We start from the raw sequence: 133,938 nt of genomic DNA, 5'->3' as shown, positions 1-133,938 counted from the left end.
GCTGGCGGAGGGGCTGCCCTCGACCCCACCCTCTGGGCCGGCCCGTGCCCCGCGCGGCAGGTACCACCAGGCTGGTCCCCTTAGAGATGAACTGTGGCTGGGGGCTGACCGTCCATCCGTCTGTCCCCGAGGCCCCCGGCCGCCGCCAGCCCGGCACGCGCCCCCCCCCCCCCGCACCAGCGGCCAGGAGGGTGTGGGGGGAGGACAGGGGCGGCGAGTGTCCGCCCGCGTGCCTGCCCGTCCCCCCCTGTCAGTGGGGACCGAGTGGCAGCGCCGTGGGGAGGGCGCGTGACGCCTTCGTGCTGACCCGCATCCTGGCGTCACAGCGCGGCGCCCTCGCCGAGGACCCAGGGGCTGCGGGACAAACGGGGGGTGGGCGGCCGGCGACCCGCGACCTGCGACCCGCGACCTGCGGGCCCAGTGGTGGGTCGGTAAGCGCGGCCCCGGCGGTGGCTGCACCTCCAGAAACGGATAAAAGCCCGGAGGGCGCGCGGGGCTCGCGGTTCGTCTGTTGGCCCCGCGCGTGGCCACACGTGGTGCCCCCGGGCGAGAAACGTGAACCGGGGGCAGGAGAGCAGCAGGCCTGCGCCTGCGGGGGGCGAGCGTCCCCCCGGGCCTCCGTCCCCGGCCTGCGCGTCCGCTCGGCCGCCGGTCCTTGCGGGGCGCCCCCTCGGCTGCCTGCCCGGCTTGTCCCGGGGTCGGGGGCGGGGCCGCTGTGGTTTCGGATCCTCCAACCCCTCCCCCTGCCGCGGCCCCGCCCCCTCCCCGCCTTCTGGAAGGTTCAGCATCGCCCTCCCGTGCAGCCTGTTGCCCTGGAGACGCGGGAGCCCGTGGGTGCTGGTGCGCCCCGTGGGCCCCTGGGTGGTGGGGGCGGGGCTGCCCTGGCTGCGGGGGCCGGAGGTTTTGGTCCCCCTGCAGGGACCGCAGCCTGCAGGACAGGCTCTCGCCTGGGACCCGCTCTCCCCACGGTTAACACCCCCACCCGCGTGCCACCCCCAGCTTCCTCCAATGCTTCACGATGTGTCAGCGACCAGGAAAAAAATTAAGCCCCAGTTGCTGGGCAGTTTGCCTGCGCCCTCCGAGGCCGGGGTGAGCTGGCAAGTAAGGGGCTGTGCCAGCTGCCCCCTCCCGGGCTCGGCGGGGGCTTCTTGGTGGCGGGGGCTGTCCCTGTGTCCCCCTGCGTCCCCCAAGACCTGCCGGGGGGGCTCATCCTGCTGGTAGCCTTGGGGTCTCCCCGGGGAGCTAGGGAGCTGTCCCCACACCCCCACTCTGCGCGGAAGCCCACCGGCCCTGCCGAGGCCTCGGGGTCCTGGGAGGAGCTGGGGGTGAGGAGAGGGGGGCCGCATGGGTCGGGTGGGATGTTTGAGGCTGAGGGTGCAGACCTCCGAGCCCGGCCTGCGGGTAGGTGTGAGGCCCCCCCCCCGCCGATCCCCTAGATGTGGCCCCGTCCTCAGCCTCGCACCGACGCACTGTGAGCTGCGGGGCTGCCAGGCCAGCGGGCGCCGGGGGCGGCTGACCCGGGAGCGGCTCCTGCGCTGAGCTCGGCCCCCACCCCGCGATCTGCAGGCCGACCCTCAGGCCGGCAGCTCGTGCCTGCTTTCCAAGGTCAGCGAACGTCGCAAAACAGCTGAGCGTTCCCGGCCTCCCGGCCTCCCGGCCGCCCGGCCCGGCGCTCCTCATCCGTGAGCCCCTCGGAGCCGGGAGAGGGCGGCCCCCAGCTCACAGGCAGACCCCTGGGGGCGGGGGACTCTCCTGGGGTGTCTCGCGGTGTCCTCGTCTCCCTCCCTCGTCCGCAGACGAGGGCAGCCCAGAGGGGTGGGGGGACTTGCCTCCCTCGCACGGCAAGGCGGTGCCGGGCGCAACATGAACCCGGCCCCGGAGTCTGGGCTCTTCCCGGGCACCCTTGGCCCGCCCGCGACCTGACTCCTCCAACCGGGGTCTCGGCCCGCTGCGCTTCTCAGCGCGGGGTTCAGGCCTTGGGCCCTGACGCCACCTCAGGACGGGGCCAGCGGTGTCTCGGGGGCGGAGGGGGGCTGGGCGGGGCGCGGCCGAGACCCCCTCCCCTCACGCCGCTCTCTGCCCCAGGAGTGGCTGAGCAGGTTCGGCTACCTGCCCCCAGCGGACGCCGCCCCGGGGCAGCTGCGGCCGCAGGAGGAGCTGTCCAAGGCCATTGGCGCCATGCAGCGCTTCGCCGGCCTGGAGGCCACCGGCGTCCTGGGTCAGTCCCGCAGCCCGACCGCCCCGGCCTCTCCGCAGCCCCCCTCCGTCCCGGGCTGACGCCCCCAGCTCCTGTGGGGGGTCAGGGCAGGACCGAGGGGCCCCACACCGGGGAGCCCCTCCGGAGTCATCCTCGACGCCCCCGGCCGTGGGCGCAGCCACACCCAGACCCAGACCCCTCCCCGCACCGCGCGGCCGGGACTCACACCCCAAGCTGCGCAGCCAGGCAGCCGCCCGGGGCCTGGCCCGCCCCTGCCCTGTGGGGTGCCGGCCGGTGCTGCCCAAACGCCCAGCTTTCCCAGGGGAACCGGAAATCTGGGGACTTTAGTGAGCGCCCCACTTTTTACACGCTGGCAGTGAACTCCAATCATGCAAAGACCCCCTCGGGTCTGTCCCAGGCCTCTGGAGGGGACGCGTGTGCGGCACACGAAGTGCAGGGAAAGGTCGCTACGCGGGTCCCCGTGGGGCCCTGTGGCTGTTCACAGCCCTGCCCCAAGGTAGACGCCTAGAGTGACCCCGTGCCCCCGGAGCGGGCGCGGTAGCTGCGGCCAGCCCTCAGGGCGGCTGGGCCTTGGCTGGGGGTGCGCTGGGCCTGGCCCCTGAGCCCCGCCCACCCCTGCAGACGAGGCCACCCTGGCGCTGATGAAGACCCCACGCTGCTCCCTGCCGGACCTCCCGGCCGCGGCCCCCGCTCGCAGGCGGCGCCAGGCTCCAGCCCCGGCCAAGTGGAACAAGAGGAACCTGTCGTGGAGGTGGGTGGAGGCCCCCGCCTGTCCCGGGCTCAGCATCCGGGGCGGCTGCTGAGACACACGCACACCGGGCCGTCAGTCCACGGGCCTGTCCTCTCGGCTCGGGAGGCGGACGCCCGAGGCCCCCGGCCGCGGGGCTGGCTCCTCCTGGGCTCCGAGGGAGAGTCCGCCCCAGCCCCGTCCCTGCACCCTCGGGTGGCCTCTGTGTGTGTGTCCTCCTCTTTCGCTCTGTGGATTTGGGGTTCCCCGCAAGTCCAGGGCGGCCTCCCCTCATATCCCACTGCAGAGCCCTCCGTCTCCGCAGGTCCCGACCCCCGGCCCCGCAGGGGGCGTTCCAGGGCGCAGGCTGCCGCCTGGGGTGGGGGCGCCTGGCCTCTCCCGGTGACCCGATCCCCGGCTCTGGCCCCGCCTGCCCTAGGGTCCGCACGTTCCCGCGGGACTCGCCCCTGGGCCGCGACACCGTGCGAGCGCTCATGCACTACGCCCTCAAGGTCTGGAGTGACATCGCGCCCCTGGACTTCCACGAGGTGGCCGGCAGCGCCGCCGACATCCAGGTGGACTTCTCCCAGGCCGACCACAACGACCGCTACCCCTTCGACGGCCCCGGGGGCACGGTGGCCCACGCCTTCTTCCCGGGCGACCACCACACTGCAGGGGACGCCCACTTCGACGCCGACGAGGCCTGGACCTTCCGGTCCTCAGGTGCGTCCAGGCCGAGCCCTGGGGACCCTGTGTGGCCCGGGCCCCGACAGACCCCAGGGTGTTGCGGGGGGGGCCACGCCGAACCCCTTGAAGACCGAGAAGCCGCCGGGTCCTCCTTAGATGTCCAGGCCCCAGGGGCCCCGCCGGCTGTCTCGGCAGCGACCCTGCCCCCCAGGCCCACCTTGGGCCATCAGGCCGGGGACGGCAGGACGCGGCTCCCTGTGTCCTCTGTCCCGGAAAGGCAGCTGCCCTCCGTGAACGGCGCGTGGAGCCGCCGTCCCCCCGCAGGGCTGCCGCTGGGCCCCAGACCGGCCCGAGAGGCCCCGTCAGGGCCCGCCCCGGCTCACGGCTCCCCCATCCCCAGACGCCCAGGGCATGGACCTGTTCGCGGTGGCCGTGCACGAGTTCGGCCACGCCATCGGGCTGAGCCACGCGGCGGCCCCTCGCTCCATCATGCAGCCCTACTACCGGGGCCCCGTGGGCGACCCTCTGCACTACGGGCTCCCCTACGCCGACCGCGTGCGCGTCTGGCAGCTGTACGGTGAGTGCCCCGCTCCGGGCGGCCCAGGACGGGGGGAGCCGGGCGCCCCCAGCCACAGAGGGGCTCTCCGGTCTGTCCACCCCACGCTCGGCATCCAGCGAGCACCTGTGCGGAGTAAACGAACGGTGCTGTCGCCAGAGGTCCCAGACCCGGCCCGGGGCCTCCGAGCGCGGGTGGTCCCCGCTGCCACGGCCAGCAGGACGGCGCCAGGCCCCGGGCACAGCACTGAGGTGTCAGACGTCGGGTTGTTCCCACCTGTAAGCTGGGAGCTGCTGTCCCTGCGGGGAAAGCTAAGGCCGCGAGACCCGCAGGGAGGGGCCGATGGGCAGCCCTGGCCCGGAGCCCGTGGAGGGGCGCCCTCTGCTGGGGAACACAGGAAATACAGCAGGAGGAGGCCCGCGCGGGACCGCGAGGCCACGGCGAAATCCCTGCCCACCCCCTGCGCCTTCCGAGGTCGCCCTCCAGGCCTCCCCGCCCTCACAGTCTCCCCCGCACCCGCCGCTCTTCGGTGTCGGGATCACATCGCTGTAGCAAAATGTACCACTTTAAAGTGCACAACTTGACAACTTTAATACACAGAGTGCTGTGTGGCCCCCGCCTCTGTGTCGTCCCAGGACGTCACCGCCTGTCCCCACCGGCAGCCGCTGCGCTGCCACCTCAGCGCCGGCCGCCACCCTCTGCCTCCATCCATCTGCGTGGCTTTGCCTGTTCGGGGCGTTGGGGGCCAGATGGCGCGTGGAGCTTCCTGCCAGCTCCTTCTGGGGAGCGGCCTGTTTCTGAGCTCCGACCACGTCCTCGCGGGCACCAGGTCCTCGTCCCTTGTGGGCAGAATGGCCACCTCTCCCCGCTCTCCTGCCGACGGGCGCCGGGCGCGTCCCCGCCTCTGGCCGTTAGGGACCGTGCTGCCGGGCGGGGGCACCCATACAGGCTTCCGCCTGAACGCCGGTTGGCAATTCGGGGTCAGCGCCCGGCACTGGCGTTGCGGGGGCGGGGGTGGGGTGAGGTGCCCGGGGCACCACAGGCCCGTCCGCCAGCTGCCTGGGTCCCCCTGGGGTTTGAGGGGCAGGCGAGCCGGGCTCCGTGCAGCCTCCCTGTCTGCACAGGTGTGCGGGAGTCCGTGTCCCCCACGGCGCCGCCAGACAGCGCAGGACCCGAGGAGCCTCCCCTCCTGCCGGAGCCCCCCGACAACCGGTCCAGCACCCCGTAAGCGTGGGCCCGTCTCCCCTGTGGCAGCCCTGTCCCCAGCAGCGGCTCGGTGTCCCAAGCTCCGGGCGCTTCTGAGGGAGCTCAGCTCTGCGCGCCAAGCCCTGAGCAAGGCTCCCCCCCACACCCCCCAGACAGTGGGGGGCACACCTGCCCCCCAAGCCCGGGCGTGCAGAGGTGTTGAGTTTCACGTGTGATGTCCTCTCAGCCTCTGTCCTCGTCACTCACGGGTGCGTGACGAGCACCTGCCCTGTCGCGTCACACCACCGTTTCAAAGGCTTGGGGTTCTCTGGGTTGGGGATTGGGGCAGGGCACACGGTGTAGGGCGGGGGTGGCTGGCCCCTGCTCCGCAGTGCAGGGGGCCCGTCGCTGGTGGCGGCTCGGTGCGGTCAGCGGGCCTCGCGCACGCACACGTGGCCTGTGCGTGGGCCCGGAGTCCGAGAGGCTGTGTCCCGGGGAGCGTCGGGGAGCTGGGCTGGACGGAGGCCGGGCGCAAGCCGCCTGCCTCCCAGGCTGAGCCCCGGAGGCCCCCCCACCACGCCCGCCTCCGGCCACCTGCATGTCCGCACAGCACGAGAAGCACAAATGCAGATATGTAGGCCTGTTTGCTTTTATTTGGTTTCACTTTTGTTTTGAAACCGGTTTGGAGCTCTCCTGGCTCCGCTGGGGGCGGCCCGGGTTCCCGCGAGCTCGGGGCGGGGGGCGGGGGGTGGCTCCAGCACCGCTTTTGTTTCACTTGTCGAATACGTTCCTGGGCCCAACGGTGCTCAGTCCTGAAGGCCCCGGGGGCACCTGCAGGGGGTCCGCCTCGCGGCCCGGCCCCCACCCCGCCCAGCCCCCCACCCCCGTGGGGAGACGGGGTCCCTGAGAGCGCCTGCCGCGCCCCGGGCCTGTGCCCTGCCGTGTGCCGAGCCCTGCGTCAGGTGGGCACCACAGGTCCTGGCTCGTCACCGCCGCCGCCGCGTGGCCCTGAGCCCTCCCTCGGGCAGAGCCACGGACCCGCGGCGGGGCCGCCGGCGCGATGGTCCGCGCATCAGCGGGCAGTGGCCGGTTGGCCCCGGAGGCCGCTGGCGCCCGTCCATGCAGGGGTCCCCGGTGCTCCACTCACCCCGGTCCCGTCCCGGCCGACGGACGGGGACCTGTTTTAATCTGCTTTTCTGTCTCGACGCAACGCCTCTGCGTCCCGGAGCGGCAGGCGCGGTGTGGGCTCCCTGCGACGCTCCCGCGGTGGCTCAGGGTGGGGCCGTGCGGCCCACCAGCTCCTCTGTCCCCAGGCCCAGGAAGGACGTGCCCCACAGGTGCACCACCCACTTTGACGCGGTCGCCCAGATCCGCGGCGAGGCATTCTTCTTCAAAGGTAACCCCGCTGTGTCGGGGCGCAGGGTCCGGCGTCGGGGCGAGGGGCCTGGGCCCGGGCCTGCGCCCCCTGCAGCCCCGCCGCTGTCCCCGCAGGCAAGTACTTCTGGCGGCTGACCCGGGACCGGCACCTGGTGTCGCTGCAGCCGGCGCAGGTGCACCGCTTCTGGCGGGGCTTGCCGCTGCACCTGGACAGCGTGGACGCCGTGTACGAGCGCACCACTGACCACAAGATCGTCTTCTTCAAAGGTGGGCGCCCCGCCTGGCTGCTCCCCGCCCCGCACCTGCCTTTGCCCGGGGCCGCCCTGTGCTTTGCTCCAGCGCCGCTGGGAGCCGCCCATGCGCTTGGGCACCGACCAGCGCGTTTGCTGAGCACCTACCTGGGCCCTGCACCGTGGGGCTCTGCAGGTCACGGGGGCCGGGGCACAGGGTCCCCACCCTCATGCGGGGGGCAGGGAGCACACGGTTAGCACCAGAAGAGCTGAGGCAGTTAATTCCAGTGGACCCGCGAGAACACATCCCAGGCAGCGGGAGCGGCCGTGCAAAGGTCCTGGGGCAGGAAAGTTCTGGCCGAGCCCAAAGAGGTCAGTGAGGCTGGAGCCAGGTGTGGGGCGCGGGCGCCAGGGCGGCCACAAGGTGCGAAGGAGCTGGGCTCTGTCCAGGTCTGGGTGTCGGTCCAGGGTGACGGGGCCACCAGAGGGGACATCACCGCCCCACCCACCCACGCTGGGGCCTGCCGTGCGAGGCTGGCTCCCGGGCAGGGCAGCTTCGGGTTAAACAGCGACTCCCGGCGGGCGGCACGGAGGCGAGCGGCTGAGGGGAAAGCGGGGCTGCCCCCGTGGCGCCCCCAGGGGTGTCGGGGACGGGGCAAGCCCGGGGCAGAGCCCTCCGCTCCCGACTGCACACACGCGGAGGCGGGAGGACGGGGCGTCCACTCCTCCAGACAGACCAGCCCCAGCTCGGGGCTGGAACACCCCGGAGTGAAGCCACCCTGCTGCAGGGCCCGACGCCCGCCCGCACCCTGCGGTCCCCCCGCCCAGCCTCAGTGCGGGCCCCGGCCACCGCGGCGAGCCTGCACGGGGGCGTCTCCTGGACGCGGCCTGCTCTCCGACGCGTGGAGGCCGCAGACCCCACGCTGGAACCCGCAGCTCCGGCTTTGCCCGTCGGGCCTGTGCTTTTGCTCGGCTGCCCCTCAGGGCCGCGCGCCCCGCCCGCCTCCCTGGCCACCCCAGTGCCTGTGTGGGGCCGCCATGTCTGTGCCCCTCCCCGGGGCGCAGGCGGTCCAGCTGCTGCTGGTCTCCTGCAAAGGATTTTTTGAAAATGTTCTTAAATGTGACTAAAAACACAGAACATGAAATTCACCATCCTACCCGCGGGGAAGGGCACAGCTCCGGGGCGTCGGCACGGTCACGCTGTTGTGCATCCGTCACCATGGTCCCAGGGGACACCGTCCCCGCTGAACCCCGGCCCCGGCCCCGGCGCCCGCCGCCGGCTCTCCGTCTCCGCGGCTCTGACGTGCCTGGGTCCCCGACCCGAGTGGGCTCGGGCACTGTGTTTCCTTGTGGGTCTGGCTGACGTCACTGATCACATGTCCTCAGGGCCCTCCGCTGGGCAGCGGGCGTCAGGGTCCGCTTCCTCTAAGGACCTACCTCCTTCCACGGTGTGGGCAGACCTCACCGTGTGTGCGCTTCACCCACCGACGGGCCCTTGGGCTGCATCCACTCGTCAGCCGTTGGGACGATGCTGCTGTGAACACGCGTGTGCATCTCTCACTTCGTGTCCCTGCTCTCAGTGCCGGGCCTCGACGCGGCACGGCGTTCGAGCCCCCGGTAATTCTGCGTGTGATTCTGCCTGCGGCCGAGCGAGGACCCCCCACGCCCTTTCAGAGGCCGCCCTCCGCCGCCCAGCTGCCCCACGTCCGCACCAGCACTGGTCGTTTGCGGGGGCTTCGGAGTGACCATCGCGAGGGTGTGAGGGGTGTCTGACGGTGGCTTTGGTGACATTTCCCGGATGGTTAGCGACACTGAGCGTCTTCCTGTGTGATGAGCGGCCATTTGAAGACCTTCAGTGAAACGCCTGTTTCTGCTCTTTGTCTCGCAAAGGATTTCTAAACGCTTCGCTGCGTCTTTTTTGCTGAATGACCAGGTTGATTTCTGCTGAGCGGAGGGCGGGCGCGCCGCCGCGCGGGCCTGAACTCTCACGGCCCCACGCGGCGCTGGCAGAGCAGCGTCACGGTGTTTCGGGAGCAGAGTCAAAGATGCACCCCAAAGCCTCTTAAAACCATTTTCTGAAAGTTCGGCATATGCATCCGAAGTTGTGGGTGACGTCTGGGCTCTCTGCCTGTGCGTGGAGTCCGACAGGGGCGCACACACGCCGGGCTAGAGCCTCTCGTCTTTGCCACAGACAGGCTCCCAGCTCCCGCCTCTCAGAGGGGGATCGGGCAGGACAGAGAAGGGGCATCTTGTGGGCCCCGACCTTCCCAAGTCTGCAGAGTGGCTGCCTTCTCAGAACCTGGGTGCTCAGGCGGCCCCACGTGGAAGGACCCCCTGCCAGGAGCAGAACAAGTGTCAGGCGCGGGGCAGGTGTCAGGCGCAGGGCAGGTGTCAGGCGTGGGGCAGGTGTCAGGCGTGGGGCAGGTGTCAGGCGTGGGGCAGGCGTCAGGCACGGGGCAGGTGTCAGGCGTCAGGCACGGGGCAGGCAGGCGTCAGGCACAGGGCAGGTGTCAGGCGTGGGGCAGGTGTCAGGCACGGGGCAGGTGTCAGGCGTCAGGCACAGGGCAGGCAGGCGTCAGGCACAGGGCAGGTGTCAGGCGTGGGGCAGGTGTCAGGCACAGGGCAGGTGTCAGGCGTGGGGCAGGTGTCAGGCATGGGGCAGGTGTCAGGCGTCAGGCACAGGGCAGGCGTCAGGCACAGGGCAGGTGTCAGGCGTGGGGCAGGTGTCAGGCGCGGGGCAGGCGTCAGGCGTGGGGCAGGTGTCAGGCGTGGGGCAGGTGTCAGGCGTCAGGCGCGGGGCAGGCGTCAGGCGCGGGGCAGGCGTCAGGCGTGGGGCAGGCGTCAGGCGCGGGGCAGGTGTCAGGCACGGGGCAGGTGTCAGGCGTCAGGCACGGGGCAGGTGCCGGGCCCATAGTAGGTGCTCAGTGAATGCTCGCGGGGACAGGTGGGCGCTGAGGGGTGGGCAGCAGGATCACATGGGGCGGGGCGGGGGGGAGGCGCAGGCTGGAGCCCCCGCGTGCAGGTGGGCTGAGCGCCTGCCGGCTCTTTCTCTCCCCAGGAGACAGATACTGGGTGTTTAAGGACACTAACGTAGAGGAAGGATTCCCTCGGCCCGTCTCCGACTTCGGCCTCCCACCGGGCGGCGTCGACGCCGCCTTCTCCTGGGCCCACAATGACAAGACTTATTTCTTTAAGGACCAGCTGTACTGGCGCTACGATGAGCACACCCGGCGCATGGACCCTGGCCACCCGGCCCGGAGCCCCCCGTGGAGGGGCGTCCCCAGCTCACTGGACGACGCCATGCACTGGTCTGACGGTGAGCCGGCGGGGCCCAGGGCGGCCGCGGCCCCCCCACCGCGGGCGGGCGTGGCGGGTGCTGGGAGCTGCCCTGAGCCAGGGGGTGCACTGGGCACCCGTGCTGCTGGCCCTTCGGGGTCCCCTCGCTCCGGCGCCGCGCCCTGTCCCCTCGTCGCCCCCCGACCCGGCAGCACGGAGTGGCCGCCACCCCCACAGAGGCAGCTCCAAGGGGATGGAAGCTTCTCCTACGTGGCTCTTTAAAAAAAAAAAAAGGCAAATCTTCTCTGTGTTATTTATTTTTACAAGTTATCTTTTAAAGTAATTTAGTCATTTTAGAGAAAGAAGAAGAGAGAGTCAGAGAGAGAAACGTTGGTTTGTTGTCCCGCTGACTCGTGTGTCAGCGGCTGGTCCTCGCCCGGGCCCCGACATGCGGGGCCGGACCCGCGGCCTCCGTGCGGCCGGACGACGTTCTCACCGCCTGAGCCCTGAGCTACCAGCCAGAGCCAGTGCAACCCTCTTCAGCGCGGGGCCTGCCCTGATGGGCGTGGCTCAGTGGGCTGGGCGGAGTCCCGCACAGTGAAGAGCCGCGGGTTTGATTCCCGGTCACGGCGCAGGCCTGCGCTGCAGGGTCAGGCCCTGGTCGGGGCACATACAAGAGGCAACCGATCCGTGTCTCTCTCACTAACCAACGTTTCTCGCCTTCTCTTTCTCCCTCGTGTTCCCTCTCTCTAAAAATAAAATCTTTTAAAAAATAAAACACCAGGCCCAAGACTTGATAGTCAGGTGCACAGTATGTGAAGTGTATCCGATTATTAAGAGACAGTCATGGCGCTGACTGCAGCGTGACGTAAACGGAAAGAAGGCTCGCACTCGCGCGTGCCCCTTGCACTGTAAACCCTCTTCAGAGCCCTCTCCCCCCGCCCCCGAAACTTCAGGTGTTCAAGCCTCCTTTCCAGGGAAACCAAACGCACCTGGGCGTGCCGGTGCTAAGGAGAAAGCTGATCGAACTCACTCAAAATCCACGTCACGAAAAACCCGCATTATCAAACAGCTGTCACAATCACCAGCTGAATCATCCTAGTGTATTTTATTGTCTTTTTCGCTTCTGTGTATCTCAGAAAATTGGCCGTTAAAGCAGCCAGGCCGAGGGAGCGCTGAGCGGCCCGCAGAGGCCCTCCCCGGGGCTGGCGTCTGATCAGGGCTGGGCCGGGTGGCGGGGGAGGAGGAGACACGCTAAGCTACAAAGGAAACTGTAGAATTATGAGAAGCGTACAAATTAAAAAAACACGTATGTGAGAACCATTAATTTCTTAGAATGTAGTGTAACCACAGCAAATTTAATAATGCATTTGAAAGCAATGCAAGCGACGTATCAAATGGCGTGATTGAGCTTAACTAGCACTTGGAAGCTCTTACAAGCTCTTCACTCGTTTGTTTGCATCCACTCCTTGGCAATCACGCTCCGTGGAAATGCTGGCACAGCGTCAGCGCTGCCTCAAAGGGCAGACTTCACCTTGGTGGCTGTCCGGCTGCGCAAGCCACTGGAAGAAACAAAACAGAACAGCACTCAGCCACGCCTCTCTGCTCGGCTTTCAAAGCCACGTCCCCGACGCCGCCGAGGGGGCCCGGCACGCAAGGGGCCCACCGTGTCCAGTAGGAAAGAGGCCGAGGGCGGCCGCCCCGAGCCTCCCAGGCCTGGGTGGCTGAGACGGGGACACCGACCCCGCGAGACAGTCCCGCCTGCCCGTGGCCCCAGCCCAGCCCCGCATCCCCCTGCTGTGCAGCCGGTCCGCGCACAGCTCAGCTGCTTTCCTTCTCGTCCCCAGGCGCCGCCTACTTCTTCCGCGGCAGGGAGTACTGGAAGGTGCTGGACGGCGAGCTGGCCGTGGCATCCGGGTACCCGCAGTCCACGGCCCGGGACTGGCTGGTCTGCAGAGACCCGCAGGCCGACACCGAGGGCGCGGACGGAGAGGCTGGGGCCCCCGCCCCGCCCGGGCAGCATGACCGGAGCCACTCGGAGGACGGCTACCAGGTGTGCGCCTGCAGCTCCGGGGCTGCCCGTCCGCCCGGGGCCTGGGGCCCGATGCCGGCCTCCGTGCTGCTGCTGCTGCTGAGCTCCCTGTGGACGGCAGCCTGGGCCCTGGCACTCTGACAGCTGGTGCCAGCCGGCGAGGGGACCGACGGTCACAGCCCGGGGCCACCAGGGCCAGGACAAGTGCCCCGCCCACCAGCACCCAAAGCAAGAGCTCCCAGGGGGCGGGCCTCTGGCCGTGGGGACCCAGCCTTGCAGCCCCGGAGCAGAGCCGCCCCTTCAGCCCCTGGGAGGAGCGGCAGCCAGGGCACGGCCCCTCTCGGCTGATGACACTGACTCGAGGGCACGGGAGCGCCCGCCTCTGCTTTCCTGCCTCTGCCTGCCAGGCAGGGGCCCGGAGAAGTTGTCCTTGCGGCCGGCAGACACTGGTCACAGGGCCCCGCTCACGGGCTGGGACCGGCGGAGTTGGAGCCTTCGTGCAGCGCCCCCGCCCGCACTGCAGCCACACTGCCCCCGGCCCCTGGGACGTCCACCTGCCCATGGGGGCCTCTGCCCCTGGTCCCCACCGGCTCGCCATCACCTTGCTTGAGGCAGCCTCCAACACTCAGACGAGCCCTGAGCTGGGGCAGCTGCGGGTCTCCTTCGGGACGGCTCCTGGCAAACGACCTCCCTGCCCCCTCGCTGCTCAGCGCAGCTCCCTGCACCCCCAGGTGGGGCCGGCAGGTGGCCGTCTCCCAGGTCTGGGCCCCGGACCTGCCAGCACTCAGGTGGTGGGGCTCCCCGGAAGGGGCCCCAGCTGGACGTGTGGGACGTGGCCACCAGGCCAGTGAGCCGCCCGCAGGACACCAGGGGGCAGCTGCCGCGCCCTCAGCTCCCTCTGCCCCGGCTCCAAGTCAGGACGGCAGCCTCCCGCCCACCCGGGGGGCAGGGGACCCCTCACCCCTGTTCCTGTGGGGTGGGCGCTGGGCTGTGAGGGGCCTCAGTGCCCGGAGCGACCGTGGGGTTCAGCCAGGAGGAGCAGCCGCCGTGAGGCTGGCTGAGAGGGAAGCTCAGGGGCGGGTCCGCAGCGGCCCCCCACCTGCAGGGCAGTGCCCGCTGCTTTGCGGGGCGTCCAGGAAGGGCCCCAAGCAGGAGCGGACCCCACAGGGGCGGGGGGGGACGGGAGCCGCAGGTGCAGGCACGGGGGCGGCTGCGTCCTGCCAGAGGGCAGGGCCGCCGCTGGGCTTGCAGTCGCTGTGGGAGCCGCCTCTGGGTGCCCCCACGGCCTGAGGGACGGGCGGGAAGAGCCCCACGCCTCATGGGGCCTCCGTCCGGCGCCCAGGGAGCAGGGCGGGGCCTGGCGCGTGGCCGCCACAATGGGCAGCAGGCTCCAGGCCCAGTCATGTCCCACATCCGCCTGCCCATCACCCGGTCCCTGGAGCAGGGAGGGGCCTCGCCCCGTCAGACCCCTCGTTTAGGGTGACCTGCTGCCCCACCCCAGCGGCCCCGCTTGTCCCCAGCGGCCTGCACGGGGCCTGCACGTTGGGGAAGCGCCCAGGGGACCGGGTCTGCGAGAGCCCGCCTGTCCCCGTGGGTGGCGGTCTTTCTGCTGTGTCAAAGCCAAACGCGTTTATAAAACTTACCCACCAACACTGTTTCGTGTGACAACGTGGACAGCAGGCACAGGGTGGCAGTCGGTGATCCCCACGCTGGGTCCTGGGGGTGAGCCGGCAATGACGTCGGCAGTTTCCGCCTGGGCCCCTGAACAAACCTGTGGACGCTCTGTTCCACGTCCTGTGCCGTGCGCACATGTTCCTGTCCTGTGCCGTGCGAGCGTGTTCCTGTCCCGTGACGTGCGAGCGTGTTCCTGTCCCGTGACGTGTGAGCGTGTTCCTGTCCCGTGACGTGCGAGCGTGTTCCTGTCCTGTGACGTGTGTGCGTGTTCCTGTCCCGTGATGTGCATGTGTGTTCCTGTCCTGTGCCGTGTGAGCGTGTTCCTGTCCCGTGACATGCGAGTGTGTTCCTGTCCCGTGATGTGCGAGCGTGTTCCTGTCCCGTGCCGTGCGTGTTCCTGTCCCGTGACGTGCGAGCGTGTTCCTGTCCCGTGTCGTGCGAGCGTGTTCCTGTCCTGTGACGTGCGAGCGTGTTCCTGTCCTGACGTATGTGCGTGTTCCTGTCCCGTGACGTGCGAGCATGTTCCTGTCCTGTGTCGTGCGAGCGTGTTCCTGTCCCGTGATGTGCATGCGTGTTCCTGTCCTGTGACGTGCGAGCGTGTTCCTGTCCCGTGATGTGCGAGCGTGTTCCTGTCCTGTGACGTGCGAGCGTGTTCCTGTCCCGTGTCGTGCGAGCGTGTTCCTGTCCCATGTGACGTGTGTGCGTGTTCCTGTCCCATGATGTGCATGTGTGTTCCTGTCCTGTGCCGTGTGCGTGTTCCTGTCCCGTGACGTGCGAGCATGTTCCTGTCCCGTGTCGTGCGAGCGTGTTCCTGTCCCGTGTCGTGCGAGCGTGTTCCTGTCCTGACGTATGTGCGTGTTCCTGTCCCATGTCGTGCGGGCGTGTTCCTGTCCCGTGACGTGCGGGCGTGTTCCTGTCCCGTGCCGTGCGAGCGTGCGGCCACATCGGGAGCGACCGCGTACTCCCAGAGGCAGAGCCCCCCGGGCACCGTTCTGCGTGCCCCCCGCGCACCAGGACTCGGTCCCAATGCCCTCTTCCCACAGGGCCTGCCAGCGTCCCTGGTGCACCCGTGGCGCAAGGTTCTGCTTTCCGGGGTGGGCACGGCCCCGCGGGCCTTCCCTGACCGCCGCGACCTCACGACCTCGGGCTCACCAGGGGCCGAAGGCCGCGGGTGGCCACCCTGGGGACGGCCCCTCGGCTTTGCCGCCCGAAGGCCCTCACAGCAGAGTCCTGGCTCTGCGTCTCCGGTGGGAACGTCACAGAACGAGGGACGCGCACCGGCTCCCTGTCGAAAGCCCCAGAGATTTTATGTGAAATGGTGGGTTTTCAGCCACAGTCTGTTTTTATCCCTGGCAGTCCTGGCACGACTTGCAGAGGCTGCGGGTCTCCTGGGGACACTGCAGCCACGGTGACAGACCCCGGGAGGTCCCCCGGAAGGAGGTCAGAGGGCTCACGCCACAGCAGGGGGCAGGGACCCCAGGTGAGGCCACGTGCCGGGTGCAGGTGCCAGCTGACCTCAGCCTGACTCGGCCTTGTGAGCAAACAGACACGTCCTCATGTGCGTGGGTGTCAGGTTTACCAAGCGTGTCACCGCGGGTGACCTCGGGCCAGGTGGGGAAACCGAGGCGCTGGTCCTGGCTCGGGGACCCTAACCAACACTGCAGGCCGGGGCTCAGGCCTCCGTCAAGCTTCCTGTCTCTTCTTAGACGGACTCTGGCCCCCTGGGGAGGGCTGGACGCTTGCGACTTCACCTAAACCTCGGCCGCCTCAGGGTCCCCCTCCTAACGCCCTCCCATTGGGGCTGGGGCTTCCACACAGGAGCATCGGGGACAGACGTGCAGCCGTGACACCTTCCTGGGAGCAGGTGGCAGGGGCCTGAGGGGCTGTCGCCCCTGAGAAGCTGGAAAATGGGGTCACCGGGGCCGCCCTCCTGTCTGGACAGTCGCCTGGAGGGGGAAAGCGGTCACTTCTGTCTTCCAGATGAGGAAGCGGGGCCTGGGGGCGGGGCGGAGCCGGAGGGCCAAGACGGGGGCCGGGGGCCACGTCCGAGGGTCCTGCCCAGGCTCGTGGGGCAGCCGGCGGCCAGTCCGCGGCGGGCTGCGCGGGGCGTGCGCAGGCTCCCCCCCGGCCGCGGGGACCCGCCAGGCCGGCGTCGGGCGTCTCTGCCCCGCGCACCCCGCTCCGCTGCCGGTTCTGCGGCCACGGCCACTCAGGGGCCGGAACCGGCGTCCGCAGCAGCAGCAGCAGCAGCGCCATCTAGCGTCGCGTTTCTGGAGGTCGCCTGGGGCAGGGACGCCGGGCGGCCTCGGTCTGCTCGCGGGGCCGGCGGCCATCAGGCCCTGAGGACCAGAGACAGTCCCAGCAGAGACTGGGCAGGAGCTGAGACCTTGACTCCCAAGCCCTCACGACCTTGTCTCGGGTCACCTCCACCACTTCCTGAGGGAAGACCAGGGCCCTCCGCCCCCAGCCTGCCCCTCCCCAGACCGGCTGCGGGCCGAACCCCGTCCGCTTCCTCTTAAACGCCGTCCCGCCTTCCAGGCGCAACCAGAGGTGTCCCCCTTGCCACCCCCATCCGAGCGTCCGCCCCACCTGGGCTCCTCCGGCAGCCTCCGAGCGGGTCCCCAGCTCCGCAGGGGCCTGCCTGGCTGTCCTCCCCAGGGGTCCAGGTCCCCGCGGGGCTCAGAACGCACCCGGGGCTCCCGCAGCCTCCGGGTAAAACCCAAGCCTGACGCGGCCTGAGACTGCCCGGTGCCGGCCCCCTGCCCGCCTCCCCTCAGGGAGCCCACCTCCCCGGCCACCGAGCGTGTCCTGCCAGGCCCGTGTCCGCTGTCACTTGCAGAACGCCTCGGACCGCTGCCTGAAGTCACGGACGCTCCCCGCCGACGCCCCGGGCCCCCTCCTGCCTCTCCCCGAGGTGCCTGCTGGGCAGCACACGGGGCGAACCTGCGGGGCTGCGTGCGCCCTGCCGGCTCCCTCCTCCCCCCGACGACCCGCAGGTTTGGCCGGTTGTGTTTGGTGCTGAGGTCCCCACGCAGCCGTCACCCAGGGACCGGCCTCGCCCTGCAGGCGAAAGGGCAACTCCGCCTGAGCCGTGAGCGCCCGGCGGCAGCGCGGGCCCTGTGGGCAGGAGCACCCCCCCCCCCCGAGCCCCTGAGGCACATTCTCTCTCGGGAAATCAGGACATGCCTGAGACTTGCCACCGCGTCTGTCCAACCTGCCGCATGTTGTTCCTTCTCTGATACGTAAATTGGCGGGGACCTCCCACCATGACACCTGGATTGGAAGGCGTGCGCACCTGTGACTCACTGCCCGTGAGGGGAAGGCCGGGAAGCGCCGGTGGCTCGGGAGGGGCATCGCAGAGCCGGGGCCGCAGCGGGGCCCAGGTGGCCACGGGCGTCGCGCTCCCGCACCCCCGCTGACGGGGCACCCCGCTTTCCCGGCGTCTCAGGGGCGCGGAGGCGCCGGCAGAAGGTCGTGACCTTTCCTTCCAGAGGCAGAAGAGAGGAGAGAACGAGGCGGTGCCACGTCAGTCAGTGAGCGTCCTTAGGCGGCGACTGGGGTCGGAGCGGGCGGGGGCGCTTCATTTCTTTTTATAAATTTTTAAAAAATTATATTATATTTTATTGATTCTGCCATTGCAGTTTGCCCCCATTTTCCCCCCTCTGTCCCCTCCCCCAGCCCCCCACGGGCCTCAGGAGCCCCCCCCCACACACACACACTGTTCGCGTCCACAGGTCATGCACACAAGGTCTTTGGCTGCTCCATTTCCTCTACTGCACTGGACGTCCCCACGTCCCCATGTCCTGCGACTGCCTGTCTGTGCTTCTCAGCCCCCTCATCTCTGCACCCCTTCCCCCTCACCTGCCTCCCATCTGGCAGCCATCAAAACGCTCTCTATAAATGTGTACTTACTTCCATTTTACTGTTCATAGTTTTGATCTTGTTTTTCTTAAGTCCCTTTAACATTTCACCTACTAATGGTTTGGCGGCGATGACCTCCTGTATACAGTTTTTTATCTGCCCTTCGATTCTAAATGATGGCTTTGCTGAGCAGAGCCATCTTGGCTGTAGGTCCCTGCTTTTCAGGACTTTGAATATTTCTTGCCAAATCTTCTGGCCTGCAGTTTCCTTTGAGACATCAGCTGACAGTCTTATAGGAACTCCCCTGTAAGTAAGTAACTTCTCTTCTCTCGCTGCTTTTAAGATTCTCTCTTGCCCTGGCTGGTGTGGCTCAGTGGATTGGGCACTGACTTGCGAACAAAAAGGTCCAGTTTGATTCCGAGTCAGGGCACCTGCCAGGGTTGCAGGCCACATCCCTGGTTCGGGGCGTGTGAGAGGCACCCAATCTATGTATTTCTCACACATCAGTGTTTCTCTCCCTCTCTTTCTCCCTCCCTTCCCATCTCTCTAAAAATAAATAAATTAAATATTTAAAAACATAAATAAAGAAGGTCCTCTCTTTATCTTTAACCTTTGGCATGTTCATTGTGATGTGTCTTGGCGTGGGCCTCTGTGCATCCATCCTGTTTGGGACTCGGTGCTTCTTGGACTTGAATGTCTAATTCCTTCATCAAATTAGGGAAGTTTTCTTTCATTATTTTCTCAAATAGACTTCCGATTTCTTCCTCCTTCACGTCTCCCTCTGACACCCTGAGGGTGCAAATGAGCGACTTGTCGAAGTCACCCCCGAGGCGGCTCACACTGTCCTCATTTTTTTGGATTCTTTTTTCTTTTTATTCCAATTGGTTGTTTTTTGCTTCCTTATGTTCCCAAATCAGTGATTTGATCCTCAGCTTCGTCCAGTCTACCCTGTTTCTTCCCGACGCAATCCCTGCCGGGTTTTGCAGCCAGAAGTTGTGGGGACTTATCTTCCTGGCACTGGAACCCTGGGCGGGGGGCCCTGGTGTGGGGCTGGGACCCCTGGCTCCCAAGACAGCCCTCCCGGATTTTTACCCATCAGATGTGGACGTGGGACCAGCCCGTTCCGCGCCTCCACCCCGCCTACCCGTCTGGATGGATGTGGCTCTTTGATTCTGTAGTTGTCAGACTCCCGTTCAACTCGATTTCTGCTGGTTCTGAGTGAGGGTTGCTCTGTATTTTAGTGGTCATTTTGATGGGGTCGAGCGAGGAGGTGAGCCGCGGTTCTCTGTGCCGCCGTCTCGACCGGCAGTGGAGTAGTGGGCGCTTCCGGGGAGTCCTGGAGGGCCTCTCGGGGCAGGCGTCCTGAGCGGAGAGCTGCCCGATGGGAGAGCCCATCGCTGGGAGGCCTGGGAGGTGTTCCAGGCAGAGGCGACGTCCAAAGCAAAGGCCTCAGGCCGGGGTCAGTTGGTTACAGTGTCGTCCCGTAGGCCAAGGTTATCAGTGTGATTCCCGGTCAGGGCACACGCAAGAACCAACCAATGAGCACACAGGTAAGCGGGACAACAAATCCACGTTTCTCTCTGTCTCCCTCCTGCTTTCCTCTTCCTCTTTAAAATCAATAAAAGAATAAAAATGAAAAAGGTGCCAGGCCAGTGCCAACTTGGGAGGTTGGGAAACAGAAAGAAGCCAAAGGCTGGGCCGGGCCAGGCCTCACGAGCTGCCCCCAGGGGTGTGTTACCGAGCCAGCGGCCGCGGGAGCAGAGGCGGGGCTCCGGACTTGGGCGCTGGGGCCGGGCGGGGGCGGGGCAGAGGGTGGCTGTTGCGGGCTCCTCTCCGTCTCGGGCGGCGTCGTGCGCCCTGCCCACCCCTGCGGAAGGCGCCGGGTGTCCCTCCGGGCACCGGGGGCCGCGCCGGGGGACTCAGGGGGCCCGCCTGGTTCTGAGCACGGCCCTCCCACCCGCGACCCCCCACCTCGGGCCACACCTCGGCGCCTGGTGCCGCCGCCGCGGCCGCCGGGAGCGCCTCCCCTCCCTCCCTCTCCCCCGCCCCGTTGCTTCTGACGGCGAGGGCTGGGCTTCCTTTCCTTACTCTTTCTGCCCACACGTGTGCCCTCTCACGATTGTACTGGGGAAAGAGCACGGGACAGGAAATTCCCCGTCGGCGACACGGAGCGCGCGCAGCGTCCTGCGGCCCGGCCTCGGTCTAGCTCGGCACCTGTCTGCCCCGCCCCCGGGAACTCCCGCCCCGCCCAGCCGCCCGGCGCAGGCGCCCTCACTCTCTGAGCAGTTGCTCATCCCGGGTGCCTGGTCCCCGAGAGAACCCCCTGCAGCCCTTGTCTCTCGCATCGTTCATGCCGCGCCCGGGTTCACCCGTGTGGTGGCGTGAATCCAGGCTTCGTTCCTTTTCATGGCTGAGCAATATTCCACCGTACGGCTTTGCCACGTCTTCTCTTTTTATTGATTTTTACAGAGAGAAAGAGGAGCGTGGATTTGTCGCTCTGCTTGTTGAAACGTTCAGTGGTTGATTCTGTGTGCGTCCTGACTGGGGATCGAACCGCAGCCTTGGTGCATCGGGACGGCGCCCCAACCCATTGAGCTGCCCGGCCAGGCTGCCACGTTTTGTCGGTGCACTCATTTGTGGATGGACGTCGGGCCGTCGGCTTTGTGGCTGAGGCTTCTGTGGGCCCCTCAGGGGCATAGACGCAGGACCGGCCGCCGGCCGCCGGCCGTCCAGGGGGCCCGGCGGAAGTCTCCGCTGGTCGGAGAGTGTGAGCTGCCATGTCGCGCCAGGGTCCGCTCCCTCCCATGCAGGACCGTGTCGAGTGGGGCAGCAGAGCACGCAGACCCATCCCACCGACACGGTTTAATGAGAGAAGTGACATGTATAGACTCCAGGTGCGGTTGTTGCAGATGATCAGAAAAGGAGACACTAGGGCTCACAGGGCGGCAAAGACAGGGAGCACGCAGGTGGCAGGAGGTTCGTAGGAAAATACTAAGACACTTTTTTAGGTAAGAAAGTTGAAATCAGTGTGGGAATGGAGGAGAGCCCCAGGTTTTGTGGGGCACAGGGCAGACAGTTGAGCCTCAAGCATGGGAAGGAATGGGCGTGAACAGCAGTCACCGCCTACCTACCTACCCAGAGGGCGGAGCCGGAGCCGGACGCCGCGCAGCCTGTGCGGCCGCCATTGGCCCTGCAGAGTCCCCGGGAACGTCCCCGTTCCCGCACGGCCAGGCTCCACGTCCCTGCGTCCAGGGTAACGACAGAGTCTAGCCAGCAGCGTGCCAAGCTTCCTTCTCCGGGCACGCACCCTGTGACGCGGACGGGGGTGTGCCTTCCACGCGCGCTGCCCTGCGCGCCTTTGAGGCCACTGCGGTCCGGTTACGGGCAGGGGTTACGGGCAGGGGTTACGGCCAGGGAGGGGTTTGCTGTTGCCATTTTGTTCCCCTCTCCATTTCTTTCGTCTTCTCTTTTCCTCTCCCTGACTTCCCCGGGATTCTTGATTTTTAACGTGTTAACGTGCTTTGAGTTCTTTCTCTTTTTTGAGAATTTTTCTGTGTGTCGTTACTTTGGGACGTACATAAAATATAGTTATAAAAGTGTATTTGAAGTTGAGGACGACTTATGCTCAAGGGCATGCAGAGACTCCGCGTCCCCCCACATCCATTTCAGGGGAGAAGACAGGCTGGGGGATGAGGTGACCCCAGGGGCCCTGGGCAGAGCCGGGGCTCGGACCAGCCTCGTGGCTCCTGGTCCGTGTCCGGATGAGCCTCCAGGCCAGTGAGCAGGTGTCAGGGGAGATTCCAGCCTTCTGAGACAGAGGGACAAGACTCTTCTGCCCTGCGTCATGGGGTGGAACGCGGGCTGCTGAGCGGCCACACCCACCTCGGCCGCCCGGCCCGCCTGGCCTCTGTCGCCACTGGGGCGAGGTCCCAGCTGTCCCTGCCCGCCCTCCCCAGAACCAGGTGTGAGGCCCTGAGGGCCTCCCTTGTAACCTTTTTACATCGGTGCTGTCGTCTGTGAAACGGAGCTGCAACGCTCTCAGGGTGTTGCTGGCTTCAGCCTTCAGGCACGCAGAGGCAACGAGCTTCCTGCCCTTCCCGTGTCCACAGGGAGCGGTCAGCGGTGTGGGCTCAGGGACGTCCACACCTGCAGGGGATTTTTATAAGAGTTCTCCGAGCCAAGACTGAGGACAGCTGCCAGGAAGCAAGGTTTCCCCGGGGCCCGGAGTAGAACAGCCCCCAGCTCCATGTAAGGGAGGTCCCGTGGAGACGGGAGAAAGCAAGGTGGGGGTTGGGTCCTGCGCTCTCCCGGGGGTGGTCACCTCGTTTCCATGGTGCGCGAACGCCCACGCGCAGGAACAATGGGCAGGGCTGGCCTCAGGCAAAGAGAGACCTTTGACTAAAGAAGGCACATGCCTTGGGGTGGCTCCCCACCGCCGGGCCGGCCGTTGTGAGGCTACTCTCCCTAGAAACCTTCTTGTCCAGCGTGGAACTCCCACTGCGGCTGGGATCGCGCCCTGACGGGCCCTGCTGAGCGGGTCCCCGGGGGCGGCGCGGCCAAGCGGCCGCAGAGGGAGGGGGACAGAGCTGGACCCCGGAGACCCCCGGCCACCCCTGAGATGGCCACAGAGCAGGAAACGACCCCGTGAGGTTTGGAGTGGCTGAGGGTGACAGGCGGCCTGTGCCGACGGGGAGGCAGGAGTCACCGGGCAGTCGGGAGGCTGGGAGGGGCCGAGGTGCCGGGCGGTGAGTCACAGCCCGGCCCGAGGGCACCTGCACGGGTGCACTCGCTCCGCTGACGCGTGATGCGACGTCTGCGGCCGCTCTGCCTTCCCCGCTGACCGCTGCTCCCGGCTCTCGCGCCGCCCACACGGCCTCCCCCCACGTGCCCGGGCTGTGGACTCGGCGCGGTGGACCCCGTGTAATACCCCGTTTAACCATTTTCCGCGAGGCTGCTCCTTTTTCACTGCCGTGTGATATTCCACGGCGGAGCCATCTCAGAACGGCGGTTTGGGGGTTTTGCCGGGGTTTTCCTTTATAAACACTGCTGCTGTGAACCTCACAGGTTGCCCTCTGTGAGTGAGCACGTGAGGGCCCCCCTTATAGAGGAGGGCGTGGCCGGGCGGTGGCCTTCAGCGGAGCCGGGCTGCACTCCCACGGCAGAGCGGAGGGTCTCGGGCCGGACGGGGCGGTGGGTGCCAGTCCCCCGGCCACCCACTCGTCGGGCCTCCTCAGTCCCTTTTGGGCGATTACAGGTGTGTGTCTTGGGGCTCCCACACCAGGCAGGGAGCTGGGAAACAAGAAACCGCTGAGCAGAGTTCCAGCCACGCGTTAGGAAGGACGGGAACCGGGGGTGGGGGCTGTGCCCGCGGAGCCTGCGTCCTCTTGGGTGGGGTTGATCTCCACTCGGGGAGGGTGAGTGTGAGTTTCTGTTGGACGTCACAGAAAACAAGGAGGTGATCGCCCCTGTTCAAGCTCATAGAGCCCCGAGTGTGCTCCTTGGTCTATAGGCCCCTGTCCTTAGCACCCGGGAGGGGAACGGTGGTCACAGAAAGCCTCGCAGGGAGGCGAACGTGGTGCTGAAACCAGCGTCTCGGCAGAAAGCCAGTCTGGGCAAAGCCCCTGTGGCCGAGACAGGCTGGGTGCGCAAGGGGAGGGGCGATGAAGAGGAAGGAGGCGGGGCCTGGCCGATGGGGGGGCGCCCTTGAGGGGTCCTGGGGTGTCCCAGCCACAGGCTACTAAGGAGATGGGCCTGGGGGAGGGAGCGGAGCGCAGGTCGCCTGAGGAGGAGGACGGGAGCGTCCCCGGCACCGGGAGACACCTGGGTGCTGCTGGAGACCAGGGAGCTGGAGGGAGAGCAGTTTGCCAGGCTGACAGCGGGACACTCGGCGTCCTGGGGCCAGGCCTCGGCCTCGGGGGGCGCCCGAGAATCTCCGGGGAGGCGTCAGGGCCTGGGCCCCGCCCCGCCCTGCGGTGACCAAGCCTGGTGGCAGCTGCTGCACACCTGCAGGGTGTCCCCCGGAGCCCGTGACTCCCTGCTGTGTGTCGTCAGGCAGCCACCGCCCATGCCAGGCCGCGCCGCCCACGCGGCGCGTTCCCGGGGCCTGGGGCGCGGGGCTGGTGGCCTCTGCAGGAAGCCGCCTGGCCGGCTGCAGGACCCGGGCGGCGCGGGCGCCGCGTCCCTCGGCAGCGGCTGCCGTTCCAGGACCGAGGCCTGTGGCGCAGGGAATACGCGGGGCAGCGCATGGGGGCCCTCGCACTCTCTCCCTCCAGCTCCTCCCTGTGGCGGCTGCCCTCCTCCTCCTCCTCCTGCGATGGGGCTTTGGAACCAGGTGTGCCTCCTCGGGCTACGCCCCTGGCCCCCGGCACAGCACCCTGGGGCCCGAGGTCAACCCGCACCCATCAGCAGTCTCTCCGCACGGCCCTCCCCACCAGCCACCTGCGTCCTGGGGGCCGGCCTGGCGTGGATGGGGCCGCACACTCTGTGACTTAAGTGTCCAACTTCTTCCACGTGGCGTGAAGGGTGCTGAGGTTCACCGCCCAGCTGCGGGGACGCCACGCCTGTGTCTCTGTCACCCAGTGATGGCGTCTGCTTCCGGCGCCAGCTGTGCGAAGAGCGTGTCCTGGTGTCCGGGACTCTATGTAAACACCTCGGAGTGGGATTGCTGGGCTCTACGGTGGGTTTAGGTTCCGCGTGTTTGGGGACACAGGTATAGACTGTCTCCCTGGGCTTGCAGCTGGAAGGGACTGGTCCCCAGGCCAGCATGGGTGGGGCCAGAGGCCTCCCAGGATTGGCCTCCCAGGGAAGCGTTGCCTGAAGCCCCGAAGACCCTCCAGGGACTTCAGCAGGCCCACTCTCCCCCATCACCCCCCGCCCACCGCCAGGAGTGGGCGAGGCCTGCTGCCCTGGAGCCCTCCTGGAGGCCACGCAGGTGAGAATACTGAGGCTCAGAGGACCTCAGGGAGGCCCAGGCTCCATCCCTGCCTGGACGGGACCCAGCCACTGAGCCCTCGGGGCCGCAGGGAGGGACCCTCTCCCCAGCCAGTGTGCCGCCAGCAGAGTTCCCGTTGCCTTTGGGGACGTCCACCTCTGCAGCAGAGGCGCCCGCGGACGCCCCAGGGTTGGGTTTGTCTCCTTGACACTGTTCGGTCCAGAATTTGTAGATAACAAGGCAGCAGGCCCTTGTGCTGTCTTGCTGGAGCGTTGCTGAATAGCCCTCCCTTGGGGGCTTCTTTATCATTCAAGGCGAGGGCCAGACAGCAAACAGGACTTGGCAGCCACAAGACCAGCCTGGCCACCGCTCACAGGCACTCGGCCAGCAGGCGTGGCTGTAAAATGTTATTCCCCAAAACAGGCAGTGAATATCCGGAATGTGTAAAGAACTGCAACTCTCCCGGTTCAAAGCTGCTCGGAGGATGTGCAGGGACCCCTCTCCAGAGAGGACACCCCGACGTTGGGGAAATGCACATTGAAACCCGAGTGGAGAACCATTCGCACCCCCTAGGATGGCTATTAAGGAAAGAAAAGCAGGGAGCGAGGAGTGTCGGTGAGGGTGGGGTGAGCGGTGCCGGTGGGACCGTGGACGGTGCGGCCGTGGGAGGGCAGGGTGGCGGTCACGGCCGTACCCTGCGATGACACGGAGCCGTCCCGCGCGGGGACGCTGGCTGGCACCTCAGGTGGGGGCCCTCGTAAACAGTGAAATCAACACAAACGCAAAACACGGGGCACCAAGCAGCACGTGGGCGCACGTGCTCCTGGGGCTGGTTCCGCGGGGCTCGTTCCTGAGTGAGCGTCGTGCGGACACTGGTTTGGGGCTTTCAGAAGAATGTTGTGAGTGGGCAGGTTCACCGACACGGGGTCTGAACGGAGGAGGAGGTGGTGCACGTTGGGGGCCGGGGACCGAGCAGAGCCCCGCAGGGCAGGGCCCGGGGACCAGAGCCGACCCCGCCTCCCGCCTGCCTCGCCCAGGCAGGCCCAGGACCCTTCCCAAAAGGCCAGTCCCGCCTCCCGCTGCCCTCCAACCTCCACCCCCGGCTCCTGGCGTTGAGGGTGAAGGATCCTGGGGGGGGAGGCGGGGCTCCCCGGCTCCCGGGGAACATGTCCTCTGGCCACTCTGCCCCCCACGGGGGGGCCCTCCCGTGCGCTCCGCACTCTCCTCAGGTGCAGTTTGACACTATCTGTGCAGTGACCACCCTTCCTGTCCCTCTTCTTGTCCCCTGCCATTGCCCTGAACTGGAAGGTCCTGGAGGAGGGGCCTTTCCTTTTCTGCCTGTGGCAACTCCAGGCTGAGCAAGGGACAGCGAGGGCATGTGGCTAACCCCGTGGCATGGCAGACCCCCTCCTGGGAACGCAGGGAGGCGGGCCTGGAGGCCCTCGTCCCTTCCAGCGCCGATGGCCGCTGGCCCCGGTGCAGAGGAGGAGGGACGGGGCTGGTGCCGCAGCCGGGCAGCCGGTCCCGAGGCTGGCCACTGCTCAGGGCTGTTGCTGCAGGCTGGAGGCGGCAGGCCCGCTGAGAATTCCGCATTCGCAAAGGCGGTGCTCGGCCGTGACCAGAACAACTCACGCCGGTTCTCAGGCTGTGCAGCGACGGGGACTGGCCCTTCCAAAGCGGCTTCCTGTGGGGGCAGCTCCGGCTTCTCCGGCTGGCTGTGAGTGGGGGCACATTGACTCGCTTCTCTGGCCTCAGTCTTCACACCTGTGAAGTGGGGACACAACAGCGAGCACTTCGCTGGATAAATAACACGTGGCGGACGGTGGCAATAGGTTCGCTGTTACCCCCTACACTATTATGCATATATAGTGTAGCACGGCGTATCACGTATGCAAATACGCGGGTAATACCATGTACACGTGTAGGTATTGTATACACACCTCCCTCAAGTGACTTTTAGTTTTACTTATTTCAGTTTATTGAGTGACACGGGTTAATAAAATCACACAGGTTTCAAGTGTACGATTCTCTCCTATGTCGTCTGTATGTGGTCCTACGTGTTCACCATCCCAAGCCAAGTCTCCTTCCGCCACTATTCAGCCCGCTTCACCCTATCCTACCAACCCCCCTCTCTCTGGTAGTCACCATGCTGTTGTCTATAATGGAGTCACTTTCTAAATGACAAATAGCAGCCCAACTGACTGTTGTGCATCTTGCTCTCACTTAGTTATGATTTTTTTAATCCTCCCCCGAGGCCGTTTTTCCATTGCTCTTAGAGAAAAAGGAAGTGGGGAGAGAGAGAAACGTGGACTGTCGGCCTGGCAGAGGCTTCCCGACCCCACCCGACCGGCAGCCTCGCTGCGTGGGGGAGGCCGCGCCGACCGGCTGAGCCACGCCGACCGGGCCGGCATCATGGCCTTTGAAGAGCTTCCCGCCTGGGCACGCATTCATCCTACACTCTGCGTGTGAGCATCTGCTCTGTGCCATTCCGCGGGGAGGACGCACAGTGACTTAGCTCGCCTTTCTCTTTGATGGGCCTGTGGGCCATTTCCTAGGTTTTGGTGCAACGTGGCTGACAAGGTCTTACTATAAAACACAATTTTTAAATGCATAATGTCTGACGCAGCTGGTCTCTCGTTAAGAATTTATTCTCTTTAGTCCCCGGCCCTGGGATCCCCATGCCATGACCCAGGTATTACGGTGCCGAACGCGCAACCCCGAAGAGACGCGCATCCCCCAAAGGTCGCTGGGCCCAGCTCCTCCCTTGCACCCGGGCGCGCCCGCTGCTGGCCCCGCCCCCGCCAACTGAGCCCGCCCCCGGCCAGGCCCCGCCCCCAGGTCTGTGTCAGTGGGCCCCGCCACCCAGTAAGCGCACGGTCGCGCGCCAGGCCCCGCCCTAAGGCCCCGCCCTGTCACACAAGGTCTCGCTTCAAAGCCCCACCCCCACCCTGTCCCCTCGACGAGTAGTGCGCGTGCGCCGGGCGTCTCAGGCTCTGGGGCCCTGCGGCCGCGGCTCTTTTGTTTCCCTGCCGGGGCCGGGGCCGGAGCCAGAGTCAGAATCCCTATCGGAACCGAGTCAGAGCCCCAGTCAGAACCGGGTCGGAAACCGAGTCAGAACCGAGTCGGGGAGGAGTGGGATCCGTATCAGCGGCCGGGCTGGGAGCGGGCCCGGCCTGCCCGATGGCGCGCGCCCCCAGCCCGCTGCCCCCCGCCCGCGCCGCCGCCTGAGCCCGGCCCGCCCGGCCCGCCCGGCCCGCGCCATGGAGCCCGGCCGCGGCGGCCTGGAGATCGTGGGCAAGTTCGAGTTCTCGCGCAAGGACCTGATCGGGCACGGCGCCTTCGCGGTGGTCTTCAAGGGGCGCCACCGAGAGGTGAGGGCGGCGGGCACCCCTCGCCTGGGCTCCCAGCCGCACGCTCCGGGGACCCCGTCATCCCCACGCCCTGGGGACCCGCACTGCCGGGGCTCGCCCGGTGTTTTCGTGGACTAGGGGCGGCCTTAGAGGGTTCCTGGCTTCTGAGAAACATTTCGCTGGGTTTTCAGAAGCACGACCTGGAGGTCGCGGTCAAGTGCATTAACAAGAAGAACCTCGCCAAGTCCCAGACGCTGCTGGGGAAGGAAATCAAGATCCTCAAGGTGAGCGGGCACTGGCCGCAGGAGGGGAGAGGTGGTGGGGGAGCCGCCTGCTCACAGGAAACTTGGGTTTCTGTCCTAGGAACTGAAACATGAAAACATCGTGGCTCTGTACGACTTCCAGGTAAGGCTTGGGCTCTGGCTGCGCCGTAGTCGCCGCGGGGAGGGAGTGCGTGACAGCCTCAGGTCTGGGGGTCGGGGCCGGCCCAGGGCAGCCACGCGCTGGACACCCTGTGCAGTGATGGATGGCTCTCGGCTAGCGGGTTGTGTCCAGGGAAGGAGCTGGGCTGCTGCGCCTGGCCCGACGGGAACCTGGAGACCCTGCCGTCAGCCCCGCTTCCGCCGGGCTTGCTGGCGGACTGCCCACCTTCCCAGGCTGCCTGACCAGGGAGGGGGGGCGGCGGCGGCAGCCTCGGATCACGGTTACTCTGGCCAAGTGAGGCCTGGCTGTAGCTCGGCCTGACCCGCTGGCCCTGACCAGAAGCCCTGTCACCAGCCGGGGCCCAGGGTAATCCTGCCGGCCTGGCCCACCTGTCTGGGCAGGCCTGTTGTTTGTTGACATTACTCAAGGGCCAGGCATTGGCCAGTCACTCCCTGCGTCAGACTGGGGGAGGGGAGGGGCCACCGGAGATTCCTGCTCGCTGGCGCGCGGGCTATGGGGCCGGCCAGCGCTGGCGGGAGGTGGTTGCCTGTTTGATGAGTCCCCTGCAGGCCTAGGTGGCCCTGAAGGCCACAGCCAGGCTCCCCCGTGGCCACCGGGGCCTGGCGGTGGGGCCCCGCCTCGGCGGGGGCACAGGACCCTAGACGTCTGGTTTGGGGACCTGGGAACCTGAGGCGGCAGTTCTGCGGGCCAAAGTGCTGACTAATGGTTTTGAAACCTGTTTACGGAGCCACGGGACCAGCCCCTGGCCGAGGGGAAGTTCCCGGCCCGGCTGTCTGTGTTTTGGAGGCCTCCTGCCTCCTCCCCTGTTCTCTCCTCCCCCTGCAAAGCTGGGCGGTGGCCTTGGGGGCTGTGGCATGGCTTGAGGTGACATGGGGAGGGCTCAGGCCTAGCAGGACACTGGGTACCCGGCAGCCCACCATCGAGACGCTGTGTCCCGGGGCCAGGAAAGCGGCCCCTTCCCCCACCTCTGCCTGCTCCTTCTCTGTCCCTCCCCCCCTTCCCTGTCCCACTGGGCCACACACCTGGCCGTGGGCAGTGCTGCTTCCTCCCCGGTGGCAGCACTGCGGCTTCCCCCACAGGAAGTGCTTGGTGGCCAGCAGGGCCTCTCCCCTCTGCCATCGGGTGGTCCCCTGCCTCCTGGACCCGTCTTGGACCCAGGAAAAAAAACAGTCATCTTTTAAAAGTAGTAATAAGTGATTTGGCTTAAAAACAAACAAAGCAGCTTTTCCCAGGATGTGGGAAAAGGCGACTCCCGCGCCTGTCCTGGTGGCACCCCTGGGGTGACTGCGTCCCGCTGCCGTTCCCGGGCCTGCGCCGGGCAGCGGGGCACACGCCCTGTCCCCACCGCACTGCCACCTCCGTTCTGCATTTGGGAGGGGCTGTCCGTCGCCCCACGTGACCCCGTCCATCCACAGGTGATAAATGACGCCCCTCTCCTCCCAAGAAAATCACCCCCAATTCCTTTGGAGGGGTTGACGCCTGTAAACCCAGCAGTTCAGCGCCCAGACCCAGTCCACGTCCTGGCCGCGCCGCGTAGACTGGCCGCGTGTCCTTGAGCAGGTGTCCCAGCCGCTCGGTGCCTCTGTCGCTTCCTCTGGGACAGAGACCATGGATGCGTGTGGCTGGCAGTGGTTGCAGTGAACACTGCTGCGTGTGAGCTGTCGCTACGGCTGCGGCTGCAGCTCTGTGGTGGCCCAGCGCCTCTGGCCCCGTAGCTGACCTCGCCAGTCCCCCGCCAGCGGGACCCGAGGGGGCTCCGGCACATCAGTGGAGTGGCCGCAACCGTCCTTGCACTTGCGGGTGCCACACGTGTACCTGCAGAGTGGATTCGTGGAAGTGGATTTTCTGGGTGAGAGGGACGTGTGCTTTTAGTTGGGGACACTTGCCCAATTGGGGTCCACAGAGGCGAGACTGCGGACACACAGCAGCGCCGCCTGTGGGAGGGCTTGTCTCCCCGCGTCCCTGCCGGCTCGGCCCCTCTGAGAAGTGGACGTGGCATCTCTCGGGCTCATTTTCACGTGTCCTGGGAGGCCTGGCGTCTCGCGGTTGCGTGAACGTCAGCGCTACCGCCTGCCCGGCGACCCCGCCCACTGAGGCCGGCAGGGCCCTGAGCCTGGCTCCCCACTTACTCAGCTGTGTGACTGGGGACAAGCCCCTTGGTGCTTCAGTGTCGCCTGTGGGGTGGCAGACGCCGAGTAGACGCCCACCGTGGGGAGTGGTTGTGGCGCCCACCGAGGTCGCTGTGCTCAGCGCTGGGACCCCCGCCCGCCGTCTGTGGTGAGTGCCGCGTGAGCGCCTCGCGCGTGTGGGGGCTGTTTGTGTGTTGAGGAAAGCCCCTCTGCTGTGGACGGCAAGCGGCCCCCCAGGTCGCGTTTCGCCTGTTAAGGTTGTTTTGTCTTGCTGGCCTCGTGAGATAGGGAGGTTTGTCAGGCCGATGTGGCCTGGGGGGCCGGAGCTGGAGACCTCGGCCTTCTCCTGAGCGCAGCGCATGGCCGCGGCCCACGTGCTGGGCAGGGCCTTCCAGCTCCGGCCCAGGGAGCGCGGCCGTCGCCGGGTATGGGGCTGCGCAGCCACGACCAGCCCTGCCCTGGGCGGAGGGGCGATGGCCGTGGGCCTGGCCCGCAGGGAACCCTCGACTCCGGAGGCCAGCACGCCGTCCGCCTGGTGGCAGGGGCCACTTGTCCCGTCCCCGCCGGCAGGCAGAGCCCACTGCGCTTGCGAGCAGCGGCCGGTTGAGACCTGGGTTGAGGGGCGAGCCCTCTGGGGCCTTGGGCACAGCGCTGACCCGCGGACCCCTGGCTGGCTCCCGGCGATGGGGTGTCGTGACTGAGGTCGGCCCGAGAGGGTGGGACGCGAGCAGCGCCGAAGGCCCGAGGCACCAGGTTCTGGGGCAGGGGCCTGGGAGTGGCCCAGGGTCCTGGCGGTTCTGGACATCGCCTGCAAGGTTGTGTTATTGTTCCAGCTCTTTCTTCCGACTTAAAACTTTGAGGTAAAACGCGTAGCAGACAAGGCAGCGCACGGAGGGCCCAGTGCCCGGTGAAGCGGCCCCTGCGCCCCTCCGGCCGCGGTGAGAACCGGAGCGTCCTTGGCCCCGAGCTCCTGCCCTCCAGGGGTCCTGGCTCGTCGGCCCCACTAGGGCCCCGGGCGCCGAGGGCGTGTTGCTCTCAGCGGTGCGGGGAAGCCCGGTCGCGGGCGTCCCTGGGTGCTGCCCAGGACAGAGCCGCTGCGAGCGTCTGCGTCGCGTCCACGGCCTTGTGGGGGCACGTCCTGGGCCGGGGGCCTTGCAGGAAGCTGTGGGCTGTGTTCCCTGAGCAGCCGCACCAGCTCACGCCTGGCTCTGTGGAAGGGCGCCTGCTTCTCCAGGGCGCGGGGGGAAGGCCGGAGGGGGCCGGCCGGGCCGCCAGGCCCCGGGGGCCGCGGGCGCCCTGACTGCCGAAGGGACTCCCTGAGGAAGGCCACGGCCCGTCCCCCTCAGGGTGGGCCAGCATCTGTTCCCTCGGGAGCCGTCAGGGGCAGCTCTGCGGCTGCTGGCCTGGGGCCTTCGCCACCTTCTGGAGCCAAGACGGCCAGCTGCAAGGAGTTAACAAGGCCGGCACCTGGCTGCCCGCTGGGCCAGCCCTGGGTCGCCAGACAGTGGGCGCACCGGGGGGAGCTGGAATCCTCTGGAGCAAAGCACCTCAGTGCCCCCGCCAGGCAGCCCCGTGTGGGGGGTGGGGGGCTCTGTTCTCCCCTTCAGGCTTTGCCTCATTGGCCCTTCTTGGGGGTCGTACAGGGGACCGACCGTCAGGGCTCCGGGGCCAGCCCAGCTCTGCCCCTCCCTTGCCAGCTGTGTGACAAGGACGGCGTCGCAGGCCCCCTGGGTGCTGCATCCTCCCCGACACCGGCTGCACGGTTGCCCCGCCCCGCCGTCGGCCCAGCACGCGAGGCGGTGACCGCAGCGCCGAGGGCGGGGCCGGGGTGTCGGCAGGGTCTGGAGGGCCCATGCCTGATCTCCTCTGTGCCCCCTGCAATGGGTGGGCGAGAACTGGCCCCCCAGGAGCCACTCCCGGGAGGCGAGCCCCCCCGGGGCCTGGCCGCCATTCAAGTGTCTGCACTGCGTCCGGACCGAGCCCCGGGGCTGGCCTGGTGCCCACTCAGGCCTCACTCGGTCCCCAGGGGAGATCGCAAAAACCAAATTTAGCGCTGGTGGGGGCGGGTGGAGGTGACCTGAGGCCTGTCCAGCTTCCGGGTGGGCAGCCAGCGGGGCAGGGCAGGTCAGCTGGGGCCAGCAAGGGCATGCTGACCCCTCCCCCCGAGGCAGGGGGCCCCCTGGGAATGGGTGCAGGCCCTGCGAGGCCCCGGGTAGAAGCCGCCGCTGAGGGGTCCGGCCAGCCAGGGACGCCACCGGCCTCGTGGGTGGGTCTCGTGTTGGCCCGTGCCGGGCTTGGCACGGGCTCGGGCTGGTGAGGGCGAGGACACGCCGCAGCTGTGGCCCAGAGCGTGTCCCCTCCTGCCTGCACGGCACCCCAGGCTCCTGGACTCTGGGGCTGGCGTGTGGCCCTCGCAGACTCAGGCCACAGGCTGGGAGGTGGCCCCGGCTCGGGGGCCTGTCTGGGGCTGTGTTCTCTCCCGGGTCTCCCCAGGCCTGAAGGTGTGGTCTTGCCCCTGAGGCGCCGACCCTCCACACCCCGGACGCCCTGCAGGGCCCAGGGTGGGGGCATCTGCGGCCTCTGCTGAGTGAGTGGCTCATGGGGGCTCAGGGGCAGAGGGCAGGGAGAGGAGAGCTGGCTGGGCCCCCGCCACGCCACGTGGCCTCGGGTCTCCTGCTCGCTGCGGGGCTGGGTGGCACCAGCAGGTCTTCAGGATGGTCCCTGGGGGCGGCAAGTGTGACCCCCGTGGGGGGGCGAGGGCCTGGGCGGGGGCTTCTAGGAGCAGGGAGCCGGCAGACCTGGGGGCGGGCCCCGCGCGGGAGCCCCACAGCTCCTTGGGTGCAGAGGGGACGGTCGTCACCCTGCTGCCGGGCCCTCCTTTCTGGGAGGTTGTCCTGGGTTCCGAGGGTGCCCCGGACCTGAAGGCCATGGTGCACACCTACCGCCGGCAGCCCCGGGCGCTGCGGGCGGCCCTGCTGGTCCCGGTGCCTGGCTCCTTGTGGGGCATCGGGGTGGGTCTGGGGGTGCCTGCCTGTCCTGTCACTTTGTCGCTCGCCGCCCGCCCTGGTTGGGGGGGCAGTGTGGGGCTTTCCTGGGAAGCTGGCTGTCGGGAGCGCCGGCGAGAGCTGGGGGTGCCTCGGCCCGGGCCCCGCTGCCCTGCCCCTCTGGCCTGGGGCCCGGGCTCAGTCACACCGGGCACCCCGGCGCTCACTGCTGAGGCGTAAATGCGGGCGCCTGCTCAGCAACTCCCTGGAGGTGGCCCCGGTGACGGCGACGGCCGGCAGGGGAGCCGGGGGCCCGGGTTACACCTGGCCCTGTCTCCAGCCCCTCCCTCGGCCCTCTGCCGAATCCCCGTCTCCCTCTGACCGCCCCCCCCGCCCCCCCTCACCGCCCCGGGTTATCTCTCCCCGACAGCCGGCCTCGAGCGCTGGGCTGGCAGGCGGGGCAGGGCCCCCGGGTGCGCATGCTCTCTGCTGCCAGGCGGGGCGCCCGGCCCAGCCCCCGGGGTTTCAGCGTCCGCCCCAGCCCCCAAGCACACCCACGTCCCGGCCAGCCCCCGAGGTGTCTCCACACCGGACACACAACCCCTGCTGTTGCAGAGCGTGGGGGTGCGGGGCGGGGCGGGGGGCCAACATGTAACAGCCGCTGGGGCCCGGTGCCCCTGCTCCTGCCCATGGGTGTGGGCGGAGGCCAGGCCTGAGCTCCTGGGGCCGAGCAGGGGGCCCTGGTCCCACTGGGTGGGGAGCAGGGGCCGCGCTGGGGTCTGAGCCGGGGCAGACAGGAGGGGCCCGCCGCTGGGCGTCAGGTCAGCTCTGGCTGCCGAGAAACGTCCCCCTGTGGACCCCTTCCCGCTCCAGGGCCCCATGGGTCCTGGCCTTGGGAAGGCTTCAGGCTGCCCGCAGGCCCCACCACGGGGCGGCTGAGCTGAGGATGCTGGTGGTGCCCGAAGCCGGCCCGGCAGTGCCGACCGCCAAGGCGCCTTTGATTCTGCGGAGCCCAGCGGTCTGCACGGCCGGAGGTCAGGGCCCTCGGACCACGGCCGCGGCCCTTCTCTGTGGGTCTGGGTCTCCCACCGAGTGGCTCTGCCCGGCCGGGACGCCTCACTCAGAACAGCAAGCTGAGCTGGCCCAACCTCGGGGCCTGGGCACCCGAGGGCCGCCTGGGAGGTGCGGTCCTCACCGCAGCCCGACGCCTCTCTGGGCATCTTGGCCCCTCCCCCAGACTTGGCGGATGAGTGTGCTGATGGGCTGCTGCTCCTGTCACTCAGGTGTATGGCCCTGAAACCAAAACACGGGCGCCCCCTCGGCCCTCCAGCGTCCCGCACCCCAGCCACTGACCCTCTGGCTAAGCCCGGGCGCGCAGCCTGCCTGCGGCCCAGGGGGTGCGTTCAGGGTGCCGGCTTCCCAGGGGCCACTGGGGCGAGACAGGCTCCGCGGGGGCAGCGGGGCAGGGGCGGGGCGGGCTCCCTCACCTCTCACTGCCGCCTCTGTGTCCTGCAGGAAATGGCCAATTCCGTCTACCTGGTCATGGAGGTGAGTCCCTGCAGGCCTGGCTGGAAGGGCCGGGCGGCTGCACCTTGTCGCCGGGGCTGGGAGGGCTGCCCCGCCCATGCCACGTGTCTGTGGGCTCAGGGCTGCGGCACAGGGCGCCCCTGTAGCCGCGGCCGGTGCCTTGGGGCGGGGGAGGCCCCCGTGCCCTCCTAAGCATGGACTGCAGAGGCCCCCCGCCCCCGGAGGAGAGCAGGCGCGGGGCGGGCGCGGGGCGGGGCGGGCCCTGATGGGCCGGCGCTGGTCTCTTGCAGTACTGCAACGGCGGGGACCTGGCCGACTACCTGCACAGTGAGTGGCGCCCGCGGCCTGTGAGGTGGACCCGCGCGAACCAACGCCCTGGGCCCTGCGGTGGCAGCCGGTCCTCCCATAGCTCCAGCGCCTGCCGGGGAAGATGGAGGGGGGCCCTCTGAGTGGCCCTTGGGCCTGCGGGGTCTCCGGGGCGCCTGGGTGGCTGCCTCTCCGGGTGCCGGTCTGTTCAGAGCCCCCTGGGCACCGGCAGCCTGCTCCCCGCACCGGGCTGCGCTGTAGGTGGGGGTACAGCCTTTCCGGGGCCCTGCGGCCGGGGATCAGCGTGTCCAGCCCCTGGACCCTTGAGGGTCAGGCCCTGGGCTCGTTGCAGAGCTGCAGCCCCGGGACTTGCCCTGAGCAGATGCTGAGAAGTCTCACAAGGAGACAGGAGCAGGGGGGCGGGGCGGCGGCAAGGAGCTGTCGGGAGGGGAGGTGACACAGAAGGGGTCCGAGCCGGGCGGGTGGTGTGGGGACGGCCCGGGGCGGCCTTGGGGCGGTGGACGCACGCGCCTGCGGTGCATGTGGGGGGCCCGCTGACCGCAGGCGCCCTAGGAGGGGAGCAGGTCCCCTCCCGGTGTGGGGGCCTCCAGCGGGGGGCGTGCGGTCTCCGCCCCCCAGGCGAGCCGCGCCCCTCAGCCCCGTCTCCCCACAGCCATGCGGACCCTGAGCGAGGACACGATCCGGCTGTTCCTGCAGCAGATCGCGGGCGCCATGCGGCTGCTGCACAGCAAGGGCATCATCCACCGCGACCTGAAGCCCCAGAACATCCTGCTCTCCAACCCTGGCGGGCGCCGCGCCAACCCCAACAACATCCGCGTCAAGATTGGTGAGGTTGGGGCCGCGGGCCCGCGGGCCGGGGAGCTGGGGTTGCGGCCGCCCCGCTCACACGTCTGCCCTTGCCTGCAGCCGACTTCGGCTTCGCCCGGTACCTGCAGAGCAACATGATGGCGGCCACGCTCTGTGGCTCCCCGATGTACATGGTAGGTGGGCGGCCCCCAGCCCCCCTGCCCTCCCCACGTCCACAGCGGAGCCCCTCCTGTGGCCTCGGCTGGGTGGACAGCCAGTATGCCTGTCCCATTGTTTCCCACCGCATCTGGCTGGCACCTTGCTGGTGTCTGTCCTGATTGGCTGGCACCAGGCTGGGTCAGTGCACACTCATTGTCCATTCTTGCCACGGCCCTGACCCACGTTTCCAACACCCTGCAGGCCCCCGAGGTCATCATGTCCCAGCACTATGACGGGAAGGCGGACCTGTGGAGCATCGGCACCATTGTGTACCAATGCCTGACGGGGAAGGCTCCCTTCCAGGTGCGCGGGCCCCAGGTCGGAATGGTCTGGCTGCCCTAATGGCGTGTCCCCCGCCCCCCACCCCCGGCCCCAGCGCGAGGTGGCCTCCCAGCGGCACCCTCTGCAGTCACTTCAGGGCCGAGGCCTGAGTGTCTGCCGGTTCTGGGGGCACCGTGTGTCTGTGTGTGCCCGAACCCGGTTCATGACCCCTCCTGTCCGTTCCAATAGCAGTGTGACCCGCTGAGGGTGTCAGAACCCCGGCTCGGCTGCACCCCACGTTTGGAAGGCAGCAGCCTGCCCTGCGGTGGGGGGATGCAGCCCTGTAGGCCTGGGCATCCTGTGGGGACCGCGGGGACCACCGGGCGGCCCTGGGCTCAGCTGCCCGCCGGCCTGGCGCAGCCTGGTGTTCCCCGCTGGCCCTGCGGGTCCAGCGGCCTGGCAGGGTGGGCGCTGTCCCTGTGCTGGGCCGCGCTCAGGGAGGGAACAAAGGAATGACATGCACGTGCTGGTCCTCCCTGGGGCGGGGGCGCAGGTGACACCCTGATTTCAAGAAGCGAACCGCCGATCGCACCGATGCCTGGGGTCCCCCAAGCCCGGCCACCTCCGCAGATGGAAGGCGGCCGTGTGGCTGTCCTCCTTGGGTCCCCACACTCCCTGGCCCAACGCGGGGAGGGCCGGCCAGCGGGGAGGGCACAGGCGCTGGCCGAGCCGCCGCCCGGCCCCCCAGGCCCTCACCCTGCTGTCGCCCCGCCAGGCCAGCAGCCCGCAGGACCTCCGCCTCTTCTACGAGAAGAACAAGACCCTGGTGCCCACGTGAGTCCCCGCCCCTGGCCGCGGCCCGGCCCCGCCCCCCGCCCCCCGCCGAGCCCCTGGCCGGGCTGACCGGCCGTGCCCTGCCCACGCAGCATCCCCCGGGAGACCTCGGCCCCTCTGAGACAGCTGCTGCTGGCGCTGCTGCAGCGCAACCACAAGGACCGGATGGACTTCGGTGAGTGCAGCCCCCGCGCCCCCACTGCAGGGCAGCCGGCGGCCCCTTCGCCGCCGCGCAGGCTGGGGGACGCGGGTTGCAGTGGGGGCTCTGCCGAGGGAACCACGTCGGGCGGGCGGGCGGGCAGGAGCCTGGCGCTGTCTCTGTGCCTGGGGTGATGCGGCTGGGACGGGCGCCAGGGCCACCGGGGGCTCGGTGTGGGGGTCGCCGTTGCCCCAGAAACCCCCGGGTCGGGGTCCTGGGGCCTCCCTGACCGTTCGCCTCCCGCAGATGAGTTTTTCCGCCACCCCTTCCTCGACGCCAGCGCCTCCATGAAGAAGTGTGAGTCCCGAGCGCCCCCGGCCCCCCGCCCTCCATGCCCCAACCCCGTGGGCCGCTGCCCCCGCCCAGGAGGTCGGTGTCCGGGTCCTCCGCTCCCTCCAGCCTGGGTGCAGCCGGTGGGGGGGCAGGCCGTGGGCGGGGGCGGCGGGCGGGGCGTGGTGCTGACTGCCCGCCCCGCAGCGCCCCCGGTGCCTGTGCCCTCCTACCCGAGCTCCGGCTCCGGCAGCAGCTCCAGCAGCAGCTCCGCCTCGCACCTGGCCTCCCCGCCGGTGAGTGTCCTGGGCCCAGGCCTGGCCGGGGCGGCGTCTCCAAAGCGAAGGGGCGGCGCACCCCGGGGAGAGGAGTGGGCAGGACCCCTGGCCTCAGTGGCCCCCTCTCCGCCCTCAGTCCCTGGGGGAGATGCAGCAGCTGCAGAAGACGCTGACCTCGCCAGCCGACGCCGCCGGCTTCCTGCAGGGCTCCCGGGACTCAGGTGGCAGCAGCAAGGACTCGTCCTGTGACACTGATGACTTCGTCATGGTCCCCGCCCAGTTTCCAGGTTGGGCCCCTGCCATGTGGGGGGGTAGCATGGCCGACATGTCAGAGGGGCTCTGTGCACGTGGCCACAGACCCGCCCCACCTGCGGGCCCTGCGTGGTTCTCCCAGGGGGCTTCCGGGAGCTAGCCCGCCCGGCCGGCTTGGCGACAGGGGCAGAGCCACGTCCTGCCCGTAGTCAGTGAGGGGTCGGAGGGCCCTGCCTGACCCTCTGTGCTGCCTCTGCTTTCTTCTCCCCAGCACCCACGTCGCCTTCCGTCACTTGCGCATCCGAGCGCCTGCTCTGACCTCTGGGGTGGGCCTGGCCCCCCACGGTCCTGCCCCGGGGTCCTTTGTCCCTCTCGCGGCCCTGGGTGCGGGCACTTCCCGGGCTGGGCCGGGTCGGAGTGCCCTGGGTGTCCCTGGGGGCGGCGGCGGCCCACGCGGAGCCTGGGGCTGGGCGGGGCGGGCAGCAGGAAGGTGGGCGGCTGTGGGGCCTGGGTCCCGCCCCCGGCACGGCCAGGCGGGGATCCCGGAACCTCAAGAGCCCTGCTGTCCCGGCGGCAGCGGGAGTCCCCCGGAGGAGCGACAGGCTGGGCCCAGCACGGGGGCGCCCCGGGCCCCCAGGAGGAGGCTGCCCCGCCCTCGTCTCCCGCGGAAGCACGTGCGGGCCCTCGGGGCGCCCGGTGGGGGAGGCGGCCCGGACCCAGCCTTGCCTGTCTCCTGTCCCCAGGTGACCTGGTGGCCGAGGCGGCCGCTGGCAAGCCCTCAGCGGACAGCCTGATGTGCAGCGGGTAAGCCCTGCTCCGCCGCCTCGCGGGGAGGGCGGGCCAGGCCGCCTGGGGAGGCCCCGGCGGCCGGCTCAAGCAGGGGTCTCGGACGGGGCCGGGCCCGGGCAGGCACCTGACCGCCCGCCCGCCCTGCCCTGCCAGGAGCTCGCTGGCGGCCTCAGCCGGCCTGGAGAGCCGCGGCCGGACCCCGTCCCCGTCCCCGCCCCGCAGCGGCTCCCCCAGCCCCTCGGGGTGAGTAGGTCGGGGCCGGCCATGCGTCCCCAGCTCCTGGGGGTGGGTCAGCAGAAGGGACTGTGGAGAAAGGGTGCAATCCAAGCGGGGGGAGCGGCAGCAGCACCCCTGGGCCCACGGGCCGGGCCGGCAGCAGCCCCTAGCGCCCGCCGAGCCTGCCGGCCGCTCCCGCCTTCTGCCGTGAGTCCCGTGGCCGGTCCCAACCAGAGCAGATGCCAAGGGGTGGTGGGGCTTCGAGAGGCCCCGACGCCCACCGCCTGTGACCCCGCCCTGTCCGTCTGCCCACAGCCGGGCTGGCCCCTTCTCCAGCAGCAGGTGCGGGGCATCTGTGCCCATCCCAGTGCCCACGCAGGTGCAGAACTACCAGCGCATCGAGCAGAACCTGCAGTCGCCCACCCAGTACCAGACCCCACGGTGCGTACGGGGCCTGGGGCCAGGCGTGGGCCGCGGCGAGAACCTGAGAGGTGCCGGCGGCCCGCGCGCACAGCTGTGTGGGCTGGGTGTGGCTAAGGCAGGCTGGTGTCTGGGTGTGTGACAGCTGCCTGCTAGGTGTCTGCAAAGCGGGGGTGTCCAACCTGCGGCCCGCGGGCGCATGCAGCCCAGGGCGGCTGTGAATGCGGCCCAACACTAAATCGTAAATTTACTTAAAACATGAGGAGGTTTTTTTTTTTTTTTTTTTGTGATTGTGCATCGCAATGTCATGTAAAGTAAATGCACGTACATGCTCTCTCGCTATTTGTACACACGCCTGACTTCAGTTTTACAGCCGTGTGCAGCTTCCAGTGTGTTCTCCTCCCAGTGCAGACAGTAGAGTTGACACCAGCAGACGTTACGTGGGCTCATGGTGACGTAGCGAGGCAGCGGCTGTCAGTAATATCTCAGCCTACCATTGCAACGCTAGGCGTGTAATGTTACTTAGACGTCAGGTAAGCGCTCGTATCTCCTTGGCGCTTCTATTCCTCAGCGGCGCCTCGCACATCGCCCACCATGCTTTGCCGTTGGCCCTGCGCCTCGGCGACCTCAGCGGCCGTCGGCTGTGAAAGGGCCCAAGCCTTGCTTTCTATTTTCCTGTCAATCAATTCTCATAATAAAAATAAATAAATTCCTTCGTCTATTATTTTTTTAATCCCAGCGTGGCTTCTACAACATCTCAAAAGGTAAAAGAACCCCCTAAAAAGGAAAATTACGGACGAAGGAAGATCGTTTGATGGAAAGTGGACAGATGACTCCTTTTTGTTGAAGCAGACAGTGAGGCACTTGCTTCAGTTGTAGGGAATTTGTGCGGGTTTTCAGAGGCTATGGTTTGAAAAGCCATCAGATGCAAAAACATGCTGCCACGTTCACTGAGCACGGACTGTGTCGTAAGGACAGAAGAGCGGGACTGAGAAAAAAGTCTTTTCCTCAACAAAAATTTTTTCAGAAAGTTACAACTTGGTGTGGATTCCATTGTAAAAGCTAGTTACGTGGTAACATATTTAATAGCAAAAAAGTCAAAACCATTTACTGATGGCGAGTTTATTAAGCAGTGTACTGCTATAATTCGCCCTCAAAATGGGGGGCTATTTCTAAAGTCAGTTTGTCTCACCAGACCAGCCAGGCGAGTTGAAGAAACTGGAAAATCTGTTGAGAGACGTTTGGAAGGTAAAGCTGCTGATTTTAAGTTTCGTGCTCTGGCGACGGACGTAGCCCTGACGCTACAGACACGGCTCAACTTGCCGTTTTCATGAGAGGCGTTCGTGACGAGTGCAGTGTCGCTGGAGACATGGCGTCTGTCATGCCACTAAAAGATACAACTAAATCACAAGATTCATACGGAGCAGTAAAAAATATGTTAAAGCAATTTTCTTTGTCCGTTGTTAGCGCATCTGGTGTAGTCACCGATGGCGCCCCGGTGATGTAGGTAAAAGACGGGCTTATAAAGCCAATGGAAGACGAAACAATTGCCGCCCAAAGTGTCATTGAGATAGTGTCATTGCGGTAAGTGTCATTGCATAGTAGTACCTCAAGAAAACTGACGCACAACATTTAAAAAAATGGATAACGTCACGCAAATCATCAGCAAGACCGAATGCCTGGAGCCACAGGCGGAACCATCGGCCGTCCCGGGAACCCCTTCGAAGCCCCGGGGCTGACTAGGGCGATGCCATTCGCTTTTCGGAAGTGAGAGCCACGCTGAGGCCAGATGTTGGCGAGACTTTATGATTTGTGACATTATCATGTCGTTTATGGCATCAAAAAATACGTTTGTGCCAGAACTTGATGAAAACTGGCTTACAGATTCAGCACTTCCAGTGGATTTAGCCACTCATTTAGACACGTACACATACGTCTTCAAGGTGAAAACCAACTTGCCGACACCACCTTTCAAACTGTGACGGTGCTCCAGATGAGACTGAAGTTAACGGCGAGCTCAAGTCCAGGCAGACAGTCGTAGGCATTCCAACATGTTGGCCAAACACAGTCCTATGAACAGGGAAAAGTACGCGGCCTCGCTTTTCGATTTGATACAAGAACTTGAAAACTTTTCAAGGTTTCCAGGAAAATAATCAATATCTCACTGTATTTGCGACTGCATTTCCAGTTGACATAAGTACGTTACCTCCCCGTGTTCAAATGGAATGCGTAGAGCTGCAGTCTGACGTTCGACCTAAAGGGAAGCTTGGCCGTGTTTCTCGACTGGACTTCACTCGGTCCCTCATTCACAGCCACTCCTCACTGCCCTGTGGTCGCGTCTGCATTTGCAAGCAACGATTTTCAAGAATGAAACACCTTGAGAGTAAAATTAGAACCAAAATATCTGATGAGCACCTTGAGAACTCACTGAGAATTGCAACTACTTCTACCAAACCGGATACTGATGCACGAGTTTCTCAAATACAATGTCAAGCATCCCACTAGTTTTACGTTGCCCGCTTTTAGAATTAAAAAGAAAAGAACACTTGAAAAAAACCAGTGATGGCTTATTACTTAGACTGCGCATTTTCTGTGTTGATGATCACACACTTGCGACCTGTGCGATGATTTTAAAGATCATCGAAAGGGCCGCTGCGTGATTGGGGCTGTTACACAAGGACTTTTTGACTCATCTGTGGTGGTGGATGTCACGGAAGTTATACATGGGCCTTTTTTTGCCTGTCAGTTTTTGTTAGTGTTTGTGTACTTAACGTAGGCCCAGAGCAACCCCTCCTCTTCCACTGTGGCTGGAGACGCCGGCAGGTCGGACACCCCTGTGCTCGGCTTGCGAGAGCTGTCCGCTAGATGTCAGTAAAGGATCTTGAGTTTAAAAACCCCCGTTGATTGTGGCACATTTCAACAGAAGTAACGAGAGGGGAAGAAGGCACCGTTTTTGTAATTCAAGGAGGCCTGTGGGCTCCTGGTGGTGCCGGTAGACACCTCGACCCCGGGCCGTGGGTGCCCCGAGGCACTGGGACTCCCAGCCTGGCAGCTGTCCTCCAGCTAGGAGGGGGCGGGGCCGAGCCATCTGGCGGGCCCTGACCTCACTTCCTGGCTCTGCTTGTGTCCCCAGATCCTCCGCTATCCGCAGGTCGGTCAGCACCAGCCCCCTGGGCTTTGCCCGGGCCAGCCCGTCGCCCCCGTCCCACGCCGAGCACGGAGCCGCCCTGGCCAGGAAGCTCTCCCTGGGCGGGGGCCGGCCCTACACGCCATCTCCCCAAGGTGAGTCCTTGCCCCGCTGGTGGGAGCAGCCTCCGAACCGGGATGGACCTGGGCGTGTCTGCGTGGGTGGGCTGGTGCGGGGCGTGACCCCTCCACCAGGCACTGACCATGGCGACTCTTTTTCTCCAAGTGGGAACCATCCCCGAGCGCCTGGGCTGGAGTGGGGTGCCCTCCCCGCAAGGAGCCGAGATGCGGGGCAGCAGGTCCCCCCGCCCGGGTAGGTGTGGCGCCAGCCCCACGCGTGATCGTGGACCTGCCGCGGGGCGGGGAGCCCAGTCCCATGCTCGCTCGCTCGGGGTGGCTGTCCTGCTCCCAAAGCCCTTGTCCCTTCCAGGAGAAGGAGGGTAGGGAGGGGGACAGCTGTGGGGCTGCAGCCTCCCCTCGCCTCCCCTCCTCGCTGGGTGACTTGGGGCGGGTGTCTCAGCTCCCCGATGCCTGTCTCCTCAGGTGCACGGTGGAGGGCCGCCTCTCAGGTGGCCAAGAGGGTGAAGGGCGTAGTGGGCAGACCTGGGCCTCTGCGCATGCTCCTGGGTGGCGTGTGTGGCTGGGCAGGCCCGGCAGCCCCCCACCCGCAGTGACCGGCCCTCCTGCCCCACCCCAGGCTCCTCCGCGCCCGAGCACCCTCCCCGCGCCGCCGGGCTGGGCGGCCGCCTGCACAGCGCGCCCAACCTGTCCGACGTGCACGCCGTCCGCCCCAAGCTGCCCAAGCCCCCCACGGACCCGCTGGGGGTGGTGTTCGGCCACCCGCAGGCCAGCCCCCCACAGCCGTCCCACGGGCTGCCGTCCTGCCGGCCCCTGCGCGGCTCGCCCAAGCTGCCCGACTTCCTGCAGCGGAACCCCCTGCCCCCCATCCTGGGCTCCCCTACCAAGGTAGCGGGTTCTGGACAGCGGGTGCATGTCCCCTGCTTCCCCCCCTGCCCACTTCCACGAGACACGGAGCCCCGAAATCCAGAGGCAGTGCCCACAGTGCCGAGTGCTGCGGGGGCTGTGTTCCTGGGACAGACGGGTCCCCGAAGCCGGAGCCCCTGCTCTGTGGCCCTTGGTAGAGCAAGCGTCCCAGCCCAGGCCCGCGCCCCACGGCCCCAGAGAGCCCGGGCCACCACCAGAGCACTGTTAGTCCGTCCCCTGGATGCAGCGAGATGGGACCAGAACCTGCAGCCCCCGGTGGTGTTGCCGTGGGGGTGCACGTGTGCGCGCACATGTGTGCGGCGGTGCCCTCCACACGGGGCCTGTGGCTGAGGGGAAGGGTGGGCGCGTGGGGACCCAGACCGGCGCCGTCCTCAGTGGCCCCCCGCCCCCCAGGCTGTGCCCGCGTTCGACTTCCCCAAGACCCCCAGCTCCCAGAGCCTGCTCACCCTCCTGGCCCGGCAGGGCGTGGTCGTGACGCCCCCTCGGAACCGCACGCTGCCGGACCTCTCGGAGGCCGGCCCCGTCCAGGGCCCTGGCCTGCGGCCCGCGGAGGACGCCAAGGGCCCCTTCGGCAGGTGAGCGGGCGGCCCCCACGTGCTGTCGGCCACCCCGTCCCTCTGCCGCCCCTTCTGAGCCTCGGGCTGCTTGTCTGCTTTGGGTGACGGTGGCTGCCTGGGGGGCAGCGAGCTGGGTGAGCCTGTCGCGCGGGCAGGCCCGCCCGCCTCGGGCCCCGGGCGGCTCACGGCGCCCCCGACCTCGCCCTGCAGGTCCCTCAGCACCGGCCGCCTCACTGACCTGCTCCTGAAGGCTGCGTTTGGGACACAGGCCCCGGACTCCGGCAGCTCCGACAGCCTGCACGAGAAGCCCATGGAAATTGGTGCGCGGGCCGTGGGGTGGGGGGCGTGGGGTATGGGACGGTCAGCGGGGTGCTGGGTGCGCCCTGCGGGGAGAAGGCCTGAGCACCTCCTCTCGCCCTCACAGCGCCCTCTGCTGGCGTCGGAGGGAACCTGCAGCCCGGTGCCCGTGCCGGGGGCGCCAGCAGTCCGTCCCCCGTGGTGTTCACTGTGGGCTCTCCCCCCAGCGGGGCCACGCCGCCCCAGGGCACCCGTGCGAGGATGTTCTCAGGTGAGGGCCGTCACAGTGCCCCTTGCAGGCAGGCCGGGAGGGGCGAGCCCTCCACTGTGGGCTCCACTGGGGGGGGGGAGCGGAGGCGGTAGGGCCAGGGTGTGGAGCCGCAGAGCCCCGGGGAGGGAGGAGAGGGCGGCGAGGGCGCGCCCTGAACCCAGGTCCCCCGCAGTGGGCTCCTCCAGCTCCCTCAGCTCCGCCGGCTCGGCCTCCGCCCGCCACCTGGCGCCCGGGGCCTGCAGCGAGGCCGCCCCCGAGGCCCTGGCCCCCGGCCACTGCTGCAGCTTTGCCGACACCATGGCCGCCAACCTGGAGGGTGCCGTGACCTTCGAGGCCCCCGACCTCCCCGAGGAGACGCTCATGGAGGTGAGGGGCCTGGGCGTGGCCCGAGGCAGGAAGCAGGGCGGGCCCAGGGGTTGGGCACCCCCGGGGGAGGGCGCAGAGCGGGCCTGGGGGTCGCCTGGGCCCCAGCACCCCCTGGAGCCTCCTGTCTGGCCCACAGCAAGAGCACACGGAGATCCTGCACAGCCTGCGCTTCACGCTGGTCTTTGTCCAGCACGTCCTGGAGATTGCCGCCCTGAAGGGCAGCGCCAGCGAGGCGTCCGGGGGCCCTGAGCACCAGCTGCAGGAGAGCGTGGTGGCCGACCAGATCAGCCTGCTGAGCCGCGAGTGGGGGTGGGTGTGCTGGCGGGCAGGCGGGCCGGCGGGTGGGTGCGGGGAGGTGTGGGGGGGCGGGCGCGGGACCCCATCCGCCTGACTCGCCTGCCACCCCAGCTTCGCAGAGCAGTTAGTGCTTTACCTGAAGGTGGCCGAGCTGCTGTCCGGTGCCCTGCAGGCTGCCATCGACCAGACCCGGGCCGGCAAGCTCTGCCTCTCGTCCACTGTGAAGCAGGGTGAGTGTGGGCGCCCGGGCCCAGCCCTCAGGGCGCGGGAGTCGGGGACAAGGCCCGGAGGGCAGCTGACCTCGGAGCCTCAGGGCAGCGAGCCCCGTGGGGGAGCAGCGGCGGGTCGGGCACACGGGGGGCTGGCCTCAGCCCACTGGCGCCCCCCGCAGTGGTGCGGAAGCTGAACGAGCTGTACAAGGCCAGCGTGCTGTCCTGCCAAGGCCTGAGCCTGCGCCTGCAGCGCTTCTTCCTGGACAAGCAGCGGCTCCTCGACCGCATCCAGAGCGTCACCGCCGAGAAGCTCATCTTCAGCCACGCTGTGCACACGGTGCGGCCGGGCCCAGGGCTGGGGTGGGGATGCAGCGCGGCTGGGCTTTGGGCACCGGGTGGGATGCGACACGACGCAGCCCCCCGCTGACAGACGGCCCGGGGCCCCTCCAGGCCCCGCAGGCTCCACGGCCCAGGCACATCCCCGGCCGCCTCATCCCTGAGACGCAGTTTCCCCGGCGGGTGGGGATGAGGCTTCCAGAAGGGCCTGGCCTGGGGGCCCAGCCTGCTCGTGTTCTGGGGCTGCTGAGGTTCTGGGGTCCCTCTGCCCGAAGAGAGCAGCCCGGAGGCAGTTTCTGAAATCATCGATTTGCATAGTTAAAATGCACACAGGACAGAGGTTCTAGAAGAGTCCACCCTCCCCCGGGGGTGACCCCTGACTGCTCTGGGGCTGGGGTAGCTGCTTGTGCGACCTGTGGCCCCCGCGGGCAGCTGCTCAGATGCTCCTGTGCCGCTGGCCGAGCAGGTGCAGTCGGCCGCCCTGGACGAGATGTTCCACCGCCGGGAGGACTGCGCCCAGCGCTACCACTCGGCCCTGCTGCTCATGGAGGGGCTGCAGCGGCTGCTCACGGACCAGGCAGACGTGGAGAACATCGCCAAGTGTGAGTGCCCACGCCTGCCGGGGGGGGGGCGGGGCCGGTGGCACTTGGCAGCTCTAACTGGGCCTCCTCCCTGCAGGCAAGCTGTGCATCGAGCGGAGACTCTCAGCCCTGCTGACCGGGCCCTGCTGACCGGCACCTGTGCCCGACCTCTTGGGAGCCCACCTGCTGTGCCCCAGCAGCCGGACCTTCTCCACGGACGCTGTGGGGGGCCGCCACGGACTGCTCCCCATGCTGGGGAAGGAGCCTCCCTGCCCTGCGTCTAGAGCCAGGCCGCCAGCCATGGCTGCTTCCTGGGCTCTGGCTGGCACTGGGGGGCCCGCACGGAACCCGGATCCAGGCCTGTCCCCCGGCTGCCTCCAGGGCAGGTGGGGACGTGTGATCTTCCCCCGCCCCGGCCCCCCGGCCGTCCGAGCAGGGGCCCGCTCAAGCCAAAGCCTCCAGACCGGCCTGGGGCCCGCCCAGGAAACGGCGCGGGCTCCTGGCCCCCTTCCTGCCCGAGACCACCACCCAGCTTCGTGAGTCACCGAGCACTTTACGCAGGCAGACCGGTGCCGGGACCGCCCGCCCAGGCCTGGCTGCCGTACCAGAGGCATGTGTACGGACCACACACGTATACACATGCAGAACTGGCCCGCTGTGCCTGCTGCCCAGCCCTCGGGAGACACAGCGTCTTATCTAAATGTTCTTTTGGGGACACACAGTATGACGTGCCGAGCTTTCTAAACCAGGAGCAGATGTGGCCGTCTTTCATACTTTACTCATAAAATGTGTCTTATTTTTCTGCAGCTCTTTTTTGTTCAAAGAAGAAAACTCGTAGGTGTGTAGTTAGGACGTTCTGTTCCGGAAGGGCGGGGGCCCGTGGCAGGCGGGTGCACCTGCGGAGCTGGCTGTCCTGCTGCCCCTCCCTGTCGGGGTCGGGAGGCCCCTGCCGTGCAGGCGGCAGGCAGGTGAGGGGGCGTGCTTTGTGCAAAAACCTCCGCCACCTTCCTAGTAGGTTTTGATGTCAAATCCCTCCTCACTTTCCCCCCACCAGGTCCTGGGCCCCATCAGAGGGGTCCGAGGGCTCAGGGAGGCCCAACTCCCTGGCTCCAGGGGGCTTCTCCGGCCTGCCCTGCTCTGCCCCGCTCCCCCACCCCCACCCGAGGCCCCGCCCTGGGAGTGCAGAGGTCGCCTGGCGAGCCCAGGCGCCTGGCCAGGGGTTTAAGGTCTGCACCACAGATGAGGTCAGAGACCTTTGTGTGTTTCTTTGCAATACTTGAATATCACCCTGTGCTTGGACCTAGGAGCAGCCCAGTGACTTCATTTCCTCATCACCAGTGACGTTAATTGTTTCTTGCTGCGCAGGACATGTTTCTATTTATTGCTTTATGGTCGGCTGGACTCCAGGGCTGCCAGGAGGCTGGCTCCACGGGAGGGGCCTCCCTCCCAGTCCCTCATTGGTGGCACCAAGTGTGTCCCGTTTGCCGCCAGCCAACCCTGCTCTCCACGAGAGAGCTCTTGATTCTCAATCTATTTCAAAAGGAATTTTGTGTGGTCCCCCACCCATGCCAGTTGTGTTCAATTGTGTAATATCCATTTAAGGAAATAAACTGTTGGAATTGTTGAGCTGGTGTTTGTTGCTGTCTCGGGCCTGCCACCTGCTTTCCCAGCCCCGCCCAGCCCTCCCCACGTCTCGTGTCCCGCGTCCCACAGTCCTGCAGCCGCACCGGGGTTCACTCTGCACGCAGGCTGGGCTCAGTGCGGGAACCAACCCCCGGGGCACAGCTGGGGCTTCGTGACTGTGTCCCCTGGGCCTGTCTCAGCAGGGTCTGCTCACCTGGGCCCTGGGGGACCCCGCCCTCTCTGGGTTCTCCAGGGGTTCACCTAGGAGGGGATGCGGGTTGTAGGGTGACCCCTTCCACAAGGTCAAGGGACCAGTGCCTGATGGCATGGCAGCCACGCCGATTCCGATCCTGCCTGGTTCCCCCACGTCCAGGTGCGGGCGAGCCTCTGTGTCTTCATCCCGCGTGGCGCGTGGTGCAGGTTCGCGTGCACAGGAGGAGGGGTGGCCTCCAGCCCCTCTTCATGGGCTCGATGGCCATTTCGAAATCTAAGTTGTCGGAGAAATGTCTATTCGAGTCCTTTGGCCATTTCTGAATTGGGTGGCATCGCTCGCGTCGAGTTGCAGGGTTTGCATTTTTTTCAACTACATGTTTTTGTAAGTTAAAAATAACTCATTAAATTACCAAAAAGGCTAACCGCAATGTGCAACGAAAGTTCAGGGACCGGTAGCAGCTGAGGAAGCGAGGGCGGGGCCCTGCCGGGCTGGCTTCCTCAAGAGCCGCACTTGCCTGAGAGGAGGGGCCGCGCCCGCGGAGGCTGCGGCCAGTGCCGCCCTCAGCTCCTGGAGGGGGCGCTCCTGCTGTGTTGCAATGCCATGCTCACAGCGCGCAGAAACAAGCATGGCCCTTTGCTGTTGCTTAGTTAACAAACCCTTATTATTACAGAAAAGTTGGGCGGCCAGTCCAGCTCCCACACACTCCCTCTTCCCCGTCCTTCCGTGCACCCTCCATTTACACGGCGCTTGGCTGGGGTACAGCTGTCGCGTTTGGTGAGCAACACCGACAACCGCTGCCACCCAGGGCTGCCACGCACACGCTGGGGGCTTGAGCAAATGCGTGACGCCCTGCGCCTGTCGTTATGGGTCCTACAGAGCAGTGTCAGTGCCCTGAAGAGCCCTGTGCTCGGCCTGTTCGTCCCCCTCCCCCAGCCTGCATTTTACTGTCTCCATAGTTGTACTTTTTCTAGAAGGTCGTACAGCTGAAATCCTGCAGTAGGTAGCCTTTTCAGATTGGCTTCTTTCACTAAGTAATATTCCCCATTTCTTCATGGCTTGATAGCTTTTGTTCGTCTGTTTGAGGGTTAATAACGCTGGGTAGGGTCCCACAGTCCAACCACTGGCTTTCCATGCGCCCACTGAGGGACACCGTGGTGCTTCCAAGTTTCAGCAATTACGAATGAAGCTGCTGTGACGTCCCTGTGCGGTCGCCTGGCTGTGACAAGTGGGCCCAGGAGTGCTGGCCTGCGGGTGCAGTGACCATGCAGGACAATCTCGAAGTCCTCTTTGCACATTCATAGCTGTCCCGGCCCATGAGGGCTCCCGGGCTTGGGCACCCACCCTGCCTCCAACCGCGTCCCCCTGGGTACCCGTCCCCACTGCAGGCCTCAGTCTACCCTCCGTAGATCGGAGGGTTGAAGCGGGGGCAGGCGGCGGCTCTGTGTAAGCGTGGCTGGATGCTTCCTAGTGCTGCTCGGCCCCTGGGGCTCGCCAGGTCAGGTCGCAGGAGACCTCGGCTGTCCTCACCCCCTGGAACCGGGAAGGCAGCTCTTCCTTCCCTTCCGCAGGAAGGGACGGGCGGGGCGGGGGCCGTTTGGCACGCGAGCTCTTTCCACCTGGCCTGACTTGCGAGCTAGAGGAGCCGCGTCGGCCCCTGATTTGCCGGCTCTAGACACTTCACACCTTGGCATCACACACCACGTGGCCTTTGCATCTAACCTCTTTCACGGGGCATCACATTTGTCCGTGTTGCGGCGCGGCGGGGCGGGGGGGGGGGCGGGGTCAGTGCTACTGATTCGCCTTTCACGTGGCATTTTTTTCCTTTTAACGCAGTACTCCGTGACTGATCCGTGTTGTCATTACCCGTCTCCCTAGAGACGCACGCGTTAACACGCGGAACCCGAGCAGAGCCCAGTAACTGTCGCCTTTCAGACGACTGGTTCGCTCCAAGGAGTCGTGCGCAGCCGCATTCACAGCCTCCCGGAGTCGGTGGCGGGGAAGCCCCGCCCCAGCACGCCTTAAACCACGCCCAGGTCTCCGCGGCCGCCAAGCCCCGCCCCCGCCTCGTCCCGACCCGAAAGCCCCGCCCCGGAGGACTTTTGTCCGTCCCGGCCGCCGTCCGGCCTCGCGCTGCACTTCCGCCTTCGCTCACGTGGTCCGGCTGGGGTTCAGTCTGCGGCGCCGTGAGTGGGGCCGGGTGGGGACGCGCCACTCTGGTCCCCGCGGGGCGGGGGTGGCCAGGTTTCCCCGATTTCCGAGGGGAAGCCGGCGGGCGGGGCTGGAGGACAAGGGTGGACTGGGGAGGCCAGAGGTCAGCCTGGGGTCAGCGGACGTCGGAGGCTCGCCGCGGGCGGCGCAGGGCCTCGGGGAGGTCAGGAGTCGCGCGCGCGTCCCTCACCCGGGCCGTGCATGGGGCTCGCCAGCCTGCGGGCGGCGGCCGGGGCCTTGCGGAGAGCCTGCGGGGCGTGGACGCCGCTCCTGGGACGGCGCCTCCTCGGGTAATGCCCGCGTCTGCCCCACCTGCTGTCAGGGGCGCCGAGACCCGCCGGTGCGGGGACCCCGCCGTCTCGCTCACAGCGCCCCTGTGTCTTTCCAGTTGGCCCCCCATGGCCGGGAAGGCGGAGGCCCCGGCACCCGTGGGGACCGGGCAGGAGCAGGACAGGAAGGCCCGGAGCGGCTGGCAGGGCGGAGGCAGGGCCTGGGAGGACACCGAGCAGCCGGCGAAAAAGCTCAAGAGCGGCGCGGACGGGGAGCCGCCCAAGAAGCTGCCCAAGCGCAAGATCGTGATGCTCCTGGCCTATTCCGGGAAAGGCTACCACGGCATGCAGGTGAGCGGCTCCGGGCCGGGACCGCGCTGTGGTTCCGGGTGGGCCTCGAGCGAGGCTGCCTCGGGGAAGGGCAGAAAATCTCCTCCACCGTGTCGTGCGGCCCCGACAAGCAGGACAGAGGTTCTAATCCAAGCGCTTTGGCCGGCGCGGGGGCTTGCACCTGTCTCCCCCGCTGTTGAAAGGCCCAGCCCTGCCGCCGACCAGCCTCATACCTTGGCATGTGATTGGAGCTCTCCATGCCTCAGGTTCCTCGTCTTTGGAATGGGGTGGTCGCAGCACTGGCCTTCGGGAGCAGGGAGGTGCGCTGGGCTTCCTGGGGCTGTGAGCTGAGACCCAGGGCAGTGCCCAAGCGTCAGAGGAGTCAGCTGTCGGCAGCCTTCAGACGTGTCTTGGCGACAGGCTGTGGGCAGCAGGCCCCTTTTGGAATCCTCGCTCCCCAGCCCGCCAGCTTGATTGGGGCAAGTCTCTAAGCCTGACTCGCCATGAGAAATTCACTCTAGGGACTGAGTATCTAAGTGAAGGGAAGTTTAGAAAAAGATGTTACAACTTTTACTATGAACGGTAGTAATAGTAAGTTACTTTGTGTCCTATTTTATTTTTTAAAAAGCATCTGTTGCCCTCCTGAAACCAAGTTCACGACCACTCGTCGACCGGGACAGCGTGCCTGCCCCTGCTGGGAGCAGCCCAGGCCCTTGTGGATGGCGACCAAGTGAAAAACCATGTTTTCTTCTCTTTTCCTCAGAGGAATGTCGGGTCCTCCCAATTTAAGACCATCGAAGACGACCTGGTGTCTGCCCTGGTCCGCTCGGGCTGTATCCCTGAGAACCATGGCGAGGACATGAGGAAGATGTCCTTCCAGCGGTGTGCCCGCACAGACAAGGTAGGCCCTCGCCCCCCCTCGGCGTCCCTGTTGTCAGCACCCGTGGCTACAAGTGACAGATGCGCAGATGAAACGCGTCTCAATGGAACGAAGCTGCTGCTGGTGTGGCTGAGGCGAGCAGGAGCTGTCACGCTGCGGCGGCTGGGTCTGGGCGCTCACCGCCGGCAGGGCTGCGTCCTCTCTGTCCTCTGTCACCGCTGCGGGGGGCGTGGTGGCCACGCCACCTCCTGCCGTAGGTCATCTGTCTCAGGCTCGGTGGCACGCGCAGGGCTGTGTGGCCGTGAAGACAAGCTGTGCTGCCTCACAAATTCCTACTTGCCGCAGTCGAAAGGGAAAAGGAAACAGGTGAAATTGGCTTTCATAACACCCCTGTTTCAAAGGTCACCGGGGCGTGTGTTCCACTCTGAGCATGACTGCTGACTCTGCGCAGGGTCTGCCCCACCGGCGGCCCCTCGCCCCCGAGCTGCCTCTCGTGGGCTCAGGCGCCGCAGTGGCTGTGGCCCCGCACCGTCCATGCGGAGTCATGAGATCGAGTCCCACTGCCTCACACGTCTGTTCTGGGCTCGGTCACCGGCCAGCGTGCAGCCATCACGTTCCCAGGTGTGGGCCTGGCATAGGCAAGGGCCCCGCCCAGGAGAGCGGAGGGTCGCCGGGGCTGGGTCCGGGTGCGGGCCGGCTGGACGGCAGGGCCGGAGACCGAAGGCCTCGCGGAAGCAGGAGGTGCTGCGCGCTCAGCCTGGTCCTCGGGGGCGCTGGCTGAAGTGCGCCTCCCGCCCCAGGTCAGGGGCGCCCGCCTCACGGACGGGGCTCTTTGCAGGTTGGGTCCTGGGACCTGCACATCGTCTGGTTTCAAGGGCCCACAGGTCCCCCCTTCTGCCTCACACTTGTGTCACCTGGGTGGCAGTTTTATTTTCCCAAGTTGCTGAAAGTCACATCTGAGGTGGGACTTGACCTCCCATCTGCATGATCACACGGTTGTTCCCTAGTGTGTGTTTTGCTGGGCGTGTGAGTGGCCATGCTGTATGTTAGGCTGCGCTCGTGCCCTCGGTCCATAGAGCGTTGTCCTTGGACCTGGTTATTCCCTTCAGATGCATTTCTAACAGCGGAACTGCTCCGGGGAGAAGGTGTGAGCTCTGTGCACTCCTTCTGTGCAAAAGGCCTCGTGGCACTGGACATGCAGGCCTCAGTGGGCCCCCCACCCTGTGCTTCCTTTGCAGGGTGTTTCCGCAGCTGGGCAGGTGGTGTCCCTGAAGGTGTGGCTGATTGACGACATTTTAGAAAAGATCAACAGCCACCTTCCGGCTCACATCCGGATACTGGGTAAGACCTGGAGCAGGGGCTGCAGGGCCTCGGACTCCTTCTCTCACCGGGCGTCTCGGGGGTGGGGCTCGGGCGGGGGGCCGGGTGCCTAGCAGCGGGCTGGGGGCCGAGAGCGGTCTCCCGCCTCCCTCCGAGCGGGCGGACCGGGAACGTCCCGAGGCCGGAGCACCTTGGGGCCACACGTGCCAGGTCACTCCCCGGTTTGGCCAAAGCCATGCCCCGTTCCAGACTGGATGTGAGAGTCCAGCTTTGGTGACGTTAAAACACGGGCAGTTATTTCCTCTTCCAACAGGCCTGGGGAATAGGACTTCTTTGGTCTCGTTGTAAAAAAAAAATCTAGCTGGCTTTCTGCCTTTTTAATGTGACATTTACGTTTAGTGTGGTATTGGCATGGCTGCCATCTGTCTCTCTTTGTCCCATCTGTTCTTTGTCCCCCTTTTTCTGCTTAAATTAATTGATTTTTTGTAGTTCGATTTATTAGCAACCTGGTTGCCTTGTTAGCTGTAACTTGCTGTGGATTTTCAGTGATTACTTTGGGATATAAAGCAAGGGTTGGCAAACTTGTAGAGGGCCAGGTAGTAAAATATTTTGGGCTTTGTGGCCACTTAGCTTATGGTGTCTATTGTATATTACTCTATTTCTTTTTAACCCCCAATTTCAGTCCCAGCTCACGGACTGAACAAAAATGGCTGTGGTTTGGCCACTGTTTGCCAGTCCCTGGTTCAAGCACCCACCTCTACTTTACCACCATCTTCAAGCAAAATGATACCACTTTGTGTAGAGTCTAAAAACTACAATGGTATAGCCGCACCTCTGCCCTCAGTGTGGTGCTGTTGTGGACCAGTGTTTTATATTTGTGTGTTACAGACTCCACGCTACATTGTTACTATTTTTTTTAAGCAGCCACTTAAAATTTTTAAAGGTGCTTTTTAAAGTTTAAGTAGAATTCCCATAAGATAAGCCACATGTGAAGTGCACAGGTTAGGAGCCGGTGCGCGCGCCCACCGGCGAGGCCACCCCGGCTGAGCGAGCAAACCTCTGTCGCCTTTTCTCACCCGCTGCCCCTATCTGCTTTTCGCACGAGGTTAGTTTGTATTTTTACAGTTTTATATAAACAGAATCATATAGTAGGTCCTCCTTTTTGTCTGGCTGCTTCTGGGAAGCTGCTGTGAACATTTGGGTGTAGGTTGTAAGATTCCTAATGCAAAGTCAGTAACCCTGCTTCTTGGCTACTTTGCTCACTGTTGATATCTAGTATAATGCAGTGTTTTTGTCCCGCGGTCTTTTTCTGCCCCATGGGGATGTTCTCTGAGAGTCAATCCTGTTAAGTCCCATCGGATGCCTCTCTCCTTTCATTTCCACGGCAGATACTTTGGTGTCCTCCACAGATAACTCCCCTGTTTGGCTAAAACCATGCCCGTCCCACATGCAAATGTTTCAGGAGCGACCACCACTTCTGGGGCAGCACAGGCAGCCATCCGCCCGTGAGTGGCTGGGTGACGTGGCTGCCAGCACGTCCAGCCTTTGCCGAGTGGCTGGGTTGCGTGCCGCAAAGTTTGCATGCACACAGCACACTTACGATGCTCAGAGTAGATGGGATGTAATTTTTAACACAGGACAAAAATAACACTAAAATTACCCCTAAATCCAACATGACACTGGAGACACTAGAACAGGGAGCACAGGGCAGCCACTGCCAGGGTCGCGCTGCCTTGAGGGTGGGCGGGGGCGTGCCTCCAGCAGGTGGGCCACGGCAGAGGGGCGCGGGTCCCCGCCCGCCCCCGGGGAACCGGAGGGTCAGGGCCCTGCTGCTGTGAGGCTCAGCCCGCATCACCCAGAGCACCTCTGTCCGCAGCCCTGACTGCATGTCCCTGCGTGGGAAACCCGCGTGACAGTGTCCAGGGACAGTGCTTCCTGGTCCCCAGCTCCTGGAAATGGCCCCCACTGACCCTCGTGGCTGTTCTTCCAGGAGGTTTCTACGCCGTGGCAGCCACGTGCTCACGTTTCTGTGTGTCTCACAGACGGACCCCCTGCGCGGCCACTTCATGTCCCGTCTTCTGTTTTTCACTAATAGTCAGACCCGTGTGGAGCCCCCGCTGGGCCCTCGTGTGCGAAGGGCCCTGGGCGCCTCCGGGGGCCGCGCCTCAGACCTGCACCCTGGCCTTCAAGGGCTGCCTCTCTGGTCATGCTGTGAATGTTCTGGGCTTTTTAGGCTGTTCTGCCTTTTTTGCTTTTTTTCCTTTGCTGTTCCACACAGTGCTGCCTCCGCGGCCCCACCTGCAGAGTGAGTGCTCCTGTGGGCTCCAGCGGGGGTCACGCTGCTGTCCGCGCTGCGGGCGGTCCCCCCAGCAGAGCCCTGGCCCTCGGGCAGGGTCGGCACAGGGCGAGCCTGGCCCCTCGCCAGCCGTGGGTCTGGTAGACACAGGTTGCATCCCCTCAGGTGTGGAGTGTGGGGCGCGCTGCCAGGACCTGTCCCCGCGTGGGCCGAGGCACCAGGCCCCGGGCGCGCCTGAAGCCTTTGTCCTCGTCCCCCAGGACTGAAGCGTGTCACGGGAGGCTTTAACTCCAAGAACAGGTGCGACGCCAGGACCTACGTCTACATGCTGCCCACGTTTGCCTTCGCACACAAGGACCACGACGTGCAGGACGAGATGTACCGGCTCAGCCCCGAGACGCTGCAGCAGGTGAACCGGTTGCTGGCCTGCTACAGGGGCACCCACAACTTCCACAACTTCACCTCGCAGAAGGGGCCCCGGGAGCCCAGTGCCCAGCGCTACGTCCTGGACATGTTCTGCGAGGAGCCCTTCGAGCGGGACGGCATGGAGTTCGCGGTCATCAAGGTGAAGGGGCAGAGTTTCATGACACACCAGATCCGGAAGATGGTGGGCCTGGTGGTGGCCATCGTCAAGGGCTACGCACCCGAGGACGCGCTGGAGCGCAGCTGGGGCGAGGCCAAGATGGATGTGCCCAAGGCGCCAGGACTCGGCCTCGTCCTGGAGCGCGTGCACTTCGAGACGTACAACCGGCGCTTCGGCCGCGACGGGCTGCACGAGCCGCTGGACTGGGCGCGGGAGGCGGCAGCGGCCGCGGCCTTCAAGGAGCAGCACATCTACCCCACGATCATCAGCACCGAGCGCCAGGAGAGGTCCATGGCCCAGTGGCTGAGCACCCTGCCCGCGCACGACTTCAGCGCCACTGCCCATGCGGCATCCAGCCCCTGTGCCAAGGTGGGGCTGGGGGCTGCGGCCACGGGACCCCTCCCAGGAGCTGGGCTCATTCTCGTCCCTGTCTGTTGCCTGTGGCTGAGCTGCTGACCCGCTCTGTGCTGGTGTCACGGCGCGCATCCCGCACACGAGCAAGCCGAGGCACAGAGAGGCGCCCTGCTCCCCCAGGTCACACAGCAGGGGAGGAGCAGGCTGGGGTGGCAGGCTCAGTGCCTGGTGACCCCACTGCCTAGTGCTCAGTCCACACTTACTGCCCCAGGGCGGGGGCCCCCCTCTGCGGCGTTTCCACGTGTGATGTGGAGGTGACGGTAGGACGTCCTTGGGCCGACAGTGCCGGTCAGTTAGCGCTGTCACTGGTGCTGGCGCGGTGGGTGCTTGGAGGGTGACACGCCAACCTGGCACTCGGGATACCTTCCCGTGGTCGAGGTGTCAGGGTAGACTCTGTCGTCCTCCACACCCGGAGCTGTAGCCCCTGCCCGTGCAGGTAGGTGCGCCGGCGGAGCAGGCAGGCGAGCTGATGGACGTCGGCCGAGGCCGGGGCGCCCACGGGAACCGCAGGAGAGCGTGGCAGACAGGCGCTCCTGCTCGCCCGCAGGGGTGACTGCCAGCGGCGGCCATGTTGGAGCGCTTACGTTTCTCCAGGAGAAACTGGTGTTCCAGACTCCGACACGAACTCCCCACTCGTTGAGTGTTGGTGGTTACTCGTTTCTCTTGGCGCCGCCGCGAGGCCAGGTGGAGCCTGCGCCTGCTGCGCGGGTCTCACTGACAGGCCACAGGCCACTTGCTGCCTTCACACTGCTGAGGGGCCTGCGCCGTCCAGTTTGGGGGAGCCCAGCTGTGTGTGCCCTGAGGTCACAGCATCCTCTGGGGATTTGGAGGAGCCCTGTGAAGAGCCCCCCCTTGCCCCAGCTCCTGCTGTTCAGGTTCTTGAGTCAGTTGTGAGGAAGACGAGGCAGGCAGAGCACCAATGCCGGCGTCGCTCCCGAAGGGGCAGGTTGGAGGGCGGCTCGGGGGCCGTGGACAGCCCCCCTTCACAAGGGGGGCGCCCACGCCCGCACAGCCCACCCCCTCACAGCCGTCTCTCTGCTCTGGCTCTGCAGGTCCCCAGCCCCCAGGAAGGCAGTGAAGGGGACGGAGACAGCGACTGAGGCGGGACCCCCGTGGAGATGCCTGTGCAGGAGCTGCTGCCGGCCACACCGCTCGCCGAGAGGGGGGCCAAGGTGTGGCCTTGAAACCTCAGGACCTTGAGACCCACGTCGTGCCATGGGTGTTGCAGCCCAGCATGAACTCTTTACACATATTCGTGGTGTGAAGACACTATTTTTTTTAAAGAGATGATTTTCTTATTAAATGAATACAGACTTTGCTTAGTCGCTCCGTCTGCCTGTCCCGGGTCTTTGTCCTTTCCCCGAGAGCTGAAAGGAGCACCGTGTGTGCGGTGTTGGGGCAGGTGACCCAGGGGGTGTGGATGGGACGCCTCCCCGCGGCTCGGGGGTTGGGCCCAGCGCGCCGTGTGTGGCCGGGGCTCTTCCCAGCCCTTGTCTCCAGGCCCTCGGGGCGGCGCAGACAAGGGCGGGGCCGCGGGGCCAGCACAGTGGTCCCCGGGCTGGAGGGGGCCATCTCTGCCCAGCTGGCTCTTCAGCTCCTGGCCTTCATCCTGGCCCCACCCACCCGCTGCGGCCCATGGCCCAGGCAGGAGGGGATACACCGTTGAGTGTGTCCCTTAGTGAGCTCTCCCGGGAGACCCGCCGGCAGCTTCCTTCCCTCGCTGGCCAGGGGCATCATCATGTCGAGCTGCAGGGGAGGCTGGAAAATGCTTTTTATGAAGCGGTGCCCAGTGCCGACCCAGAACAAAGTGACCTGTTAGCAAAGAGGGGATTGGGTGGGTGGGTCATCGGCAAGTCTGTTGAAGAAGCTACGAGAGGATTTCAGGTGGGGAGATGGTGTGTGCACAGGTATATGTGTGCATGCACGCATGTGATGTGGGCATACCCATGTGTGTACACATGTAAAGCGTGCACAGGTACAGAGGATGCACGTGATGGTGCATGCATGTGATACAGCATGTGCACATCTGCGTGTGTGCACACAAGCACAGTGGGGCTGGGGAGATACCTTCGAAAGACTTCCCCAGCTTGTGCATTCTCCCTATTTCAAATCACGTCCTCTCTCCGCACTGGTGCCCCCCCCCCCCGTCCCCCCGCCTTCTCCGCAGGTGGACCGTGATTCCCCTTCAGGAGCAAATAGAAGCCATGGCGTGGAACTCCAGGCATCCCGAATCCTGCTCCACGCCTGCGCACTCTCCTCTCCTGCTGCCTGATGTTGCAGCAGAAGCCCCCTCCTGTCTGACGCCAACGCCCTCAGTGCCCCCCGCCACTCCCCCCTCCCCTTTTTCCTTAACCTTCAACGCCTCCACTGCGGCGTCAGCCCTCACAGACGTGAAATCACTCCCTTTCGTTGTCCAAGAATTTCATCCCCTTCCTACTGCCCCTTTGTCTCCCTTTCATAGCAAGTTTTCTTCTAAAATTTTTCAGCATGTTTAGTATCAGGGCATTTGTACCTGGATTTTGCTGAGGAGTTGATTGCTTTAGCCTGCATTTCTTTCTTTTTTAATAAATGGTAGACCCCATCCTCTCTTCCCAATCCTCAGAAATGTAGCCACTCATCTTTCCAACTCTAGATTTGCCCATTCTGTACATTAGAATCATACGATATGTAGCCTCTCTGGCTTCTTTCACAGAGCATGTTTCAGAGTTTGTCTATGTTCAGCATGTTGACATTTCACCCCCTTTTCTTGGCTAAATATATGGATATGCCACATTTCCTTAATTCATCAGTTGATGGATATTGGGGTTACTTCCATTTCTTGTCCATTATGAATAATGCTGCTAAGATTGTTGTGTTCATGTTTTTAATTCTCTTGGGTATACACTTAGGAGTGGAATTCCTGTTAACTCTAACATTGTGAGGAACTGCCCAACAGCGTCATCTCCCACACCCCCCAGCAGTGTGGGAGGGCCCGGCTTCTCCACATGTCCTTGCCCACACTTGTTATTGTCTGACCTTTTGATTCTAGCCAACCCAGTGGATGACGTGGTATCTCATTGTGGTTCTGTTTGCATTTCCCTGGATCCTGAGGATGTTGAACATCTTTTCATGTCCTTATTAGACATTTTTAAAGAGGCATCTCTGCAAGTTCTTTGCCCGTTAAAAATAATTTGTCTATTTTACTGAGTTGTAAATTCTTCATTCTGGATACAAGTGCCTTATCCGGTACATGATTTGCAAATACTTTCTCCTTCTGTGGGTTGTCGTTTCTCAATGGTGTTGAGTGGAAGCACACAAGTTTTTAATTTTGATGATGTTCAATGTATCCATTTCTTGTTACTTACGCTCTTGGTGTAACTTCTAAGGAACCGAGGTGGTGAGGCTTGACCTCTGCGTTTCCTAGTTTCAGCACGTGCACGCGGGCCTGCGATCCGGTCGAGCTCACTTGTGCAAGCGGAGCGAGGTCGAGGTCTCTCTCGCATCCCTCTTTCGCAGGTGGGCGCCCCCTTTCTCACCACCAGTTGTTGCGAAGCCCAGTGGCTTTGAGCGGTGACTCCCTTACTCCGTCCCCCTTCCTCCTCCTGCCTCGGGATGCTCACCCCACCGACCGCACACCCTCGGCGGAGCGCGCTGTCTCCCTCCGATCTCGACTGGACTGCTGGGCTCTGCCCCGCCCGCCCGGCGCCCCGGTCCGCCGCCGGCCCGTCGGTCCGCGTCCTCGCGGGGCCTCTCTAGCGCGCCCGGCCGTCTCGGCACCGCCCACTCGCTGACGTCACGCCGGCCGCCACCGCGCAGCTGCGGCGCGGGCGCGCGTCCCTTCCGGCTCGCCGTAGCAGGCGCGCCGCCGCTTTTTCCGCCCGCGGTCCCGGACGCGCCGAGCCGAGCGGAGCGGCGCCGCCTCCGCCTCAGCCGCCGGCTCCCGGCTCCCGACCACAGCCCGCCGTGGCGGGAGCGCGACCCAGGCCCCGGGTAGGTGGCGGCGCGGGGCGCGGGCGGGGGTCTTCCGGAGGGCCTGCGCTGGGGCCCAGCGCCGAGGGGCCCGCCGCGGCCGCCTTCCCCGGGCGTCGCGCCGAGAGCAGGCCGCGGCCGGCGCGTCTGTGGGCGGGCCTGTGCGCGGGCCCGGCTCGGGGTGGCGGGCGGGGGCGTGCGACCCGCGGTCTCCGTGGAGCCCCTCGGGGCGTGCGTCGCGGTGACGGGTGGGCGCGGCGCGGCGACGCGGCCGCCGGGCCGGGAGCGCGGGCCGGGCCGGGCCGTGCGGTCCGCGGGGTGCTTTGCGGAGCCTTCGCGCGGCGAGACTGAAGTCAGCTGCCTGTCCGGCGCTTTATTTCGATCCGGCTCTCGGGTTCCGGCGCCCGAGCGCTTCAGCCGGGCGGCGGGAGGCCGCCGGCGCGGGCGCTTCGCGCGGGGCGGCCCGCCGCCTCCGGCGCGGAAACAGGTGCAGAGAGCTTTGACACCTGTCAACGCGGGACACCTGCGGCGCGGCCCCGGCCCCCGCCCCGCCCCCGCTCCCCGCTCCCCGCTCCCCGCCAGCGGCCGAGCCTTCCGCCCGGCTCTGCCCGGCGGTGCCCTGGTCGGTCGCGGAAACAGCCCCGCGGGCCGCGAAGCCTGCCGACCCTGGCGAGAGAGCGGAGCTCGGCTCTCCACGGCACTTTCTGCGGAGGTGTTAGGGGCGCAGACGAAACGGCCTTGGCAACCTTCGGGGGGAACCCACGCAATAAACGTGCTCTCTGAACGGTTGGACAAAACCGAAACCTATGTTTCAAAGCTCTAGAGAAAAAATAAAAGAAAAAGTAAGGTGGCCTTGGTCGGGGCACAGTCAGGAAGCCGCCAGCGAGCGCGCCGATAAGGGGAACCCACAAATCGGTGTTTCTCCGTCTCAAAGCAATAAAAAGTGAAGTGAATGGAATTATTTAAAAACACCTGGAAGTCATTCTCTACCCCCAAAGACCAGCACAGTGAATTTCCTTGTGGCCACTTGTATCCAGGCAAATTTTTGGTAGTAATTGCAGTCGTGCCACGTAATTTTACAGGCTTCTAAAAAGCTGTCGCCGGCAAGGTCGTGTGCTGTTGAACCTGCACAGCAGCGACCCCAGCCTTGTCGGCACCAGGGACCGGTTTGTGGGAGACGAGGGGGTCTGGGGGGTGACAGGAGGCGGGGCTCATTTGCCGGGGACCCCCGCGGTCCGACAGCGGCTGTTAGTTGGGCCGGGACCATTGGTTACTCAGCCTCCAGCGCCGGGCCCGCCCTTGCGCGCCCTCCCCAAACCTTCAGTCCAGTTTCTCCCCGAGGACTCCTCCGCGTGCAGACGCTGCAGCTCCCGTCCTGGGTCGCAGCTCCCTTTCGCTCCGGAGCCGGAAAGGCTCGTGTGCCCCTGTCGCGGGCCGCTCTGTCCCATCTCTCGGGAGCAACGTCAGGGAGCTCCGGTCCCGCCTCGCCTCCGGAGCGGACACGCTGGCTCTGCCCGGAGCTCCGGGTCCCTACACTCCGTGGGCCTGACTCCCCCTGAGCTCTCCTTTCCGAGGTGCCCTCCCCAGAGACTGCCCGAAGCCCCCAGCACCCGCCCTCCTGCTCGCCAGCTTCTCCCCTCCTGCGGCCACAGCCCCGTCGCCCTCCCCGTCTGGCACGAGCGGCTTTGCTTCCTGCGTGGCTGCTCGCCCTTCTTGGGGCAAAACTGCGCCTCAGGGGGTGCTGCTGGAGAGAGCGCTCGGGAGTGCCGGCTGGGGAAGTCGCCTCTGCACAGCTTCCTGCGGGAGCGGGCGGATCTGGTCGGGACCTGGGCCCCCAGAGGCCGCTGTCCCTCGAGGAGCCTGAGGGGCGGGCGGGCCTCCGGTGCTGTGAGGTCGGGGAGGGAAATTGGCTCTTGCAGGGGACAGGCCCGGGCAGGTGGAGAGGCCCCAGCAGGCCTCGGCGTTTGGGGGCCCAGGGGGAGGTGAGGGAGGGGTCAGGGTGCAGGGGGCAGCGCTTGGGGGCCCTTCAGGGGAGGACTCAGCTCTGTGAGGCTGAGCGTCTCTCCCCAGGGTCCGCCCGGGTGGCATCCTTGGTCCCCTGAGCCCGCGCTCCCTGTCTTTGGTCGGGGGCACTCACACGCTGGTGGTCCCGCCCTCCCTTGCTGACTCCCCACGCGCTCACTGCGTGTGTCTGGTGGGCCAGGCGCGGTGCTGGTGGTCCACTGGTGAGCACAGACGTCCTCCCCGGACACCGCGCGGCCTGCTTGGCCGAGGGCGTTCCCCTTAGTGTCTGCAGAGGCAGGCAGGGGTAGGCTGTGTCTGCATGCGGGCCTGTGCGCAGGTGCTTGTATGTGTGCCTGCTGTACGCATGTTCATCTTCTCTCAAGACATGTGCTTTCAGGACCTGCGGATTTCCTCATTTTCTCCTGGCTGCCTGCGAGGAGTGGCCATGCCAGACTTTGTTCGAGTCCCCGTAGGGGGCGTTCGCAGTGCTTGCAGTTTTTATGTTATAAATAATATTATAACGTCCGTCGATGGACACTCGGACGCTTTCTTGAACAGACCCCTAGGGCGGGGCGGGGCCCTCGGTGGCGCACACAGACTGCGGGGGGGGGCGCCAGGCTGCACCCTGGAGGCCGCGGTCGCTTCGCTCCCCGCTGTGGGGCGGCCCCTCGCGTGCTGGCTGTGCGGCGTCCGCTGGCCTGCGACACGTGCAGTCGCCTCCCTTTATTTCCTACTTCTTTATTAACGAGGTGGAGCATTGTGATGTTTTCCATTTGTATTTTTTGCAGAATTGATTGTCAGAATTATGTCCTCCTTCCTTGTGTGGTCTGAGTTTTGATTTGTGAGAATTCTTGGTGCATTAAGGATGGGTAACCATTGGCCTTTATGTGCTTCAAGTGTTTTTTTATCAGTCTCTGACTTTTTTATTATAATATTTTTCTTAAAACATTTTAGTAAATTCTGTTAACTATTATTTTTTAAAGTTAATATTGTTTCTAGGTTTCTGGAATTTCCATGTTTAGGAAATTCTTCACCCCAAGAGTATAAGGATATTTTTATAGATTGCAAAATATTTTTATGGTTTCATTCCCCCCCCAAATTACTTTTTTGTGAATGGGGTGGGTGAGGTTCAGGGAGCGGATCTGACTTTTATTTTTCTAAATGGACTGAGCTAATAAAATTTTGATTTTAACTCTCTAGCATCACAGAAAGCTATTACGAATTTAGTAATGCTTGTAAACAACTTTATGTTAAAAATCTCCACAGTAGTCAGAAACTCAAAGCGGCCTCCTTGGGAGGCATTTTCCTCTCTGATCTGCTGACTGTGGTGAGTCCGACCCCACCGCCCACTCGCAAGGCCCCCTGGGTGAGCAGCGGTGGCGAGGCCAGGACAGAGGTGTAGGCAGGGCTCTTGTTTCTCAGGGACAGAACTGTGGGGCTTGTGGGCTGGGCTGGAGTGGAGGCTGTGGGGTCTCTGGGACGAATCGTTTTCCTCATCTGCCTGTCAGCCAGGTCCGTCCCAGGGAACAGGTGCGCCCCAGGCGCTGTGGCAGTGGCTTCCAGCAAGAGGGCGCTGTGCCCACCGGGAGGCCCCTGCAGCTGGCTTGCTGCCGTGCTCACCCGGGCCTCACCCCTGCGCTGCCTCTACAGCGGAGCCTCCCAACAGCGCGCCTTCCTTAAAGGTTGGCGAGACACCGTAAGGACTTCGCTCATGTGAACGTCAGCCAGCCTACGGCAAAGTTGCTTTCGTTCTGTGTCGTTTGGCTTCCAGTGACAGAAGTGATCGACAGTGTTCAGTGAGAACTTACTGTGCTACCAGACCAGGAGAGAGTCCGCGTGGCACCTCGTCGCCAAGGCAAGCTGTGCGCGCGTGGCGTCTGCAGGGCAGGGAAATGCCCGCCTGCGCGGCTTCTGGCAGGGGAACCAGGAGTGTTTGGTGACCAGCACTACGCTATGGCACTCGCCAATTAAGGACAGATTTGGAAAGCACAGACAGGCAGCAGGAAAGGCAAAATGGACTGTATCACACGTTAAGTATTACATTTTTTTGCATAGATGTATCAGACCATTGATGTTTGTTGTGGGACACGCCACCTTCCTTGGTGTAGCATTTCAGAGAGTCAGGTCGCTGGTCAGAACAGGTGAATGTGCTGTGAGGCTTGAGAGATACACTTCCTGCCAAATTGTCTCCTGCGATTTCCCCTTGAAGACTCACCGGGCACCCGAGGCACCCTCGGTCCTCATCCACTCCCGTCGCGGCCGTGCGCCCCGCTGCCCTGAGTGTGCGTGCGCGTTAGCCAAGCCCTTGCGCCTCCCTTGGCCTCTCACTCTCCATCCAGCCTGGCGGTCGTTATCGGCGGAGCTGACCGCCCAAAGCACCTAAGACCCACCAGAGGCCAGATCTTTGGGGGGACGAGTGGGCGCAGGGAGGGAAGCGGGAGCTGCTTTGGGATAGAGCTGAGCTCCCTGCTTGGTGAAGGGCAGGAAAGGGAGAAGCCGGGGCAGAGAGGGCAGGGCGGCGGGAGGAGCCTCGGCAAGGCCCCGGCGCCTCCGACCCCACTCGTGGTCCTGACTGGGCGCAGAGCCCCGGAGGTGCTGCTTTCTGAGCGTGGTTTTCCCAGCACCCAGACGTGGGCGCCCTTTGCTGACGTTGCCCTCAGAGCAGGCGCAGGGGCTGAGCCGGGTTCGTGCCATCCAGGGCAGTGGGGACCGTCACTCAGCGCCCTGCCCTCGGCCTCCTCCTGGACAGGGCCGCCCTCGGTGGCTCCGGTCTGGCGTTTTCTGATGGACCTGGAGGCGGGGCTGCCCCCGCGGGGGAGGCCCTGTGTCTGGGAAACGCGCTCCGCGGAGCAGCGGCGCTTCCCTAACTTGACTACAGCCCGCGCAGGGCAGGAAGCTCTTCCGTAGCGAGGGGAGGAGCGATGCCCGTGGAGCGGAGGTCACGCTCTTGTGTGTGGTTCTGGGAATTTGGACGATCACAGTCTTGTGACCCGCATCCCAGATCAGATCTGGAAGCGGTTCCTCCCCCAGGTTCCCTCCTGCCTCTCAGGTCAGCGCCCCTGCCCGCGGCCCACGGGCTCCGTCCGGTCTCCGGCCCAGGGCTGCGTGTGTTCCAGAATGTCGTGTCAGCGGCCCGTGGCGCCGCACTGGAGCCCGGCTCTGCACTGCGGCCTTGTGGGGGCCTCCTCGTGTGGACGTGTCGATCGCGTGCCCCGTGTGTGGCCGTCCCCGTGGATGGTTTGAGGTGACGATTTCAGCAGAGCAGCGGCTGTGTGGTGCGGTTGGTGTCCTGCTCCTTGTACTTACTGACCCGTCTGAAGTGTCTCCCCTCTTCACCCCGGAGCTCCGTCGAGATCCCGGACTTTGGGTGTGTCTGGTTACACTCGTTACTTTTGCTGTATTGTTCTCCAGTGACTATTCCTACACATAGTTTAAAAAAAAAATAGGCAGGTGAATGTCTTTAGGAGAGATTTCCACAGGTAGGGTTCCTGAGTCGACGGCCAAGGAGCCGCCCTGTGGGGCGCGCGGCAGGCCCTGGGCCCCGGCTGGCGGCGTAGCGGGGTCTCGTGCGGTGGTGCGGGTCCAGGAGACAGTTACTTCAGTCTGCACGGCTGTTACGCACGGTGAGCTTGGGCGCTTTCCTCTGAGCTGGTCAAGGAGGTGTTTTTGTCTTTTGCTCTTAATTCACTTTTCTGTCAATTTCTGTGCATGCTTTTCACACTCCTGGTAAGAGCTCTCTGTTACAGTCCCTTCAAGTTTTCTTCCTTGGGTTTTGATATTGATAACTTTGAGTTTTAAACATTTTTAAATTATGTGTCTTCAATTCCTTCTTTTTGGATACAACTTTAAGTTTTTAGACACGTGCAGGGCTGTGTAGCCATAGAGCTACTAAGTTTAGGACGTGGAGTTCCCGTCAGAGCTTTAGTAAGTGTTTTTTTGTGTTCTTTATATTTTTCTGTTTTGGTTTCTTTACGTTTAGTATAAAACTTGAAATTTAGCTTAAACAAATGCCATTTGTTTGGTGAGCGATTTGTGGGAAGAACTTAGAAGTTTCTCAGTGTGTCAGTCAGTTGTCGTAACATGTTTCCCACGAAGTTCTTACCCTGCCCCCGAATTCCTACCTGCGAGAGTTTCCTCTGCTTTTGATACCCTGGGGGCGACGCACTGTAAGGGCCAGCCCTAAACGTTGCTGCGTGTTAGGCTGCTGTTGTGTCCCACTCCCCCACTGTTCTCCCCCGGAGCCCTGGCTGGAAAAGTCGGGACCGAGAGCGTGTACTGAAAGCAGGGTTGTAGCTGACAGCGCCCACACACCGTGCCCACCCAAGTGCGTCCCAGTGCCCGGGCCCTCGGCTCGGAGGGCAGTGGCGGCCGTGGGCGCCCGATGGTGCTGAGGCGGTTCCTTGCTGTGGTCTTGGCTTTCGACACGTTTGCTGCCGCTTGCCCACGATCTTGAGACTGTCTTCAGAGACAGCCGTCAGAGCAAAACTGCCTTGTCTGCGGCGTACGGTACACGCCCAGTTTTACATGTTCTCAGCCTTTACTTGTGTGACCATCATCCGTAGCTTTTGACTTCATGCAGATGTTTATTGCACCAGGGACCCAGGACTGTGGGGCCATCCGCATGTACCTGTGTGTCGCCGGGATCACTCGTGACTGTGAGATCACTCTCATACATGCGTCTGTCACCTTTCTAAGTTTGTGACTCCTGGTGGAGGATTTTCCCGCTTGTGCATTGTCTCTGAGAAGCAGCGGTGCCTTGAACAGAAGGTGGCGTTTCTGCTTCAGGGGAGGTGGTTTAGCAGCACCATAGGTAGGAAGCTAGTGTGTCCACTGACACTGAGGATTTTAAATGGTGAGGGGACATTTTTGGACCCGTGACCCAGCACAGGGGGACAGATGGCCTGAAGGGCTGTGGTTGTCCTGTTTTCCAGTGGACACCTAGGCCCCGGCCACATCTAACCTGGGACCATGGTCCCTCTGCAGCTGTGAGTCGGCCTCCCGCTGCCCCGTCCTCTCCCGTCTCCTGTCCTGAAGGCTGAGCTGCCTTGGTGGTCCCTGCCGCCCCTCCCGCCTTCTCTGGACCTTTGCGCTGAGCAGGTCGGGGCCGAGCGCCCCTTGGCCGCAGCTCGCGGGTTCCCAGAGTTCCAGGACACGGTGGCCTCTCTGGCCACTTCCTTCCCTCGGGAGATTTCCCTCGTTGGCGGCCCCCTCCCCTGCTCCTAAGACAGGCCGGGCCCTCCTGAGGGGCATCGGGTGTGGCCTCCCCAGCCCTGTGTCTGCACTCGGTTAACAGCGTGGCCGTGAAGCGGCTCAGGCGTCCACGGGGACTGTCTGGCGAGGGCGTGGCGGCAGTTCTGGTGAGGGGGGTCGTGCGTCTCACCCGTCCCTGCGCACGGGGTGGCAGGCGACAGCCACCTGCGTGCGGGAGCACAGGAGGGCCTCTGCGCCGGGGAAGCATCCGGAAGACACACAGCGGTCACGAGTGCCAGGCCGAGGTCACGCCCTGCTTGGCCTTGAGCCATGATGCTTGTTACCTTCCAGGTGCTGGTCCGCCTCCCCCGCCTCTGGCCCTGGGCACAGCAGAGCCCAGGGGCCCCGCCCCGCCCTGTGCTGAAGGAGACCCCTGCGGTGCCGTGCCCGCAGCAGGCCATGGATTAAGGAGGCTGTCCTTCGCACCAGCTGCTGGGGGGCAGACCGCCACGCTGCCCCAGTGCTGCCGAGCGGTGCTCATACGAAGGGGTGATCAGGTGGTTGTGTTTGCCTTTAAGTAACTTGGTTTTAACTTTGATTTTTCAGGAGAACATTAAGTTGGATAAAAAAGGGGGGCGATAATGCACCACGGCAGCGGCCCTCCGAATGTCCAGCACCAGCTGCAGAGGTCGCGGGCCTTCGCCGGCAGCGAAGAAGAGCAGCAGGCCCACCCAAACCCACCCCCGTCCCCTGCCGCACCCTTCGCGCCCTCGGCCAGCCCGTCGGCACCTCAGTCCCCCGGGTACCAGGTTCAGCAGCTCATGAGCAGGAGCCCCGCGGCCGGGCCGAACGTGAACCTCACCCTGCAGAATGTGGGGCCAGTGGTGGCAGGGAACCCCCCGCTCACACTGGCCCCGCTGCCGCTCCCCAGCCCCACCTCTCCGGGCTTCCAGTTTAGCGCCCAGCCCAGGCGCTTTGAGCACGGATCGCCATCCTACATCCAGGTCACCTCGCCGCTGTCCCAGCAGGTGCAGACCCAGAGCCCCACGCAGCCCAGCCCCGGGCCGGGGCCGGGCCTGCAGAGCGTTCGGGCGGGCACCCCCGGGCCCGGCCTGGGCCTCTGCAGCAGCAGCCCGACCGGGGGCTTCGTGGACGCCAGCGTCCTGGTGAGGCAGATCAGCTTGAGCCCGTCCGCGGGTGGGCACTTCGTGTTCCAGGAGGGCCCGGGCCTGGCCCAGGTGGCCCAGGGGGCGCCCGTGTCGCTGCAGCACTCGGGGCCTCCCCTCACAGCGCGGGAACGGAGGCTGTCCCAGCCCCACGCTCAGCCCGGCGGGACCGTGCATCACCTGGGACCCCAGAGCCCCGCCGCCTCGGGCGGGGCCGGCTTGCCGCCCCTGGCCAGCCCCAGCCACATCACCACGGCCAACCTGCCGCCCCAGATCAGCAGCATCATCCAGGGGCAGCTGGTCCAGCAGCAGCAGCAGGGGCTGCAGGGGCCGCCGCTGACCCGACCTCTGCTGCCCGGGGTCGGGGTGGGGGGCGCCGCAGCCTTCGGGATGGCGTCCCCGCCGCCCCCCAGCAGCCCCTCCCGGACTGTGGTGCCCCCTGGCCTCTCCAGCCTGCCCCTCTCGTGCACGGGGAGCAGGAAGGCGCCCAAGAAGCTGGAGGAGATCCCGCCAGCCTCCCCGGAGCTGGCCCAGATGCGGAAGCAGTGCCTGGACTCTCACCGCCGGGAGATGGAGGCGCTGCGGGAGGCCTTCAGGGAGTGCCTGATCGAGCTCTTCTTCCTGCAACACCTGCAAGGGAACATGATGGATTTCCTGGCTTTCAAGAAGAAGCACTACGCGCCATTGCAAGCTTACCTGAGGCAGAACGACCTGGACCTGGAGGAGGAGGAGGAGGAGGAGGAGGAAGAGGAGGAAAAGTCTGAGGTGATCAACGATGAGGTGAGAAGCAGCAGTGTGATGCTCGGAGGGCCGCGCGCGCAGGGCGAGCCTGGGCGCTGGGAGCCAGGCGGGCCGGCGGGCCCGAGTGCCCCTCACGCCCGGGAAGGTGGGTTTGCTGCTTTCTCCCGGGGGGGAGGGGACTGCTGCAGCCGTGGGGGCCAGTGCCAGCCCGGGCGCCTTCCTGGAGGGCAAGGGCTCCGCCCCGATGGAGAGGCGGCCGCGGGCTGCCGCCTGCCCCGGCCTGCGGGGGGCGCATGCCATTGGCCTGGTTCCCCAGTTTGCATGTTTTACTGAGGGAGGCCTACCCGTTGCAGCTCCACGAACGTGGGTTTTAAACAAGGGGTTTAAATATGTCAACATAAACGTTGATATGGTGTCTTCATAATTAAAATACAGTTAGTGGCAAAAAACAATTTTTAGATGTAGTCATATATTTGAGGTCCTATTTTAAGCACACACTTTTACAAATACCTATGAGTGGTATTTAAGATGGGATCTTTTTTAAGTAGTGAAATTTTGGGGTGCTTAAAAAATGCCTGAATTGAGATTTCTCGATACAATTGTGATCACCGCCCACTCTGTGCACATCCCGACAAGACGCCGACCCCGGCGGGGCGAGAGAGACGTGGGCTGTCGTGCCCTGTGCGTGTGCCTCTGTGTCCTGTAGTGTGCACTGTGTCGGTGCAGCTGATTTTGTTTTAGGAGATGGCTGAAATAAGCGATATCTTTGTCACTCTTCTCCTGCAAAGAAATCGGCCTTTGGTGAACAAAAACTGGTTTCTTTGCTCAGCCGTCTTCATTGATATTTATGGACGTATCTGTGTGGCTTTGCCATTTTGTGTTTTTGTTTTTTTTTAACACCCTTTCCAGGATGGACCATTTTTATTTTCCAAAAGGTCACATGATTATTTTGAGGATTTCACCTCGAAATAGTGAAATTTGGTTCTTTTTATGTTTGTGCCCTGGTGTTGTCTGTAGGCTCAGTCCCCTTGTCTGTGCTCATGAAGACAAGTCAGTCCCTTTTTGTAACTTCCTACTGAAATAGACGCCCTCCACGCTGGCCTCGCGGTGCAGACGAGGGAGAGGCGCTGTGCAGACTGCCTGGGGGGGCGGCCTTGTCACCAAGAGGCCAGCCCCCCCCCCCCCCCGCCCAGTGCAAGCCGTGCAACCTGAGGGCGTGGCCCCTGTCACCTTAATTAGAGCCCCCACGGTTTGCAGGTAGTCAGTTTGTTAGGATACAGATCTGCCATAAATGAGTCTATTGTCTCTTTGCAGGAGTTGATGCAAAAACATTCCATTTTTAAACACCAAGCATCAGTGAGCTGTCAGCAGTAAAATTCTAACAAAATTTTGAGCAGTCTTAAAAATCATGTTGCCTTTTTTTCTCAAAATATTTCCTCTCAGGTAAAGGTTGTGACAGGAAAGGATGGGCAGACTGGTACTCCCGTTGCTATAGCAACCCAGCTTCCGCCAAATGTTTCTGCTGCTTTTTCATCCCAGCAGCAACCATTTCAGGTACTTGTCAATGGTTCTCAAATGTAGCCTCATCCCAAGCTTTCCCTTCATCCAGGTATTTTATCCTTCAGTTACTATTTGCTCTCAGCATTTTTTCCGGAGCCCATTCCTGATTTTTAAAAAGACCTCGTCCTGCCTACGGACCTATGAGGTTAGGTTGCATGAGTGAACGGCGGCCCAGAGCAACGCGCTGTCTTGTGTTGACCTGTGCTGCCGTCATAGCTGTAGTGTGCATGTCCTCTGAGCCTCGTGGCCCCGTCCCCTGTGCGCCCGGGCGCCGCCTGTGCTGTGTTCCGTGTGGGTTCTCTCTGTGTCTCCTCTCTGTGTTTCTGAGAACAGTTCAGAACAGAAGCAGGAGAAGAAGGCTTCAGGCAGACGGTAACTCCACGTTCCCCGTAGCTGCAAGGGGCACTGAGGCCTCTGAGGTCGTCAGGGCCTCAGGCTCCTGTGGGGTGTTCGTGAATGCAAACGGAGCGTTGTTAAGGTTTTGGAAATTAAATCGCCCAGTGCTCCATTAATAGGGCCCAGGACCTAAAAGTATAGGTCCAGTTCCTGTAGCTTTGACTAGACTGTGCTGGGTCTGAGAGCAGGTTCATCTGGTGGTGATAGTGTTTAACAATTTTATATTTTTAATTTTTAAAAAAATAAATTTTTAACTTTTCAATTATAGTTGACACATTATATTAGTTTCAGGTGCATAACAAAGCTATTAGACAGTTCTGTAACTTACAAAGGGATCAGCCCGATAAGTCTGGTACTCACCTGGTACACCATACATGGTTATTGTAATACTACTTTTATTTTTAATTTTGATAAAATTCCAAACTTATGTGAAAGTTGCCGTAATAGCACAAAGAGGTCCCCTTATGTCCCTTTCCCAAATTTGCCAATGGCTAACTTTTTGCCCCATTTGCATCACTTTCATTCTCTCTCTCATGTGTGCGCCCACATCTTTCCCCCCGAGCCGCCCGAGACGAAGTTGCAGACGTCCAGTCACGCCCTTTCACCCCTAAACACGTGAGCACGTCCCAGGCCAGCGCTTCCCTGGCCTCCCCAGTGCACGGCGCTCAGACCAGGAGAGTGGGCGGCGATGCAGCCGGCCCTCTGCCGCCTGCCCGGACGGGCCCTCTGTAATCTCTCCTGCGGTCGTGGGCCTCTGGCCCTCTTTCATCTGGGCCGGCCCCTCCGCCTTCAGGGCCCTCCTTCCCACTTCGGGGGCGTCCAGGCCAGTTCCTTACAGCACGTCCTTTGACGTGAGCTTGTTGGATGTTTCCTGGTGTCTGACGTGGGCCCTGCGTTTGGAGAGGGACATCGCGGAAGGGACGCTCTGCCCAGCGTGGCGCCGTAGCGGAAGCCATGACGCCAACTCGTCCTCTTACGGGGCTGCGAGGCTCCTCCAGTGGAAGCTCCTTGTTTTCCTTTGGGTGAACGATAAGTAATTTGGAGAAGATACTTTGAGACCATGTATAGACATCTAGTATCTACTAAACTTTTGACCACTAATTTTAGCATCTATTGATGAGCCTCGCTAGACTGTTATTCACCTTAGAGGGTACAAAATGGATTTTCTAACTCCATTATTCCTCTCACATTTGTTGGTTGGCGTTTTACTGTAATGACAGGCTTGCTTCTCAACTTACATACTTACATGTGGAGTCTTTCACTAGTGGGTTATGACACGTCACTAACAGTATTCATTCATTTGTTCTCTTGCACTTATTTAACTCCATAGAATGTACTCTTTTTGGTCTGTCATTCCGTGAGTTTTGACGGTTCCGCTGGCCCCCGGAGCTCCCCCCACCCCCCGGCCTCCTTGTGGCCAGGCCTTGCCTGCCTGCAACCTCCGTCTGCCCCTCTGTGGTTCTGCCTTTTCCAGGACGAGGTGTCGACAGGGCCCTTCAGCCACTGCCGTTCACCCCGGCCGCCTGCCGTGGGCGCCAGCGCTGCAGAGGCGCCGCGGCGCTGCGCTTGCCCGCAGCCTGGTCTGCCTCGCGGAGTGGGGCTCCGCGTGTCTGGGCACCTCGGGGGGCCAGCTGGATTGCTTCCAGCTTTCGCCACTTAGGGATGAAGTTGCAGTGAATGTCCACGTGGAGTTGCTCACATGAACAAAGGCCTTTATTTCATTTGGGTAAAAACCCAGGGGACAGCTTGCTGGGCGGTTCAGTTAAGTGTGTGCCCAGCTCCTCGGGAAGCCGCCCCCGCTTTCCGCGGTGGCTGTGCGGCTCCTCGCCCTCCCTGCGCTCTGGCCAGCTCTCCGGTGTCACCCTGCCGTGGCCATCGGGGTCTGATGCCGCGGCTCCGCAGGCCAGTGGCGGCGGGCAGGGCCACACGTGCTTGCTGGCCGCCTGCGTGTCTTCTTTGGGGATGCTGTTCCCCTCTCTCACCCATCTTTTCCATTGTGTCATTTGTTTTATTGCGGCAGAATGGTCTGTATGTGTTTTTGGTCAGATACAAATTTGCAATTGTTTTGTTCTTTATCTTTCATGCTATTCAAATTTTGTGTCTGTTTTTTTTCAAAAAATTTTTCCTTTATGGATCAAGCTTTTGACATCATATTTGACAACTTTGTTCAGCCCAAGGTCACAGAAGTTTTCTCCTGTGTTTTCTTTAGGAAGTGGTGTGGTTCGTGTTTTCCGTTTTGGTCGGTGATGCGTTCGTTGAGAGTGCCGTTTTCTATGGCGTGGTGGGCACGAGTTCATGTCTTTGCGTGTCGACATCTGGTTGACCCCACACCGTTTCTGAAGAAGACTGTGTGAGGCCCGCCGAGCTGGCTGTGTGCGAGCTGTGCGCCAGGGATCGGGCGGTTCCGCCTGGGTGGGCCCCTTGCTCGACCCCGCTCTCCCACTCAGCTGCGTCCGCCCCGGTGCTGGCGCCATGCGGGCCTGACCGGTGAGGCTGCGCAGCGAGTCTCGAAGTCAGAGCGTGCGTGCGAGCGAGCTCTTCGGCTCTGTTGTTTGCAGAATCGTTCGGTGGTCCTGTCCGGTCCTCTCCCTTTGTTGGCGCCTGCACATGCTCCTGCCGGGGCTTTGGTTGGGTGGCCCTGAGCTGGCTGCCCGCGTGGGGGGCAGCAGCGCCTGGCAGCGGGCGTCTCCGTCGAGGGAGGGGAGGCGCGCGTCCCTTCATTTACCGGGGCCCCTTTGTTCTCTCTCTGCCCTGGGGGTGGCTCCCCGCATCCCAGTGCTGGTGTGTGGTTTAGGTTGACCCTCAAGAATTCCAATTTTTTTTTTTGTGGCATTGTACTTGGTACTTAAATCTAAAAACTTTTGTCGTTTATTGCAGGTATCTAGGAACACAGTTGAGTATTTGAGCCTATATTCTGCAGCCTTGCTAAACTCATTTATTAGTTTCAAGAGCTTTTTTTGGAGGTCTCATGGGGTTTTCTACAGAGAGAACCATGTCTGCAAAGAAAGCAGGATTGAGGATCTTTCCCCTCTCTGCGTGTTCCTTTCCTTATCTTGCCCTTTCGCGCTGGCAAAGCCCAGAGCGGGAGTGGTGAGAGCAGACGCTCTCACCTCCTTGCCGGCCTTTCCCAGGAAAGCATCAGCTCCTTCTCACTGGGTCTGATCTCCGCTGTGGTTTCGTAGGTGTCCTTCATCAGGTGAAGGGAGTTCCTTTGTTCTATTATTTCTCATCAGTGAGCGCTGAATTTTGTCAGATGTCATCTCTGCATCTGTTCCCACGACCCTGGGATGGTTTTCTCCTTTGGTCTGTGATCAGGGCGGCGTCTGCAGATTGAGGTGGGTTTGTCAGCAGGGAGTGCGGGCATCTTGAGAGTAGCAAGTGCGCACGTAACCCACATGCCAGCCAGACTGTCCGCTTCCCTCACGCCCCTCGTTCCCCCTGCCAGTCGTCTGCTGCGCAGCCCCCCCCAACTCTTCCTGATGCTCACACTGTGTCCTCTGCCCAGTGGGAGCCCCTCCAAAGTGGCTCTGGTACGTTCCTGACGCCCTTCCCTAGGTGCCCTCTGCACTTCCCCTGGGAGACTTCCTTCCTTCCTGGCACAGATGTCCAGGCTTATTGTGCACAAGGGCCAAGGAGCCTGCTTCCTGCTGGTGGGAAAAGCTAATTTGAACCCAATGCTTAGGCACTTCTTGTCGTGAATTTGATACAGTTGAAGGTGAGATTTGTTAAAGTGGAGACAGTCAGAGTGTTGACGCACGGGCATCTTTCCTGCGAGCACGCAGAGGCATGCACTGCACGGTGAGTGTGTGGACCGCGCCGGTGGGGACTGGCACTGGACCACTGGGGCAGTGGATGCAGGGAGGCCTGCGCGCTGGTGGAGGTGTGCCGTCCCCACGCGGCTCCCTGTCACACTCCCCAGAGGGCTGGGGACTGCTCCGGACAGAGCCTGGCGTGGCCGGTGGGATTCCCGCCGCTGCTTCTGGGCTGCGCGTGGAGGTGAGGCGAGCGTGGGCAGGCCCGTTGGCAGGCAGGAAGGCGCTCCCAGTGCCCTTGAGTTTGTGCGCCGGAAACCACGCGCAGCGAAGTCCCTGGCAGTGTTGTCTGCACAGACGCCAGACTGGAAGGAACCGCAGCTGTGCGTCCACGGGCAGCAAGGCCGACCTGCAGCTGTGCGCTCTCCACAGTGCAAGGCCAGCGGGAGTTGCCAGCATGGCTCAGGGCCCTGCGTGCGGGCTGCTCTGCGGGTGCCCCGTGCCACCCTGAGCTTCCAGGGGAGACTGACACCGGGCTCGTCAGGGGCGGCCCCCGGGAACCAGAGGTGCAGGCGCTATTCAGAGCCGGCGCCGCAGGTGAGGGCGCCGCGGGAGGTGCTCCGGGGGAGCGGGCCCCCCAGCACGGCAGCGGCTGGTGTGCTGAGCCTGGGGGCGACTCTGGGGGTGGCCCCTGTGCAGTTGCTGCCTTTGGCTGTAGGGGTGAGGCCTCCTGTGTTCCTCCTCAGCATCTTACTCTGAAAAATTTCAAACACAGAGAAGCTGGAGTGTTCGGTGAACATCTCTATCCCACTATTTCAATTCAGGTCAACTTTACTGTGCTTTTAAATGGCATATGTATGTTAATATCTTTTGTGTGTAGGATCTATTTCATAATAAACCTTTGAGGGACCAAAAGGGAAAACTGAGAAACCCACCTTTGAGCTGCAGGGTCCGAGGCAAAAGCATGAGTGGGTGTCTCAGGGGACGAAACGGGAGCCGGAGCGTCTCTCAGCTGTGAGTTCAAAGGAGCACCCTTTGTTTTCCTTGGGAAGAATCTCAGACTGGGTTTCCTTACTTATAGCTAGTTGTAGAATTTTTACATAGACCAATATATGTTGATTTGTGAATCCCTAGAAATAAAGTCAGAGTTTTCCATGTTAGACGCGTGGGTTCCTGTCTGCTTCCACAGGCCCGCGAAACACTGTGGAGGGCAGAGGTGCTGTGTGCGAAGGGACGCGGGTGTGCGTATGCGGGTGTCTAGGGAAAGCACCGCGCCCTGGTGTCTCTGTTAGAGGAGAGGAACGACGACCCATGAGTTCACCGTCCTAACAGGCTTCTTACTGCGTTACCTAGATACTGGCCGACACAGTGCATTCACACTGTATTTTGTGTACAAATCTTCATATTGTGTTCAATTTTAATCTCACTTCCGTTGTTCCTGATACTCCTATCGCTCTGAGGAGCTGGAATTCATGTACACCGTTCTTCGCGCTGTAGGTTACATCTGTCCTCCCTAGTTGCAGACGCAGCAGCAGCAGCAGCAGCAGTGAGCAGAGAAAGTCTGTTTCTGGTGCTCGCCGTAGGTTGTCACCTAGTGATTCGCTAGGAGTGTCGCCAGAAACACGGAAGTGCTCCCGGTGTGCCTGGGACCTTGCCACGCTGTTCAGCTCCGGAGAATTTAAGACATAGTCTCAGGATGAACTGTGTTATTTGCAACCAATTATGGGATTTTTATTACAAGCTAGTCTGTTGCTAGTTAAGGTCTTAGGAGTGAGCCCAGAGGATGGCTCTCCTTCTGCCTCCCAGGTTTGGGGGGTGTTCATGCGAAGTAACATTGTTTTATTAGTTATTTAGAGCTGAAAAGCTGTCCTCCTTGGAGATTCTTCGCTAACAGTGTCAAGGTCCGAGGAAACAAACACGGCTCGTCCTGTAGCCGCGCCCCAACTGCTGCTTTTCACTTCGACACGTGCCCGTGTGCGGGTGGGGGCTTGCAGGCGGCACGCGGCAGTGACCTTGCTTCAGGGGACATGCTTCCAGGAAGAAAGCGCCTTTCTCCCCATTGACCCGACCGGACTGGGGTCGACTGGTCTCGAGCCCTGTCCGTGGACAGTCAGGAAGGTCGCGTCTCTCGCTCAGCGTGCAGTTGGCCCGCGTACTGAAACGGGGTGAGACCCCCTCCGCGCCCAGGGCGGGGCTCTTCCCGCTGCCCGTGGGAGCCGCGCCCCTGGCGGGGGCGGGCGTGCTCTGCGCCGCCTCTCCTGCTTCAGGTGTTCTTCTCTTGACGCACTGTCTTGGCTCCCCGGAAACTGTTGTCCTCGGTGGGTAAAGTCCGCTTTGACGTTCTCGCTCTTAAGATGGGCAGCAGCCAGAATTCAGCTCCCATCCAAAAACGTCCCTTTTCTCTGTGAGAATTTCTTCTTTTTATTTAAGTTCTGACACCTGATTGGTAGTTTAAGTCGAGTTCGCAGTTTAAAGTCAGCAGTGTGTTTCCTGAAGTGGCCATGAAGCTGGTGTGACATAAAACGGAGAATCACCGTGAGAGCCGGGCGTCGCGGAGCGGCCGCGAGGGGCGGAGGCCCCGGGGTGCGGTTTGGTTAAGGAGACCGTTCCTTCCCTCCGGCTGCGCCCAGCCTGCAGGAGATGCCACCACGGCGGCGGTCACAGCGGTGCCCGCCCCCGGCCCCCGCGCAGGTCTGCGCACCTCGGGGTCCCCCGGGCGCAGCGCGGGCTGCCCCGGCTCCATGCACCTCGCGCTCCCGCACCCCGCTCCGCCGTTTCCGCCTCCCGGTGCCTTCATCGCTCACGTTCTGCGCCCAGCTCGGGAACCGCCGTCCGGTCTCCTGGTGGGACAGCTCTTCATTTCCGTCCTTCACGATGACGCGCTTCCCTTGCGTCCCACGCGCGCTCCTTAAAGCCGAGGGCCGGCCAGCGGCTCGGGGTCTGTCGGTGGTTTCCCACGTGGCTCGTGTCTCCCTGTGTCTGCATTCCGGAGGGTTTGACGTGGGCGTCGAATGCCGTGACCGAGGGTTGCGGAGAGCTGAGGAGCGCGGGCTGCACGGGACGCGAGCCCACGTGACCGTGCCCAGGGTCTCCGTGCGCGCGTTCGGGGGGCAGTGGCGCTGACGGGGAGGGCGTGGCCTCCCCGTCTCTGGCCTGGTCCAGCAGCAAGTCCCCTTCCTCACCGCGGGCCTCCTTCCCTGCCCCAGCGCTCGCAGGCGGGAGGCTGGGCGCCTGGGCCGAGCTGGGCCACGGGGCACGGGTGGGCCCACACGGTCACACTGCGAAACCAGGATGCTGCTGGCCCGGGCCCCTCCTGCGGGCGCTGAGGCCGCCCGCTGCGACGGGGTTTCTGTTTCCTCTGGAGTTTGTGTTTACCTGGCGCTGATCTGGTCCAGTGGGACATGCTTGGCCGTTCCTGGATGCAGAGCCCTTCACCGATTATAAAACCCTTTGTTATAAAACCCTTCTTCCGATTGCGTAATACCTGTTCATTGCAAGGCGTTTGGGCACCTTAGAGCAGTGCACACACACACACAGGTGATAGATTCCTTACAATTCTGTCCTGAGAGGCAGCCCCTGTTCACATGTCATCTGTTTTTCAAACCATTCGTATGCTCTGCCCCTCTCTCCTTCCCCCTCCCTCCCCGTCCCCGTCTTCCTTAAATGTAACTGGGTGCTTACCCTCCCCTCAGGCACACTGAGCCTGTCTCCACGGACGCAGTGGCCCGAAGCCCGGTTGGAGCTGGCCCTGTCATGTCCCCGCCTCAGGCTGCAGGGCTCAACAGCCCCCTCCCGGAACAGTGACTTTGTTCAGGCAGCTTCGACTTTTGCATTTAGAACGCTTCACCAAGTAGAGTGGTCATCACTGAGTCATTAAAGGCCCGAGCGGCTAGCAGTTGCGAGACATCACCCTGGGCGTTTAAAAGTGCCACTGCGGGGGCCGTGCAGCCGCGGCCGGGCCTCAGCCAGCGGCTCCTCATCCCGACAGCCTCAGTCAGCGACTCAGGGGCCCTGTTTCTCACAACGAGTGTGTCAGGCAGGGCACCACCTGTCCAGGCACCATTTTGAAGACTCAAGTTCACCTGACTTGTTAATTGGGGTTTTAGTGTCGTTTTCCTGTAGGAAAACAGCGCCAGCCTTTCTTTTCATCACTCAGCTTTTGTTTGGGGATAAGCGATGGCAGGCAGTGAGACCGGCCGGGGAGGCTGGGGGGCGTCTGCCCCGCTGCGGCCACCCGCGCGCTGTGCACAGGCCAGCTCCCGGCTGGAGGGCTGTGGGTTCGCCCGACTGGGAGTTCCTCTTAAAATCAGAGCGATTGCTCTTTTACAAGTCCTTTCTTGCTTCCAGAGGTAAGTTAGTACTTTCAATTGTTACATAGAATTATACATTGCACACATATACGTCAGTATGTGGGATAGACAATGCTCTTATTAAAAAGGAATGAGGTCAGCGCTTGGGGCAGTTACGACAGTTTTATCTATGGTTGCGATGCACTTACGTTGTCCAAGTCTGATCCTTTCATTGTTTTTCAGCAGCAAGCCCTCGCAGGGACCCTGGCGGCAGGGGCTGGAAGTGCAGGCGACACGGACCCCTTTAAGAGGCAGCCGGCGGGGCCCCCAGCAGGTATGTCTCGGGCCCAGGAGCCAGTTTGCTCCTCCAGGGGCTCGCTGCTCAGCGGCCGCAGGTTCCTAGAGTGTCAGCACTGAAGCACTGGGTTTGTTTCGTTTCTACTTTGTATGTCAGTTCTTCTCCTTGGGAGCGTGTGTGCACATTCCTGGCACTGGTGGCGGTGGCTGCCAGGCGAGGGGCATCCCCCTTGCGGGTGCTCTCGGAGCACCTCGTGGTGTGGCCAGGTGTCAGACCACCTGCTCCTTCACGCCATTTGTCCTCTCAAACTGCATTTTCTCTCAAGTTACAAACTTAATGCACATTTTAGTGTAAGATTTTTAAGCAGGAGGTGTCATGCAAGCCTACCTCTGGTTTGGTGTTTCCTGCCCACGCCCTAGCCACAGAGGTAGCTGCTGGTAACGTGTGCATTTCTGCAGACTTTCTGTCCACACACAAGCCTCGCGACGGGTCATTCTCAAAAGGTTCCACTGTGATCACATGTCCACTGTTGTCTTTTTTTGTGTTTTTTTAAAAGATTTTATTTTTTAAGATTTTATTTATTTTAGAGAGGGAAAAAGAGAAGGAGAGAAACATCAGTGTGTTGGTACCTCTCGAGCACCCCCTACTGATGACCTGGCCCACAGCCCAGGCCTGGGCCCTGACTGGGAATCGCACCGGTGACCCTTTGATTTGCAGGCCAACGCTCAGTCCCCGGGGCCACACTGGCCAGCGCCATTTATTTTATTTTTAGAGGGAAGAGGAGGGAGGGAGAAAGAGAGAGAAACAATAATGTGTGGCTGTCTCTCCCACGCCCCACACTGGGGACCTGGCCTGTGACCCAGGCCTGTGCCCTGACCAGGAGTTGAACCTGCGACACTTTGGTCTGTAGGCCAGTGCTCAGTCCACTGAGACACACCAGCCAGGGCTATGCTGTTGTCTTGAACACTGACTTACTAGGCCATCTTTCCCATCCCCGGGCTCTGCACTTTTTGATGACTGCATAGTATTCCGTCGCACAGGTGGTTCCTTCTTTATTCTTCAGACCCGGGTTAGTGTTCATTTGTTAGCACCACTTTTTCTCTGTTAAAATCAACACAAGGTTGAACACTAGTCTTACATTTTTTTCCAACATGTTTGTCAGTGTATGTTAAGGGAAAACTCCTGGAAATTAAGTTATTAGATCAGCAGTTATACAGTTAATTGTTGGCAACGTTCCACTGCCCTCCTGAGGGTCAGCCCAGTGTCCACTCCCATCAGCAACCTCTGCTTCTCGCACGTTTTGGCCACTTTATTATGACCAGTCCTTTAATCTTTGTGGATCTGATGGGTGACTATGGAACCTCTTCTTTTGATATGGACTTAATTTAGATGAAGTTGTGCAGAACCTTTTCCTGGTTATTAACCCTTGGTGGGTCTGCCCCTCTGCAAGCCGGTTTTCCTGTGCCTGTTTTGTCTGCCTGGTTTCCATACTTTGCATGTTACTTGTAAGAGCTTTCGAATGTTGAGTAAACAGCCTTGTGCTTATCATGTGTGTCGCAAATACTGTCTCTTAGGTTGTCGCTTGTCCTTTGTCTTTTTTTTTTTTTTTTTGATGCTTTTTCTTATATTTGCAAATTTTTAATGAAAAGAAATTACATTTATCAATCTTACCTTTTATGGCTTCTGGATTTTGGTTCATGCGTAGAAAGGCCTCCCTGTTCAAATACTATAAAGACACACGTTTTTTTTCTACTACTTTTGTGGTTTTATTTTTACATCAAACTGCACCTTTTCTGAAAATTATTCTAGAGCAGTCTAAGCGACCTCGACTTGAAGCGGGTCACCAAGGGGTGGTTTTCCAGCACCCAGGGGTGAATGCGGGAGTCCCTCTCCAGCAGTTAATGCCGACAGCCCAAGGTAAGACCCAGCGCCGGGGCCAGCCCTGCAGCGCAGGAGGCGAGGGTGCGGAGCGGCCGGGGCCTGCGGCAGGCAGACGCGCGTGCGGCGAGCTGGCGTGGTTGAAGCGGCTCCTGCGAGCGGGGTGTTGTTGAGCCTCGGCCAGCGCAGTACGAAGGCCCCCGACTAGGTCTTGTCCCTTCGATGAGCCGCACGCGCGGCTTCTCTCCGGCCCCCCCCACCCCCTGTGTCTCCGTAGCCGCTGCCGTGGTGGGGCCCCGTGGCTCTCCGACGCTGTCCTGCTTGGTGCTGACTCGCGAAGGCCCCGCTCCTCTGTCCTCTGTGTGCTCATTTATAGCCTTAGAGCTACTATAGCTCGGATCTCCCGTCCGTTAAACTCCCCGTCTGCATGTGTGAAGGTTTTCAGGGACGGGGTCCCCTCGGCCTGGGGGGTGATGTCTGCCTCGTGGTGGACGCGTCCGAGCCCCCGAGTCAGTGCCGGCGGGGCATTTCCTGTCTTGCAGGAGGGATGCCTCCCGCCCCTCAGGCTGCCCAGCTGGCCGGACAGAGGCAGAGCCAGCAGCAGTACGACCCGTCCACGGGGCCTCCAGTGCAGAACGCCGCCAGCCTGCACACGCCGCCGCCGCCGCTGCCTGGCAGGCTGCCCCCGGCCGGCCTCCCCGCTGCGCCCCTGCCGCCCACGCTGCAGTTCCCGCCACAGCCGCCCATGGGAGAGCCACCGACGCAGCTGCATGTGCCCGCGAAGGCCCAGCAGCCCAGCGCCCCCATCCCCTCGTCCCCCGCCAGCCAGCTGCCTGTGCTTCCGCAGCCGGCACAGCCAGCTCTGCTCAGCCCAGTGCCCGGGAAGGTGCAGATGCAGGCCCCTCTGCCACCATCCCAGCCACAGGTACTCTGGGCCCCTGGCTCTGTCTGGGGGTGGGGGGCAAGGCAGGCGTGATGGGGTGGGGTGCACGTGCTGCTCCCTGCCCTTTCCGCGTGTCGGGTGAGTCAGCCAACAGTGAGGGTGTGACTTCTCTGTGCAGTAAGTGAGATCCATGATTGCAGTTGTCATTACCGACCGATCGGTAAACAGCAGGGTTCTGCGTGCCGCACTCAGAGCAGGAAGCCGTGCAGAGGGCCTGCGGTCACTGCCCCGCGTGACGTGCCGAGTGAGACGGAGGCTGGCGGAGCAGCCTGTGTGCGTGGGGCGGGGGCGAGGCTGGGGGCGGCGGGGCTGCTGCAGGCTGCCTGCCGGGCTCCCGCGGGGGCACCCCCCCGCCGCCATGCTCTGGTACCTCTCGATCAAGAGTAGCTGGCACAGTGAAATTGCTGGGAAAAAAGTTATTAAAAAACAGGAGAAAGGCTGGAAAAGGCCAAAAAAAAAAAAAAAAGGGGGAAAGTCTGAGAGGAGACAGCGGGCGCGAGCACAGGTTTGCAGCGGGTCCGCGTGGCTCTGCACAGGGCAGGGCCAGTGCACTGTGGGTGTGGCGGGGCCACGTCCTGGTGGGTTGTGCAACCATGTGTTCACTTGCGTGGCTACGGGGAGGGACCGACGCTGTTTTCACCTGTTGCCTGTTTTCTCCTTGCCAGACGGTGACGTCCGTGAGACCACCCACAGACCCCACGCAGCCCTGTACACGGCCCCCGCCCGCCGCCTCCACGTCGTCCATCGCTCCTGGCAGCGGCTCGGGCCCAGGGCCCTCACCCACACGGGCCTCCCCGGTGAATAGACCCTCCTCAGCAGCCAGCAAGTCGCTGTCTCCAGTCACCTCCCGGTCCCCAGGGGCAGCTGTGTCGGCCCCCTCAAAACCTCAGAGCCCAGCTCAGAATGCGGCTGCACCCCAGGACGGTTCTCAGGACAAGCTGGCAGAGCAGATGGCGCTGGTGAGGACTGGCGCCTCCCAGCCCGGGACTCACAGCCGCTCTCGTCTCGGGACACAGTGGCGGCCACCCGCCCAGCCGCGAGCACGTCGGCGTGCTTCATGGTCCGGGAGGCACGGCCGGGGCCAGTCGCGTGGCCTCCCCTTGGGGAGGGAGACTCCTGCGGAGGCTGCTCTGGGCTGAGGCCAGCGGCCTGGGCGGAGACCCGGAGGCGAAACGTGTCATGAGGCGGGGGGACAGCATGCAGGGCCCTTCTTTTGCTGGGGGTCGCAGCCCAGCCAAAGGCTCTGGCTGTCTGTCGGGGGACTGGGCAGTTACTCTGTTCAGCGTCATTGGAGGAATTAAGAGAAACGTAGCGGGACAGGCGGGCTCTGAGAAACCCAGTGCTCGCTGTCCCCGGTTTAACCCAGGGCTGTGGGCGGCCGCCCGGCGAGGGCGAAGCAGGCTCCGGGCCTGTGTTGCTTCCCTTGTGAGTGTCAGCGCGGGCCTTGGTTGTTGTTCCGGGGTGGCAGGTCTGTCCCTTCAGCTCCTAAGGCTCTGGGCAGTCACCTGTCGGCTCCTTCTGACCTTGTGTCCAAGTCTTCACCTTTGTTCCTGAGCCTGCTACACAGTAGGTCTCCCAAACGTAGGGTCTGAGTTAGGGGAATGCAGTGAGTGAGTGTGTGCCGCCCTGCCCCCTCCCCGCAGGAAAACCAGATCCATCAGCGGATAGCCGAGCTGAGGAAGGAAGGCCTGTGGTCCCTGAGGCGGCTGCCGAAGCTGCAGGAGGCCCCACGGCCTCGCGCCCACTGGGACTACCTGCTGGAGGAGATGCAGTGGATGGCCACCGATTTCGCCCAGGAGCGGCGGTGGAAGGTGGCTGCCGCCAAGAAGGTGGGTGCGGCGGGACTTGGGGCTGTCCGCTCAGTCGGGGGAGTTCAGAGCTGTGGGCTGTGTGTCTCCCCGCCCCGCCTCTGACAGCCTTCAGGGCTCCTGGGGTGCCTCTTGCTGAGATGGGGTCGTGCTGGGCTGCGGGCGCGTTTAAGAAACTCCTGCGCCTTTTCTGGAGCGGGGAGTCAAACCGACTGACACGCAGTGCTCCCCAACCTGCATCTGCCAGCTCGTCCGGACAGTGGCGCGTCACCACGAGGAAAAGAAGCTCCGTGAAGAGAGAGGGCGGCGGGAGGAGCAGAACCGATTGAGACGGATCGCCGCCTCAACCGCCAGAGAAATAGAGTACTTCTGGTCGAATATCGAACAGGTCGGGTCGGCCAGGCGTGTTACCGGGGTCCCGAGACCTCGGGTGTCGGGCTGGCGATGAGGCAGAACCCGCAGTGCCGCTGCGGGGGGTGTGCGAGGACGGGACCCCCGCCACGGTCCCTGCGGGGCGGCTGCGTAGGAGGGGTTCCTGCTCTGTTTCTGGCTGCGCGTTGCTGCCTCCCGGGAGGCCCTGCCCCAGCTCCTGGGGGTGGGGCCGGGTCACTAAGGGAGCGTCTTTCCCAAGCGGTGGCTTCCACTCCTGTTTACTTTCCCCCAAATTCCGACCTCAGCACCTGAAGGGCTTGGCAGACACAGTCAGAGGCTGAATCGGGGAGGCCCCTGCCCTGTGTGTGTCGCCAGGGCAGCACGTTCGAGAGCTGCACTAGCGTAGCCCTCAGCCACGTGCCTCTGTGCTTGTCTCCTGTTCTTAGGTTGTGGAAATAAAACTCCAAGTCGAGTTGGAGGAGAAGAGGAAGAAGGCCCTCCATTCACAGAAGGTCTCCAGGAAAGGTAGGATCCTTCTGAAAAGCCTCCCCTCTCAGGCGGAGCTCTGTCCCAGCGCCTGGTGGCAACGGGACTGCCCGGGGGACCCGTGGGGCTCGGGGGTCCCTGGCGCCGTTGGCGCGGCGGCCGTAGCCGCGCGCTCCCCTCTTCTGAGGTTCGCTGGTCGAGTCGGCTTTGGGTGCTCTCAGAGCTGAGGCCTGAGCCTGCTCCCTGGGGCCGGCCCCTGGGCAGGGAGGCAGACCGCTGAGGTGTGCGCCCCGAGGCGCCCCCGGGGGGGCCGGCGCGCCGCTCCACGCAGCAGTGGCTTTGTCACTGGTGTGGGCCGGCCCCCAGCGGGCCGGCCTCGGGAGGCAGGGCGGAGCGGGGCACAGTGGCTCACACTCTCCTGGTGGGGGGACGGCCACTGCCGGAGCCATAGGGATGTGAGGCCAGACGGACGGATGGCCAGAGAGGACCTTTGCCGCTGCCCCCGGTTCCTCTCCAGACTGGTGACAAATCAGCGCCGCGGCCGACAGTTGCCTGGGCACTTGGTGGGGCGGCAGCGCAGTGGGCCCCACGTGGCCACCTGGGTCACCAGGAGGGAGGCGGGACTCGCTGTCTCCTCAGAGGAGACGACAGAGACAGCCCTGGCGCGTGCGTGGAGCGCCCCCCACAGCTGCGGTGCGACGGGTGGTGCTCCCTGTCTCTCCAGGAAAGGAGCCACGGCCCAGGGGACCAGACGTGTTGCCCGAAAGTGCTCTGGTAAGTGCCGGCGGCTGCGGGGGGCGCTGTGAGTGCGTCCGCAGGCGCAGCCCCGTGTCTGCTGGGGGACATGTGGAGGCGACAGGTGTCACTCCCTTTTATGGTAGCCCCCCCGCCCCCCGCAGGGGAAAGCTGGCTCTGCGGCCGTGGGCTCACCGCCTGACCTTTCCTGGCACCAGAGGCCTGAGGGCACACTCGTGGCACAGGCACCGAGTGTCCTCTGAGGTGCACACCGGGCAAACCCTTCTGCTGGGGTTTCCAGTGGCGCCCGAAGGCCCGTGTTTGCAGCGTGGGCTCCGTTTCAGGATCCAGGAGCACCTGGGAGAAAGCGGAAAGCGAGCGTGTCCCTCACTGACGACGAAGGTCTGTCCCCGTGCCCTTGCCGTCCCTCCGCGGGGCCCTGAACTCAGGAAGCAGGCGCCCGCTTGTGACGCCCATGACCCGGGGAGCTGGGGCCGCCTCGGGGTGGCGGGCTTGGTGGGGAGGACAGGAGGCGCTGGCCCGCGGGGCAGGGGAGCCGGGGCCTGAGGGCGCGTCCGAGCCGGAGGGGAGGGGCCGGCGGGGGGCGGGGGGCGCCTACGTGGCAAGGCCTCCGGCGGCGAGGGCCGTGCTCCGGGGACCGACGGCCGTGGGTGGTGGGGGGCTGCAGGGAGTGCTCGTGGAGACAGCAGTGGGGCCCTGTGGTCGTGGGGGGGCACACCCACAGGGCCCCGACAGCCCGTGTGCGCACCCCTTGCGGCAGGCTCGGCAGGCGGACGGCTCCCCCACTCCGTGCTCTGGTCCGAGGGGGTTGTCGTCTCCGAGCTTCACCTGGGAAATGGAACGGCTTCGCAGCGTTGAGGCCTTGTAGCGTTTGAGCAGGGCTTGCTGCCCGCCTCGCTGACCCGGGATGGTCCCCATTGCAGTGGAGGACGAGGAGGAGACCATTGAAGAGGAGGAGGCCAACGAAGGGGCTGTGGACCACCAGACAGAACTCTCTACTCTGGCCAAGGAAGGTGGGCCTCGGGGTCCTGCCCGAACGCTCTGCGGCACGGGGGTCAGCACACGGCACGCGTGTGCGTGACGCCGGAGAACACCCAGGGCCGCGGGCTCCCCGGGCCCGGCCGCACCGCTGCGCGTGGAGAGCGCGCCCTTGCCTGTCTCGCCTCTGCCCTCACGGCGCCACGACTGCGCCGGACCTCGCGTTCGCCGCCTCTGCGGCTCTGTCCCGAGCCCCCGCGCGCGTCCCTGAGCCCCCGACTTAGCCCGTGTCAGAGCCTCACACGCTGTCCGCCGCGGGTTCTCCAGCTCAGCTCTGTACTCGGCGTGTCCCCGGGGTCGCGCGCACGTCATCGTGCGCTGTGTGGACGCACGGCCTCTCGCTGCTGGGCGGCTCCCGGTGCACGCCGGCTGGAGGCGTTCTGCCGGGCCGCGGGCGGGCGCCTGGGGGCCCGTGCCGGCGGCGGAGGAGCCCTGCGGGGGGGCTGTGCGCGCGCCTGTCCGCGGGACGAGGCGGTGCCGGGCCTTCGTGCCGGATTCGGGGCGGAGCGGGCGCAGCAAGCCCCACGTGTCGGGAGCCCTGGCTGACGGGCCGCAGCCCTGCTGCCTGCCTCGGGGGCGAGAGACGGCGTCTCTTTGTGGGTTTCCTCCTGCCTTTGCCCGTTCTGGTTTGGGGTTTTCTTTCTGCTGTTGACTTGTAGGCGTTCCTTGTACGTTCTGGACACGAATTTGTTGTCACTTACGTGTGTGGCAGTGACCGTTCCCCATTTTCATTCCCTTCGTGATGCCTTTTGATGAAGAGCTGTTCCTAATATTAGTATTGTTGAATTCAGTGGTCTTGTTTGTTTAACAAATCTCTTTTTACTTTTGCGTCATAAGGATGTCTTCCCATGTTGGCTAAAACTTTTTGTTTCCACTCTCACATGCGTGTCTCTAACCTATGAAAAATCGCTTTTGTTGGGAGTGTGAAATAAGTGTGATTTTTCCTCCCAAATAGATGTCCTGCTGTCCCAGGACAGGCGACACGCCCTTCTGCCCTCCTGACATGCTGTGCCAGCCACTCAGCGGGTGCCGAGGTGCTGGGCTCTGCGTTCACAGGAAACCCCGCTGGGCAGATGACTTCTTGGTAGCAGGAGGAGTGTCTGGTGGGGGTTGCATCGTTGGGAAGTTGAGCTTTCCCAGCCTGTGGTCCACGTGCGCGTGTCCACTAGGTTTATTTTTACGTGCATCGTACAAGGAAGGGCAAAAGTAGGGTTATGGTTGTTTGAATGGAAAATACAATAATTAATAAGTAATAGAAGAATAAACTGTGTTTTACATACTCACAACTGTAAACCTACTATTGCTCCACTCTGTAGTTTTAAAGTTGCAGTAAATGGTATGTTCTGGAAAGGTACATTTTTATTGGTTGCTGGCATGTACGATAGAAATGCAGTTGATTTGTGTTTATTGGTCTTCCGTCCAGCACCTTCGCCAAACTGTTGTGTTCGCTCTGTGTGAGGAGCTTCGTCTCTGGGGAACGAGGGCTTCCCCTTTGTAAGCCTGGGCGTGTCATTGCTGCCAGCGGTGAAGCGTGGACCACAGGAGCTGGGGTGCTGCAGCGTGTCCTTGGACTAGGCAGGCGCTGGCAGCGGGAAGGCCCGCCTGAGGGTGCCCGTCCCGGGCCCTGAGTGCACCCGGTGTGGCACGTCGTCCCCCAGCCGCTGAGTTGCGCTGTGTGTGTCCTCGTAGAGCTTCCCGAGCACCGTGAGTGTGCTGTGGTAGCTGCTCCAGCACAGCGCCCCTGCCCCCGCCCCGCTCCCCCTGGCAGGGACCAGGGGCAGCCTGGCCTCGGCTTCTGCCCGGTCTCCCGAGCCTCTGCCCGCGTGGCTCTCCCCCCGCTGCCGGGCCTGGGGGCGTGCGGGCCCTTGCTCGCGTGGGACGTCCCACAGGCTGCGGGAGCACCCTCGTGTGGTGTCCCAGGGGCGTGGAGGCTGGTCGCCCCCAGAGCACGCCACGCCCTCTCTCTCCACCTCGGGCGGGCCTGTGGGGGCGGGGCCTCGGGGGCCACGCCCAGGGTGGGTGGTGCCCTTGCAGCTGCTGCCCCTGCCGCCTGGGAACCTCGGAGCGCTTGCTTCATCGGGCAGGTGTTGTGCATTTTTAAAAGGCTCGATTCGAGCCTTTAGTTTTCTGTCTAAGTGGAGCGTTTTCTCCCTTTACATCTCCTCACCAGGTCAGGAGGGTGGGAGCAGGGTTCAGCTTATCGGGAGACCTTGACTGAGGCACCTTATTGCGTCATTTCCACACGCTTCCCGGGGGTGCTCCTCAGCCGCCTGTGAGGTCTGTGCATGTTCGAACGTTCAGACACCGTCAGGTGGAAGGCCCCTTGTGGTGGCGCCCGAGTGTAACCCCGTTGTGTCCGCAGCCTCTTAGCCCAGGCCGGTGGCTGCTTTAAATCGTGAGCAGGTGAAGCCACGGGCTTGGGATTAGCGTCGGGTGCCCGGCGCCTTCACTGCGGCCCTTTTGGGGCACAACCCTGCGGCACGTGGTGTTTCGACCACAGATGTTGCTGACACGTGGCAGGCAGGCCTAAGGGGGACTGCGCACAGCATGTGCCCGCGAGTCTGGGTCCCGCTTCCGGTTACCCCTGGACCGGCTCGCGGGGCTGGGAAGGAGGTCGGGGATGCTGGGAAGAGCCGTTCCGCGGCCTCGGCGGTCCCCGGACGGACGGTGACGCCACCGCCCGCTCCCCTGTGTGCGGGGCCGCTGCTGCGGGGGAACTGGGCTGTGCCTGGGACGAGGACAGCGCGTGCGCCCTCTGCTGGCGCCCCTGCGGGGAGTAACCCCCTTCCTCCCTGCGGCCCTTTCCAGCGGAGCTGCCCCTCATTGACTTGATGAAGTTGTACGAAGGTGCCTTCCTGCCGAATTTCCAGTGGCCCCAACCTCAGCCTGACATTGAGGAGACGAGTGAGGAGGAAGGTCTGTTGTGTCTTTAGAGGGTTCAGTTTTGTTTTATTGCTTATTGATTGGGTGATTGATTGATTGATTGATTGTAGAGAGAAGGGGGAAGAGAAACATCAGTTTGTTGCCCTGCTTATCTGTGCGTTCTGCGGCAGACTCTGCCTGTGCCCTGCAACCCCAACACATCGGACGGCGTTCTAACCGTCTGGGCCACCTGGCCAGGGCCAGAGGGTCGAGCTTCAGAAACGGGACACTTACGGAGGAAGGGGCAGGAATAGGGTTTCAACACCACCTTTGCTTGCTTTTAGTCCAAAGAAAGAAAAACGGGGGGGATGTATTTAACACGTAATTTTATGTTGAATAGCATTTTATTAAACCCTGTGCCTTCTACTCCTGTTTATGCACTCGGCACAGGCATCAGAGCACGTGAGCATGTTGTGAACAATGGTTTCTCTGCAGACTTAGGGAAGTGATTGTTTCATGGACCTGGATTTTTACCACGTTTCCTCAGGGTGTGTTGTGTGTTGAACACACCGGTGTTAGGAAGTTTGACTCGTACTAGACACTCTAGACACACGCAGACGGCGCCCAGACTCTGCTCTGCCTGGGGCCTTCTGCCTGTCCCGCCTGTGAGACGTGGTGCCTGTGTGTGGAGAGGTGGGGGGCTGGTGGCCCCCTTGCCTGCTTGGGCTTGGAGATACTTGTAGCCTTTCCTTTCTTGGTGGTGGAGGGGCGGTCACGAAACCCTTAGGTGCCCATAAATCAGTTGGTAACACCAGGTCCTGGTCGCTTCAGAGACGTTTTCCAGGTCCACCGAGGACTTTCTAAAGTGGTCCTAGGGTGGGTAGTTTCGTAATAGTCTGTACCCATTTATCCGGAGAGCCTTGTTAGGCATATGAAGGGGATCAAATTTTTTTTAAAAATTGGTGCTTAATTTTGTATTTGATGTATTTGGATTTTGTTGATTATGCCCCCCCTTTTTAAAAAATGTTCAGTATGCTCAGTACTATGAAAGCAGCTGTAAATCCCATTTTTCCACTGTTCACAGACGTGGAAGACAGCCCAGCTGACCAGGAGGGCCGGAAGGATGTGGTCCTCATAGACTCGCTGTTCATCATGGACCAATTCAAAGCTGCAGAGAGAACAAGTGTTGGGAAGCCTCACACAAAGGACGTCGCTGAAGTGACCGCCGTGGCCGAAGCCATCCTGCCCAAGGGCGGTGCTCGGATCAGCGCCACGGTGAGGCGCTTTGCGGGAGGGGCAGAGAGCCTTCTTGCTTCCACGCAGCTGCACAAGTGGTCGGAAGAGCAGACTCTGACTTCTGTTATTCCTGTTACCTGGAGAGCTTTCCTGTGGCTTTCCAGCAGGCTGATCCTGTGACTGACTGGGCCTCGCTTTGCAGGAAAGGCTCAGAGGTCGTTCTGAGACACGCTCACTGGCCTGTCTGTCACTGCAGGTGAAGCCGGGTGTCCCGTCCCTGCTGTACGGCGCACTCAGGGACTACCAGAAGATCGGCCTGGACTGGCTGGCCAAGCTCTACCGGAAGAACCTCAATGGCATACTGGCGGACGAGGCTGGGCTGGGTAAAACAGTGCAGATCATCGCCTTTTTTGCCCACCTAGCCTGTAATGAAGGTGAGCACTTGCTGGAACAGCACGCGTGTTGCTGAGACGGAAGCGCAGGCCGGGTGTCCGGCCGAGAGGGCGGGGCCTGGCCTGTCTTCTCTGCTCCTCTGCTCTGGGCTGTGCCTCAGGGCCCGAGGGTGCAGGTCGCACAGATGAGCGAGGAGGTGGGAACCCCACCTGGCTGTGACGGAGGCTTCGTGACTGTCCGAGTCCTGCCGCTCATCAGTGTGCGGACGGCGGAGAGGGTGGGCGTGAGCCAGCGCCCCCGGGCGCCACCGAGGGCTGGTGGGAAAGCGTCGCCCAGCGTGACCGGGACCACGCTGCCCTGGCCACTGCTGGTCTGGGCCGCCCCTCTGGCCTCCGCATCCGCAGCTACTCTCCAGACACCGCGCCCCGGGGCCGGGCGTTCCAGGCTGCTGGTTCTGCTCGCGGCGGCCCTCTCAGCCGGGCGGCGGCCGTCCAGGTGTGCGCTGCAGACGCTGCCCCCGGGCCTGTCGTCGCCGCCTCCCCGCTCGGGCTGCGCTCCCCTCGAGCGCAGAAGGCGGGGCTTGGTCTGCGCGGGTCATTCTCAGGGGTCGGCCAACAGCCCGTCTGTTTTCCCCACAGGCCGGCTCTAGTAGCGCGTAGGCGTCTTTAACTTGGTTCCGAATGATTTCGCTAGATCATGTGGTGACAGCTGTCCCATCAGCGTGCATTTAAGAAAAAAACTCACCAAAAGTGGTAAATGTTTTTGTAGCCATTTTAGTATTGAAGATGGAAGAAAATAAGCAACATTTTCAGCTTATTAGCTTTATTATTTCAAGAAAGGTAAAAATGCAACTGAAGCACGAAAAAAAAGATTTGTGCAGTGTGTGGAGAAGGTGCCGTGACTGACTGGATGTGTCAGAAGTGGTTTGTGAAGCTTCGTGCTGGAGGTTTCTCGCTGGGCGATGTTCCCTGGTCGGGTGGAGCTGCTGAAGTTGGCAGTGACCCAGCTGAGACATTACTTGAGAACAATGAGCCACCACACGGGAACAGCCAATATACTCAAAATATCCAAATTAGCCAAGCTATTGGTGAGGATGAAAAATGTGCCTCTTACTTTACAGAAAAAACTAAATGGACTTTTTGGCCAACCCAATAACCTAAAAACGCTGTTTTTTCCCCAAAGAATGAATCGGAACCATAGTTCTTGGGATGGTCTGGGTGTGTCGGCCAGAGGCCGGGCGCCCTCGGAGTCGGTGTGGCGCCGCAGGGTGCGCCTGTGGGGACGGGCGTGCCGTGGCTGGAGGGCGCGGGCCACTTTCTCCTGAGCACTGTTCCTTGTGGACGGGATTCCTCCCCGTGCTCACAGAGCTTGCCATGTTTCCGAATAAATATTTATATTTTTCGTCAATTACTCATCCAAGTCCCTTTGCTGACAGCCCCCTGAGAGCCAGACTCGCCTCCTGCCGCAGCTGACGAGGGAGCGGCGCGGGCCCCCCGAGTGCAGGGCCCCGGCGGGCAGGGTGCCTGTGACCCTGCTGGGCAGCCCCTCTGGCCCCCCGCGGGCTGTCCACAGACGGCACCACGCCGGTGCCTGTGCTTGACAGACGGCGTAGCTGAAGAGCAGGCGCTGTATCTTCTTTCATCCGCAGGCAACTGGGGCCCTCACCTTGTCGTCGTGCGGAGCTGCAACGTCCTCAAGTGGGAGCTGGAGCTGAAGCGCTGGTGTCCGGGGCTCAAAACCCTCCTGTACGTGGGCAGCCACAGAGAACTCAAGGCAAAGAGACAGGTATCTCAGTCCAACCACAAAGCAAAGCCAGGCAGGAAGCCAGCTTAATTTCTATGGGAGACACTTCAAAATATCAAGGTGTGCTTATTTGCGTAATTACTGTGAGACGCCAGGACTTCAGGCTGTTCTGGACCCGCAGCCCCTTGAAGGCGCCCACGACACCTTCCAGGAGAGCCCCAGGTGCGCCCGGCCTCTTCCAGAACCTGAGGGTGTGTCCCCCAGAGCTACAGCGGGCTCCGGGGCGCTGCGGCCCAGGGACCCGTTGGCGCACAGGCATGAACGAGAAACCGGGTGCTTCCTGAGTCCCGGCCTGCCCCGCTGCGTGTGTGAGGGACACGTGTGACGTGCAGTGAACCCCCAGCAGGCCTTTGGACTCTCTCAGTCGTTTCTGCCAGGAGACTCTAAGTGAAAGTGCGTTGCGGTTTCTCACAGAAGATGCACTCTGGCTCATCCTCAGGCGGTTGTGTCGAGGAGCCTTTCCCGAAGAGGCGATGCCTTGAGACGCACTGAGTCGTCCCGTCACCTGTTCTTCCCGAAAGGCTTGCGATGCAGTCAGCCCTCTGTGCGCGCCCCGCGCCCGGGCGGGCCCCGCGCACGCCCCGCAGGACGCGCTCTGATAGTCCGCTTCCCAGCGACAGTTGCTTGTGCCTCGAGCTGCCGCTGGACGAGCCCGCGCGAGGGCTGTGGGCTCCTGGGAGGGTCATAAGATCCCCTCAGCCCTTTCCTGGGCGGGACTAGCAGGGGCTCAGGAAGAGCGAGGGGGTGACTGGACGGGAGCGGGTGACCTCGGAAAGTGTGCCCCGGGCCACTGGGCACGAGGGAGGGCCAGGGAGACAGCCAGGCTTTGTTTCCTGTTCCACAGGGATGGACCGAGCCCAACAGCTTCCACATCTGCATCACGTCCTACAAGCAGTTCTTCCGGGGCTACGCGGCCTTCACGCGGGTGCGGTGGAGGTGCCTGGTCATCGACGAGATGCAGCGCGTGAAGGGCCTGAGCGAGCGGCACTGGGAAGCCGTGTTCACCCTGCAGAGGTCTGACTGCTGGCCCCGCGGCGGGTTCATTTGCAGGCACACACCACCTCACCTGCGTCCTCCGTCGCAGTGTGTCCGGCCGAGGACACCCAGGGTGTTCGTCTAGATCGGCCCATGTCTTTACGGCCCCTGGACATAGTCACCCGTCACCCGTCCGACGGCCGTGCCCCCAACCCACCTCAGCCCCAACCCCCCTCCGCCCCAGCTTCCCGGGCCCGGGCTCTGAGACGTGGCCTCTGGTTCTGTGCGCAGCCAGCAGCGTCTGCTCCTGATCGACGCGCCGCTGCACAACACCTTCCCGGAGCTGTGGACCGTGGTGCACTTCCTCATCCCCGGCCTCTCCAGGCCCTACCTGCACCTGCCCCTGAAGGCCCCGAACGAGGAGAACCAGGACTACTACCACAAAGTGGTCATACGCTTACACAGGGTGCGTGGGGCTGCGGGGCCCGGGCCCCCGTGCGATGCCCCCGGGGACGCGTGGTGCTGTCACGCCCAGAGAGAAGGCAGCGGGCCGCGCTCTTCCTCCAGGTGACGCAGCCGTTCATTCTGCGGAGGACCAAGAGGGACGTGGAGAAGCAGCTGACGAAGAAGTACGAGCACGTCCTGAAGTGCCGCCTGTCCAGCCGGCAGAAGGCCCTGTACGAGGACGTCGTCCTGCAGCCTGGGTGGGCCCCCCTGCGCGGCCCCTCCCCGGACTCCCTGCTGCTGCCTGCGGGCTCCGCCCGCCCGGCAGACCCAGGCGTGGCACGCGCTCCGTGCCCGCGCCGTCTGGCAGTGTTTTGGTTCCGACTCCCACGGGGCCCGTTCTGGCGGGCGCGGGACAGCTGCACGCGCCTGTCCCCGCGGCGGGCCTGCTCCGGGCTCCCCCGTGGACGCCCGGCACGGCACCAGGCCCTGCCTCTGCCGGTCCGAGCGCCGGTCTGAGCGCCACGGTCCTTCTCACGGTTTCACAGGCGGCGCGTTTGTTCTGGCTGGATTCGGGGGGCCTCAGCACCCCGTCCTCCCCTTCCCTGTGATACCAAGACCTTTCACTTTCCCGCCTGAAGGAAGCGCTTCGGGCTTCTCCTTGGCCTGGCCACGTGGCTGCTCTTGCAGCTCGCTCTTCGGGGCTGTACGAAGCAACAGGAGGGCCGCTGGGACGCAGGCGCCATGGTGCCAGGCCAGCCCCTGGATGGTCCCTCCCCAGCGCCCAGCGGGCGGGAGACGCGAGGCAGAGGGACACCGACGCCCGCCGCCCCGCCCCCGGCAACCTCCCCGTGCCAACCAGGGCAGAGCTCCCCGTGCCAACCAGGGGGCGCCCGGCAGACCGCCTGTAGACCGGTTGTTTCTGGCACTTGCCGTCTGCGGCTGCTTTGCACTGTAAGTCGCTGAAAGTGCGGCTGTATGAAGGCCCGGGCGAGGGCGTGCCACGCGGGCCACGGGCAGCAGTCAGTGCCACCGGGACGGGGCGTGCCGCCTGCTCCCTGCGCAGGCCGGAGTCCAGGCCCCTGCTCCGCTCCCTGACCTTTTCCCACGACCTGTGGGCTCTTTCGGTCACACTCTCCGTTTTCCTGAGTTTGAATGAAGAAACCAAGAGCAGGCACGGAGCGCGGGTGTCGAAGCTGCTGGGTGGACACCTCTGTACTCAGGGACCCCAGCCACCCTGTCTCTGCGGGTGGCTGGGAAGGGCCAGGGCGGCGCCCAGCGGTCCCAGCACACGCTTGGTCCTGGCGGCCGCCTGGAGCAGGCTCCTGCGCTCCTGCAGCCGGGCCCCGGCTGCTCACCTGGCTCACGGGTTTGTCCTTCTGCAAGGACAGGGGTGACCTCGTGTGTTGCCCTGAGGTGGCAGATGCAAGCCCCCATGGGGCACAGACCGTGGGCCCGGGGCCCCAGAGGAAGGTGGAGTAGAAGGCGGCCCATGGGCTGTGGGGCTCCCCGCGTGCCTGCGGGAGTGGCCCCTGAGCTGGGGACCCACGGATGACGGCAGGTCCGCGGCGGTTCTGTGGCTTTTGCTGTGATGCAGAGGCAGGAAGAGACCTGCTGTTTATGCCTGGGCCCCACGTCCTCCCCGAGCCTGTCGGGAGAGCAGACTTCGGGGGGCGCTGCCAGGCACGGTCCCTGCACGAGGACGCAGTGGTCCCAGGGCCTGATCCTGTTCCTGACCCGCATCCTCCCTCCCTCTGCGCGGTGAGCGTGTCCCACGCATCCCTGCTTCCTCCACGGGGGCCCGCTTCCCGGCGACCTCGTCTCCCCTCTGCAGAGAGCCCTGCCAGCCGGCCAGGTTGGCGCCCCTTCCCCTGGTCTCTGTCACCAGCCCCTCCCCAGCCGAGTCCCCCCTCTCGGGAGACACACATCCAGTGTGGTTTGTGCTTTCGGTCGTCTTCCTGCAGCATGTCCCCTGCGCCCGGCCTTGGGCACAGGGGTGCCCTGCGCCCGCGGTGGCGCTCTGCCCGGCGGCACCGTCGGCATGCTCGCTGCCCTCCCCTCTTGCCCCCCCGCTGCCCTGGGCTGGGCCAGGCGCGTCAGGGCTGCGCGGCCTGTGCTCAGGCGTCAGACGCCAAGCACCCCCCTCGCTCCCCGCGCTGCCCCCTGAGCGCTGCATGCGCTGGGGGCGCAGAGCCCCGCTCACCACGGGCTGCTGCTCCCTGGGCTCCTGCCTGTCCACCCGGCCCCCACCCCCGGTTAGGAACCTGCCTTTCCTCCCCCACCCCCGCCCCCTGCCCTCCATCCTGCTGCGCCTGCTCCCGAGTCTGCCGACCAGCCAGCCCTCCGTCCCCTGCCGCCCCTCTGGCCTGCCCTGCAGGGTGGCCCCTCCCCCTCCCCCAGGTCTGCGGGTCGGGCACGGAGTCCCACCCCAAGAGCGGACAAGGGGACGCTCTGTGGGAGGCACTCACGCCCGCCCCGCAGCGCTGCCCCCGTCGCGGGCCGGGGTCCTCGGCCTGCGGCGTCCGGCAGGGCCACCGCCTCGCCGCGCTCCCCGCAGTCGCGCCGACGTGCGTCATCGCTCCGTTTAGAACGTCCCCTTTGCCTTGGTCCGGCGGCTCAGCGGGTTGGCGCGTCGTCCCGGACACCAGAAGGGGGAGGGTTTGGTTCCCCATCAGAGCACATGCTCGGGGAGCAAGTGCAGCCCGCGGGCAGGACGTGTACGGAGGGCACCCGATCGACGTGTCTCTGCTGCTCTCTCTCCAACCCACACGCTCACCCTGGGGGGGACCGAGACGCGTGAAGACGCCTGTCTGCCTGCCGGACGGCGCCTGGGGGCTGCGCCGCGTCGGCCCCGCCCCGGCCCTCCGGCCTCCTGTCCCGTCTCACAGGGACCGTGAGGAGGCCGAGGGCCCGCGCCCTGGGCGGGGGTTGGGACTCGGGCGGGGCCGGCGCTGAGTGCCCGTGTGCCCCGAGGCAGGACCCAGGAGGCGCTGAAGGGCGGGCGCTTCGTGGACGTGCTGAGCATCCTGCTGCGGCTGCAGCGCATCTGCAACCACCCGGGGCTGGTGGCGCCCCGGCGCCCGCAGTCCTCGCTCTCGGCCGGGCCGCTGCGGCTGCGCGTGGCCTCCCTCATCCTGAAGGCGCTCGACCGGGACGCCTGGAAGGTAAGGAGGGGCCGGGGGCGGCTCTGTGGGAGGCCGGCGGCCCGCGTGCTGGGCGTCCCTGCCCCCCAGCGCCCGCGTCGGGCGCCTCCCCGGGGGTGGGCTGTCCTCGCCCAGCACGCGCTGCCGGCTCTGGGGAGGGGCGGGCCCAGGGGCTTCGAGGTGCACCCTGGGAGCGTGGGGTGGTCAGAGGGCCGGGGACCGCGGGCCAGCCAGCCGCCGCCGCCGCCGCCAAGGTCGCTGCAGAGAGGGACAGGGGCCTCAGCGGGCCGGTCAGCCCCCAGGCCTCGGCACGTCCACGGAGGCGCGGTCCCTCTGCCGCGCGCCGCGCCGGCGCCCCGGGCTCAGCCCCTGCCGTGGGCGGCAGGCTGGCCCCGGGGCCCCCACAGGGCCGTGCAGCGTCACCCGCGCCCTCGTGCACCGTGATGCTCCAGGGCACACGCGCGCACGGCGACCGCCACGCCCGTGCCCCCCTCTCAGTGGATTCACCTGCGTCGTGCAAGGGGCACGTTTCCCGTAGGTGCCGCCGTGCGGCGTGTGGGCGTGGCATTCAGCGTGGTAGCTTCAGGGTTCGCCGCGTGTAGTAGGGTTTCCCTTCTTGGAAGGCTGAGTGGCTCTCCCGCACACACACCCCACATTTTCTTTGTCTGCTCATCCGTCGGACGTTCGGGTTGCGTCCACGCCCTGGCCATCGTCACCATGCACACGTTTCCTGTGGACGTGGGAGTGTTGTCCTCAGGCGTGTGTCTAGGCCTGGAAGCACGGGCCATGTTCTGGCTGCGCGTGCTCCCGCCCGCCCGCCCGTGTGTGCAGGAGGCAGGGGTCCCTTTCTCCTCATCCCTGCCCCCCCGCCCCCCCCACCACAACCCACCCTCCTTGACTCACCATCCTGTGGGTGTGAGGTTGCACTTTTGTTGTGAAAGCTGAGGGAAGCCCACGTGGGGTGTCTCGGGGGGTCCCCAGCTGGGGACACAAGCAGTGAATGCTCACCGAGGAATGAGCGTCCCCAGGGCTCTGCTGTTGGGCGAGTGACGTGCCCCACGTCCACGCCAGCTCTTGGGTCTCCCCCTAGCCCCTTCCTCCCGACGAGGCCTGGCACCCCCGTGCCATCCAGACCTCCCTCTCCCCTCTGCCGGGTCCCCTCGGTCTCTGGGGACTGCCGCCTCCATTTCCACAACTGCTCAGGGGGACCAAGTGCCGTCGTCCGCATCTCCGAGCTGGGAAGGCCGAGGCATGCTGAGCCCCAGAGCGTGGCGCAGGCGAGAGCTGCAGCAGCCCTTCTGGGGGCAGACGGCCGGCCTTGCTGCCTGCGGACTGCCTTGGGCTCTTAGTCGAGGGCTCTCCTGTTGCTTCATGTAGCTCATTTTTCTTTTTCTACTTAGGAAACCGATCTTTCTATATTTGACCTCGTTGGCTTAGAAAATAGAATGACTCGCCACGAGGCCGAGTGGCTCTGCAAGAAAAGGCTAACCCGGAAGCTCATCGAGGAGCTCTCCACGGCGCCGCCCCCGCCGGGCAGGCCGCCCGCCGCCAGGCTGAAGCCCAGCAGGTGGGTGCTGCGGGCGGCGTCGGGGCTCCCCGACTGGCTGCGGCCGGGCCCTGGCCGGTCCGAGCGGGGCCCCTGGAGGAGGTGGGAAGAGCCACCCAGGCGGGGGCTCTGTGGGGCGCCGGGCGCCGGGCTGCGCGAGGCCTCATCGCCGCTTCGCGGTCTGTGCCTGTGGGCACGGCAGTGCGGGCCCTCTGCATGCGCCCTCTGCACGCGCCCGCCTGAGGAGGAGCGGCCCTTACCGTCTTTCAGGAGCATCGGGGGAGGGGAGGGTGCTGGGGACCCGCAGGCGGGCCGTCACCGGAGCCAGGCAGCCACGTGGCGAGGGCAGGGGGTCGCCGTGGGGCAGTGCTGGGCCTGTGGCGGCAGGGGGCCCCACCCTGACTGAGCGGAAGGGTCGCCGTTGTGAAAGGCCCTGAGGCTGCCGTGGAGCACTAGGGAGAGGCTAATCCAGTGAGCTGGCGATAGGCAAAATCCTAGGCTTGGGGCAAAAAAGAGGGAGGAAAGGAACAGTAAGTGTTTTGGATACAAAGGGCTATTCCACAGACTGCAGTCCTCCTGGCGGCCCCTCCCGCAGTGAGGGCCCCGCCCCCCCGCCCTCGCCCCCAGCCTGCGGCTCCCCCCGGCGCAGCCCCCGTGGAGGTGGGCTCCCGCCTGCGGGCTTGCCCTCTGCCGTGGGAGAGGCGCCTTTCTGGGTCTGCCTTCTCTGTCTGACGCCTGGGCTGCTTTTTCACCGGTGCTGCAGTTGACCTTGCACCCCACTGACGCGTGGACTCGGTGTCAGGAGTCCACCCAGCCCACGCTGCTGGGAGCTCGGCTGCAGCAGAGTCACGCCCCGCACCACGCAGGCGGGAGGCCCCCCCCCCCCCCTGGGGACTGTGTGTTGCCGACAGCTCCCTGGAGACCTGCCCCGCCGTAACCCGCTCGGGGCCGGGGCTGGGGTTGGGGGGGGCCTCTGCTGCTCAGTCTGGCACCCAGGCCCGCGCCCCAGTGATGCTGTGTCTTCTCGCCCGCGCGGCGCTTAGGTTGTTTCAGCCTGTGCAGTACGGCCAGAAGCCCGAGGGCCGCACGGTGGCCTTCCCCAGCGCTCACCCACCCAGGACAGCCACCTCCGCTGCGGCCACTGCCACCCCGCAGGGCCACGTTCGAGGACGGCCACCTATCGCCACGTTCTCTGCAAACCCGGATTCCAAAGGTACGTCCCGCGTGGTGCTTTGCTCACATCTTGGAGGGTGCGCCCTCGCCCTTGTGCCGCGGGCCTCCGCTCCAGCTCTGCTGGAGGGACGTGTGCAGCCCTCAGGCGATTTTGAGGCTCTTTAAAGTTTCTTTAAACCGGATTTCGACACAATACACTGCGCTCAGAGGGGAGTCATGGTTGGCGTGGCAGCGAGGGTGCTTCTGGGGGAGGCACGCTCACGTACGGAACTCGGCTCCGAAGCTTCCGAGGAGGCTGCTGTCCTGTCTCGTGCCCCTGCTTTGCTGTCACCACGCAATTGTGGAAGAGGAGGCCCGGGCGAGGCGGCCACGAGAGATGGAAGGAGCGCCGCAAGCCCCATCCGCGCGTCCTCGGGGCCGTGCACCCGGCAGCGTGTGAGCGTCCAGGTCCACTTCGGGCCGGAGCTCCTGGTGCGGCCGGGGTGCAGCCTTGTGTGCGCCCTCGCGGCGGTCGGGGCAGTCTCCGATGGACCCCGGGGCTCACACGGCCGACGTCCTCACGCCCGTTGACAGCAGAAGTGTGCCGCACGGTCTGCTGATCCGCTCCGAGTGAGAAAGTTGACAGCTGATAGAAAGCTGGGCTCGTCTCGGTCTGGAGACCACGCTGGCCTCCGCTCCCTTTGTTAGAACTTCTCATTTGAGAGACTCTGTGAAATGTTTGTTTTCTTTCTTTGAAAGTCGGGTTTAAAAGACTGCGCTGATCAGAACCTCTAACAGCTCTGCACAAACCGCCCTTGTCAATTGCAGCGGCCGCAGCCCCGTTGCAGACCTCTCAGGCTCCCACCGGTGCGCCGAGACCCCAGGCCGCCTCGACCTGCAGCACAGCTCCTAGCCCAGCCCATCCTGCGAAGCTGCGGGCTCAGACCACTGCCCAGGCCTCCGCCCCGGGCCCGCCCCAGCCCCAGCCCCAGGCCCCCTCGCACCCGGCGGGGCAGAGCGCGCTGCCGCAGGGGCTGCTGCTCACCTCGCAGGCCCAGGCGCGCCTGCCCAGTAAGTGGCCTCGCCTCTCCGGTGGTTCTGCCCCTCCCCCAGGGAGCCGTGTTCCGAGCAGTGGTGTCAAGAGCCTCGCTGTCCACTCCTGTCCCCCACGCTGGGCGCTGTCTTTGCCATGCTGTCCTCTCCGGCCCGCGGCCGCCAGCGCCAGCGCCAGGGCCCGCCCTCTCTCTCCTCCCTCCGGGCCTGCGCGGCAGCTCTGCTCTCCTTGCGCTCGGGCTCTGCGCTGTGTGCTCCGGGCTGTGCCTCCCTGTCGGCCAGGCTTCCGGCCGGCAGCAGCGCCGCGGCCAGCAGGGGGCGGGGAGGCGCGGTGGAGGTGGGTCGCTTCCGGGGGAATGAGCATCAGTTTCTAAAAACTGACTTCCTTTTTGTCTCTTGTTACCAAATTTGAGCCTGGGATGAATTACTGCTCAGTGGAGACATTTTGTAATAATTCAGTGACTGGAACATCAGAATATTATGAATTATTTTAATAGAACTTCTCATTGTGACCAGCATGATAGCATATTTCCAAATCTCACGTGGACCCTGTTGGTTCTGCTGCGGGAAGTGCCCAGCTGCTGCCATGGGCTGCACCGTGTCTCTGGTGCGGGGCCGCCTCGCGTGCCCATGCTTGCGGTGCGGCAGGCTGTGTGGAGGCCTCCGGGGAGGCTCAGAGAGCACAGGGCCTGGGGCCACCGTGCTCACGCTGGGCGGGGAGGGGGGGCGCTGGTCCATCGCCTGTGAGTGGTCGTCGCTCGGTCACTGTCTGCGGGACGCGCTTCCTGGCGTGGGGCGGGCCCGCGCGCAGCGCCCCACAAGCCGTGCCCGCAGCACCGCCCGCCGGCGCCCTCAGTCTGCTGGCCTCGCCTCTGCGCGGCCGCCGGGGCTTGGGGGGTGGGGGTCTCCACGTGCAAACCTCACGCCTCCTTTCCTTCTGCCGCCCTTGGGCGTGGTTTCTGTGCACAAGACACCTGGGTGTTTTCCTCGTCTTTTGCTTACTGTCTTTTTTATCTCAGCACTAATAACTCTTGCATGGATTTCCTTGGGAGGGATGTTTAGACTCAAATATCAGCCATTGGGTAAAATAACCTTTAATCCTCTGTACATACAGCCTTTTTGAGTGAGGTGCATGTGACTCCACCTGAGTTAGGTTCTCAAAGATCCTAAGCGACGTGAAGCTGGCATTTTCCTGGTGGCGCACACTGCAGGCCGGGTCCCACGATCTGGTTCAAACAGCGTGGATCTGCTCGTCGGAAAGCCACGCTCATGTGCAGTGTTCGAGACTTGAACGTTGAGGAGGCTGTGAGCCAGCCGGGTGTGGGCTGACACTTTCGGGAGGTTCTCTGGAGCAGAGGTTGGCACAAGGTTCTCAGGGCCTGTCAGATAGATTTCCGCTGTTCCTGATGTCTGCCACTTCTTCACTGGCTGGAGAGGAAAGTAAAGTGTCCCTTAGTAGCTTGGTTACTGGTCCTACCATCTTGAAGTCTAAAACCTCTGTCAGTTGTAACTGCAGAAGCTAATCGTTAGGCCCTGACGTTGACTTTCTCTTTTCTGTTAAGAGAGTTGCTTTCTGACGGTGCCCGCACCGCGTAACCCACATTCTTCTGCCCGCTCAGCTACCACGGTCCCTGCGTGTGGTAGACAGCTGTCAGCGTCGCCGGCGCACGCATTCCACCGCGGCTTCACCTGTGTCCTCTGTGTTCCCGCAGGCGGGGAGGTGGTCAAAATAGCACAGCTGGCTTCGCTTGCAGGACCGCCGAGCCGAGTCGCCCAGCCGGAGACCCCCGTGACGCTGCAGTTCCAGGGGAGCAAGTTCACCCTGTCGCACAGCCAGCTGCGGCAGCTCACGGCCGGCCAGCCCCTGCAGCTGCAAGGTGAGAGGCTGCTGGCTCGCCCCGCGGCCCAGCGAGGACCACGCCGCGGGCCCCTTGCGGCCGGAGACGGCAGGCAGCTGCCGCTGCCCTTGGTCACGGTGACTTTCAGCTCAGGGGCCTCCCTGTGGATGTCACAGTGAGCCGGACCTCGGAGGGTGCGACCTCGGAGGGTGCAGGGAGGACCAGCGGAGTGTCACCTGGCTGCCCCCGACACGTGTTCGAAGGTGGCAGTCATGTTTAAAACCCTCCCCTTTGTTAGAATTTCCCTGTTCTAAAAATCAAAAAGAGACGTTTGCTGCTTTCTAGTTTACTGTGAGGTGACTGGCCCTAAAGACGCCAACAGACGGGCGGTTCCTGGGGGGAAAGCTGTGGTCTGACGCAGTCAGGCAGCTCCCGACCGGAGCCTCCGGGCCGTGGCCAGAGCGAAGGGTGTGTCCATGCAGTGGCCGCGTTTTGAAGGACAGGGGTGCAGTGTGAGTGGCACACTCATTAGTCCCAACAGGCCGCATGGCCACAGTCCAGGCATTTGTGTCTGTTTCGGCTGTAGGTTTGGATTCAGGGGTGGTGTGAGCCGCACCCCCCAGCCCCTTCCCCAGCAGCTCCCGTGGGACAAGCTGTCAGAGCAGGAGGGCGCTGCCGGGTCACCGTCAGCAGAGAGCCTGTGCGGTGGGGTTTAGTGCCGCGTTCCCCCAGTTCTCTGGTGCAAGGAGCAGGGCTGCGGCCGCCCTGTCGGGTGCACCCCAGCTTCCGTGGCACGTGGGCGCCTCCCGCAGAGCCAGAGAGGCAGGGAGACTCCCCGACGCCGCAGGCCGAAAGGGCCAGCTCCTCAGGCAGAGCCGCGGCATTTGAACTAAAAACACATTTTGGGATGTTTCTTCACCCAGCGGGCAGGTGTGGTGCAGGCAGGAGCCAGGACCTGCACCGGTGACGCGGGTCTCAGGCAGATGCGATGGACCCTGCGCGGGTGCCCGTGGCGCTCACAGATAGCGTGGGTTTCTGGGAATAGACAAGCTTGCTTTGGTGGTTAAGAAAAATGACGTCGTTCCTCAGAGTTGCGTTTCTTGTGAATATGGTGTTTTCCTTTCCCCCAAGTGACTGAGCCTTGCCCGTGGGGGTGGGTCTGGCGTGGGGTTTCCGGGGGCGGCCTCGGCTGTCTGCACCTGGGGGGTGCGCTCCGGCGAGGACAGCCGCGAGACCGCCCCCACCCCAGCGCGTGTGCTTGCAGGCAGCGTCCTCCAGATCGTGTCCGCCCCCGGGCAGTCCTACCTGCGTCCTCCGGGCCCTGTGGTGATGCAGACCGTGGCCCAGGCGGGCGCCCTGAGCGCCCTGGGAAGCAAGCCCCCGGCCGGGGGCCCCGGCCCCGCCCCCGCGGCCCCGCCAGGTAAAGCACCCCGAGCGGGGAGGGGACCATCCGCAGCGCTTCCTCCCGATTCTTTGCCTCGAAGGTAACTGGGCGGCACTGGGGTTTCTGACGTGCGGGGCCTCAGAGCCTGAAGGCCCCACTGTGGCCACGTCCCCTTGGTTTGTTCCTCTCGCTTTCGCTCTCAGAGTTACTGGCTGGCTATCACCAGCCCCTGCCTACCTCAGGTTTTTGCTTCGGTCCCAGAACCGCCCCTGGGACCGGCATCGAGGCAGGGTGTAGCCCTCCTCTGTCTCGCCCGGCCTGGGCTGCCCCACCCTGTCCATGGCCAGCTCCCTGGCTCCCTGCAGCCTCGTCAGCGCAGCCCTCCTGTTGTGCGAAAAGCCGAGTGTGAGTCCAGCTGTGGGACATTCTAAGAAAGGCAAAAGGCAAATACGTATCGCTGCTTGCCAACTCCAAAGAAACAGCCCGGAGGACCGGCTGCGTCCGGCCTGAGTGCGTCAGGACACCGGGGCGGCCTGTCCTGGAGTCTCTGCAGCGCGGGCCTTCCCCGTGCCGGGTCCAAGGACAGGAAACAGAGCAGACGGGGCAAGAGAGCCGCGTGCGGTCAGAAGCCAACTGTTCTGTCCAGGCTCCTGTTCCGCAGCGGTTTCTTTTTGGCTGTTCCTTGGCTGAGGAGCTGGCCAGTCTCCCACAGAACCCTTCATGATAGCTCCTGGGTGGGCGGAGGCATGGGGGCTTGGGCGGGACCCCTGTCCTCACATATGGCCCCCCCCCACTCCCCTCCCCAGGGCCTTCTGGCCCCCGAGGCCTCTGTGAACTGCCCCCTGAGGCACGCAGCTGGCCCTGGCTGCTCTGGAGGGCAGCGCTGACTCCTGGCCCGAGGGCCGACGGGCCCCAGCGGTCTCTGCGCAGTGTGGTCACCGCGAGGGTGGCCATGAGTCCGGTGCATGCAGGCGCACTGAAGGGGAGGGACAGGCTGGCGCTCCGACCGGTCCGGCTGCGAGCATGCACGTCCCGGACCTCGCCAGCGAGAGGCGGCGCTGATCCTGAGCACACGCCGGGCGGGGCAGGGGGGGGGCGTCCTGTGCAGCGGCTGGGGGGCCGGGCCTTTGTTGCCGACTGTGGCCGTTGCCTTGTAGTTGGCGTGCCTGGTCGAGTGGCAGTCAACCCCCTGACCGCAGGAGAACCCGGAATGGCCTCCAAACCCTCCTCCCCCCTCGGAGGGCCAACCCAGGTACGAGGCCGCGTGCAGGGCGCTCCCGCGGCGTGCACGCCCCCTGTGCACCTCCGCGGACGCTGTCTGCCTTACGTCGTTTCCATTTTAAGAACACTGCCCCTTTTTTGTGATGTTTTTATTGTTATTCTATTGCAGTTGTCCCCATTTTGCCCTCTTCTGCCCATTCAACCCTGCCCCCCCCCCCCACAGTCAGTTCCTAGCTGTTGTCCATGACATGGGTCATTCACACGTGTTCTTTGGTCCCTTAAAAATGCTTTTCTAATGAAATGCAGCTGGGCTTTTCTTACGTTTTTATACTCTTCTCCCGCCTTCCACGCTTTGGAAATGCTCACTGCCTCAAGAAACTGCCTGCTCTCTCGCTGCCTTTCTGCCCATGTTTCTCGTGGAGCAGGCCCCGCCTGGTGGGGTGCGCTCAGTGCGGCAGGGCTCCCCCGGGACCCCGCAGGGCCCCCGCTGGCCCGCCGTTTCCCATTGACCACTTTCATCGTTGTTTGACAGGAGGAGAAGACCCGGTTCTTGAAAGAGCGGCTGGACCAGATCCACTCCGTCAACGAGCGGCGCTGCTCCCGGGCCCCCGTCTACGGCACGGACCTGCTGCGGATCTGCTCCCGGGCCTGCGGGGAGCGGGGCCCGGGGCCCGGGGCCTTGGGCAGCAGACGCGGGAGGGGGGCCTGGCCAGCGAGCGGCTCCATGTCACCCTCGAGAAGCCAGAAGGGCCTGATTTTGACACTGACTCAGCGTCAAGAGTCCCTCCAGGATGTTGTCGACAGGTGAGCCCTGTGTTCACCTGTTTGCTCCTCCCACCCGACCCCTGGCGACCCCTTCTTGTCAGCTGACTGGCGCTCCCGGGCAGGGCGGGCTGCGGCCCATCGCCCCGTCCCTTGCTGCAGGGCACCGCGGTCGCGCCCACGTCTGGCAGTTGTGAACAAAGCCTCTGCGCACACGCGTGCCAGGTTTGTGTGTGGATGCGAGTTTTTGGCTCCTTTGGGTAAAAAGCCAAGGAGTGTGATTGCTGGACCGTGGAGTGAGTTCAGGTTTGTGAGAGGTGAGCGAACCACCGCCCTGCGCTGCTGCCGCGGCTGCTCCCGCCGGCCCCGCTCAGGGCGGTCAGTGCTGGTGCTCGGCCGTTGCAGCGGGCGCTGGCGTCTCGGTGCTTCGGTTTGCACCTCCCACGGCACGATGCGGACCGTCTCTTCCTTCGCTCGCTTGCGTCTGTGTATCTCCTTTAGTGAGTGGTCTGTTAGGGTCTTCGGTCCGTTTTTTAATCAGGTTGTTTTCTTACTGTTGACTCTTTTGAGTTCTTCATGCGTTTTGGCCAGCAGCCCTTTATCAGGTGTGTCTTTGCAAATATTTTGCCTCGGTCTGTGGCTTAGCTTTTTATCCTCTTGACGGCAACCTTTGCAGAACAGAAGTGTTTGATTTTAGCAGAGTCCTGTTTATCAGTTCTCTCGTGGATGGTGTCTTTGGTGTTACGTCTAGAAAGTCACTGCCAAGCCCGGGGTCGCCCAGGCTTTCCTGAACGTCATCGTCGCGTAGCTTTGTCGCTGTGCAGTTTGCGTTTAGGTCTGTAGCCACTGGAGCTCCTGTCGGTGGCAGCGCGAGGCGTGCGTCTGGGTTCCTGGCTTGCACGTGCTGCACAGTCCAGCCCTGCGTGTTGAAACAGCGTCATGTCTGCCGCTCTCTCGAAGGTCACGGGGCTGCCGTTTGGCGGGTCTGCGTCTGAGCGCTCGGCTCCGCCCCGCGGGCCTGCCCGCCCTGTCTCCCGCCGGCCGCCCGGCCCCGGCGCTGCGACTTCCGGGCCAGTGCCGCGTCGTCGGCGCTGCTGTCCTCAGGCTCTGTTCTCCAGCGTGCGTGGCTGCCCCACGTCTTCTGCCTCTGGGAAAACGTTGGGATCAGCTCGTCAGCGCCCACAGAGGGACTGGCTGGGCCTTTGACTGGGACTGTGCTGAGTGTCTCAGCCACGCTGGGAGGAGCTGGAGCAGGGCAGCCAGGAGCCCGTCTGTCCCCCGTTCTTGGGTTTCGCCGCCAGTACTGGGCTGGTGGGCGGCCTTCGGCTCGTGTGCCGTTGGTAGTGAGTCCCGGGAACTCGGCCTGGGCTGAGGGCCAGGGCAGGGGCGTTCCTGGTGCCGATGGCGCTGGGGGGCCAGGAGGTGGGTGTCAGGCATGGCGCAGGCCCTCCTCCCAGTCGGCCTCCCCTCCTGGTGGCGCCCAGGCTGGCGGGGGGCGGAGCACCCTCGCCCCAACTGCCCCGGGAGACACGCCTCTCGCGGGGAGCCGAGCGTCTGTGCCGACGCTGGCGGGTCTGCCAGGGGCGCCCTCGTAGCCCAGGGCTGTTGCAGCTGCTGCCACGGTGGCCGTGACAGAGAGTCTGGGCCGCTGGGCTCAGCCCGTGGGGCGACTCCGCCCGTCTGAGGTGCTCCCTGGGGCAGGTGCCGAGGTGCCCAAGCGACGAGCCTGCTCTCTGCTTCCCAGGGTGCTGTGCGTGATCCCGCCCGTGGTGGCCGCACCCCCGTGCTTGCGGGTGCTGCGGCCGCCCTCCCTCTACAGCCACAGGATGCGGCTCCTGAGGCACCGCCTGCGGGAGCAGACGGCGCCCTACGCCCAGCAGCTGCAGCGGGTGACGGCCCCGCGCTCACTGCGGTTCCCCGAGCTGAGGCTGGTCCAGCTCGACTCAGGTATGCGAGGCGGCCTCCGCGCACGTCCCCACGCCGCGCTCCTGGCTTCGGGCGGGGAGACACTCGGTGCTGTCCCCTCGCAGGGAAGCTGGAAGCCTTAGCCATCCTGCTGCAGAAGCTGAAGTCCGAAGGCCGTCGGGTGCTGATTCTGTCCCAGATGGTTCTCATGTTAGACATTTTGGAGATGTTCTTGAACTTCCATTACCTCACCTACATACGGATTGACGAAAACGCCAACAGCGAACAGCGGCAGGTAAGCGGGGCGTCTGCCTCCTCATCGGAGTCTAGCCTGGCCTCAGCGCTGGGTACATCCAGCGCGATCACGACCCCTTTGAAGAGAGGGACGAACGGACGTCCCTGTGTCTTTGAATTCAAGTGAGTCTTTAGCTCTGTCCTTCAATATTTTTTTTTTTTTTTTAAGATTTTATTTATTTATCTTTACAGAGAGGGACAGGGGAGAGAGGGAAACATCCACGTGTGGTTGCCTCTCTTGCGCCCCCTACCGGGCCTGCAGTCCAGCCTGCAACCCAGGCCTGTGCCCTGACTGGGGTTCAAACCAGCGACCCTTGGGTTCGCAGGCCGGCGCTCCGCCCGCTGAGCCGCACCAGCCGGGGCCGATACTTCTTTCTCATAAGTCATTTCACTCAAGACGTGCACAGTTGACCCAGTGTCGCAGAGTCAGAACTGCGAGCACGCAGTCACGGCAGAACAGGGCTGGCGTGCTCCAGGAGGCGTCCGTGGAGACACGGGCAGCCCAGCCGCCGCCTCCCCGGTTGGCGCCGTGCCGGTGGGAGCCCTGGGCTCTTTTCCTCCTGTCCGAGTGGCGAGGCTCCAGGCCTCTGACCAGCTGCCACAGGGCGCAGGCTCGTGCGGCCTGCCGGAGGGCCTCGCCCCCCTGAGCCCCGCCGCAGCCCGCACAGGCCGGTGGGCGCCGTCGTTTCCTGAGATGTGCTACGCGCCCGTCGGGGCGAGGGCTGTGCCCAGGGCAGAGCGGGGAGAAGGAGCTGTCCCTGGGCCGGGGCCTGGGCGGCCCCCGGAGCTGCGAGCACGGTGGCAGCAGGGCAGGGCGTTCCCGGAGCCGAAGGCGAGCGGCTGGCCTGTGCGCCGCAGCGCCCGCGTCACGCTCTGCGGCACGGCGGCCCACAGGCGCCCACGCCGCCTGCACACCGAGCGGTGCGGACGGAAGCCGCTGCTCCGGGGAGTGGAGTGGCAAAGGGCTGCAGACCTTGTTGAAGGTGGGGGGTTGTTCGCCCGTCGGGGTCTGTCGCAGGGCGGCATCGATTGCACAGGAGACGTGCTCAGTGAGGCGGCCCAGCAGCTGGCCCTGGGAGGGGGTGGGCGCTCCCGGCTCGTGCCCCGCTCCCTCGGCCTTACTCCAGGGGCTTTTGCTGTAAAGCACCCTGGCATTGCCCGGGGGGACATGAAAAAGCGCAGATTCCCTCCTCCGGAGGACGCTGCTTTCTTGGGGGGCCTACGAACTGAGCTGACAGCACATGTCCGGGAGCCCGACTGTCTCCTCATGTGGGGACTTGCGTGGTCTAACCTCTGTGTGGGGACATGAACGAGGACCTGAGGACACGAAAGAGCCAGTCAAATGCCAGGCATCCGTGTGGCTGGCACGTGGGCCCGTGCCCCGGGCGTCTCGTGGAGCACTCCCTGACAGCGCGCGTCGGGGGTCCTGACCGGCGTCTGTCGTCGCAGGAACTGATGCGGAGCTTCAACAGAGACAGGCGGGTCTTCTGCGCCCTCCTGTCCACGCGGAGCCGCGCCCCCGGCGTGAGCCTGGTGGAGGCCGACGCCGTGGTGTTCTACGACCACGACCTCAACCCCGTGCTGGACGCCCGGGCGCAGCAGTGGTGCGACAGGATCGGGAGGCGCAGGGACGTGCACGTGTACAGGTGCGGCCTGCGGGGGGCGCTGCCAGGGGACACCCCGGAGACTGGCGCTCGGGATGAGCCCAAGGCAGGATGGTTCCGCGTGGAGGCCGGGGGTGGGGGGCTCCTGGGCCCTCCATGCGCCGCCTGGGAGGTGGGGACAGTGGCCGTGCCGTCTTTGGCCACCACACGAAGGGTCGCACAGAGCGCGCAGGCAGGACAGGGGTCAGGGGCTTCGAGGGCTTCGAGGGCCTCGCCGAGCCCGCCCAGGAGGGACGCGCGCCCCCCGCCCCCCGCGGCCCCCGCGCGGCACTGCTGGCTGAGCCCTCGGGCGCCCGGCCGCTCAGCTGTCTCCGTGGCGGTGCCTCGATGTGCTTGTAGGCTTGTGAGTGGCAATTCCATTGAAGAGAAGCTCCTGAAGAACGGAACCAAAGACCTGATCCGGGAGGTGGCCGCCCAGGGCAACGACTACTCCATGGCGTTCCTGACGCAGGTGCCCGCCCGGGCCGGGTCCGCGGGGCGCTGTGCGTGGTGGCGGGTGTGTGGCTTTAGTCACCGTCGGCGAGGCAGCGCCTGACTCTTCTGGCGCTGAGCTCTTGCGCGCAGGTCAGGCCTGGAGCCGTGCCTTTGTTCCTGGGAGTCACGGGCTTCTTTGTGTTCAGCGGACCATCCAGGAGCTGTTCGAGGTGTATTCTCCTGTGGACGACGCTGGCTTCCCGGTGAAAGCCGAGGAGTTCGTTGTCCTCTCTCAGGAACCCTCTGTGGCGGAAACCATCGCGCCCAAAATCGCACGGCCTTTCATAGAGGTGAGGACAAACAGAGCCCGCCCGGCCCGGCCCCTCAGCGCTCACAGGCCCCGCGGGCTCCTCCCGGCCCTTCCTCCCAGACACACGCCCTCCCCGCACCATCCTCCTGAGCCCTCGGCACTGAGGGCTCGCTGCCCCCACTTCCCGTGTGAAAAACCAGTGATTCTGTTATTGAGAAGCAATCGAGGTGTGTGGCAAAAGCTTCAGGAACCTGTGGTGGCGAGTAGGTCTGCACAGACCGTCACGATGCCACCTGGGTGTCCCCGTCTGCTTCTGGGGACATCCCGTGGGCCGTGAACCCCCACAGCAGCGTCTCAGGTGTCCCTGTCAGGGAAGGGCAGGAGGGAGAGCTCGGCCTCCTCGAGGTCACGCCAGGGCGTCCTGGAGGAGCGTGAGTGCGCGTGAGGGACCTGAGCGGCCGCAGGCCCCCGGTGCTCCTGGGCGCCTCTCAGAGGCGCGGCTCGTCCGTGCGCAGGCACCTCCTGCTCTGTTTTCTCCAGAGCGGCAGTGTCCACGTGCTCGGGCTCTGCAGCCCTGGTGGCGGGCGGCGCGGCTGTGCCAGGCCCCGTCGTAGGCGTAGGGACGCAGCGCTGGGAGGCGGGCAGAAGTCTTGCCCACTGAGCCCCGTGTCCTAGGAAGGGGAGAGACAGCGAGGCAGCAGGGAGGCAAACAGGGCGAGTTCTCCCCGCAGGGGCGGGCCGTGCCCCGCAGCCAGGCCTGGGGGGCGGAGCAGGCCGCATCCGGGGAGGGCAGTAGTGGGCAGAGGACAGCTCGGAGGGGCCGGCCTGCGTGGGGCTGTGCGGGGGTCGGGGTCGGGGTCGGGGGTGGGGGTGGGGGGTGGGGGTGGAGGTGAGGTGACTAGACGTGTGATTCCAACCAACAGCTTAGCTCCGTGGGGCCTGTTTAGACGCCGTTGGTGGCGGCAGTGCAGACAGGCGGGGGCGGCTGAGGACCGAGGGACTCTGGAGGTGGAGTCGATGGTTTTTGAGGGTGAGGGTGTGGGTCAGGGCAGCGCCCCCCACGCCCACCAGCCCTGGGCGGGCGGCCCGTTGGCCATCGGGGCTGCGGGTGCAGCAGTTGTGCAAAGTGCCCTTTGCTGCTGGCGCCTTGGGCCTGGGCGCGGCTGTGGCTTTCCCGCAGCCGGCGCTTGTGGAAGGGTCTGCGCGGCAGGAGAAGCATGAGGACTTACGGGTAGTTCCCGTCACAGAGGCCTGTGCGGGGCTGCACGGAGTACCCAGAAACCCTGCACGCCGCCCCCACCTGGCCGTGGGCTGCTCCCTGGAGCCTGGCTCCTGCCCTGGGCAGAGGGCCTTCTCCCAGCAGCGGGCCGAGTCGGCTCCTGTGGCCGCTTGCCTGTGTTGTTGGCACAAGTGCGTTCGAGCCGCGGGCGCCCTGGGGTGAGGCCCCGGGCCATCGTGAGCAGGGGCCAGGTGCACCGGTGCTGCCAGTGGCGTGGGAGGGGGCGGTGGGCAGCTCATGGCCGGGACTAGGCGCGTGAGGGCGTGTGTGTCTCTCAGCTCCGCCTTCCTCTGCGTGTGGTGTTGGCTGGCAAGTTTGCGCCCTTTTCTGCTCGCGTCCTTGTCCTGCCTCTTAGCGTGTGTCTCTCGCTTTGTGTGCTCTGGGCGCAAGGCCTTTGCTGAATCCCTGGGAAGTCTCCCCCCAGGCTAAGGTTTGCCTTCTTCCTGCCGTCTTTCAACGAGCAGAAGTTCTTGGCCCTACGCCCACCCAAAGGGCGTCTTGGTCACGTGGTCGGCACTTCCGTGTCCGTTTCCAAGAGGCACTCGCCCTGCGGTCCAGATGACGTTCCCCTTTGCTTTTTTCTAGGTGCCTTTGTTGTATTCTTCATGTTTACGTATGCAGTTTGTCTGGAAATGATGTGTGTATAGTGTGGAGCAGAGTTCTATTTTAAACTTGGCAGATTTTGCCAAATTGCCCTGGAAGGAGGTTGCCCCGTGTCTCAGTCGACATCCTCTGAACACACCGTGTGGCCCTGGCGCCTCCACGTTGCCGCGCTGTCGGGCGCTCGGCTGTCGGGCCCGGTGCACAGCAGCCTGCCCTCTGGTTCGCATTTCCCGAACCGTGGTGAGGCGCCTGTTGTCGTCCATCCCGTTTGCTGTGGGCTTGGCTTCGGCTGCCTTGCTGCCGGGCGGTCACCTCCGGCTGACGCTGTGGGCAGGCCCGTGTCTCGTGCACCATGAGCAGCCGGTCTCCCTGTCAGGACCTGCGGGCGCTGTGGGCGTGGCCGAGAGACCAGGCACCCGTCCGGCAGGCTGCCAGGCCCGGGGCTTCACCGTGCGAGTCAGCGGGCCTGCCTGGGCCCTCGGGGCCGGCACGGCGCTGGGCCCCACACCCACTTTCTGCCCTCTCACTGCCCTGGTTTGTGCGTGTGAGGGGCCCTCCAGGAACGAGTGCCCCGCCCAAGGGTTCGGTGGGTAGTGCGGACGTCCAGCGAGGTCCCAGGGCATGGCTCTTTTGAAACCCCTTGGCTTGGAAGGTGAAGCCTGTCCGAGCCCCCAGCCCAAGCCCGTAACCCGCAGGCCCTGAAGAGCATCGAGTGTCTGGAGGGAGACGCGCAGGATCCCGCAGGGGAGACCGCGCCCGAGACCTCGGACCCCGGCAGCCCCCAGGGCCAGGAGCCCTCGCAGCTGGAGGAGCTGGCGGACTTCATGGAGCAGGTTTGGGCGTCTTCTCCTTTCTGCTTTCAACTCAGTTTGGTTTTTCTGTTTTACAAGTTTGTATTTTAAAAATACGTTCCTTTCACGAACTGATTGTTGTTGCCTTTGGCCAAGAACAGTCACTTTTCTGATTGAGGTATAAAGGTGGGAAATGTAAGGAAGCTTTAGCTTTGTTAACCTGCAGTTAACTGTATCCAAAACATGTTTTCAAACAGCTTACCCCAATTGAAAAATATGCTTTGAATTACCTGGAATTATTCCATACTTCCATCGATCACGAAAGAGAGAGGACCAGCGAGGTAAGAACCACCTTCCACGTGAGGGTCTCGGTTTCTGCGGCATTAGCTTTGGGGGAAGCGCGGCCCCCCTGGCGTCCACGGATGGTAACCCAGCTGCCCGGCACAGGGGCTCCCCGGCGGTGACCCTCAGGGAGCCTGTGTGGGCGGCTGCGGGTCTTCTGCAGCATGTGGTGCGCGACAGCCCGGGTGGCAGAGTGGGCGTCTCAGAAAATGAGCAGCCACAGCTCAGGGGAGCCACGGCAGGGAAGAGGGGGTCCTCTGTCTGAGCGAGAGACAGGTTGGGGGCAGGTGTGGGCCCGGGTGGGGACGGTGCCGGACGCTGTGTCCGGGCCTGTGTCTCCTGGCAGGATGCTGTGCTGACTGCGGTGAGCGCCTGGGAGGCCCAGAACCTGCGGGCGCTGCGGGAGCAGGAGGCCAGGGCGCTGCGGGCGTTGGAGCAGGAGCAGCTGCTCACCTACACCCGGGAGGACGCCTACAACGCGGTGCGCACTGTGCCCCGTCCCCACGCGGCAGCCCCGGCTCGTGCCCACAGAGAGCCACTGCCCGTGCTGCGGTTACAGGCGGCCTTTCCCTTGGTGGGGTAGCTCGGGAGGTCCTTGCGCTTAGCCCAGGGAGTTGCAAGGGCGGCTTGCAGCGCGCGGCAGGCTGGCTGTCCAGTTGAAAGCTTCCCCTCTGTCCCCCTCAGGAATACATCTACGAAGGTGCAGACGGGCAGACGGAAGTCATGCCGGTGAGTGCCTCGCCCTGTGGGTCCGCGTCCCCTGTGGCGCTGGCTGCCTCCCCCATGGCGCACTGTTCACGTGCTCCCTTCCCTGCGCAGCTGTGGACGCCGCCCACACCGCCCCAGGACGACAACGACATCTACGTAGACTCCGTCATGTGCCTCATGTACGAGACCACGCCCATCCCGGAGTCCAAGCTGCCGCCCGTGTACGTGAGGAAGGAGCGCCGGCGACACAGGACAGACCCCTCGGGTGAGCGCTGTCGGCACACGCAGGTGTCACGCCCCTTTCTGCCAGAGCTGGCAGGACCCTAGGCGTGCCCTGTCCCCGCGGTGAAGTCGGGAGGGGTTTGTGTTCGCCCAGGGCTCCGGGGGCCGGGCGTCCTCGTTGGCCCTGGTTTCCTTCCTCTGCTCCTCGAGGCGGGTGGGGCGCTCCGGTGGCCGCCGCGCTGAGCCGGCCCCTCTCCGCAGCGGCGGGCAGGAAGAAGAAGCAGCGTCACGGGGAGGCCGTCGTGCCCCCGCGGTCGCTGTTCGACCGCGCGACCCCCGGCCTGCTGAAGATGCGCCGGGAGGGGAAGGAGCAGAAGAAGAACCTCCTGCTGAAGCAGCAGACACAGTTCGCCAAGCCTCTGCCCACTTTTGCCAAACCGGCCGCCGAGTCAGGTCCCGACAACCCGGAGTGGCTCATCAGTGAGGACTGGGCACTGCTGCAGGTGAGCCTGTCCCCAAGGGCCCCTCCCCACACGCACGTCCACGTCCTTCCCATCGTTCTGGACATGGCAAAACCTGATGGTGCTCAGCGTGTTGACCTTGGGCCCGGCCTTGGTCCCGTAGGCTGTGAAGCAGCTGCTGGAGCTGCCGCTGAATCTCACGATCGTGTCCCCGGCCCACACGCCCAACTGGGACCTGGTGAGCGACGTCGTTAACTCCTGCAGCCGCATCTACCGCTCCTCCAAGCAGTGCCGCAGCCGCTACGAGAGCGTGCTCATCCCCCGGGAGGAGGGGAAGGTGAGCGCCGGGCGTCCGCGCGCAGCGTGGCTGGGGTTGGCAGGGCGGGGGCTGTCCTGCGCTGGCACGGGGCGTGGCTGCCGCGGTCACTTTGGATGCAGGCTGGGGTTCCCGGTGCCTGAGGTTCGTGTGACACGGCGTCTGCCCTGCTCTGTCGTCTGGGAAGCGCCGCGTGCTGCCTGATGGCTCCCGGCCCGGCCCGCGGGAGTGCTGCCGTGCCTCCCTGGGGCGCCGGAGGGCGCTCTGTCAGCGCACGGGAGGAGGAGTGGGAGTGTCGGCTCTCCCTGGCCTCTCTGCCGGTGGGGCGCGCTCTGGGCTCTCTGGCCCCAAGGAGCCGCGAGCGTTGCAGGTGTTGCCGGGCGCAGCACAGCGGCTCCTTGGCGCCCATCACCCGGGGGCCCAGAGCGTCTGCCGGCGGGGCAGTGCAGGTCCACGCTTGGGCGCCTCTTTGCGTCCCTCCGGAGCCGATCGGGCTCCTCGCACTTGCTATCCTGCTTCTCGGGCAGCGTGGCGGCTCTGTACCGGCCTCCGCGTACTGGCCTCGGGCCGCGCTCCCCGGGACAGGCGCCCCGTCCGCAGGGGAGTGCCAGGCTCGCCCTGCAGCGGGGTGGGCTTCCTGCGCCTCTGCTTGGGACGGCGTCAGGTTACTTCCATAGTCAGCTGTGGCGCCAGCTCAGCTGTCCCTTTCCTGAAAACATTTCTCTGCACATGAGGCATTTGAGGGTTTTTTGTTTAAAAACAAGCAAGCGAGCTTTTCTCGGGCCGCAGTTCTGGGGCCTTCGCCAGAAGCACGCGAGGTCTGTTATGTTTGGAAACATCTCTAACAGTGGCTGTCAGCTTAACGTGGGGCAGCGTGAAGCTGAAATGTGATGACCTGTCACCGTTCTTGGTGAAACTACGGAAAGCAAGCGTCGTTAGACGCGGAGGTGCCCTTCTGAGTCAGCGGGAACCTCGGCGAAGCAGCTCTCTGGTAGCAATGAGAGCCTTCACGCATGCCCCTCGTGGGGGGCTTTTCCGGAGGGGCTGCCACCCGTGGGGACGCCCTATGAGGCTTGCGATGGGGCAGCGGTGGGGAGGGTGGTGCTGGCGGGAGAGACGCACAAATTCCCCGGTGGCTCCCGCCGGCTAGGGCAGCGCCCCACGGCCAGGCGAGCGCAGACAGGAGCCGCTGCTGTGCTGGCCGTCACCCACCGCGGCCGCGCGCTCGCCCGGGGTTGGGTCCCAGGGCTGGCTGTCCTCGCTCTCCCTCCGTGTCCTCGGAGGCATGGCGACCCCCCTCTCGTGGGCGTTGCTGGTGTGGCTGTCCTCGGGTGTCCCTCCTCGATCGGAGGCCCCCGCTTAGCGCGGACGGCGCGTGTGTGTCTGCACCGCACGCACACCCGTCCCCCACCCGGGGCTCTCCCGCTGGAAGCTTTGTTTCCGCCTGCATTGGACTCCAGTTCAGAAACGGTCAGAACTTAGGGAACTTGGGGACCTGGCCCCGACACGGGGAGCTGCCCTGAGGTCCGTGGGGCACTGCGGTGTCCGAGGGGCAGGCAGGCTCTCGGTTGAGCTCTGGGGCTTAGGAGGGTGGCGCACAAGGCACAAGCAGTGCTGAGCCCCCCAAGAAAAGCCTCAGACACCAGGGACATCTGCCCCTTGGTGGCTCTCTGTCGAGAGAGGCCCACGGGGACGGTCAGGTCGCTGGGGAAGGTGTTGGCTCTGTCACTCGTCTTGGCTTCAGGCACTTGGCCCGCCGTTCCCTCTCCCCCTCCCCGGAGAAGGCGGGCTCTCGGGCTCTCGGCCTCTGGGCGGCTGGCGGCTCACATGGCAACATGTGGAAAGGCCCAGCACAGACTGGGGGGGGGGGGCACGTCGGTGGCAGCAGCTGGCGGCGCCTGTGCCATTGCTGTGCCAGGTCTCAGGGAGGAGGGGGCGGCTCACAGGGCCCGGGGGGCCTCCAGGCCAGGGAGCCCCGCGTGCAGGGCCGGTGTCAGGCGGCCGCTCTTTTTCAGAGCAAGAACAACCGTCCGCTGCGCACGGGGCAGATCTACGCCCAGGACGAGAACGCCACGCACACGCAGCTGTACACGAGCCACTTCGACCTCATGAAGATGACGGCCGGGAAGAGGAGCCCCCCCATCAAACCCCTGTAGGCCCCCGCGCTCCCCGCCCCGGCCCAGGGGCGGGGGCGGGGGCAGGTCCGTCCCGCGTCGTCTGTCTCCTTTCTCTTCCCCTGGTAACCATCGTCTCCCTCCCCTGCTGCAGGCTGGGCATGAACCCCTTCCAGAAGAACCCCAAGCACGCGTCTGTGCTGGCAGAAAGGTACTCCGAGTCGGCGGCGCACTTCCGTTCTCTGAAACGGTGGCATCCCAGGGGCTCCTACGCCCGATAAGGTCCTTGAGTTGTGGTGCCGGTGGTGGGTCCTGGCTTCAGCTGCGGGGGGCAGAGCAGCCGAGCCGGGGGCGGGGGGCTCTCATCCGGGGAGCGGTCTTGTTCACACAGGCAGGGTGCGGAAGGTATGCGGGGTGTCTCCCCGCCTGCCCCTGGGCAGAGGGCGCACCGATGGGGCAGGAGGGCTTTCGGCTCCCCTCCTCCTCTCTGACCTGGCAAACGTTTTGGCAGCTCTTCTACAAATGCACACCCAGTTGGGTGTGTGCACTTGCTCCACATCAAGGAGTTCTGCAGGGGACACGTGTGGGGAAGCTGCAGGGGTCCCAGGAGCAGGGGCTCCGTGAGAGGAAGGGGACACGTGCGGGAACGCACAGCCCTGGATCCGCTGGTCCGGCTGTGGGCCTGGAGGGCGGGGCAGTGTGCGTGCGGTCCAGGGCCTGGGGCTGTGTTCCCAGACAGGCCTGCCAGGGAGCGGGGCCCTGAGCTGGGGTGCCCCAGGCCACCTTCGCCCTCCCGGGCGGATGCACCCAGCGCCCCCACCTTTGGGCTGGACTGGAGTTGCCTCCGGCACCCGCGTTAGGACAACGAGGGCTCTGGGTTTCGAGAGTGCCTGTCTATGTAAGAATTTGCCGGTTTATTTTTACCAACTTCTGTCTTTCAGCGGAATCAACTACGACAAGCCCCTGCCCCCGATCCAGGTGGCGTCTCTCCGCGCAGAGCGCATCGCCAAAGAGAAGAAGGTACGCGGCCGGGTGGGCCTGGGGGCGGCGGGGCAGCTGCTGTCCGAGGCCGCAGCCCCGGCTGCCTCACGCTCTTTTCCCTCCTGCCCTGCAGGCGCTGGCCGATCAGCAGAAGGCGCAGCAGCCGCCCGTGGCGCAGCCCCCACCGCCCCCTCCGCAGCCGCAGCCGCCGCCGCCCCAGCAGCCGCCGCCGCCCCTGCCCCAGCCGCCGGCAGCAGGCACCCAGCAGCCCTCAGGGCCGCCCACCGTGCAGCCCCCCGCCCCAGCGCAGCCCCCGGCACAGCCGGCACAGCCCCCGCCAAAGGCGTCGCCCGCGATCACGACCGTGGGCAGTGCTGCCGTGCTGGTGAGCTGCCCCGCCGGCCCCGCGAGCCTGTCGAGACCCCTGCGGCACCCGGAGCGGCAGGCCTTCCTGTGGGGGGCAGGGGAGCCAGCCTTTCCCTGGGAGGGAGGGCCTGCTCCCCTCGGCCGGCGCGGGCCTCCAGAGCTCCTGCCGCGGGCTGGGCCCAGCGGTGGTTCGGGGGAGGCAGCTCTGCCTGGGGCAGGTGCCTGGGGAGTTTGGAATTAGGTGGGACCTTTGACCTGGAACTGAAGCAGTCACCCCGCCCCCGCCCCCGCCCACCTTCCCCGAAGCACCTGCATACGTGCTCTTGCCCACGCGTGGGACTTAGGTGCCTGTGCGAGGAACGTGGTGGGGCGCACCATCGAGGGAAAGGGGCGGGCTCGTGGTCGCACGCGCCGTGTGCCCTCCCTGCAGCGCCTTGCTGTGCTCCCTTGCCACGCAGTCCCTGCTGAGGCTGCCCGTGGGGAGCGTGCCCGGGGCTGAGGGGCGTTCCGCAGCCGAGCTCAGCCGCTGCGGGGCCGGGGATCAGTGTGGCCGGAGCACCGGTGTCAGAGGGCTGGACACCACGGTGCGGGGAGCTGGGGACAGAGGGGCTGGAGTTGGCCTGTGTGGCCAGTGACCATGGTCGGGAGCCTAGACCCGCGGGATGCTGATGACGGGGGAGCCTTTGGAGCGTTCACGGTGGGATGTGCGTGTGAGCTTGACCTGGTCTTCAAATGGCTGTCTCTTCAGCAGGCAGGAGCCATCAAAACGTCCGTGACGGGGACAAGCATGCCGGCAGGTGAGAGTCAGAGACACGCGGCAGGGCCTCGGCGCGCGCGCGCTTGCCTCACAGACCCTCCCCCCGCAGGCACAGTGAGCGGGAACGTGGTCGTGAGCACCATCGCGGGCGTCCCTGCCGCCACCTTCCAGTCGATTAACAAGCGCCTCGCTTCGCCCGTGGCACCTGGAGCCTTGACGGTGAGTCGCCCGCCCCTGGCGTGGGCGGAGGCACCCGACCGAGGACCCCCTGGAGGCCGTGCGCTCTTTGGAGAAAATGACCCCGGCACTGCCCTGGCTTGAGTCGCAGCGCGTCACGTGGACGTGCGGCCTTCCGGGAGGTCTCGGTTGCGCTTCTGCGGGCACGCGGGGGACGCCTCTCTGCCACCCCCTCCTCCCCAGGATGCCCCGGGGACCCCGCGGATGGCGGTGGCCCCGTGCCTGCCGGGGGTGCGGCGTGGGACAGAGATGGCTGCGCGGGGGCCCCGGCCGGGGGAGGGGCTGCGGCGCCGCGTGCGCGTGGCACGCGCTCGCTGCTGGAGTCGAGGGCCGGCCAGGCAACAGCGAGGAGCCCGGTTACGGGGCGTCCGGACCCAGGCGCCAGGGCAGGGAAGGGCGCGACCGGGGCAGAGGGGTAGGCGCAGAGCCGCAAGGCCGCCTGGGCGGAGCCCCGGGAGCTGGGGCGGTGGCTGCCCAGAGAGGCGGGGGTTCTGCAAGGCACTCCTCACGGCAGGCCACCTGCTTGTCCCTGCTGTTTAACCGTAAAAAGCAAAAGTGAATGACAGATTTAGGACTTTAAATTTACACCCCAACTTCCAGTTTAGTGATAGGCGCGAAGGCGACATCAGCAGAAGACACTGCGTCAGAGCCAGCAATGCTTTGGCGAATAGAACGATTCCCTTCTCGGGGTGTGAGAAGCGTCCTTCCCCAGAGACGAGGCTGCCGTCGCCCAGGCAGTGTGGTGCTGGCAGAAGGGTGAACGCCTGGGTCCCTGCGCTCGGGACAGAGTCAGGACCAGGCCCTCACACACGGCTGATTCCCGTCCAGTGCCGAGGGGACTCGAGAGGCAGGGTGGGCTTGTCAGCAGGCCGTGACCCGCAACTGACGCCGTCTGCAGGAAGCCCCTCACAGAGGGTCACAGACCAAAAGCCGAAAGCCTGGCCCCGCGCTTCTGGAAGGTGACGCTGAGAACGTCTCCATCTCCTTGGCTCAGGCAGACGTTTCTTAGGAGCCACGGCCTGCGGGTTACGAAAGGAAAATGAACAAATTAGACTTCATCAAAAATCATGAACTTCTGCTCTTGGAGAAGTATTTGTAGAACGTACCAGGTCAAGGACTGGTATTTAGATGCTGTAAAAATTCTTTAGTCAATAACAAGGAAACAAACAACTTTTTAAAATGGACAAGAGACCGTTACTTCACTGAAGAAGAAAAATGGATAGCAAGTAAGTGTGAGAAACACCGGGCTGGTAGGGAGTGCCCACTAGAGCCACGGTGACCCCGCGGCACTCGCCGGGGAAGCACGAAAAGCCATGCTGGCGGCCGAGCACTGGGGGACAGAGCAGCGGGGTGCCCATTGCCGGCGCGGCAGCACCTTCCGGCAACTCTGGAGAACAGCGGGGTTATCCCTCATAGAGGTAAACACGCGTTTGTCACACACCCTCACAGTTCCACTTCTTGGTTTCTCCAAAGAGAAATGTCTTCACAAAAAGCCTGACCACCGACATGCATAGTGGCTTCGCCCATAACTGGGAAGAACGGAGACAACCAAGCTCAGCTTCAGCAGGCCCGATGAGAACGACCTGTTTCTGTGTGTGGTGCCTTCAAAGATAAAGTGACGCATCCCCGCTGTGTGTGTGGAGTGCCCCCTGGGGGCTAGGGGCTGGCGCAAGGCGCAGGGCGAGCAGACAGCGGCAGGCCCTCTCGACCGGGGCAGCGGGGCTGCCGGGTGTAGGTTGTAAAACAGTGCCACTTCTGTTTTAAAAAAGTAAAGGAAGCTCGAGAATGCCTCTGGAAACCAGGAAACTGCGTTTAGAAAGAACATAGAGAACTGTTAGAAATGAAAAATAGTTACCAGCGTTGGACAAAGAAAACCTGACCGTGGGCTTGCTGCCAGCGGAGAGGGAGTAGTGGCCGGGAGGCGGGCTGGAGGGCACTGTCCGAAGGCAGCCTGGGGGTGCGGCCGACGGCCGGGCGGAGGGGCCGAGAGCCTGAGGGCCGGGCAGAGGCCGTGGAGACGTGTTCGCGGAACCGGCCCATGTAATCACAAGCCCAAATAACCCGCATCCGGGAGGATGGAGGGACCCGCGCCACACGCTGCAGCGACCCGGAACACGGCCGGCCGGCCGCCTGGGCTGCGCGGAGCTCCACCCTGGCCGCAGCGAGGCCGAGGGCCAAGGGCCAAGGGGGTGCCGCCTCTGTGTAACCAGAGGAGGCAGCCGCCACCCCGGGGCTGTCTCCTTTGAAAATACCTCAGACAGGGTAAATAGAAACATTTCCAAACCAAGCCCGAGGGAACACCTAACACCGGGAGGACTTTACTGAACCATGTCCTTTAGGCAGAAGGAGGGTATCCCAGGCGGAAGGGCTGCAGCGCGAACAGCAGGGGGGCCATGTGGGGGGCTGAGGGGAAGGCGGACCTCACTCGGGGCAACGGGCGCCGCGCTGCCCTGCAGCCTCCGCTGTTCACACGACGTGTGAGTCACTGATCGGACTTTGGTAATTGCTCACAGTGTGGTTCTTAAGTGAGACACCAAAAGAATAAAAATAGAGTGTAGTTTCCAGACTGGGGGGGGAAACAGGATAAAAATGCCTGAAAGAAGGCAAGACAGGAGATAAAGAACACGAACTGACGGGCGAGGTAGAAAGCACAGATCAGGACGTGGGATTTAGACCTGAACACGTCAGCAGTGAGCGGACTGAGCAGCCCACGACGCGGTGACTGCGCAGCAGGGGGCCGGCAGGGCAAGTGACGCGATTACGGGCGTCGGAAGTGGGGTCATCGGGGTCTGCGCAGCGATTCGCTGTGGGCACGGGGCAGCTGGGACTCGGCCAGAGCTCGGCCGCTCGGCAGCCGCGCCTGCCGGCTGGACGGAGGGTGTGCAGCAGGGGCCCTGCAGCACCTGGCGGCGGGGGGGCAGACGGGGTGGAGAGTCAAGGCCTCGGACTCTGTGTTTTGGGGTTAAACACAGGTACCCAGGGAATGGTCAAGTCTCAACAGCTCTGCCGCAGGAGGACAGAGGGACGGGCCGGTGTTTCAGAACGGGCGTGGGGACGCTGCCGTCAGGGTGGGCTCGAGCCTTGTGTGGTTGAGAGTCCTGCTCTTCTGCCCGAGGCGTGTGTTCTGAGTCGACAAGACCTGCCGCATGTGCTTCATTCACCCTCCTGGGTTCCGAGTTGGGTGCACTTTTTGTCTGAAGGGCGGTGCGGAGCCCCTGACAGGACCTCGCCTTGCCTTTCCAGACCTCCGGAGGCTCAGCGCCTGCCCAGGTGGTCCACACCCAGCCTCGGGCAGTTGGCTCCCCGGCCACTTCTGACCTGGTGTCCCTGGCGCCGACGCAGGGCGTCCGAGCGGTCACCTCCGTGACAGCCTCAGCTGTTGCCACGACCAGCCTGACCGCAGTGCAGACCCCAACCCGGTCTTTGGTGACTCAGGTGTCCCAAGGCAAGTATGGTTTGGTGTCCCGGGGTCCGTCGCCCCCGGGAAGACAGGACTTGGTCGGCCTCGGGTGGTCGTAGGGAAGAAGACCAGTGTCCGCGTGCCCCCTAACGAAACAACTTCTGCAGCCACAGGGGTTCAGCTCCCGGGGAAGACCCTCACGCCCGCGCACTTCCAGCTCCTCCGGCAGCAGCCGCCGCCGCCACCGCCGCCGCCCTCCCAGGCGCAGGTCCCACAGCTCCAGGGCCAGGCCCAGTCACCCGCACAGATCAAAGCTGTCAGCAAGCTGACCCCGGTGAGCGCCCCCAGGAGACCGTAAGCGCGCTGTCTGTGGGTGCTGCCATGACGTATATCGCGTCATTCGGCGTGTGCTCTGCAAAATCCGCCGTAGTCTGCGGGCAGGGAGTGAGTGTGGCCGCCCGTGGCAACATTTGCTGGCAGCACCCTGCAGGCCCCAGTGTCCAGACGACCTTTCCGCCCACTCTCCCTGGCTCCAGTCCCACCCAGAGGACTGCTCCTCAGGCCGGGGGCTGGCACAGCGAGGGCGCGGTGACTTGGGCTCGTTCTGGGCAGCCTCCTCGAGGCACCAGAGCACGACGCACCAGGGAGACGAAACGCAACCAAACCGGACATTTGTTTCCTGAGTCGCCCCAGCCACAGCTGCAGGGCTCAGTGGCCACAGGTGGCTGTGGCTTCAGTGTGGACAGTGCAGCGCTAGGCCCGGCCGTCACCGCAGGGGCCGCTGCGCGTGCCGGGTGAGTGGCAGGCCCGCGGAGGCGGCCGGCAGGGCTGGAGTCCCACCCGGCTCCCCCTGCTCCCCCTGCCCCCGCAGCCGGCCGGCGCCCCTCGCCCTGCGCTGCCGTCCCGGTCACTCCAGCAGGACGTTGAGAGAGATCTGAGTCATGAGCAGCTCACGGAACTTTTATTTTTTAGTTTTTTTCCCTTAGAAATACGTTTTGAGTTCTTATACTATTTTGATGTTTTGACTTAGACATGAAGTTTATTAACGAAGTCTATATGTAGATGGCTGGAGTAAGTGATTGAGCGCTGATGCACGCCTTACCATTTTGAAACTTAAGGAGGGACCGTGATTTTAAAACCTCTAAAAGTGTTGATGGTCTACAGACTTGCATTGGCTTGTTTGTGAGTGGCAACAACCTGGAAGTTGTGCTGTGAGCTCACTGAACCGTCAGCGTCACTGTTTCTGGTCTCCGGCCGGGATGTGCTGACCGCCGTTAACGAGGAACGTTTCGAAGCCGAGGGAGGGGCCCTGCGGGACGGCGTGTGCCCTGCGTGTTAGCGGCGGTCACTGTGGTGCTTCGGGCGTGGCAGAGCGGGGCGTGAAGCCAAGACAGACCGCGTGGGGGCCGTTAATGCTGATGAAAACCTTCTTTCTCTGGGTTTTAGGAACACCTGATCAAGATGCAGAAGCAGAAACTGCAGCTGCCCCCACAGGCGCCGCCGCCACAGGCCCCGCCGGGCCCCCCGCCGCCCCCCGCCCAGGTGCAGCCCTCGCCCCCCGCACAGCAGCAGAGCCCCCAGCTCACCGCCGTGACGGCCTCCCGGCCCGGAGCCCTGCTCACGGGCACTACCGTGGCCAACCTGCAGGTGGCCCGGCTCGTAAGTTCCCCGCGGTCAGTGGGCGCGTGGCTGTGTGATTGGTTAGCTCGCAGGCCTTGTCGGACCCCGCCCCGTGCGTCTGCGGGCAACGGGCAGAGCTGTGTCGGTCAGCCTCCAGGGAGACGCCTGCCACTGGCTGGCCGCCACTTTCCACCCTCGCGAGCCCTGTCCGTGTCTCGCCGCGTGGCCCTGCGTGGGAAATGTTTGCAGACACATGGCGTGCTGAGCCTCTGGGCTCCCTTTCTCTCCTCTGTGTTTAGACACGGGTCCCCACATCGCAGCTGCAGACGCAAGGCCAGATGCAGGCCCAAGCGCCCCCACCGGCGCAGGTGGCCCTGGCGAAGCCCCCGGTGGTGTCCGTGCCCGCAGCTGTGGTCTCCTCGCCGGGCGTCACGACCTTGCCCATGAACGTTGCTGGGATCAGCGTGGCCATTGGGCAGCCGCAGAAAGCCACAGGTGCCCACCCCCATCTGCTGGAGCCCGGCGCGGGCCGGCCAGCCCTCCCGCGGACCCACCCACGGGTGCCGCCGCGGCCCAGGCTCCGGCTCTGGCCCTGGATTTAGCCGTTCGCGTTTGGGGCTTCCCATCGCGTCACCGCAGCCCTTCCAACCGTGTGCCCCCAGTTTTCAAATGTACGCTGCCAGCCTGTCAGTCGGGGGCGCTGGTCTCTCCTCCCTTGGGTTGTCAAATAAGGGAATGACAGCAGCCACCACAGTAGCCACCCAGTGGGAGGGGCCAGAATCACACCGGTCTCCTCGTCAGGCCGGCAAACCGTGTTGTGTGTTGTGGCGCACACCCTAGTGACGAGCTCCTGTGCCACGAGCTGGGAACGGTGGGGAATCGCCGCTTCCCCTGAGTGTCCCGCGGGGCCCGGGGACGTCCTGAGTTGGGGTTGGGGGGGGGGCGGCTCTGCCTCGCGGCAGTTCTCTGTAGAAGCCGGTGGGTCCGGACGGCCCTGTGCCGCGGGGAAGGCAGGGGACGGCCGCGCGGCTGGGCACGCGACTCACCCCCGACCGGCGCCGGCAGGGCAGACCGTCGTGGCCCAGCCCGTGCACGTGCAGCAGCTGCTGAAGCTGAAGCAGCAGGCCGCGCAGCAGCAGAAGGCCATCCAGCCGCAGGCGGCCCCGGGCCCGGCGGCCGTCCAGCAGAAGGTGCGGGGTCCTCGCGCGCGCAGGGGTCGTGGGCGGTCCTGTCCTTAGGGTCGGTCGGCCCCTCGCAAGGCCCAGGGAGCCCTGAGAGCCCTGAGGATGAGAGCATCCTGAACGGGCCCCGCCTCGCTGCCTGGCACCCGGCGCTCAGGAGGCCCGGGGGTGGGTGCTGCTCCCGGGCCCTGCGGGAGGGCTTGTGCGGAGCAGTGAGGGTGCCGGCTGCGGGCAGGTGAGGGGCCGGGGCGCTTGGGGAGGCAGGGGCAGCTCGTAGCGTGGGACCGCCTGGGCGGCTGGGGCCCAGGGCAGGTGGGCAGGCGGGGGCCTCGTCCTGTGGCTGTGACCTGAAGGCGGGCAGTCAGCGTCCCACGGGCTCAGGATCTGGGCAGAGGCCGCCCTGAACTGACGCGGCTCCCCAGAGTCCTTTTCGGCGGCTGGCCCCGGGGGCGTGTGCGGCGCAGGCCCTGGCTGCCGCCCTCCTGAGGGGGCCTTCTCCCCTGTGGTGGGCGGGTCGGGGAAGGAAGCACCTCTCAGTCCCCGCCCGCCCCCGCCCCCCGTCAGCAGCCCTGGGGTCAGCCTCACAGGAGCCGGTGCGGGGTGGCTGGCTGGCGCCGGGTGACGCCAGGCCAGAGAGGCTGGCAGGCAGGGCCTGGGTGATCGCGTCTGCTGAGTGTGCGTCCCAATGAGAAGTAAAAAGGCTTTCCCCAAAGTGCGGGTCTGCGTGTGAACATAAGGCGAAAGAGAACTTCTGAGGCCTTAGAAGGGCCCGTGTGTAACCCAGCTGGAGAGCCCACGGGCGCCTGGCCTCCCGAGGGGTTGCTCTCTGGTAGAGGCACCTGGCAGCCAGGTTAGGTGCGCAGAGATCGGGCACACGGCTTTGTGCTCCTCATGCTCACCTTTCAAGGTACCTGCCACGTTCTCACAATTACGGTTAAGAAATTGCACGTGTGTGTTTCCTACATCGTGATCAAGTTTAGTCATGTGATGAGCACAGAACAATGAGCCCCAGCCCCGAACATGAGGGGACGTGGGGAGAGGAAGCCAGTGACGCGGGAGCTGGGCACAGCAGGGGGACGTGGCGGGGCGGGGGTGCAGAAGGCAGGCAGTGCGGGCGGTCACGTGGCGGGGGACGGGGCCCACAGAGGGGGTACACCGCCGCGCGGGCTCTAACCCCGGGGTGTCTCTCTCCAGATCGCCGCCCAGCAGATTGCTGCTCAGGGCCAACCCCAGAAGGTCACCTATGCCACCCAGCCCACCCTTAAAACCCAGTTTCTCACCACACCCATCTCCCAGGCTCAGAAACTGGCAGGGACTCAGCAGGTGCAGACCCAGATCCAGGTGAGCGGGAACCAGTACAAGGGCCGGGTTGCGGACACCGCAGGCACCCAGGGCCCTGCAGCCAACACGCAGGCTCCAGACAGTGAAGATGGGAGGGCACCGAGAGGAGGGTCCAGAGCCTCGCAGCCCCTGCTGCGGCCACCGCCCCCTGGCGGCCCTTGTGGGTGCTGCCGATGCGGGAACTGCCGCCTGGGTGCAGGCCTCTGGCACCGCAGTTGCCTCCTACTTCGGAGCGGACAGTGCCTCGGCGCCACGACGTGGCTGCCTAAGGGTGGGACCCACGGCCTTCCCGGAAGGTGCCCCAGCCCAGCCACGGCCAGGCGGCCACGCGCGCTCTTTCCTCCCTTCCGCTTTCTGCCGGCCCGGTGGGCGACCGGGGCTGCAGGGCCACGTCCGAGGTGCGCGGGTGGAGGCCCTGAGCCGGTCACTGTTACCGTGATCGGTTTTGAACTTGCCCTTGGCAGAGTGGGAAAACACCGTTTGGTCGCTAGAAGGGTCTGCTCCGTTTTGGGCGGTGTGCTGCCTGTTGCTCACCGCCCGTCTGCACTCCGTCCCCTTGAGCTCCCTGGTACCTCGGCCTGTGCCACCTGCGCTCCCAGCTCGGGGACAGCGGTCCCGCCCCGCTGGCCCCGCCCCCCGCAGTGCTGCAGGGACGCCTGACTTGCCGCGTGGCGCTGTTGGGGCACACTTTGCCAGGGCCTGCGTTCTGCTGTTGTGAGGCCCAGTGCGAGGCCCAGTGCGCGTTTCGCGTGGCGTTGTCTTCGGCGTCCTTAGTGCTCGCTGGGAGAGGGGCACAAAAACCTCCGCCCCAGGGTAGGGAGCTCTTCCTGTTTCTGCTTTTTACAGTATGCACTGTGCTGTTGGCTACACGTAGGCTTCCAGTGTTCCCGCTCTGAGGAGCCCGTGAGCACCGGGTCCCTTTGGTCCCGAAGCCTGTTGTCCTCACACCGAGACCCCCTCGCTGTGGCAGAGTCCCTGGCGTCCCTCCCCCTCGGCTCCCTGCCCTGTGTCTGCTTTGAACACGCCTCCAGAAAGTCGCGCCGGCACCGCCCGCGCTCTGTTGCCACCCGGCCTTTCATGCCGGTCTCTCCCCGGAAACACGCCCTCTCACTGGCGCGGCAGGGCTGGCACGGCTGGGCCGGCCTCCCACGTCGTTTGGGTTTTTGGCTCTGTTTTTTCCTCTCCATTCTTTCTTGTCTTCTCTTAGGTGGTTTGTGTATTTATTTTTCGTTGTTTTTTCTCTGTGAATTGGGAAATCACGCACTCTCTCTGCTCTCTAAGGGGTTACCTGCTGAGAGTGTGGGGCTGCCTGCTGCCTCGCCTGTGCCCCGGGGGGGGGGGTCTGTCGCCCCCCCGCCTGCTGTCCCTCGACAGAAACGCTGCTGTCCTTGCCCCCGCACGGCCCGCCCCCGTTCACTCTGACTTGTCTCGTGAAGTCGTTCTGCCTCAGGTGCACCCTCTGCGGTGTCCTCAACTCCTCTCTTCCTGAGAGATGTGTTCGCTTGGCCTGGCGTTTCTGATCCATGTACTTCAACGGTGGTTCCTGGCTCTTGGTTCCTTTGTTGTTGATGAAAAGGCACGTGCCTGTCCCTCCTGCCGTTGCCTTGAAGGTGACCTTCAGCCCCCGTTTCCTTTTGAGATCTTGACTTTGCCTTTGGCATTTTGCAACGGGAGTGCCAGGAGTTGGGCTCTTCTGGAGTCTGGACACCGATCTCACTTGCTGGTTTGGATGCGGACCCTGCCCCCGCCCTCCGGGCAGGCCCGCCGTCTCCTGCTGACATCGCCTGCCTGCTGGGCTGTGTCCCGAGGAGCATCCTCTAACCCACCTGTCCTGCCACTGACTCCTCCTTGGCCGGGTCTGATCGGCTGTTAAGCTTCTCCATTGATTTTTTATTTTGGTTATTATGTAATTTTTATTCTCAGACGTTCTGCTTGTTTTTGTCTGGATCTGCTCGGTCTGTAGTTCCGGCTGCGTAGACAGAACGCTCTGCGTTGTGGACATCTGGTAATTCCTCACCTGAAGTCCTGGAGCATTGATGTTCCTCGTTTTCTGCATTCTGGCTGCAGAGGCCGTGTTTCTTTGTCTTCCCAGGAATCGTTCCTTCAGGAGCCAGTTTTCTGGGGGGTGCGTGGTGGTCCGGGGCTTCTGTAGTTACCATTGGGACCACATCAGCTTGTGGCTTCTGGGTTTGGTGTCTCTCAGGGGACGCTGGTTTGGTCTCTAAGCCTGTGTCTCCTGTCCCCAGCTCCTAAGCAGGTGACTCCCTCACAGACCCCTTTGGGTGACAGGGGTGCAGCTGCAGGGCTGGTGTGCGGCCCTCCTGAGCGTGCGTCCGGCCTTGGCCTCGTGTCAGCCGCGCCCGGGCGCCGGGAGCAGCAGCGCCAGGCCGCCCGCCTCTGCCGGTTTTGACCGGCGCGAGCACGGCATCGCCTTAGGTTTGTCCACGGCACCTCAGTCCTGTCGGTGGGGACCCAGCACGGCCTGGGCACGGCTCTGCCCGTCTTAGCGAGTGCTGGTCACGGTGCTGTGTGTCCAGCTACAGTGAACCAGTCAGCGGCTTCTGGCTCAGCTTCTCTAACGAGGACCAGCATTCACTCGGAGCTTTGTCACTTACACGCACGTCATAGAACTTCACGTGTTCTCCAGAATTGTCTCGGGCAAGACTTGTTTCCACGCCCATTCCCCAAGTTAGAGGCCGGGGGGCGGGGGGGGAGGGCGTCAGGGCCCGCAGCAGCTGCCCTCTCGGGAGCCCGTCGGCTGCTCCGGTCCGGCGCCCCCGCAACTCCGGCTGCACACAGGTGGTGAGAAGCTTTGTTTTTTTATAAAGAGGCGGCGCGCAGTTGTAATTAAGGATGGCGGCCAAAATGAGCCCTTTGAAACCCTGGCGCATCTCGGGGCTAGAGCGGAATCGTGTTGCCCGTAGGGGCGCCTCCTGGGGCGGGGCCCAGACGTGAAGACGGGGCTCTCTGGAGGGCTCTTGAAATGCTAAAATATTTCATTCCATCCTCAATTTCATTTTCTCCTATAAAATTGGAGCAGTTCTTAGTAAGAGGAAAAATTTGACCCTGTAAAGTACGAGACCAAAAAGCAGCGCCAGGCGGCGGGGGAGGCGGTGGGGGAGGCGGCGCGGGCAGCACGGGGTCGGCTGTCCTCTGCCCTCCAGCCGCTGCCTGCGTTCGCATTAGGAACCGAGACGGAAAGAGGGAGAGAAATCCCTTGGCGCCTGCGTCCTTCTGAATTCTGCCTCTGGCTCTCTGTTCTGTCAAAGGTTGCAAAGCTCCCTCCAGTTGTACAGCAGCAGACCCCCGTGGCCGGCATCCCACAGGTCGCCGCTGCTTCCCAGCAGGTAGGTGCGGACAGGCAGCCGCCGGGAAGTCCCCACGGGCTTCTCAGGAGCCTTCCCGTTTCCCGGGTTGAGAGTCCTGGTTTCCTCCCTGAGAAGTAAAATGCCAATCATTAGAGGAGCACTTTAGATTTTCATAGTGCAGAAAAAAATGGACAAACTCTGCACCCCACGTCCCAAAGGGGCTCGTTTCTAGGACCGGTGCTCCCGCGGTCATGTGGGGGGGTCCTGGTCACCCCTGAAGGGAGGCTGGAAGTAGGAACGCCCGCGGGGCAGCCAGGATTGCCTCCTGACAAGGCCTGTCACCGCTTCACTGGGCGCTACAAAGTGCGGCCACAAATAAGCAGTGCTTCACACATTTTTATTTGTGGAACCACAGTGGCATGTGATCTCAAGGAACTAGATACAGTGGACCCTTGAACAATGGGAGGCTTAGGGGGGCGCCCCCGAGATCGAAAATTGGCGTGTAACTGAAGTGCGCCCTCCACGCATGCGGCTGCCCAGCCCGGGGCCGTTGACCCTCGCAGGACGGGGCTCGGGCTGCGCTGGCCCACGGCTGACAGGCCCGCGTGCACGCCCCGGCCTGCGCGGCTCGGCGGCTCTCGCCTTCGTCCCCGAGGCCTCCCGTTTTAGCCTGAGAGCGACCGCCGCTCAGTTTTCTGCTTTTTTTCTGGGTAGAAACCGGAGGGCATGTTTCAGTCCGTTGAGTCGTTTTCACATTTTACGGAAGAATCCGTGCTAGGGTTCTGAAACCCCCTGCTCACCCCGAGTGTTGTGTCTGTCGCATCACGGGACCTGCGTTTTTGAGGTGATGTGTGTTTTTGCTTTGGCTCAGGCGTCCCCACAGACTGTGACCCTCACGCAGGCGACAGCCGCCGGGCAGCAGGTCCAGATGATCCCTGCGGTGACTGCCACCGCACAGGTGGTCCAGCAGAAGCTCATGCAGCAGCAGGTGGTGACAACGGCAGCGGCCCAGCTGCAGGCCCCCGGCGTCCCCAACCCCACGCAGGTGCCAGCCAGCGCCGACAGCCCGAACCAGCAGCCCAAGCTGCAGATGAGAGTCCCTGCCGTCCGGTTGAAGACGCCCACCAAACCTCCGTGCCCCTAGTCAGGAACGCGGGCGGCCTCCGGGCAGGCCACTGCGCGCGCCCCTGCCCAGCCGGAGCCTGCAGGCTTCACGGATCGTCGAACCTCGGGGCGGCATCACGTGAGGCGTTCGACACCTGCAAGGCTGCGGCGGTGGCGGCGGCGCACCCACAGCACCCTCTCTGCCCACCCCAGCCCTCGTGGGCCACCCGCCGCCTCTGCCGGGGGAGCCCAGTTGGAAACGCGACGGTGCGGTTTCCCCTCCGTCACTTGCCCTTCCAGCCGCTCCTCCAGGGCAGCGGGGTTGGCATGAGAGCCTTGGGGTCTGTCAGGGCCTGAGCTTGCACGTCGTGGGGCTCCGTGGGACGCGCAGCAAGCTCCGAGTGACTTCCTGAGAGCATCCGCCTCTGCTTGGTTCTTGATGCCCAACTGAAACCACGTCATGGTCCTTCAGGGAGAGAGGCCATCCGGGCCCGGTCCC

General features: G+C 64.3%; 4 protein-coding genes and 1 non-coding gene across 6 annotated transcripts; all 5 read left to right on the top strand.

Moving 5' to 3' along the window:
• The first annotated feature begins 2,163 nt into the window (after window positions 1-2,163).
• MMP17 (matrix metallopeptidase 17) lies at window positions 2,164-12,429 on the top strand. The gene is made up of 9 exons (XM_054593912.1): window positions 2,164-2,218; window positions 2,840-2,969; window positions 3,385-3,668; window positions 4,033-4,209; window positions 5,313-5,412; window positions 6,687-6,769; window positions 6,865-7,017; window positions 10,039-10,296; window positions 12,104-12,429. Exons 1-9 carry the CDS (start codon window positions 2,179-2,181, stop codon window positions 12,427-12,429), a joined length of 1,551 nt encoding a protein of 516 aa, XP_054449887.1. The 5' UTR covers window positions 2,164-2,178.
• A 15,281-nt stretch (window positions 12,430-27,710) lies between these two features.
• Window positions 27,711-48,757, top strand: ULK1 (unc-51 like autophagy activating kinase 1). The gene is made up of 28 exons (XM_054594347.1): window positions 27,711-28,125; window positions 28,296-28,388; window positions 28,468-28,509; window positions 35,177-35,209; window positions 35,479-35,515; window positions 36,168-36,341; window positions 36,422-36,495; window positions 36,722-36,823; window positions 37,557-37,615; window positions 37,708-37,790; window positions 38,061-38,111; window positions 38,292-38,380; window positions 38,499-38,649; window positions 39,358-39,418; window positions 39,557-39,646; window positions 39,935-40,060; window positions 43,173-43,321; window positions 43,452-43,538; window positions 43,923-44,191; window positions 44,624-44,805; window positions 44,998-45,107; window positions 45,212-45,355; window positions 45,528-45,721; window positions 45,858-46,030; window positions 46,130-46,248; window positions 46,410-46,567; window positions 47,033-47,168; window positions 47,245-48,757. Exons 1-28 carry the CDS (start codon window positions 28,015-28,017, stop codon window positions 47,295-47,297), a joined length of 3,150 nt encoding a protein of 1,049 aa, XP_054450322.1. The 5' UTR covers window positions 27,711-28,014; the 3' UTR covers window positions 47,298-48,757.
• A 2,360-nt stretch (window positions 48,758-51,117) lies between these two features.
• On the top strand, window positions 51,118-58,604 carry PUS1 (pseudouridine synthase 1). 2 transcript variants are annotated; one of them, XM_054594337.1, is made up of 6 exons: window positions 51,118-51,167; window positions 51,581-51,812; window positions 52,555-52,692; window positions 53,910-54,012; window positions 56,548-57,239; window positions 58,337-58,604. In XM_054594337.1, exons 2-6 carry the CDS (start codon window positions 51,591-51,593, stop codon window positions 58,382-58,384), a joined length of 1,203 nt encoding a protein of 400 aa, XP_054450312.1. In that variant the 5' UTR covers window positions 51,118-51,167; window positions 51,581-51,590; the 3' UTR covers window positions 58,385-58,604. The 2 variants fall into 2 exon arrangements, with proteins under 2 accessions (XP_054450312.1, XP_054450311.1); XM_054594336.1 differs by lacking the exon at window positions 51,118-51,167 and adding an exon at window positions 51,326-51,482.
• A 2,524-nt stretch (window positions 58,605-61,128) lies between these two features.
• EP400 (E1A binding protein p400) lies at window positions 61,129-133,577 on the top strand. Its single transcript, XM_054594285.1, has 53 exons — window positions 61,129-61,253; window positions 69,033-70,372; window positions 80,574-80,664; window positions 82,438-82,545; window positions 83,049-83,431; window positions 84,115-84,408; window positions 85,093-85,278; window positions 85,505-85,645; window positions 86,076-86,154; window positions 86,840-86,889; window positions 87,195-87,252; window positions 87,795-87,884; window positions 90,718-90,825; window positions 91,856-92,046; window positions 92,264-92,441; window positions 94,049-94,185; window positions 95,048-95,217; window positions 95,470-95,644; window positions 95,746-95,882; window positions 98,600-98,786; window positions 100,166-100,332; window positions 101,355-101,524; window positions 102,292-102,534; window positions 104,229-104,393; window positions 105,619-105,774; window positions 106,896-106,990; window positions 107,492-107,763; window positions 109,466-109,668; window positions 109,752-109,921; window positions 111,370-111,566; window positions 111,924-112,035; window positions 112,205-112,348; window positions 114,886-115,023; window positions 115,239-115,322; window positions 115,670-115,804; window positions 116,008-116,052; window positions 116,143-116,296; window positions 116,515-116,756; window positions 116,878-117,051; window positions 119,046-119,182; window positions 119,299-119,355; window positions 120,086-120,164; window positions 120,259-120,510; window positions 121,243-121,288; window positions 121,358-121,467; window positions 124,729-124,930; window positions 125,053-125,219; window positions 126,332-126,544; window positions 126,805-127,000; window positions 127,571-127,695; window positions 128,881-129,027; window positions 132,297-132,374; window positions 133,207-133,577. Exons 2-53 carry the CDS (start codon window positions 69,068-69,070, stop codon window positions 133,477-133,479), a joined length of 9,216 nt encoding a protein of 3,071 aa, XP_054450260.1. The 5' UTR covers window positions 61,129-61,253; window positions 69,033-69,067; the 3' UTR covers window positions 133,480-133,577.
• Window positions 111,028-111,159, top strand: LOC129087533 (small nucleolar RNA SNORA49). The gene has a single exon (XR_008530914.1). It is a non-coding gene; the product is annotated as a small nucleolar RNA SNORA49 (small nucleolar RNA).
• Window positions 133,578-133,938: the final 361 nt, after the last annotated feature.

Source organism: Pteronotus mesoamericanus, unplaced genomic scaffold (genome assembly GCF_021234165.1).
Source record: "Pteronotus mesoamericanus isolate MK-2021 breed Mesoamerican mustached bat unplaced genomic scaffold, CSHL_Meso_final scaffold_507, whole genome shotgun sequence".
In the NCBI taxonomy this organism is placed as follows: domain Eukaryota; kingdom Metazoa; phylum Chordata; class Mammalia; order Chiroptera; family Mormoopidae; genus Pteronotus; species Pteronotus mesoamericanus.
Note: the sequence above shows the minus strand (reverse complement) of the source record. Positions and strands in the feature narration are given on the sequence as shown.

What these genes read in the sequence shown, in the direction of transcription:
- MMP17 (XM_054593912.1), top strand. Translation starts at nt 2,179, where the DNA reads ATGCAGCGCTTCGCCGGCCTGGAGGCCACCGGCGTCCTGG. An exon ending in AAGAGGAACCTGTCGTGGAG is followed by an intron (nt 2,970 to 3,384) that starts GTGGGTGGAGGC and finishes CGCCTGCCCTAG; the next exon opens with GGTCCGCACGTTCCCGCGGG. An exon ending in CGAGGCATTCTTCTTCAAAG is followed by an intron (nt 6,770 to 6,864) that starts GTAACCCCGCTG and finishes CTGTCCCCGCAG; the next exon opens with GCAAGTACTTCTGGCGGCTG.
- ULK1 (XM_054594347.1), top strand. Translation starts at nt 28,015, where the DNA reads ATGGAGCCCGGCCGCGGCGGCCTGGAGATCGTGGGCAAGTTCGAGTTC. An exon ending in CCGTCTACCTGGTCATGGAG is followed by an intron (nt 35,210 to 35,478) that starts GTGAGTCCCTGC and finishes GGTCTCTTGCAG; the next exon opens with TACTGCAACGGCGGGGACCT. An exon ending in CCGTGCGAGGATGTTCTCAG is followed by an intron (nt 45,356 to 45,527) that starts GTGAGGGCCGTC and finishes GGTCCCCCGCAG; the next exon opens with TGGGCTCCTCCAGCTCCCTC.
- PUS1 (XM_054594336.1), top strand. Translation starts at nt 51,394, where the DNA reads ATGGGGCTCGCCAGCCTGCGGGCGGCGGCCGGGGCCTTGCGGAGAGCC. An exon ending in GGTGTGCCCGCACAGACAAG is followed by an intron (nt 52,693 to 53,909) that starts GTAGGCCCTCGC and finishes CTTCCTTTGCAG; the next exon opens with GGTGTTTCCGCAGCTGGGCA. An exon ending in CATCCAGCCCCTGTGCCAAG is followed by an intron (nt 57,240 to 58,336) that starts GTGGGGCTGGGG and finishes CTGGCTCTGCAG; the next exon opens with GTCCCCAGCCCCCAGGAAGG.
- EP400 (XM_054594285.1), top strand. Translation starts at nt 69,068, where the DNA reads ATGCACCACGGCAGCGGCCCTCCGAATGTCCAGCACCAGCTGCAGAGG. An exon ending in GACGTCGTCCTGCAGCCTGG is followed by an intron (nt 95,883 to 98,599) that starts GTGGGCCCCCCT and finishes GCCCCGAGGCAG; the next exon opens with GACCCAGGAGGCGCTGAAGG. An exon ending in AAAGAGAGAGGACCAGCGAG is followed by an intron (nt 115,323 to 115,669) that starts GTAAGAACCACC and finishes GTCTCCTGGCAG; the next exon opens with GATGCTGTGCTGACTGCGGT.